We start from the raw sequence: 128531 nt of genomic DNA on the forward strand, positions 1-128531 counted from the left end.
GCGCAGCAGTATGACTTTCAACCACTCATGTTTTTTTTTTAATATAGAAAATGTTAAATAATTAAATAGGAAGAGGTATGAATTAGAATGGAGTACTTTCTTTATTTAATTAAAGCATGGCAGACTTTCAGTTAACATAAACCGTCTTCTTTTTAATTTTAATCTTTAAAGGGGAGCAACCCCTGATAAACACTGGGAAAGTTTTACCCGTTTTCTGTCCAAATTAATAAAATCGGAACACGACTGAACACGGTCTGACAACATCTTAACGTAATTTTGAGTCCATGGTCTAGTTTGGTCTGACACTGTCTTAACGGGTCTAAACAGCCCGCTAGACGATTCAGTCTTTTCCGTCTGGACATGCCTTAACGAACTGATTTACCTGATGCGGCTATCGATCGTAACGGAGTCTGAACGGTCTAAAAAGTCTCGACGATTTCATCTAGCGGTAAATCCAGTCAATCAAGATGTGATCAGACCAAAATGACCGTTTCAGACTGAAATCGTGCTACTAGTGAAACTTATACACAGTGCTTACAATGTATAATCACAAAACGGTCAAACTACATGAATCCAGATCTGGCATCTATATGTGGAAGTTTACTCAAGGTTTTTTTTCACAAGCGGGGGAATTTGTGGCATATACACATATTCTATATTCATTTTTTCAACAGCTTCTTCACTTCCATTTCCTGGTCTGTGTACAATAAAAGGAACGAAAAACAAATATTTAACACATATTGCAGCACAAACTAGCAAGGAACTCGATTAAACTGTTTGAAAGAGTATGTTTTCGTCATATGAAAATCCAGGACAATTCTTCCCGTTAGGAGTTAGTACGTTTGTATCATGCCCATCACAAAATATATGAGAACATAACTTGGGTCTTTCTGTCAGGCAGCCAACAATATAAAGGATAGTTAAATACAAACACAATGGTTATTGGAATACATGGTATGATGTCAGGTTTTTAAACCTTTACTACCTACTTAAGAGTACCAAGTACATTGTACAAATTGTAATTAATTTATAGAAAATGTTGATGTAAAAAGACGAAAGAAGCTACCTTTTAAAATTTAATTGCGTTATTGATAATATCCAAATTTTAGATAAAACAACACTGCTCTATTTTTCTACCATGATGTAAAAACAACATGTTTCTGCTTTCGTTTAGACTTTCCATCGAGATACGTTTTCTACTTTATTCACAAACAAATATATTTCGACAAAATTGATCATTAAAAAAATACCATAGTCATGGTGATAAATTTGTATTCTTCATTTCTTTTCTCTCTCGTAAAAATGTATAATTGTTGAACAATCAATAGAATATATTAATCGATTAAAACATGTAAAAAGATGAAATCTGATTTGAAAAAAAAATCTGTTGAATAATTTCAATCAAAGCATGGGGTCAATAGGCATGTGGAAAGTTTCTAGAAACACAATACAGTTTTGATTTACGCTCCTACTTTGTACAGGAAATCAACTTTTTATATAAATATGAACGATAAATACATGCTAACTCTAATTCAATTCCAAACAAACAAATGAATGAATAAATGAATTAATAGATAAATATACACAAGCAAATTTTATGAATATTCATGAATAATTTCAAGTATTAATAAAGATGTAATTGAAAAAAAGGTAATGATATTCAGTTAAACTTTTCACTTGATTAAAAAAAAGTGTCAATCTAAGTTCAAGAGTTAAACTTCGAACTATGTATATAAAAGGCTATTATAAACAAATATATATTTATTGTTTTATATTCAGAGAGAGGTATAGAACTTAACCTTCAAAATGAAGCATTTATTCTGGTCATATGTACTGCTGATTTTATCTGTCTACATTGCAATGTTAGTTGCAGCACCAGGTAAATTATTTTCTTTGTTGTGAAATCATTTTATATTTTTGTATACGAATCAAAATTTGCACAAACTGCACGACATCATTATGACTGTTTGATTTTGTGAAGCTTACTGATTATCTCCCTCAAATTGTTAATAATTTGCAAATATAATTTACTAATACGACGAATAATCTAGTTTATAAGTACTATGTATTTGTTTTCGTTTTGAAATAGTGTTTATAGGTGTACATGGTTGTTGTAGTGCCACCATACTGGACAATAGTTCAAGTTTAAGACATTGAATAAATTGTTTGATACCTACCTGACTATCAAGTACATGTATAGAATTTTTTCTTCGATCTGTTGTACTTTTGTTTTGTTCTTAAAATTTAAGTTTGCAACGTTTAAAAACGTAGTCATCGAATGCTTTCTTGTTGAAAGCAGCAACTGTATATAATTGTAATCGTGTGAGCAAACGTTTCTGGCTATAGTGTCAACTTGCCCTTTCAGAATCTAAAAAAACATGGGTAATTTTAATGTTCGTACCCTTAAATGTAAATAATGTTACGTTATCGGTTGTATTTTCCTTTTGCTAATATCATTATTAACCTAACATGACGTTTTGGTGTATATTTTTCGAAATATTACCCAGGATGCATTATGCACGTATGTTGTAAAATAGTTATTGAAAGTAAAAAAAGAAAGATTAAATCATATTCTTTTCGTAAAATTTTTGCTGAACTCATCTACATTGTGAAATGTAAATAAGATATAAGGTAGACTAAATCTGTTGTATCTCTTTTTCTTGTTCAATCAGATACATGTAATATTTACAGATATGTCCTTAAAGAAAAAAAACACAATTAAACGTCAATGTTTTCTTTATTTAGTCTCAATTGAACGCTTGACTTAAATACAAATAGTAGATATATTTATTAAATAAATAAGTCACAGTTATCATTCTATTTATATAACTGTAGATAAAGGCGACAAAGGAGAAACGGGACCTCCTGGTGAGTAGATATGCATCCCACATAACAAAACACAATAATGAAAACTTCAAACTTAACGGAAAACAAGTAAAATGTGTGACCAATCAAAGTTTATCTTCATTGTACTTTTTCTTTTGGTGAAGGGGTAACCTTTGTATACTGTGCTTTATATCAATTTGATACATCAAGATGTGTTAAACTGATGTTTAACACTTCTGTCTCTTGTGTCGTTGTTACAAACACAATCCGTTGTAAATAAAGAAAGTCGCTTTCACAAACATCTAAAACACCATCACATTAAATGAAATGTGCCGCAAGTCTGCAGCCTGCAGCCTTCAATTGTAGAAGAAATCTATTACATATATCCATTTTTTGTTTATTGATTTGTAAATACACATACATGAAAGACAGTTGTTTTAGTTTTGCCTGCATTGTTTAACATAGTGTTAAAATTATTTTTTTGAAGGCTTTGGTACCTTCACTGACATTACATCAACAGGATAGATTTATTTGACCACAAAAATCTAACATAAATCGCCAACCATAACAACAATTTATTTGCCTTCATCGGGAATGTTAAAGGCCTCTTCATTTAACGTCAATGCATTCCTTAGATTGTAGTTGCAACTGGATGCAATAACTTGAATACATTAATTAAAACAAGGTTGCTACTAAACATTATATCTTTACAATTTTAGGACCGGAAGGACCCAAGGGAGTCCAAGGAGACATGGGTAAGTACAACAACATATATATTTGACATTTAATTTTGTAATCTTTAATATGTTCAAACTTCAATGAATAAGATAATACTGCGTGGCTCATCCATGCCCGTCGTCTTCGTTTACCTGTAACCTTTTAGCTCACTTTGCCCAATGAGGCGTATTTAAATGTATTATTGCGTACATCTTCGTACGTCCGTCGGTGTGTAATATTTGTTTCCTACATATCAGAGGTACATAAAGGGACACTAAATGTCAAACATGTTTCTTGCATCAATTTTTATATTGATTTGCCGTAATGAGGAATGATTTAGATATCGATAATAGGCACTGTTGCAAAGTATTTATCAATCCTTCCATTTGAATAGCATCACTTCATCGACATCAGTCAAAGTTGGGATGATTTATAAAGCCCGTTTTACATATGATGTCAGGCCGCATTAAACACGCTTTCATTTGATATATACAATGAAGCGTACAAGATATCTTTTCATTTTAATAACACAAATTATCGAACCTCAACCAATATAATCCGTCGACTATTGAAATTATATTGTAAAAGCCATATTATATTCTCTACTAACATCATTGAAAAAATATAATAGACAGCAGGAGAAATTTAGAAATTAAGTATACGTTTTTATTTACACATTGTTTAAAATATATTCAACATAAATCAATCGTACCGACCATAATCATGATAATATATATTTTTAATTTAAGGTCCGACAGGTGGCACGGGACCAACAGGACCTCCAGGTAAGTAAAACAATAAAGAACATATAAACTGTATTTTTGTTTCTCCCACCTTCGTGTTATACCTGTTCAAAGTTTGTCCTTTCAATACGTTTAAACTTTTTCGTTTTACCATGTTAACTAGACTATAGAAGAAGGGAAACGCACATTTAGCGTACAAAACTGTACGCGTGATATATATGATGAGTTTAAGGAGTTAGACCTTGGTTCAGGGAATTAACTCTTTAAATCAGTTATTTGTTTGTAAAAGTCCAGTTTCATCAACGTATTTTAAGCATTTACCTGAAATAGATTGAAAATAATCTATGTAACTCAGAAGCTTAGAATATATTTTTGAAAATGGTTGACAATTTATTAAAGTACAATTATATGAGTCTATTATCAAGATGCTGCATATGGTCTTCCAGTATAGTGCAGGATGTTCGCTACGTGGTTTCAAAGGAATCAGAAAAAAAACATAACATGCATAAGGATCGGTGTGCTTTTGGTGAAAATAATATCTATTGGATATTTGGCGGGACAAGCGTCTCTCTAGAGTTTACCTACTTTAAACATTGGCTGATTTTCTCTTTTTAAAACAATGAAAACATAATAATAATTCTATAAGATTTTAAGAAATGTTTTTTTTTAAATCTATACGAAATAAAATTATGAAAAGAAAAGTAGGGTATAGTGGACACAACTTTGTATATAGCAAAGACTGATGAAACCAGTGAATTTCTAAAAATCTTTAAAAAAATCAACAACAAATGGAGCGAACATCATTTACATCCTTAATTTGATTGATAAATTGAAGACCATTATAAGATAAATTACCTCTATATTAATATTCTACAAATACTAATTATTTGTCAATTCTGTTTTTCTTCTTTTGGAACTAAAGTTATTCTACGTTTTTTGTGGCATTGTATTGTAAAGAATATTTTATCATCTCCGCGTAGGACAGATTTTTATTAGAATTATTGTTGAATTTTCTTCATTAATTATCCTGTCTGTCGTTTTCAAAAACATTTGTGACTAACAAAAATATTAACGTAGTTTCTACTCTTAATGAAAAACAAAATACGTAGGTTGCGAATTTTGGATAGATACGAGTCAACAATCCACTAAATTTTTCGTACTGATTGTTCATGTTAAGACAAATATCTATAGGAATAAAATTGAGAATGGAAATGGGGAATGTGTCAAAGAGACAACAACCCGACCAAAATAAAAAAACACAACAGCAAAAGGTCACCAACAGGTCTTCAATGTAGCGAGAAATTCCCGCATCCAGAGGCGTCCTTCAGCTGGCCCCTAAACAAATATATACTAGTTCAGTGATAATGAACGCCATACTAATTTCCAAATTGTACACAAGAAACTAAAATTTAAATAATACAAGAAACCAAGTTGGTTGATCCTGTTAATTTGCAACTTCATATGATGCCTCTGAATTCATCCCATAACATCCATCAAACACAGGCAAAACAAAGTATTCTTATATAAATCACACAGTGGTTACAAAATGAAAATGTCGATATAACCATCTCGATGTGAGCCATTTAACATTGATTTAAGGATGTACTTATGTGAGGTTTTGAGATAAGTATCAAATGTTCGGACTCCTTGGGTTTTTCCATACGATACAAGGTAAAAAAAAATGCCCCATAACACCTATTTATCTTTAAACATAAGATGTAATAGCTCATAAAAGGTAATTCGACAAAATTTAAGCTGATTCTTGATTTTTTTTCAGTTCATTTGAGACCCAAATAATACCAATGCAAAAATAAGATAAAAGTCCGAGTCAGCCTTTTCCCGCCATATTTTGTGAATCAAATATCTCGAAAAGGAGCTCCATGATCTATCAATTTTTTAGCTTATTGTCATCCTTAACTATCAATGTCCGTGCTTGAACAATCAATTTTGAATTCTTGATTTATTTAATTTTACCTTAGATCACCTAAGCACATCTTTCAGACTTCATCTGAGTATGATAAATATCGGAACTACAAGCAAGTATAACACTTATATTTCTTCAAAGGTCAACTTCAAATAATACAGTTTAAACTAAATGCGAGTAAATTGACTACGATATGATATTGTTTTTTTTTTCTCTCCTTCAGGAAGCGATGGAGCAGACGGACCGCCAGGCACGAAGGGTATGTATTTGATTCAGTCATTAAAACTTTCTTTGAGTTGAACATATATACTGGATGATATTTTAAAACGAATCAGTATGAGAAAAATAAATTGAACAAATTAACAATATCAGACAAAACCATGTTTTTAATATATACTTTGATCATGTTGATGATTTGGAACTATTTCTGAAACATTTTAAAAATGCAGATACTTTTTTGGTGTTAGGAAATTGTGATTTGGATATATCAAAGTAGGGGAAAATAAAACCAAATTCTCCATCACTAATAAAAAAGCCTTCAAAGTGTCTATGTCAAAGACTATAAAATTTAGTCTTCATACATAGTGGTATGCATTTATAGATAGACTTGTCTTTGTATCACATTTGTCATAATCATATATGTAGAGCGGTATAGAAAATTCAATCAACATTTTAGTAAGATGTTTTTGGCTTATAACATGTATTTTGTTATATGATTTGTCAGTCCATTTTCTAATAACTTTGAACAGTCAGTTGTTATCGTTAGCTATTTCATCGCCATTGAATGCAAGAGACAGTGGTGGCGTTCTTAGACAATTCAGTGTGCAGATTCCAATTCAGAAGTCTTTGTATTTGTTTAGGGTCCAGCTGAAGGAAGCCTCCGGGTGCGGGAATTTCTTGCTACATTGAAGACCTGTTGGTGACCTTCTGGTGTTGTTTTTTTCCTTGGTCGGGTTGTTGTCTCTTTGACATTATCCCAATTTTCATTCTCAATTTTATTTAATTGTCATTCGTTGCTTTCATATTTTTACATTTCAGCTATAACTTTTACATTAAAGATAGACAAAATATACCAACGGAATATTCAAACTGAAAACGCCATGGCAAAAAAAAAACCACTAAAAGATAAATAACTATACACGGAACTGCACATAGAAAACTAGAACTTGAGAAACACGGTCCCAACAAAAAACCGGAGTGATTATATGTAGTCTGGGGGGTGAAAAGATCCTGCCTAAAGTATTTCAAATTGAATTACACTGTTAAACCGTTCGAATCATTTTACATTATGTAAAGTTTTTCATAATTTGCGTTTTTGTATGTGTTTGTTACATTTGAAAAGGCCATGTATTATAAATATAATAATGCCTACATCTACGAACTTTGGTCTCTTGTGAATAGTCATTTTGTGTTTAACCTAAATTCATAAAACTGAGAATGGAAAAGGGGAATGTGTCAAAGAGACAACAACCCGACCGTAGAAAAAAAAACCAGCAGAATGTCATGTTCTTATATATGTTTATTACAGACATATGAATACAACACAATGAACCTTAATTGAATATTAAATTACGAAAATAAAATACTTTATTTTCGTACTTTAATACTAATTAAGGTTCATGGTGTGGTATCCATATGTCTGTAATGAATTTATACTTTATTTTGTAATTGCTTTACCGATATCAGGATTATAAACACCTATATGATCAATTTAACCCTTTTTCTTTTACCTATAGAACACGATAAACATCTTCTTTCAAGCAGAAGCTAAGATTGTATAAGATTGTATATATACATTTGAATTCAATTTCAATCGAACCGTTTTTTCCTAAATATGTTAAGCACTTACCTGTATATCTACATTATTTTAGGAGCCCGAGGAACTAAGGGAGTCAGAGGAGGAAAAGGTAAGATACACAGTATATAATCTCTAAACTGTATTCATTATTCCCTTAAAGTAAATATTAATTCGAGCGTCATGGAAAAAAGGAAGAGTCAATTGTTGTCAAAACACATTTTTAGCGTGAGATCTTCGATCTTTGATCAGATTATTTTACTAACATTTGTTAAAAGACAAACTGAGGTCCTGCCACGTGCGAACAAAGATCCTAATAATGAAACAATTAGAGTCATATGATGCCTTAAGCCAGAAGCTACACATTTTCAGCAGTTTCTTTTGGAGTTATCGACCGAAAATAACTATATAGCTGAACTAAAAAGTAAAATCATAAAAAACTACAGAACTCCAAGGAAAATTTAAAACGGAAAGTCCCTAATCAAAGGGCAATTTTCAATTGATAAAACACACCAAACGAATGAAATACAATTGTCATATTTTTAACTTGGTATAGTTATTGTCAAATGTAGAAAATCGTGGATTGACCCTGGTTTTATAGCGCGAAACACTATGTAAATAACTTAAACATCAAACAGAAATATATCTTTGTCAATGGATTTTCGGTTGTAAGCACATTAACTTTTTTCAAAACTATTTCAAATCTTGCTCTGAGTAGTAAAGGTAACACAGGTGATCTATACATGAAAAAGTTTGCACTTTATAATATACCATGTGTAATGGTATGATATAATTTATCTCTTTCAGGTTCAGCCGGACTACAAGGACCAAGAGGATCCACCGGTATGTATTTTTGCAATGATTAATACAATTTATTTTTCAAAATTTAAAAAATATATATCAGTCAAACATATATACTGAATGTTTATACATTTCAAAAAATATGTGTACAAGTTAAAAGTGAAACATACGTTGCCTTTTACGTATATATCTGAGTGATTTTTAACAATGTCTGATGATGCAGAGGCTTGTTTTGTAAGGCAGTTGTTGTTTTGATGTCCCACAGTATGGAAATAGAAATAAATTCGTTGACAGTGATAAGCATTCCGGAACAACATTAAATTCCTTACTTCTTTTAGCTAAAAGTGAGATAGTATAGTTTAAATTAAAGGAGTTTCTTAAATATTTATATAAAAGTATGATGTTTCGTTCTTACCATATCATCGATATAATTTCAGGACTAAAAGGAGAAAAGGGAGGAAAAGGTGTTCAGGGTAAGTAAAACAATCTACAATATTTGAGCACTACTAATGAGTCTTTGTTACATTTTGAAACAATCTACAATACATGTATTTGAGCATTACTAATGAGTCTATTTTACATTTTGAAAATTCATCTTCATTGAAAATGTACATAGTAAAGATTGTTATAAAAGTCGAATATTCAGTGTTGTCTCATTGCATTAATATCACATCGTCGAATATCGCTGTAAAGACATCGGCATTGTCAACTGTCAATTTGTGACTGCATGGATTCATTGTAAATAGTATCTGAAGGCACCATTCTTATTAACTGTTTCAGACTTAAATAATAAAGCAAACCATCAAAACGCAAGAAGATAACATATAGCTGTTTTTTTCGCGGGTGTAAACTTTTGCAATGTTGATTTAATAAGGTATATACACTATTTTGCCGGGGTCAAAACTTTTATTAATACCTTTGTATGTCCACTTTTAAATTGAGGGATATATTTTTGCGATTTTGTTCTATTCTCGAAAATACGCGAAAGTTACCCGCTATACGTAGCCATATAATCGTTGTGAATAATTCAAACATTTGTGTTTCTGGTATCTATGATCAGTTTATTTGTTCTAATCAAATCAATAACTGCCTTATTTTTTGCAGGAACGCCAGGACAATTTGGTAAGGTTCTTGACTTATTTAAGTTTATCAAATAATTTATCACGTTAAAAACTAGATATGAATTATGTTGATACACAGATAGTAAAATAAGCTTAATGATTTTCTTGAGTATAAATGTATCACATGGTTGACGTAGAAAAAAGGGACATTCTATTTACAAGTTATATACCTCCACAACGTGCATTGAAATTCGTTGTTGCCGATGAAACACGTTTTAAATGTTAATATTCATTTTATCAGCAAAAGTCTCATCTGAAAATGACACGCATTCCTTTAGAATTATAAATAAACGGCATTTGAGATTATAATCAAAATAATAAAAGTCTACTCGAAACTGTACAAACTCTTTTCACTGCACAACTATCAGTTCACTTAAAATAAAATATATAGTATGCTTCTTAATCTAGTTGATTATTTTCCCCTTTTTTGATGTGCTGTAAATTCAGAAATTTAGTTTAGTTTAGTTCTTACAAAATTTTCTAAATGCAAGTTTCATTATTGCGATAACAAATGTGAAATAAGTACATTTACATTGAGCTTTCCTAATCTTATCTATGCATTATCGTTGGTTAAAATAACTCAAATTAGAAGAAAAAAAACACACAATTGAATTATTTTCTACTTTATCACGGATTATTGTCTCAAACTGTTGCTATTTAAATTCTGTAACGAAAAAAACCATTGTTGAATAACTAAGTAAGGAAAACAAACGCAGTTTGGCGTTTAAATTGGTATAAAATTATCAATTTGTAACTTCGTGTACTCGTGGTATTCAAAGTAATTGTCAATATCATCTCGTAACCGGTTACTTCATATGCTTTTAATATGCAAACACAACCGAAATATTCTAACACGATACATTCACAGCTAATAGTTTTGTATGATATCAAGATTAATTTAAGCATACATTTCCACTTACAGGAAGAGATGGCAGGGATGGACGTGCTGGTAAGTTCTTTATCCCAATACAAGACTATTGCAGGGTTGACATCGCTGAACGACAATTTTAGAAAAAAACATCTACATTAAAAAATAATGTAAATCTTGATTTTGAAATTTTGCTATAATGATAGTCGTAGAATGATAGGGAAAATGCCTGTATATGTTGTTAACCTTAGTTTAAGTTATATTGATTTGTTTGTGATTAGTCTTGTACTAATTGTTTTCGGTAATGTATGGGTACGCTATAATGAAAGTAACACGTAAAAATTTCGTAGACGATCAGCAGTGGTATTTAAAACTTAAAGCTTATTACATTCGGATCGATCATAGAACGTTTTTTTCTGAAATTATACTCAACAAAGTTACATTTTTCTGTGCTTATCAATATTAAGGCATGATCAATCTAGTAGTGTGTAGCATGTTGCTTTTTATATCATTTATTGTTCGTTCATCCATTTGACCATATAGAAAAGAATATAGAAAGAATATATGAAAGTAAAGATTTTATTTATGTTTAAACAAATTGCTTGTAATTCATTTACAAAGTTAAAAAGAAACTATTTGTATTAACCATAATATCTTTTTATTGCTAGGACGGGACGGAGATAAGGGTGAACAAGGAAATACTGGTAAGTTAAACAGTATAAACATTTTACTGTAGTTTATAATTTTAAACTTATATGCGATTCAAATTCCTACTGTATTTTCCCTTTTTCCTTTTTTTTCCTTCTAACTTCATAGATGAGTTTTGTATCATCTGCAATGATATATATAAAAAAAGATCTAGTATGATTGCCAATGAGACAACTGTCCACAAGAGACCAACATGACACAGACATTATCAACTATATGTCACCGTACGGTCTTCAACAATGAGCAAAGCCCATACCACATTGTCAGCTATAAAATCCCCGATAAGACAATGTAAAACAATTCAAACGAGAAAACTAACGGCCTTATTTATATAAAAATAAATGAACGAAAAATATGTAACACAAAAACAAACGACAACCACTGAATTACAGGCTCCTAACTTGGGACAGGCACATACATAAATAATGTGGCGGGGTTAAACATGTTAGCGGGATCAACCCCCTAACCTGGGACAGTGGTTGAACAACATAAGAACGAACTATTTAAATCAGTTGAAAAAGGCTTAAATTATCAGATGGACACAAATACAAGTAGACGTGGCTGGGTACTTATACATCCCGACACAAAAAGACAAAATGAACAGCTTAAGAGTACTCGCAGTTATCTGACAGCTAGCTATAGTTCAAAGCCACTAACAACTAATAAAAATATCATGCATCTAAGACTACACTAAATAAGTTTGTTATAAAAAAGACATTTGCTCTACGACACACTAGTAACTTGTGGCATTCGTAGTAGTGTCAAATTCATTTGCAGTAGGAGTTGTAATTAAGGTATATATTATGAGCTAATTATGCAATCATTTTGTCAGAGTCAATATATTATCTTATCTTATGTTGTAACACACTAAACAAAAACACAACAATAAGGTGTATTATCCAGCCGTTTTCCTGAAGCTTCACACATTCATCCACAGTTTTTGGTACATGCAATCCAACACGAGTGTATATCTTTACATTCCAGTCGATACTTTGAAGAATTAGAAAGATAAATATTATCATTATGTAAACAATTAAACAACATCAAACAGATGTAAAACGACTGTTAAGTCGTTACACATATTATACGAAAGAATAAGGATCTACAAAATTTGCGTTTTGGAGAGCTATTTGTTTGTGTAATATTCAGGATTTTAATTCTTTCGATGTTTCAGATTCACTTATTTTTAAAGCAGTTTTATATAGATTGCGATTTGTTTATTGTGAATAATGTGGGTATGGGGCTAGCATTGCATCTAACTAATTTTTCTAGTTGTGCTACACTATATATTTTGATTACATTCATATCATGCCTTTTTCTAAATCAATCTCTCATGACAAATGATATACAAGTTCATTACTAAACCTTATTATAAAAAATCTGCAGATGTTAATATAAATTACAGATAGGGAGACTAAAATCTCAAAGGAAGTCATTTAAAAGTGTTTCTTAGTACTACAACTTATTTAGGAATGTACAAATAATAGGCATATCCATCAAAAGTCGTCTTTACTTATTTATTAAATGCAAATACAAAATTTATGGTAAGATATATGTTTGTCTTCTAGGCCCGATAGGACTTACCGGACCAACGGGAATGACTGGTATGTATTCATAGTTGTAATAATTGAAAGTTTACTTGATTTTTGAAATTCAGGAAAAATATATAAGAAAATAGTATATACATATTTATTGCTAATAAATTTTGTAAAAAATTGCACTTGCAGAAAGAAACAAGTGGAAAGTAACAAATTAAATATATTTCGGCTATAAGCAGACTAGTTTAATCGAATGCTTTTTACTGGAAACTTATACCAATGAGATAATTTGTCCTACACATATGATCTATATAATTTCAGGACCAAGAGGAGACATGGGAGACCAAGGAGATACCGGTAAGTAAAACAATACACAATATTTGAGTCTCATTGTTAAGTATTTAGTAATCAAAATGCACGTATAGCGTACATATATGCAATCATGATGGGTTTGAAAAGATACTTTTAATTAGAGAGTCTGTTTTGCAGTATTTATAGGGTGGTCAGCCGATATGAATATATCTTCACATTCAACTGATAAATAAGTGACCGTTTTTGGATGAAACCATAACTATAAATGAATATATAAACTAAACTAGATGTGTATTGGTTTAAAACATTATCTATCTTTTAAAAACTTGAGTTACAAATGTGTCCTTACATTACATTAAACTCCTATATCAAAAATAGCATCTTAATGATCTACGTTTCAGAAACCAGTTCGTCAGGTAGATTGATTAGTTTGTGTTGAATGAATTATGATATCCTTTATATATTATTTTCCACTGAGAATTATTCAAATTGTAGTAATAGTTAATTAAGTAAACAGTAATATATCGGAATTTGATGAGATTGTTATTAAAGTGAGAGGGTTAGCGCTATAGAAGCAGGTTAAATCCACCATTTTCTACATTTGAAAAATGCCTGTACCAAGTCAGGAATATGACAGTTCTGGTCCATTTGTTTTTGATGCGTTTTGTTATTTGATTTTGTCATGTGATTATGGATTTTCCTAATTGATTTTCCTCTGAGTTCAGTATTTTTGTAATTTTACTTTTTACAAACCCAATTACCTTAAGTTTATTACTGTAATTACTTTAAATTTCCAAATTAATTAAATGTTCGTAGTGGGCCGAATCTGTAAACTTGGATCCCTATTCAGATTTGAACTGGGTTCCTTAGTTATAATCAATAATAATCAAACAAGGCATACGTAACTCAACCACACGAATTAAAATCACAATGTTAGCATTACTCTCAGCAGTTAACATAATTAAATAATGGAGCTTGACTACAAACAGTTTGAATCATTAACAGTGTCATCAAATGTTGTTGGCTGATTTCATTTTTTAATTTGTACCGCGGAAGATGGGTCTTGTTGAAATGTTCAGCTCAATGCAGTTTAGGATTGATATAGGAATCACTTTGTTTATTTGTAGTTTTGTTTATATCAAGATATGCGCAGCCATCTGAAATTTTAACTAGAAAATTGTAACTTCATATATTCATGGTATTTTATATTTATTGCATCATTGTTTTGTATACCAAACTATCTTAATTGATCAAATTGTATACTCTTACTGCTACGGCAAATATAGAAAATTCTCAATACTCTGGCAAGACAGCTCTGAAATTAATAAACAAAGCGGAAGTAAGTACATTTAATATAAGTTCGAATTAAATTTCAATCAAACCAAATGCATACATCAGCTAAACGTTTTGTACTGATCAATATATCTGTATCATTTTAGGACCAAATGGAGACAAGGGCGAAATGGGTAAGTAAAAAAAGTTTAGCATTTCAACCATACAGGTATAGCTATCTCAAAACTCCAACCTACGTGATTTTGGATTTTCCGTTTTGAATTAATTGTAATGTAAGGTATTTTTTATGATTTTACTGACTCCAATGTGTTTTTGTCATATCTCTTGTGGTTTTATCAGATCTAGTCAAGAATCTCATCACACTCCCCTTTTATTCTCTAGGAAAAAGAACTGAACTTGAGTGCATCATTTAGAATTCCAATGAAGTAAAAAGGAAACAGTTGGCTTCTAACCTCGTAGTATACTACTTATCTGTATAGACATAGTTATGATCAATTGATGGCCTGCTGCTTCATATAATTAATTCACATGAAAGCATTGCAATTAGCATCTGTATTAAAACAAAAATAAAGAAGGTATCCTAAACGTGAGGTGAACAATGGATATATGTATTATCATTATAGTATCATTTAATGCTACTTTTTCTATTTTAGGCTTTCTAGGACCACAGGGTAATATTTATAACTTAAGTATTTCCTGCATGTTCAGGTTATGTAAATATATATTAAATGATACACAATGTTAAAATAAGGACTTAAGGATGTACTAAGGTGAGATTAGATAAAAAATCAGAAATTAAGAAATTAAAAGTGATGATATAAGCATGATAAGCTGGTAGAGCATCAATTAAGGATAAAGATAAACTACAAATATTGATAGGTCATGAACCTTCTTCTCGAGATATCTGATAATTAAAATATGGCGGGAAAATGCAGACTCAGTCTTTTTCCTTGTATTTGCATTGGTATTATTTGGGTCTAAAATCAAAAGAATCTTCTTAAATTTTGGTAAATGACGTTTCATGAGCTTTTAAGTCTTATATGAAAAAATAGATGGGTGTGTTATGGGTAAAAATATTTTACATTGTATTGTATGGAAAACACCAATGAGTCCGAACATTTGACATTTGTTATTAGATATTTATTTACATTTACAGGAATATTTGGAAGAGACGGTCGGAATGGTAAGTATTGCATATTTTTGAAAACTATGAAATTTGAAAGGTACTAGACAGTAAATCAGATGTTGATTCATGAACTTACTGCAGCCAGTAAACTTTTCGTGAAACTACTAGATTAAGAAAAATCGGAAATTTCGACTGATTTTACAGTAATTTATTGATACTACAAATTAATATTTTTATGAAGTATTCGCTGTAACTACAGTTCATCACAGTCTTTCACATCTAAGCCGGATATTTTTCTAAATCTAATAGTTATTCAGTGGTGGCATTACAGACAAGCATTCTGTATTTTATGTTCGTTGTTTTGTGCATTAATTATGTAGTATTTTTTGTCGTTTGAATTGTTTTATATTTCTCATTTCGGAGCCTTTTAAAGTTGACTATGCGCTAATGGCTTTACTACTGGTTGCAGGAAGTGCGATGACCAATAAATAATTGTTAATGTCTGTGTCAATTTGTCTCTTATGTGGAGTCTAAAACCACGTGTTATTATTCTACATGTATGCATCTTTTATTATAAGTGAACATTAGTTAATGTTCTTACGTGCGAGTACTCTTAAGTGAAATTTAAACTTAATAAACTTGCAGATTACCAGCAGTAATATGGACACGTTGTGGCAAAAACCGAAAGTTTGATACTGTTTTGAACAATCATTGAACATTTTATCCGGAATAATTATAATTAATAGAACTTCATTTGAAACGATATAACCTAAGAATGACTAGACACATAATCTATGTAATATGTTCATTGATTACCTACAGAACCGCCTTGAAATTTGAAAACACGCTACAACGTACAATTTGTTTGCTGTTATTATACAAAAGAAATAAAAAGTGCTAACCAAATTATCTATATACTTTTAGGAGCAAAAGGAAATAAGGGAGAACAAGGAGATGCAGGTAAGTAAAGCAATACACAAAGGTAGATGCGATTGTCATGTATGAGCTTAGTGTAGACTTTACGTGCACCAAACGTAAACAAATGTGATATCGGTGTCTCTTAAATGAGCTAATTATACAATCATTTTATCTTTATCTTTTAACCGTTACTTGTTTTTTTGTTATGGAGTTGTCAGTGTCTTTTATATTATTGGTTAGTGCTTTAATTTTGTATTGTTCGCCCCTGTAATACAATTTATCTACATGCAGATTAAGCAATAATGAAAGATTGAGAAAATAGTTAAATTTTAATGAATTATATGATATATAAGATTAACAGTACTCATGTTTGTTATCACATTTTTTTTAATTTTCATTAAAGGAAGAGATGGTAAGTATTATAAGAATCAAATTCCGTATTGAAGAAATAATTCGAAAACTAAGGCATGATAAAAACAGGAAAAAAAACGTTTACAATAGACAAAATCAGAACATGATCGTTTCAAAAAGTGTTGTCCGACATCTAGGTTGAATTGTTTAATTGAAGTGAACGTAGCATTTATTTGAATTGCTATATTAACCATTCATTGCATTAAGTAAAAAAAAAGAAATGATTCCAAATACAATTGTCCTCCATTTTCTTTGTACTTATATTTTGAATTTGAAGAATATAATGTGGTCTCTCATTGAATCGATCATGTTTACTCTGCACTCATTAGTTACCTCATGCTTGTATAAACAGTTGATTGCGACCTAACGAAATATCGTTTTTTCACTCATCTATACTATTAAACGAGAAGACCTCATGTGTGTCGTTTCTCTTTCTTCCACAATAAATCAATCAGCATGCCTCTGTGTCCTATAGGCAACATGCATAGTCGCATTTGTCATCCATTCTTATGATTATTAAGATTGGGTTATTTTGGGAGAAAAACGACAAAAAAAGGAGTCCGAAAATGATTCCGTCGTCAGACTGACTTTTAGTCATAGATAAGATTTCCTGTTTGAAACATGCACAAATACAACCAATCGTATAATAGATAACAAAAAAGAAAAATGGATAATCCAATCAGAGCGTTCTACATATCATGGTGTTTGGATCGCAAGAACCACATCTAGTATACCTCTTTAGAGAGGACAATTATTTTTCGCGTTTATCTACATGTAAACTACGATTATACTTCTTCAATATATAGAGAATCTCTATATTCTGTCTACTTTTTTTTTTAAATGTTTACTATGCAAGGGGTCATACCAGTTGCATTTATATTAAAATAAGTAAAACATGTGACACAAGTACAACCAATCGTAGAGAGTTCTCCAAATCATGGTGTTTAGATCGCAAAAATCACAACTATTAAATCCCTTAGAGAGGACAAATATTTTTCGCGTTTATTTACGTGTAAACTACGATTATACTACTTTAATATATAGAGACTCTCTGTATTCTGTCAGGGAAATTCTATATATAATGTATTGTTAAAAGGGAAAATAGTGATTTGGCAAAAATGAAACGGTAAGGTAGGGATTAGAGGAAGGCAGGACCTTTTTCGGGGCGTCGGGATCGGGTGTTTTTAAGCTCGGGATTTGGGGATTGATCCTTACGGGATCCGGGAATATATTTTTCGATTTCGGGAGATGAATTTCTTTAAATTCTGCATCTCGGGATTTCATGGTTTTACGCCCTGGATTTCGGGGTCAGGACCCCTCCCATCGACAACCCATCAAATTAGCCTCAGTCGGTATTAGTCATTTATACATGATTCAAATCCTGCCATTGGCATGTTAATAAGGCTCTCAAAAAAAACCACTGATGGATTGGCTTAGAAGCATATTTTTAAGACTAATAATAGTCTATATATAAGCAGTTACATTTATTTCATGTTTGAAACGGGGCAAATTTTTAATTTGATTTGACTTTTACCAAAAGAAGCATTGAAGCAAAGGAGAGGAATAATTGTGGTCGTAGGCCAGAAACACGAATATAATTGAATTTAACAGAAAGGAAACAAATATCGGACTTTGGAAAAAAGGAGATACCTTTTATGTAATTCTCAAAACAAAACATCTCTTACAAAAAAATCATCCTACAACAGTTCACAAGCTGTATATGCCCGCGATTTCGCGGGTGTGTTCTAGTAATAATTGAATCTTAAAACATTTTTTTAATTGAAAAAAGAAATAATCATGTGAATTGTTTGAGAAGGATAATCTCATTTATTTTCAGTAAATATATTTTTTTGTTATATATGTACAGGATATTATGATTTACGTGTTCAGTATGATGGGAAGAATGTACAAAATAGAAGATTCTACGAAGCTGGTAAATAATTAATCACTTTTTAAAACCACAAAGCGTGAATATTTATTCTGGGAAACATCATTGACAGTTTTTTTTATTGACTTTGAACTAACTCACTGTTACTGTGACAACTCTAAAGTCAACTGTTGTGTTTCAAATGTTTTTTGCTAGTTCTTGTTCGTGCTGGTGTCGTACCCGTATTTTGTAACTGATTCCAACAATTTTGAAATGATGCGTTGTATTTGATTCAGTAAAGATAACGGACAAAATTTGACCTTTGGTTTTCTTTTTTGAATTATTTCACATTTTAATGTCGAAACTTTTTACAGCTGACTATAATGAATTTTAACATTATTCAAAACGCATACGATGAACTTTAGTCAATAAACAAGTGTTTGTTTGACCTCTGGTCGGTTGTTGTTGCAAGCAATCACAACACGTCTCCTTTATTCTATATCGTGAATAATAAAAGTCTTGTGTTTGTCACATGATTTGTAAATAATTAGAGTCGTTATGTATGCTTCAAATTAAAAACAACTCCTTAATGTTGGTATACATGTATCTATCATGTCTATGGCAATATCGGGATAATTTCTCCATATTAACAAATTGAACTGTGCAATGCGAACAAGCCATAATGTTATGTTTTAGTCGAACGAAGTAGCTTTCATATTTTGTCAATCATAGTACTTATTAGTTTGTACTCGAGTTCATTCAAATATGCATTAACGTATAGGGTAAATTAAACATGTAATTAGATTTTCAATAGAAATTTTGTCTATAAGAAAATCATTCCAAACAATAAACTATAAATAATACATAATAGATATCAGAAAATATGGTATGAGTGCTAATGAGACAACAGTCCTTCTAAGTCAATATTTGTCAATGAAAAATCATCACAAGTCAAAGCACCGTCTTCAACATCGTTTTGATTTGAATTATTACAGCTTTCTTAAAAAAATATTCTATCAATTTTTCCTAAACAAAATCGGATTTTAAAAAAGTGCATGTAACAATTTAGACATTTAATTCAACATACAGACAATCAGATGATGATGGAATGATTTGTGACTAAGAAATGTACATGTTATGGTACCTGTATGATTTATGTACTACAGTTATCTATAAATTACAAAAAAAAAAACCTTTCAAAGGGAAACTTGACCGCCAATGGTCATGTCGAAAAAAAATTGAACATATGCCCTCTAAAGACATTACAGCTTCTGTTTTTTTTGGGTTTATTATCTTACTAAAACATGCATTGCATATGTTTGCTTTTTTATGATTTTGTTTATTTTATCATGTTTATAAATGTACATCCTGTACATTATGCATCATTAATTGTAACCCTTCTTATCTTATGACGTTCTTTTTTTTTCAGACAAGTACAATATAAACAACGCTGTAAAAAAATTCCTTCATCAAAAGGATCAGAACCGTAGACATCCCTATTGGAACAGAAGACCTTAAAGTGGAACATGTTAGATAAAATGAAATATCCGTATCTGACTGTAAATCATCGTAATATAGAAAAGGGATTTCTTAACTCAACATTTTAACATATTTTATTGTTATATATTACAATAATAAATGTATCGTAATATACAAGATGTTGTGGTTGTTTTATTTCTAAATGACAGTAAGACGTATAAGGTTTACATGTATGCTTCTTTGTTTGATAATTTGTTGTTTAATGTCCAGGAATCAATGTTAAATGCGTAATACATACAAAATAAATGCTTGAAATTTCACCAAAAAGATTCCAGATCTTCTTTCAACACACAATTCTTTCAATGGTCAAAACTCATCGTCAAATACTCATACAAATGTGGCCTAGTTCACAAAGTTAAATATGTTCAACTGCATAATCAAACTTTCATAGGAATGAAATGTATACATAAGAAGATTGGTACCTTTGATAACTTTTATGTTGAGAAAAAACAGTTGGTGTCCCTCAGAAAAAATACAATTAGTAATCCCTTAAATCTTTCAATATATATTATGTATGATACCGTTAATAACAAATATGTGGATCAATATAAATGTTACAACAATCTTTCAACACGGGTTAAACAAATCGCAGAAACTACAAAAGATGAAAGTGATTTCCAATAAAGGAGAGAAAATGTGTCAAAAAAACAATAATAGAAACCCCCATGATTCGAACACAAGTTGCAAATAACAAAGTATGCATAGAAATTATGAACGAATACAGACCATGAGACGTCATAGTGTGAAAAGCATACTTCTTTTATGGCGTACGGGCTTACGGGCTTCCTGCATTATGAAAAGCCGCACGGTGACCTAGAGTTGTTTATTTCTGTGTCATTTGGTCTCTGGCGAAGAATTGGCACAATGGTAATCATACCATATCTATTTATTTATATAGAAACACAGACAACAATTAACAACATAAAAGACACCTGTTCGAATTTACATGCAATATGCATCAGAGTTATACTCATAAGAGCAGCACGATGGATGCTGCCACAGATGATAAGAAGAGTTTATCATTCTAGCAATTGAGAGCGCATCGAGTTTCTTGTCGGGACGTGTAGCCTAGTTTTTTCTCTTAGTATTGTTTTTTTTATGTCTACTTGTTTTCCGTGGTTTTTGAAAATGTCTGTACCAAGTCGGAATTTTGCAGTTTTTATTCACTTGTTCTATTAATTATAAAAACGACAAAATTAGTTTACTCGCGTAGTGGTATTCTTAAACCTTGTAAAAAATTTTGGTCTTTTTTTTTTAAATAATTCTAACATAACTTTCGATTTTTTAACCCTATATACCACTAATCTCTATGAGAAATTATAATGGTTTTGAATCAACATTGAACGACAAAACTTCTTCCTATGAGACTCAATTTTAATGACAAAACTTTCGATAATTTTGATTGTCCGAAAAAATTTCAAAGTACTATAGTACGGGTGCCACATGTAACACAGGATCTTATTACCCTTTCAGAGCACATGAGGTCAACACCAGTGTTTAGTCGATTTCGTGTTGCTAATATAAAAAAGAAGATGTGGTATGATTGCCAATGAGACGACTATCCACAAAAGACCAAAATGACACAAACATTAACAACTATAGGTCACCGTACGGCCTTCACCAATGAGCAAAGCCTACACCGCATAGTCAGCTATACAAGGCCCTGATAAGACAATGTAAAACAATTCAAACGAGAAAACTAACGGCCTCATTTATGTAAAATAATGAACGAAAAACAAATATGTGACACATAAACAAACGACAACCACTGAACTACAGGCTCCTGACTTGGGACAGGCACATACATAAATAATGTTGCTAAGCTTTCATATTTCCTTTTTGTATTTGTGTACTATTCTTTGGCTGTTTTCTTTTTTAGCCATGACATTGTCAGTTTATTTTCGATTTATGAGTTTGAATATATTTCTGGTATCTGTCGCCCCTCTTTTAAATAATTATATCATTGGCGACTTTTGTAAAATAAACCGTAAGAAATTGGGAAAGAATAGCAAAAATCCATGTTACGTCACTTCATCTTTATAAATACTGGAGGGGTTGGAAAAGTGTAACAAAAATCAGTATAATGTCATTCTTGTACGAAGGAATTCATTCATTCTTTAATTTCAAGATTGGTTCTAAATTTATCAACGGACCTTCTGAATTCAAATGTTCTAATTAATAAAACGTATGCTATCTTTCTTTAGCAAGGGCGTTTTCTGAATACTCAACTATCATTAAAAGATCTTATAACTAGATGTTTCAAAGCGACACAAATAGTCTTGTCCCAAAAAGTTGAAAAATCTGCAATTTCAATATAAACGCATGTGGACACAAACATCTTGGTGGCCTCACAAATTCAAAAATCATGTCAAAATCTGGAGGGGAATAGAGAAAAAAATCGGTAGAACTGTGATTTTGATTAATTCAAGTCCAAAGCTCGTTATTTCAGCAAAAATAAGCGGAGCGAAACGAACCTTAAGCTTGACCTATAACTAATCATGGTTAACTCACATACAAAAAATCAGCTCATTATCTGAAGGCGTTTAGAAAAAAAGGCCGCATACCTGTGATTCTCAGAAACTTCTCAAAGTCCAAAGCCCGTAATTTCGGCAAAAAATAGTGGAGCGAAACGAAACTTTTAGAAAATTGTCCAAAAAAAGTCCGAAAAATGAATTGTTGCGGAATGACGGAATGACGGAATTACGGAAAGATGAAAAGACGGAATTACGGACAAGGTTAAAACTATATGGCACCGACAACTTCGATGCGGGGCCATAAACATGCATAACCAACTGTTTTGCAACTCTGTTTTGATAATTTTTAACTTATCATATATTGGCAGAAAAATAATAATATAAATGTACCCCATGGTAAAAGTAATTTTCCCAAATATTTACTCATTTAAACTTGGAGAATTGTATTAGCCGTGTAACATGAATTTTGTTTTTAAAAAGTAAAATTAAAAAAAAAAAAATCCGAGGAAAATACAAAACAGAAAGTCCATACTCAAATGGCAAAATAAAAGATAGAACACATCAAATGAATGAACTGTAATATTCCTTACTTGGTACAGGCATTTTCAAATGTAGAAAATGTTGGATTGAAACTGGTTGTATAGCGCTTAAATTCACTCTTGTGTCACAGTCGCATCGAATTCCGTTAGTTTTTGAACGATGCGTGGACAAAACAGACAAAATAGTCAAACAATGGTTACAGCAGTCATCATAGTGTTACAATCGCAAAACAAACCAATATTTTCCAAAAAAGTTCAAAAATCATCTATCATATAAAATACACAGTAATTTTTTAACGTGTTTGGCGTCAAAAAATGTAAACGACACAAAGTAAGAAATTTTCTCGTTCAATGTTTATTCAAAACAATTATAATTTCACAATGGGAATGATGGTGTGCAGGGTTAAAAATCAAAAGTTGTGTAAGAAATAATTTCGACAAAAGACCGTGATTTAAAATTATCCAGAAGTTGTTAGAATTTATAAGAATCCATATATACCTTTGGTTTTCCAGTATGAATGGTTTTACACTAGTAAATAGTTACCAAAGGTATCAGGATTATAGTTTAGTACGCCAGACGCGTCTACATAAGATTCATCAGTGACACTCAATCAGAATATTAATGAAGCTAAACAAGTACAAAGTTGAAGAATATAGAAATTGTTGGGGCCCTATTTAGTCTGCTTTGTGATATCAGAGGTATTTTGGTGTGAGCAAAGTATCAGAGTTGAAGACCGTGTGTTGACCTTTAATAGTTGACTTTGATAAATTGTTACTTTGATGTAAAGTTGTCACATTTTCACTCATACTATATCTTCTTATATCAAAATATTAATATTCAAATTTCTAGGCTCATCTAATAACCTCGCAGAAAAAAAACAATATGTGCTTTCCCATTAAAAATTAGTTTTCAACAAGAACAACCGTTTAAAACAATTTTACCTTTATTGATATACAGTGAAACCTGTTTAAACCGAATTTCTACGAGACTTCAGATTGTGTCTGATTTTTGCCGAATTTCGGTTTAATCAGGTTCCCAACGCATACAATTTGATATCACGGTGCTTAAGAACATGTTTAGTTTATACAGGTTTTTTGGTTTATGTAGAATTCGGTTTAGTCAGCTTTCACTGTATGAGAGTTTCTGTTAATATTTCTCCTGTATCTTTGGCATTTCTTCTTTTCCAGTAGTGGATCTTTTCAACACGTGTTGTAAAAGTTTTTGTACATTCACATTGATTCATATATTCATTTCTGAATAACCGTACATTATCAAACCATAGATTTTAATTGTTTTCAACATGTTGGGGGAGTCAGATGATTTCTAATTATGTGGGTTTTTTTAAGGACTGAAAATTATTGATCTCAACATAATCTATACTTTCTGTTACGAAAATGCTCAAAGGCTAGGAGAAGGGTTGGGAACCATCTCACATGTTTAACCACGCCATTGTCGTGATTGTCTAAAATCATGAGGATGTAATTCAGGGGTTGTCGTTTGTTGATGTGTTACATATTTGTTTTTCGTTCATTTTTTGTATATCAATTGGGCCGTTATTTTTCTCGTTTGAATTGATTTTCATTTGTTATTTCGGGGCCTTTTATAACTGACTATGCGGTTTGGGTTTTGCTCATTGTTGAAGACCGTACGGTGACGTGTAATGGTTATTTTTTTGCGTTTGGTCTCTTGTAGAGCTATGTCTCTTTTGCAATCATACCACATTTTTTTCATATTAAACATGTGAAGTCTTAATTCCTGAAAAAGGCAACATAGTATGTGCCTGTAATAATGAGCCTTGGCTATATGGACGACGATGTGAAGGATTTCAATTGTTTCTGTTTTAATTCCATAATAGTGAAGACTATTTAGTTAGTGATACATTTGTTTTAAAAGCTCACACTTAATGTGTCAGGTATGAATTAGTGGTCATAACATGTTAAGCAACCCAATAAATTAAACCATTTTCATCAAACAAATAATAATGTCTTTCTGTCATTAATGAAAACATGTATATATTTAGATGCATTTATTATTGTGGTCTGTTACAAATAAAAAGTTTACTAAAGATAGTAGTAAAAAAATCCATTTAACTTCCTTGGATGTTCATTGAATGGTAAGCGTAATCTCTTACAGCTCTTTACTTTTTCGTTTTTCCTAAAACAAAGAAGGCAATCAGTTCTTAATGACGATAATTAACTCAAAATGTACATTTAAATAGTTGAAACAATATGAAGCAAGTGTTATATGTGTTAAAATAAGAGAGGGGCGAAAGATAGCAGAGGGACGTTCTAATTCAAAGATAAACTACAAACTGACACCGTCATAGCTAAAAAGTACAAACAAAGACAAGCAATTCTTCACAAAGCACAACATATAAGAAACTTCCAGAAACAGAATATATTATGTTTAAAGGTAACATACAGCGTTTCTGGTTTATTTGAGATATCCGAACCTACAGCAATTTTAACTTAATAATAAAGACGAAAAGCAACCAAAGTTCAGTGAAGTATCTTCGACTATAGGTACAGGAAGCTATAACATGAAATATAAGAAACAATTATAATGAGAGAAAAAAGGCATACCTTTTTTAGTTTACTGAATTTGCAAAAACAGTAAAATGCAGTTGCGAATTACAAATACTAGATAAGTATGACACACAAACCAAAATCTTAAAATTAAACTTCGGTACACAAAAGCAGAAAGAGAGTTAAAAGCCAATAGAAAATGATTAAGTAATGTTGTTCAAAGAACAAAGAACGGCAAATAAGCTAAATGTGAATTCATTATTATTCGTGGTATACTATTTTTTGTTGATTTCGTGAGTACAGGGGGAACCACGAGATTACATGTTCGACGAATTAACAATTTCCCAAAAGAATATACTCATACCTTGCCAAAACCACGAAATAATCTATCGACGAAAATGAAAGTTTTCTTTATTTCACGAAAATTTGGTCTCACGAAAATAAGTGAATCTACAGTGCGCTTATTATATTAATAAACTAATAAAATGTTTACCAATTTCATCAACTTTCATTTCTTTACTCCCATATAAACGAACACGGACATTATATGTCTCTGAAAAGATAATAAGAATAGTAGTCAACGAACAATTAATGATCGAACCCTGATCTATTTATTCATTTTATTTGAGTGATTGTACATGTGCTCAAATCATTTGTTATATTAAAATATTATGGTAGCGAATAACAATTTAAAGAACAACTATTTTCAACAAGTTTCGAGAAAATTAAGGACAGAAACATTTTATATATATATATATATATGTGTTTTTAATTCAATGTATGGATTTGAGTAAATTGCATTGGAAATACAACGATATAGAAGAAGATATGTTTGTAACGTTCGTGATTTGCTTTTATATTTATTTAACAATATCTTGCGTTTTTTTATGGCTTTGAATTACATTCCTAACACAATATTTATATTACAGTACTTACTCTCTCTTCCTACAAAAAATAAAAACAATTGAATATTTAAAAGGTGTATATTATGAAAAGTAAAATCACTAAAATACTGACCTCCGAGGAAATTAAAAAGGGAATGACAAGCTCAAATACATAAGACGAAAAAATAACAACTGTCATATTACTGACTTAGCAATGACATTTTTGTATATAGAACATTCTAGATTGAAGCTTGTTTTATAGCTAGCTAAACATCTAATCAGTATGAAAATCGCACACAATTCCATTATATTAAAAACACAAAAATATACCAATTGATAAAAAGGTATTATACAATAAATCTTGCTTAATCTGAATAAACTGAAAAAGAAATGCGAAAGATAACAAATGGATATGCAATTTCAGACGTTGAAAACAAACTGAAAAATTCATAGCAAAAAAAAACAAACAAAGGATTAAAAGACAAAGAACAGAGATTTGAAAAAAAAATAATCACATAAACGACTAGACGAATTTAGACGTACAAATTGAGCGTCATCTACCAAAATACTGATTAATAAGGCTGAAATTGCTATAAATTGTTTTGCTTTACCTGTATTTCCTCTGTCGCCTTTATCTCCTGTCGATCCTGAATGTAAGTTAAATATAGTTAGTAAGTATTACTTCTTTTATTTAGTTTAACGTGCTATAATTAAACCTATATTTGTATGTGCAAGTTTAACTTCAGATTGTTTTAACTCCCAGATGCTTATACGTGTTATAGGTACATCAAGAAAGATGACATTACAAAGTTCAAAACACCAAAATAACCTCAAAAAGTACTGATCCTATTTATTCTGATCGTTCCAGATAAGCTTTTATTAACATTGTTCCAATACCAGTGCTTGAGTTCTGCACGTTTATAATGCGTTATTTTCAAAACATTACAGTCGTACTTAAAAAAAAAGTAAAATTACAAAAATACTGAAATTTGAGGAATATTTTGTATTATTTGGTATTACCTAAAACAAAATACATTTTCTACATCGCTTCAAATCTTCATTGTTGCAAAACCTCATAATCATGATTTAGTTAAGGTTTTGAATCTACATTTTCGTTTCTAATTGATATATTAAAAAGCGAAAATATTCAATGCATTTAAACAAAACATTTCACATTTTTATAAAACAAAATTTACCATCCTTTCCATCTGCACCGTCTTTTCCTGTTAATGAAATTGTATATTTTATGATAAATTGTAAATTAGTAGTTTAGAAATTAATTGCAGTGAAATTATCCTATTTCATAAAGTAGGCTATTTTGGTTTGCGTTTATATACTAAATATATATGCATTGATCAGTTAATAATATATATGCTGGATGTTTATCAATATCATGTGTATCTGAAATTACAAATTAAACTGTCAACAAAGGTTTTTGGTCACGTTAGAAACGTGTTGTAGTTTTGTTCTTCTTATCTCTGTTCGAATATGTACACATACAATAACGAATGCTTTAGGGAGAGTTTCTTTCGTCCCGTTTGTGTTTATATTGGGAATCAATATTGACAGGCGTAATCTAAAAAATCGTTGCAAATGTTAGTAACGCCCAACACGTACCATGCTATATATTTGACTAAAGCTACACATACAGTATACTAAGTTGCAGAGAATGTGCAATGGACAATCACCTCCCATTAGATATAACGTTGGCATTTGAAACTCATAATTATGTTATTTCTAATTTATATCCCCATTTCGTATTAGATCATCTGCATATCAAATACATCTGTTTTCTAAAACTGGACAATCGACAATTGTCATGTACACGTTATTAAGTTATAACACTTACCATGTGGTCCTTGAAGTCCTGAAAAAGAGAAAAGAACATGCAATGATTATATTTAAATGATTGTGTCCATTGGTCACCAAACTAACCTGACATTATCTTATGGTTTTGTGATTTTTTCCTCAGTATTTTGAACTTATTTCGAACAAAATTACTTTGGTTAAGAAAAGACATTTTACTATGCGAGACAAATATTTAAAAATCATTTCAAGAAATAGTTTTCTCAAAAGGAGATAATGTAAATCTTTTTTTTTTTTTTTCAATATCATGAATGAGAATAACACAGATTTAACGATCATCACTCAATTGAAAAATGTATTAAAATATATTTGAAGTTAAAAATCATTTACATTGAGAAGATTTTATTTTTAGACAATCTCAACTTTTGTTACATTAGAATGTTAGGGTATGTTAGTATGTTCAGTTGATTTTCCGAATAATACTAGTTGAATATGGCTGAGATTTTTTACCTAGCCTTAACAAACTTAAGATTCAGCCGATTCATTTTTTTAAACGAACTCACATCGTGTAAGTCGCGACCAAATAGCTGTAATTACTATTCTGTTTGAAATGTAAGTATGTTGGCAGTTTTAGTTAACATTTTAACACATAGTTTTAATGTTTTACTTCGCTTCACTCACCTCTGTCTCCCCTGTTTCCTTGCTTTCCTGAAATATGAAAAAAAATATGCTGGTCAAAATGCATTGTCTTTTGGAGAAACTCATATCAGAAATTCATTCGTTTTAAACCAAATTATTGTATTTTCTTCTGGATTATATAAGCTCTACTGTCAATTTACTTTAATTAAAGAAAACAATAGCTAAACCGATTTTGTACTCTTCGTCTAAACATCAGTCTGGTAAAAAAAAAAACTTTTTATACTATGCAATGAACGTATCTTTTATTTCTTTTATCTGAAATAAACACGTCAATTATTCTAACAAGCTGCTATCGGTTTCAGGGATCATTGTTATACATGTATGTATCTATTCAAATCAGAATCCATAATAAATTAAGGATCAAATAGCTGTAATTACTATTCTGTTTGAAACGTAAATCTTTAGAAGGTAAAGAAACATATTTGTTTAACCTTCTAGCTGTATTAAATAGTAATAGTTTTAGCTAGCTTTAAAACCAGGATTAATTCACCATTTTCTACATAAGAGAATGCCTTTAACACGTCAGTAATATGACAGTTGCTATCATTCGTTTGATGGGTTTGAGGTGTTGATTTAGTCATTTGATTTAGGAATTTCCGTTTAGAATATTCCTCTCAGTTCAGGATTCTTGTTCACTTTTTATTTCAAGCGCGTTCCCAAATTGTCAATTTTAATGTAATTACTTATTTCTAAATTGATTGACCACCTGCACAAAATATTTGAAAATTGTCTCTTTACCAACATGTTTGAATACATGTTTCATAAAAAAAATAGCGTTTCGTCAACAAACGACCCATCAGTGACACTCAATTAGCCTCTACATAATCTGAACGGCTATGGGTAATGTCATTGTTCGTTCACCAAAATAAAAATAACGTTACATCAATGGTTGAATTTCAATTGTTAAGAAAGTTTTTAACCAATCACATCTTGCTGGTGTACGCGTTTGAAAATGTTAACCAGAGTGCATTATATTCTGAAACGGTCAATTGTTGTAAATAGTTGGCTTACCGACATTTCCTTGGTTTCCTTTGTTTCCTTTCGGTCCTAGAATTAGAAAGATAATATGGATCAAAATCATCGAGGAATATCTTGAAAAGGCATCGTAATATATATGATAATGTCGGTTTTTTTTGTTTTTTTAATTCTGAAATCTACCAAAGTTCCTTACATGTGTTTAACTGATATGAATGAATGAAGGTTTATAAGCAAATAAAATCTCAAGTATTACAAAACAAATGCATACCTTTCATGCCCATTTGTCCTGTTGATCCAGTTGGTCCTGAAAGAAAGAAAATATGATGTACCTCAGTTTTCGTACTCGGTGAAGTTTAAAATTTCCCAAATAAAAAAACCTTTGATGACTTTTGTATTCTGAAACATACTTTGCATAACAGAAATCATGATGGTTTTTACATTTTCGTATAAGTTGCGTTAAGACAAAATAAAATCCGTTACCAAATGTAAGCATCCCTTTAATGTTATAGAACTATTGACAGAGTGATGTTGTTTTTTTTAATGAAGTTTGTATCTCAGTTTCAAAATAATCATTTTATTTCAATCAAATTAATCAATAACACTAGTTTATATTGATAGAGGATCAATAAAGGAATCAAAAGAGCAAAAAATAATATATAAGTCAATGTGCTTGTTTGCGAGTTATTAGCCATTACATTTTGGCGGGGAAATATTCTTTCTTGACTTTTCTTAGCTTTATCATTGACAAGTTTAAGTTCTCAAAAACTATTAAAAAATAATTAAAATTTTATAAGACTTTTACAGATGGCTAATCATTGTACAGTCATGTGAAAGATTTTAAATTTTTTTTAGGGTCAATGGGCAAATTTTATTCAAATGGAGGATTCCTAAAATGTGACAAAAATCCTAAAAAACATGACAAGCGAGAATCCTTAAGAAACATTCCAAATTATCAAGTACCGTGTCTTGATATACACTCATGTTCGATTGATCGGATTAGATAATACTTGAAAAATGAGGACCCAAACTTTATTATTGTATTGAGTTAATGTTGAAGGTCACCAAAGGTATATATCTAAACTGTTTACTTACCAGTATTTCCTCTGTCTCCCATCCCGCCTTTCAATCCTAAGATTATAAAGATAAACTTATAAGTACAAATAGTGGGTTCTATAAATATATTTTGAAAGGCGTTCGATTGAAACTAAAGTAAATCTGTATGTTTCTATTTGTTTTGTTTTTCTTCTTCCCATTTTTTTTTTTTTTTTTGATGTACAAATAAAAAAACGAATAATAAGTAATAGACACATCAAAACGTTTTAGCTTATGCTGTTCAACATCATTACTTACAATGTAGGATAGTCATATTTAGTTTTCATTTTTAATATGACTGGGTTTGAAATGAATTTTTACGCCAAATCCTGCAATTTCTTGAGATTGTGATGTAACAGCTAAAACAATGATCGAATTGTCAAAAATCAGGCTTGTCGCATCGGATCGACACAAATAACAAAGCACAGTACGTTCTTGTGTTACATCTTTTTCGATTGATGTATTTTTGATAATGATAATTTCAAATAAAAAATTCGATGATTGATCAAAATGTAATACGTTTTCCATTGTTGTGACTGCTTGTAGGTTGTATTAAAGTCATCTAATCTCTAACAAGTAATGAGCAAAGTAATATAACTCGTTGTAAGTCAATTGATAAAAGTGGCAGATTTTGAACTATGTGACACAGGTCAATTACTGTAATTTGAACTTAAGATGTAGAACATATCAAAATGTAAACAAAATAATTTGATATGTTTATAACAAACTTACCAACAAATCCTTTCCTGCCTTCTCTTCCTGTTAAAATAAATTTATATTTCAAAATATAACAAGGTTGTACAAACCACTACATTGTGTTCCATTGACTACAGAAAAATTATTCTGTTAAAATTATCTGAACGCTTTAATCATGTTCTATTATAAAGAAAATAGTTAACTTTTCAATGATCAATATAAAGATTTGTCAGTTGTCAAGTATCAAATATCAATTGAATTTTTTCGATTAATGGTGCAATTACTGTCTTTTAACATGAAAATTGACACCACTTATGTCCATGTAAATAAATTAAGAAAATTACCCGGAATTCCTTTAGCTCCTGAAAAAAAGTAAAATCTATTTAGTTTTCACCAGACTTATATGATACATTCTTATGTTTTGTTGAGAAATTATAAAACAGTTACTATTTACAATACTGTGGATTCATTATTATTCGTTGGATACCAATTTTGGTGGATGTCGCGGGTATATGTTACCTACGAAATTAAATGATCAACGAAAGACAAATTATCTGGAGGCCTGTATAAAGATTTCGACAAAACCACGAAATTAAATATCCAAAAACATTGGTGCCCACGAAGATAAATGAATCTACAGTAACTTAACATAGAATAGGAATGCCAGGTTATGAGTAAACCATGTATAATAATTTTTTACTGAACCTGAGGTTCATGTTATAAAAAGCCATGTAAAACTCATACTTGAGTTATTTACCGCGCATGTGGTATGGTATGTAATTTTTCATCTGAAATGAAATGTCAATAAACCTATTAGCTAAAATTGTCACAGTGCTTTTTATTTATTTTCGTTCATACAGACAGGAATGAAAATAGCAGAGTTTGTCGGCTCTTCATTCTGTTATAATCCAAATTTGAAAATGATTGTAGTTGGCATTCTCGATTTATAATTTGAATTATTTCGGTTGAACATTTTTGGTTTCTGTAAAAATTTTGTAATGCAATGGCTCAAATTTTGTGACACTAGACTTAGTGCAACTCCTAAACTGCTATCGCATTTGAACAATTTTTTTAAATGCATATAAAAAAAGTATAATATAAGCATATGTTGTATTTTATGAAAGTCTTGATGTCTATAAACTGACTTGAGTATATGACGGAACACGTTGATGGTCGGTATTATAGTTAATGTAGTTGATTGGGCAAAAGACATGTAAGATAAATATAAAATCAATTGTAAATTAACAGTGTAATAGCTATACAAAGCCTGAACTGAATTTACAGGATCGCACAATTTTGAACATGCAATAAATATCATTGTTTCTGAATGGATAGTAATAAACGTAGTAGATGTTGTAAAATTCAACACAATTTGAATGGTTTGCACTATAAATGAAGATACTTTTTTAATTATTTGATGTAAAAATTAAAATTAAAAAAAATACTCGATAAATAAATGATATTAATGTTTAATGTTGTAGAATTAGAAAGTTAAACATATTATTTGTTTTTTCTTACAAGGGTCCTCAATTGTAATGTTAGATATATATATATATATATATATATATATTCATGTTGGAATAATCACCCTTACCGAATACAGGACGACAGCGTGGCTTTTCTGGGAAATAACCTAATTAACAGGCCCCTTGAAACAATGTCTTCTTTGTTTACTTGCTATAAACACAACAACAAACTGTTACTCAAATGACATTTTTCTGTTAAAAAAACAAATATATACTCATGACGCATGGTTCTTCTATAAAATACACATCAGTAATTTTGGATGTTGCATTATGCTTTACTTACCAATATCTCCTGCTGAACCCCTATCTCCTCTTGAGCCTACAATTGTATGGAGAAATCCTGAGTGCGAAATATTTCTTTGAACAAAAAAACAACAATAATGCGCTAGGTTAAAATTGAAATCAATCAATCAATCAGTTTCTGCTGCTGAATTGTTGTTTTTACGATATTAGTAGTTAAGAGCCTCCTAATTGTTTTTTTTTATTATATGGGATACTTAGTAACGTGGCTATTTTTACAGTAAGTAGTGATTACCAGACCAAATATGATTATTTGATAATCTTGTACTGTTTTGTTTATAACATAATGAGTGGTTATATTGGAACATTTTTGAGATTATGTGATGATTTGGATATTCCCGTGAAGGGCCTCATTTAATTGTAGTTACATTCATAAGATGGCATTACACGTTTACCTTTTTGGAACTTTCCTGATGACTGCAAATCAGTTTTTTTTAAACACATATTCACTATAAAACTTTAAAAAAAAGTATTTAACGTTTAACTCTCACTTTGTAAGCTGCCATTTTGTAAACAAATTATCAAAGTCTTTCAAAAACTAAACGGATGAATGGACACAGGAAGACTCTAATCGGCCTAGACATTTTGTACTTGTGTCTTTTGGCTGATTTTTCTAAGCATGGATTAATAATTCAATCGTATTTCTATACTTTCGGATTTTAAAAGTACAATTTCCTCACAATACACGTGTTTGTGTCTGTCTCAGACATTGTTAAAAATCCGTGACGTATATAAATTTAAAATTATCGTTATGTCGGATATTGATTTGTAGTTCAATTTTGTCTTGCTGTTTTAATATCCAAAATATTCAGGACAACACGTTTTGATCTGAATTTCATTCATTTTATATGTTAAATTTTTAGTTCAAATAATTGCAACAATTACATACCGATAAAGCCAATTTCTCCTTTTTTACCGGGGACTGTTCCTGAAAGATAAAAGAATTAATATTTATATTTATATCATACGATAAAATATGCACTGGCCAACAATATTAAATTTTCTACATTAAATATTAAAAAGAAGATTTGGAAGGATTGCCAAAAAGATCATTCTCCTATCGAAACCAAATGACGGAAAAAAAACAATCATATGTTAATATACGGCCTTCAACAATGAGCAAAGCCAATTCTGCATCATAATCGATAATAATACAAATGTAAAGTTGGCCATAATTTGATATAACTGTATAATATATCGTCTCTTTTGTACATATATACTACTTAGATATAGTTCTAAAACACTTCCATTGAGATGACAATCTCGTTTCTTTTATTGATGAGTCTTATGTAGACGAAACGCGCGTCTGGCGTCCTGAATTATAATCCTGGTACCTTTGATAACTATAATTTTAATTAACATGTGGTTCATGGATCTGTTGTTATCATATACCGCGGATTCATTTATTTTCGTGGGTACCAATGTTCGTGGATAGGGAAAAATTTCATTGTCCTGGACTTAAGAAATCTTCATTTTTCGTGGATATTTATTTTCTTGGTTTTGTCAGTCTGTATAGGAACCTTCTTAGTATATAAAATTTGTTATTCGGTGAAAGTTTATATTCATCTCCACCTGTATCCACGCAACCGACAAAAAATTGGCATCCAACGAATAATAATGAATCCACAGTAGCATGTTCGTTTGTATGGTGGCGTTTGCTCTTGATACAATTCATTGTTTCTGTTGTTCTATTGTTTTCCTCTTGTAGTTGATGTGTTTTGTATCCCAGGTTTCCTTAATCGATGCATGAGTATTGAAAACAGTATATTACTGTTGTCATATGTGTATAGTTAGGTATGCAATTAGTATGTTAGAGTTATAAATGTATCATTTACGTTATGGTTATGAATACAGTGCCAATATCTGAAAAGGCATGTAAATTAGAATAATAACGACGAATTATGATAATAATGACGAATTATAAGAGTAGGAACGTGACCACATTTTCGTGTATGTGCGACGTAATATTTGTATAAACTTATCGTAGATGCTACGCTAGATATTGTATACGCTTATTGCGCGTTTCTTCATCAAAACATGCTCACAAGAAAAGAAAAAATAATGTACACTTTACATTGTGGATGTTGTTTTTCTTACCGGGATCTCCTTGGTCTCCCTGAGGGCCTGGATCTCCTAAAATTATAAAGATATAATGATTCGTATTTATTTTTTTGTTATACAAGTTGAGTCAAGGTGAACGAGTGGTATATAGCGGTTGACATAGTGCAGGCAGTGATGTCTCGATATCTGTATATCATGAGTTTGAATCCCGGCAATGGAATATAAAAAATGTGCTTCCACTAATTTTGAAGATTTAACATTGTCGTTCTGACATTTAGAGTATTCTCGTCAGTAGAATGTATCACAGGATCTGCTTACCCTTCGGGAGCACCTGAGCTCACACCCAGTTTTTTTCAATCTATGAGTTTGACTGTCACTTTTGGTATCTTTCGCTCCTCTTTTATATCATGTATATAAGGCATGGGTATGCAATATATTGCAGATTAGCCAAATTACATATTGTACATACATTATCTATCGATATGGCTATAGATAAAGGAAGATGTGGTGTGAGTGCCAATAAGACAACTCTCCATCCAAATAACAATTTAAAAAAATGCAAACCATTATAGGTCAATGTAAGGCCTTCAACATGGAGCCTTGACTCGCATGAACACCAAACTGTCGTAGTCTCTGTTATGTTCACTTTGAGTTAAATTATATGACCATACTTCTTGATATCCAAATCATTATAATCTTACACACGACGTTTATGATTCTCCCAAATGACCCAGAAAAAGATCCAAATCACAAAGACCTATATTTTTAAAGATTATTATTTATCTTACCTCCGATATTTATTTAGGGATATGATTGGTTAAAAGCAACCGCGTAAAGAACGTTTATATTCCATATTAGATAAGAAGGCGGGGCATATTTGAATACACGGTTAGTAGTGGTGGTATGTCCCTTTATAGAAACAAAACATTACTTAGAAAAAATCTTAAAGGTTTTAACAGACGTAGAAATTAATGAAGTAAGATTGAAATATATTAATAACGCAAGTTAAATTCTAACAAGATATTATTGGTAATATGGTGGTGAATTCCATGAGAAATAGGAGCTCTCATCCATGTGGAATTTATTGACCCCATATATACCGTATAAGGTATAATGTCACTAATAATATCTGATATTGTTTTGGTTTTTAATATTGATTTTTTTTTTACAAATCCGTTTTGAAAACTGATATTTTAAACTTACTGGTTTTTTTTTGTTTTTGTTTTTTTTTCTAAACGTAAATACATGTATATGTATTTTAAATAGATAAAACAAATGTATACCTTGTGGTCCCAATGGTCCTGGTCCTCCGTTACCTCCTGAAAAAAAAACAGAAAATATGTCATGCCATAGTCTACGTTCTCGAATAAAGAAAAGTAATGCAAAGTAAAACCAAGAAAAATACAGAAATCAAGGGAAAATTTAAATCTTAAGTTCTGTATCAAAATGCAAAATCAAAGAATTAGTTATGTTGAGTAAAGTGTCACATGTAATGACCATCTGTACGTCTCCTTCTGGTATTTATACTACTCAGAGACAAGTTTGCAGGACTTCCATTAAGATTGCTATATCATATCTATCAATTAAATTAACCACTGTTTGCTATGTAGAATTGGTTGTGTAATGCTTATGCTAGAATAACTGTCTGTTGTGCACTATGGGGATTTTTACACAACCATCATTTGAAAAGGGTCGTAAGTAAACCTAAAAGATTACTCACCTTTAAACATAATACTAGTGTATACATAAAAAAAGACTGTGTACTTGCATCATCGATTTGTATTAAGCAGTCCATGAAACCCTTATAATAAAAATCTGTACACATTGTAACATAACAACTTGTAAACAACATAGTTATATATTTAGACGAATTACATATATGTTTATACATATTACTAGCATGTTTGAATGAATATATGTATCATATACTTATACACATAATTGTAACCCATAATAAAACTTATTTGGATATATAATTATTCATTAAATTTGAAGAATTGCCTTAGCCGTGTTATATGACTTTTGTTATCAACCGTTCTGGTTTTTATCAACTGCTTCCGTTTCATATCAAGTGCTTCTGGTTATATTCGCATGCCTTGCTGTAACATTATCGAATGACATTCTGACGTAATTTGGCAAATTTCGGAAAATTACCTCACTGGTACGTTCCTTTGTATAAAACATAACAGAGTTGGATAAAAAAAAATATTAAAATAAAAAAAAAATCATTGTTTAAAAATGCAGAACAAATATTACAACAAAAGCAAGTTTGTCATTAACAATTCAAGCGGAGGTTATAAAAATCCTTATTTTGTTTCGAATACCGTGAAAACGCACATAACTCAAGCTTCACAGCCGAAAATAAACTTACAAAGTTTTCTATTTATCTTATATATTAACAATATTTCCATATTGATAATCTATAAAGCGAGAGTCTCCATTTTATCATTTGAAATGTAAGTCTGTAAACTCATACTAGGTCAATAAACCTAGAGGATACTGCAGGAATTCATGCAGCTTATAGATAACCGCCCGATATTACTCTCACTGCAAATAATATCTATATTTTGATACTTCAAGGGAATTAGCAGAACAGTATTGTGTCTCCAACCTTATGTTGATATGATAAACTCGACAAAGCTTGTTTAATTTACATGATACAATTCAAATTATTAATGTATTACCGGCAACTCCGAAGGCTCCTTGATCTCCGTTACTACCTAAAATGATACATATATAAACATGAAAAAGGTTATATAAAATTGATTGTTTCAAGTTTTAAATCATATAAGAAAATAAGTGGTACCTAACACTACAGGGAGATAACTCTGTAAAAACAGCTAAACGTTTCAATTACGTTGTGTTGTAAAAAGAATATTATGCTTCTCAATGATCAAAATTGGGGTTTGTCAAATTGCTATGTAACCAGTGTAATTTTTCTGACGAAACGGTTGGTTAAATATTTTTTTTTAATTTTTTTTTTTTGTTAAAATGTCAGAGTAAATACTTTGTCAAAATTTTATGAAAATTAAACGAGCCAAATTAATTTTAGTGAAAGTGTTGGGAACCACCTTAATACGGACAAATCAGCATGTTCCGATTACGTTGCCCTGTCGATAGGAATCAAGAGTATTGCTCTCCGGACAGATTTTTTTCTTCCTAGCTTCTTTTTTTGCTAGATTAAATGCAAACAGAATTGAAAAGAATGAAATTAAGTATTTGGGCAAGATATCAGAAACAACATGCGAGAATGTTGACCCAATATCCCTGGACGTAAATGCGAAAAGACAAGTCCAGATAGGAAACTATGTAATTTCGTCACGATATGTATCTTCATTTCTCCTTTTGAATGCGTATTTGATATCAATAACCAGGCTAACTCGACGTAAATTAACAAGGGTAACATTGACGTGCAATGCAATGAACTCAAACATTCCTGACGACGACTAAGCAATATAAGGTTTTATTGACGATGCATTGAAGATGCCCCTGTGGTTCATAATTTTCTCCTACATTTGAATTTACGTAAATGTGAGCATTTAAAAATTAATATGAGGACTCTTTAAAGAGCAAAACTAAACGCAAGCTGAAAAGACATGGCTAAATGTCAAACAATTCAAATGACAAAATCAACAGCCTTATAGATATAGGAAGATGTGGTGTGAGTGCCAATGAGACAACTCTCCATCCAAATAACAATTATGCATAGTACTCACAAATAATGGAAAATATATTATATAAAAACATTACCATATTGCACTTCAAGTTGTGTGTCAATGGAATATTGTGTTGGAGAATAAATAACATGATACTTTGTTTGAAAATCCCAACAATTAATTTCAAATATACTTCGAAAACGCAAATCATGACGATGCTTACTGTGAATTCATTATTGGTCTTTGGATATTACTTTTCGTTAACAACGATATTAAACGTTCAACAAAAAAAAAACATTGCCATTCATACAGATTTTAGTAACACAACGAAATCAAAGATCCACGAAAATAAAGTTTTTCCTCAATCCAGAAACATTCTTATCACCGAAAATAAACAAATCCATAGTATGTTTTCGAAAAGGATTTTATGATAACTTTATGTGTAGCTTAACTTATACGACCAACAATTCATTGAGTGTAACCTCCCTTTTTAAATTATCCCAGTACTATTCATTTAGTTTACTTTATGAGGGTCTCAAAGTTATCAATTGAAATAAAAGGATATGAAATCGTGTTCCGTCAATCCCCTTACACCTTAACACTGTATGTATGTTAATAGTTTTCACTGAAACATATTTCATTTTTCTAATCCTGTTACGGGAGTGACAAGAGCTTACTGTGTCTCTGACCATAATCGGTACAATACGCTCGTCATATGTACCACGCTTGGAAATGTGCAATCGAAAAAACAGATTCGTCTACACAAGACAAGTAAGTGACATTCAAATCAAAAACACAAAAAAAATACTTATACGAAACGCAGAATTTGTCAAACATTACATTGTATTTTATTAAGTTTGAAGGCTACACAATATGTTTAAATTATGTGATTTGTTAAACTTACCTTTTTCCCCCAAGTCTCCTTTTGGTCCTTTTGGTCCTTAAATTGTATAGATATGAATATTAGTACGGATATTTTTTTAAAACTGTATTTAAGATAATATGTGCAATTACAACTTCGATTAAAAAATGTCATTGACGTTAAAGTTTGGAGTGTAAAAACATTCCAGCTGGCAACTAATCAATAGGACTTGATTTGATTCGCCGTTTCAGAATCTAATGCATCCTGGTAAATATTTTCAAAAGCGTACACCAAAGCGTTTTGATTGGTTTAAAACATTATAAACAATGGAAATTCAACCAATGACGTAACGTTATTTTCACTTTGGGGTACGAACAATGAAATTAACCATGATGCTTTAGATTATGAAACGGCCAATTGCTGATTCATTTTATGTCCATTGTGGTTTGATAAGTCTTAAAATTAGATATTACAATTTGCATTATAGTTATGCGTTATGAAATTATAATCCATCAGAGACTACAACAAACGTGAATGTTATCAATAAAAGATCTCCATACAGCTTTAGGAAAAAGAGTAAAACTCAAGTTAAGGTGTTATGTGTGTCTAAATTAACAATGATAGAATTTATAGATTCTTTACCAAAACGTAGTTTGTACTGATACATGTGATAGATGTTCAAAAATATGATAAAAATGAAGGGTCTCCGGGAATTTTTATCAATTTACAGTTTTTGACACATTTTTTATGGATTATACAGAAAAAAAAACATCATAATGTGATAATAAACTTAACTTAGTGAAAGAATTGTAAAATAAATAAAAAACGTGAAGATAGCTTTAAGAATATACTTTGAGAATAGTAGAAGATAAAATAAGGTCACCAGACGTTTTTGCTGGCTAAAATTCATTATAGCAAAATTCCATGTAGATTCCTTCAGGAAATGCACTACTTCAGAGTTACGTATCCTTTAATAACATTAACGGTACCAATTTCTTTTCCTGCACCCTATGCGTGTTTCGACAATACATGTCTCTACAGTGAAGCTCAGGGCATTAATATTTGAAATCCAAAGCTTATATAAAAGATGAAGAGATTTAACCCAAAAATGCCACTTGAAAAAAACATTAAAAATCTAGCAAAAAAATTATACTCTTGTTAAAATATTATTATTTAGAACTTTTTAATCCTTTAATGTTTTTCTTTTATATGCAAATTCACATTCCTGTATCAAATTTTGATGGAAAATCTTTAAATTAGGTTCTCTGCTTTTCAAAATCCAAGATGGAAAAAGCCAATCACACCTGAAATTAGAGCCAAACATTACACTTTTTCCAAAAAAAATCCAATGTGACAATATACAGTTTAAATTGTGCATGTAACTTACCCGTTGGTCCTTCGTCTCCCCTCGCTCCTGGCGATCCTACCTCTAAAAAAATAAAGTGATAAATATAAGAACACAACTTTTAGAGATATAAGAAAAGGTTAATAATAAAAATCAGAATTCAGAGCAAAATTCACAACGGGAATTCTGCCTACCCTCAAATGGCAATTATTTGAAAACCAAATGCTTAAACACACCAAAAGAATGGAAGTGCATTCGATTGAAAATACAATAAAAGTGTGCTATTGCCATGTAATATTTAGGACTTGTAATTTCGTGATGACGGCAAAAAGACATAACATTGATTTGATTGATATTTTTTTCGTGTCCCCTTGTTGTCCGACATGTCCGATACGTAGCTAATAAACATGGTTGATATAACAGTATTATAATAGAGACCACATAACGTATAATTATGCAATAGCCTTTAAAAAACATAGGACTACAAACATTTATTGACATGTCAGTGCCAGAATCCATATAAACTGATGGAGAGATTATGTGTTCATTATTTAAAAATCGACAACCATATCTTCGCTTAGGAGGTACGTAGCAAGTTACTATGAATTATACGAATAGAACATAAACCGTCTCATGCAAACAACTGATTTTAGAATATTTCCGATACAAACTCTTACACGTAAGTCAATACAAGTTTTAAAACAAATGACACGTAAATGGCATGACTTGATATATACAATATCTTTACTATATCTTTTCTTAGTCTTAGTCTGTTTAAAGTATTGGTTAGTTCTATACATTAATGACCAAATGACTCTAATTTGTACAATTGATACTAAGTAACCATTACAGATAAGATTTGAAATATATCTGAACATGTACGACGTCAATACATTGTACACTATATACTAAGTAACCATTACAGATAAGATTTGAAATATCTGATCATGTACGACGTCAATACATTGTACACTATATACTAAGTAAAAATTACAGATAAGATTTGAAATATCTGAACGTGTACGACGTCAATACATTGTACACTATATACTAAGTAACCATTACAGATAAGATTTGAAATATCTGATCATGTACGACGTCAATACATTGTACACTATTTACTAAGTAACCATTACAGATAAGATTTGAAATATCTGAACGTGTACGACGTCAATACATTGTACACTATATACTAAGTAACCATTACAGATAAGATTTGAAATATCTGAACGTGTACGACGTCAATACATTGTATACTATATACTAAGTGACCATTACAGATAAGATTTGAAATATCTGAACGTGTACGACGTCAATACAGTGTACACTATATACCAAGTAACCATTACAGATAAGATTTGAAATATCTGAACGTGTACGACGTCAATACAGTGTACACTATATACTAAGTAACCATTACAGATAAGATTTGAAATATCTGAACGTGTACGACGTCAATACATTGTACACTATTTACTAAGTAACCATTACAGATAAGATTTGAAATATCTGAACGTGTACGACGTCAATACATTGTACACTATATACTAAGTAACCATTACAGATAAGATTTGAAATATCTGAACGTGTACGACGTCAATACATTGTACACTATATACTAAGTAACCATTACAGATAAGATTTGAAATATCTGAACGTGTACGACGTCAATACATTGTACACTATATACTAAGTAACCAGTACAGATAAATTTGAAATATCTGAACGTGTACGACGTCAATACATTGTACACTATATACCAAGTAACCATTACAGATAAGATTTGAACTATCTGAACGTGTACGACGTCAATACATTGTACACTATATACTAAGTAACCATTACAGATAAGATTTGAAATATCTGAACGTGTACGACGTCAATACATTGTACACTATATACTAAGTAACCATTACAGATAAGATTTGAAATATCTGAACGTGTACGACGTCAATACATTGTACACTATATACTAAGTAACCAGTACAGATAAATTTGAAATATCTGAACGTGTACGACGTCAATACATTGTACACTATATACCAAGTAACCATTACAGATAAGATTTGAACTATCTGAACGTGTACGACGTCAATACATTGTACACTATATACTAAGTAACCATTACAGATAAGATTTGAAATATCTGAACGTATACGACGTCAATACATTGTACACTATATACTAAGTAACCATTACAGATAAGATTTGAAATATCTGAACGTGTACGACGTCAATACATTGTACACTATATACTAAGTGACCATTACAGATAAGATTTGAACTATCTGAACGTGTACGACGTCAATACATTGTACACTATATACCAAGTAACCATTACAGATAAGATTTGAAATATCTGATCGTGTACGATGTGAATACGTTGAATTATATTCATGAATGATGTACATGTACCGTTGATAAAATTTTGTAAAGGTTTGACAAGTTTGTGATATAATAAAATCAAAAAATTCCAGAGAGCACGTGCAGTTTTACAAATGTTGATACTTAATCAGAAATATTAGGTGTATTGACTAAAAATAAAATCATTTACCGTGTCCGGAACATGTACAGGCAAAAACAAAAAACAGAAAACAGGTCCAAAACAGATGCTTCATTCTTTCAATTTTATGTCTTGATTCCGCTGTTTAATAAGTTAACAATACAAATATATTTGTTCAGATTAGCCTTTTATATACATAGTAAATAATTTCAACCTTTTAAACTTTAGTTGACTCTCTTTTTTCTATCAAGTGAAAAGTTTACGTGAATATAATTAAAACAATTTCAAGTAATATCTTATTTCAGTTTAAGTAAGATTGCTGAGGTTACAGTTTCAACTATATCCAATACATTTCTGACTTGAAGTTTTTGAAAGGCCGAAATTGCCTCTTTTTTTTTTCTTTTAGTATATTAAGCTTTGTTGACTGGATTTTAATAATTGTTCAGCGATACAACTTATTGGTGATGTCATATAAATGTAATATGTCGATACCCAATCTCTTACAAATCAGACACATCAGGCCGGATTCTGAACATGCTGGCAGAGTAACCTTGCCTTGATACATTTTTGATTACAATTTAACCATTTATGACAAGGCTTTGTATAGCAGAAAGTATGAATTAGGGTCTCCATTTTTGTTGCTTTTTATTTATCTATTGTTTTGTGCTTTTATGTGTTTGTTTCTCATTTATCTATCGATATATCTGTCCATCAATTATTTTATTTAATGATATGAAGAAGAATTTAAATAGTAGATTTATCCCTCTGCAACCTTTCGACCGCACTACAACTTAAACGTTTTTGAAAAAACCTTCGAAAAGAAAAACAAAAACTGGCAACATATGTTAAGGTCGTGAAAGTTGAATAAAAAAAATTATTTAATGAGATGTAATTTTCTTTTACTCAATGTATCTTTCACAAATGATATCGGATATGTTCCTTACGTCGTAACTACACTCCCCTTCCCTTTCATGAATTTGACCTACTGAATTAGACTATTTGTAATCACATAAGCAACACGACGGGTGTCGCATGTGAAGCAGGATCTGCTTACTCTTCCGGAGCACCTGAGATCACCCCTAGTATTTGGTGGGCTTCGTGTTGTTTATTCTTTAGTTTTCTATGGTGTGTCATGTGTACTATTGTTTTTCTGTTTGTATTTTTCATGTTTAGCCATGGCGTTGTCAGTTTGTTTTAGATGTATGAGTTTGACTGTCCCTTTGGTATCTTTCGTCCCTCTTTCAGTTTCGTATCTAAAAGTCAAAAAAGTTCTAGTTCTGATGATATTCATTACTATCGACATTACTGTCGGCTTATTCTTGTTTTGAACAACCTTTAAATATAATCCTTATGCTGGTCACATTTATTTATTTATTAAAGGCGAAACCTACATGAAGACTAAACGAACAAATGGGTCGTTGTATAAATTATTGAATGTTCCTCAACAATTTAAAACTTTATTAACTAAAGGAGGCTCCGCCACATTTTGATAACGTAGACAAAGGAATTTTGTTGAGGCATCACAGAAAATTTCACTGATCCGTTTTTATATACTTAATTTATTTATTCATTTATCTTTATCATTTATTTATTTCTTCATTTATTTCTTCATGTATTTCTTCATTTATTTCTTCGTTTATTTTTTCATTTATTTATTCATTTGTTTATTCATTTATTTATTCATTTGTTTATTCTATTATTTATTCATTCATTTGTTTATTCATTCATTTATTTATTCATTTAGTTTTTCATTCATAAAATTATTTATTTATTTACAAGTATTATCGTTTAACAAATATTTTAAATGCTTAATGGATCTTACATAATTGTTTTCGATTTTGTTCAAGATTTATGAAAGTCAACAATTTTATGGTGACGTTTTAATTTATTTTTTTGTGTCTCCTTCAATAACCAGGTCTAATCTAAATCGTTCACCAACGAATGTACATGTTCTAGACATAGATGCTTACTCAAATTGGTCATCGTTGTACTGTGTTTATATTTAGAAAGAACACTACTAAAAGTATGCAAGTTTGTCCATATTGTTTAGGAATATAAATTTAATGATTTTATATTCAACTAGAGGCTCTAAAGAGCCTGTGTCGCTCACCTTGGTCTATGTGCATATTAAACAAAGGACACAAATGGATTCATGACAAAATTGTATTTTGGTGATGGTGATGTGTTTGAAGTTCTTACTTTACTGAACGTTCTTGCTTCTTACAATTATATCTATAATGAACCTTGCCCATTAGTAACAGAGAAAAATATTTGGTAAAAATTTACATAAATTTACCGAATTAATGAAATTTGTTAAAAATTGACTATAAAGGGCAATAACTCCTTAAGGGGTCAATTGACCATTTAGGTCATTTGACTTATTTGTAGATCTTACTTTGCTGAACATTATTGCTGTTTACAGTTTATCTCTATCTATAATAGTATTCAAGATAATAACCAAAAACGGCAAAATTTCTTAAAAAATTACCAATTGGAGGGAAGCAAGCCAACAACCGATTGTCCAATTCATCTGAAAATTTCAGGGCAGATAGATATTGACCTGATAAACATTTTTATCCCATGTCAAATTTCCTCAAAATGCTTTGGTTTTTGAGTTATAAGCCAAAAACTGCATTTTACCCCTATGTTCTATTTTTAGCCGTGGCGGCCATCTTGGTTAGTTGACCGGGTCACACCACACATTTTTTAAACTAGATACCCCAAAGATGATTGTGGCCAAGTTTGGAATAATTTGGCTCAGTAGTTTCAGAAAGGAAGATTTTTGTAAAAGATTACTTAGATTTATGAAAAATGGTTAAAAATTGACTATAAAGGGCAATTACTCCTAAAGGGGTCAACTGACCATTTCGGTCATGTTGACTTATTTGTAAATCTAACTTTGCTGAACAATATTACTGTTTACAGTTTATCTCTATCTATAATAATATTCAAGATAATAACCAAAAACAGCAAAATTTCCTCAAAATTACCAATTCAGGGGCAGCAACCCAACAACAGGTTAACCGATTCATCTGAAAATTTCAGGGCAGATAGATCTTGACCTGATAACATTTTTACCCCATGTCAGATTTCCTCTAAATGCTTTGGTTTTTGAGTTATAAGCCAAAAACTGCATTTTACCTCTATGTTCTATTTTTAGCCGTGGCGGCCATCTTGGTTGGATGACCGGGTCACGCCACACATTTTTTAAACTAGATACCCCAATGATGATTGTGGCCAAGTTTGGTTTGATTTGGCCCAGTAGTTTCAGAGGAGAAGATTTTTGTAAAAGCTAACGCCGGACGACGACGGACGATGGACGACGGACGACGGACGCCAAGTGATGAGAAAAGCTCACTTGGCCCTGTGGGCCAGGTGAGCTAAAAAGAGAGTTAACTAAGATCAGATTCTAACTTTTCAGCTTTAAAAGTGTAGTTATCAAGAGGAATTGAGCAGCCGTTAATCGTAGTGTTAAAGTTTTGAAAAGGCTACATTGTGTTTGTATGTGTATATATTTCCAAAATGACTGCATTTAAAAAAGAAAAATAATCAAACACCATGTGAACAGTTTTGCGCGTCACGCGTGTTTTCCGTCTGAAAATTACTAAAATCAAAATTGTAATATGCCAAATAAATTACCAAGTTGAAAAGCATTGCAAACTCATAATTCGTTCAACCAATGTGAATAACTATTTCACTCCAGTGACAATTTCGTATACACATCAGAAAACATTGAAGATTTCTTGCTATTTCGCAATACTCTTTTTTACGCAATATTGTTCGGTTGCACAATACTGTGCAATTTGTACAATACTGTGCAATCAGTAAAATACTGTGCAATTAGTACAAACTTATGTTATCAATGTCTTTGAATATAGTTTACATCAGCACTTATATCGATTTTATAATCAGCAAATTAAAGCATAGCTAAATATGTATTCTTTTCAAACGGGGCGTATAAAGACACAGTCACCTTCATTTTTATGTGTAAAGAGGCTATCTTACTGCCTGTCGATACATTTATTTTTTGGCATTGCGTTGTCAGTAACTGCAAGTACTCTCAAATCGTATTTTCTTGTAAATTTGACATTTTAATACTATTTGTAATGCTTTTTTGTTATTTCATGTTAAAATCTATCTGGTCTATACACCAGCTTTGATTGTTAAGAATTGCTATAAATTATCACCTCGTGGTACTATTAACTATTAACATAAACATTATTTCTTTTCTAATTGTGTTTGTACTGTATATGTTGTGTACAATACGTAAGTTTGTACAAATTATAATTTTTTTGACACATAACATAGGTGATACAGGTTTATCTTCTTAAATGTACCAGTTTCTTTTTTTAAAATTCCAATCTGTGTACTCCAACCAAACAGCTAGTGCTATTCTCCTTGTCCTCAAACCGGAAATGAGGATATCTCAATGGTTTAAATTCTAATTTTATTTTCCTCCATATACCATATTCATATCTATAAAAAGTATTTTTGTGGTCTCATAATGTATTTTGAATCAATGCGCAGTATAAGTCGGTATCATGTTAATATGACAGAACTACATGTATGCGAAAAAAGACTGAATGCTTGCATCAACTATTTATTATAAGCAGTTGATAATTTATATAATAACATCTGTACATATTACATTTTGTACAACATGACAAGTTGTACACACCATATACACCACACTTGAGCACCTGTGCATATTATATTTTGTACAACATGACAATTTGTACACACCATAAACACCACACTTGAGCACCTGTACATATTATATTTTGTACAACATGACAAGTTGTACACACAATATACACCACACTTGAGCACATGTACATATTATGTTTTGTACAACATGACAAGTTGAACACACAATATACACCACACTTGAGCACCTGTACATATTATGTTTTGTACATCATGACAAGTTGTACACACAATATACACCACACTTGAGCACCTGTACATATTATGTTTTGTACAACATGACAAGTTGTCCACACAATATACACCACACTTGAGCACCTGTACATATTATTTTTTGTACAACATGACAAGTTGTACACACCATGTACACCACACTTGAGCACCTGTACATGAAGAACACGAAGTTTCATCGAAAACCAATTGTAAAGTTTAATTGCTGATATTCATCCCAGGTTTTGGAATAGTTATATTGATTTACAAGAAATTTCTTGGTATTTCTAAACGGATGGTTATACACAAATAAAAAGAGGTATCCTTAACAAAAGAATTATTTTCATTTACCTGTGAATAAAATGACGTATTTTTTCAAAGTTGCTGTTTTTCATAATTTTTTGGAAATTTCACAGCGGTATAAAACTTTTACTTTAATCATTCATCATTATTTATTATTACCTTTGTATTTACATTGTATCATAAATCAACTGTATTCGTTCAGTGTACTTTGTTCATTTGTGTGACTAGTACCTTTTTGTATTGAGTTAAGCCATTCCAATTGATATTTTATAAGGCCTTTTATGTTGTAATGTTACACTATTGTTTCAGATAAGGGAAACGGTTTGGTACCATTAAAATGTTTGATCCTGCTTCATTGGTTTGCACCTGTCCTTAGTCAGGAATCTAATGTTCAGTAGATGTCGTATGTTGATGTTGTTCATAAGTGGTTCTCGTTTTAAATTTAGATTAGAATGTTTGTTTTCCCGTTTGAATGGTTATGCACTAGTAATTTTTGTGGGCCCTTTGTAGCTTGCTATATCGAACTATAGCAGTCATCACTTGGCTTTAGCAATGTCACACGTCACCCTATCACGCCCAAGTAAATGCATAGATAGAAATGCACAGCGGCTTTCAAGAATCAATAAAATTAATTACTCTAAGTTCATCATACAAAAAATGTGGAAATATATAGTAATTCCTCATATATCATGTATATTTAGAAATATAGTTATGCCTTTTGGAAAAGTTTAAGTTTTGGTCTTCGTCTTCGGCTGTTATCTCTATAGTCAGGTTGTTGTCGCTATGACACATTCCCCATTTCTCTTCTTAATTTTATTATCCCTGCCAAATGCTTTTGAAAATTTGTCTTGTTGCCTGGATAGGCTCACACTGTTTAATCACCAAACTCCGATAAATATTGGATTTTCTGTCGTGTTAAACCTAAAATTACGATTTAAACCAAATACATGAAAAAATGTCGAATAGGTGCGTATTACTATATTCATTATTATTTGAAATATCGTATATGCAATACATTTGCAATAGTTCAATTTATTATTAATATCCTTCCAATGCAAGTTGATTTGAAAATTAGCTTTTTTCTGAAAATCTTGTATTTATTTACAAGATGCCGACCACGTTAACACCGTTGGCTAACTGGGTAAAAATGTATTTTGTAAGATTGTTATAATGAAAATCAAATAACTGTTTTCAGTCATTGTCTTACCTTTCATCAGCATAGAATCAAACATTAATTCCTTTTGATAAACATGAAACATTCTGTTGTTTTTGTTAAAAAATGGCGACTAAATCATTTTCAAACGTAAACGATGTTCGACACTAATTTTGTCCATTGAAATAACTCAATTTAATTACACTGCTTAGATTGCAATTAAATATGACACGTTTTTTTTTTACTATAATAATGAAAGCCAATGACAAAGCTAGATTAAGGATATATTAAGTCATAACATCGACGTGATCAAAGAAAACAAATATGGCACCTGATCACGATGTAAGTTTTGACAATACCTAAGTAAACATGGTAAATGCAAGTTTTGACAATAACTAAGTAGATGTAGGTTTGACAATACTGTGTACATGAGTGTTGTCCGATTCTCAATAAAATTCATTACGATATTTTTATACATTTATGAAAGAAGACCTCAAAAGAATATCAACCGAGGTGAACCAACTATTTTTTTCAATTTTCTTTAAATCATTACCAGAACCAAGTACCATTACATAACCAGTATATGTTACATAATTCTTATTAAACCAGTATCATGCAGAGTTATCGAACGTAATTACGACGGGAATGAATGCATATGTAAGTAGAGAGTTGTCTTATTGGCACTCATACAACATCTTCCTATAAATAATTGATAAGATCTTAGTACTGTGCAATACTATGCTATTGTATAATACTGTGATATTGAAAATTTGAAATTACAAACATGTTTTAAGAAAATAAATATAAACACAATTCATACTAAAAAAATAATTCTTTTTGAAACCATATTCCTGACCTGTTGATACCGTTATCTCCGAAATCAATCCAAACCTTATTTTCTTTTCATGATTTTTTTGGTCAAATGTCAGAAAAAAACAGCCAGTTAACTTAATTTATTGTCCAGAAACTAAATGTGTCTTCCGAAGCCATCGACAGCACAGGATTATGTTTGCGATCTTATCAAAAGAAGTCAGGGTTGTAAAACAAAACTTACATCATACGTGCATTTCAATAATCATTGTGTAGGTACTTAATTATTTTTACTTTGTTTCATATTCTGATATCGCACTTAGACTTTTTTAACTGGGTTTACTGTGCGTATTGCTGTGAGTTTGTTCTTCTACATTGACAAGAGGTATAGGGAGAGAGTTGAGATCTCACGAATTAAATTGAGAATTAAAATGTGGAATATTGTTTTAAAAAGGGAAGAATCCGACCAAAGAGCAGATAAAACATGTTCAACCCCGCCTAATTTTTGCATCTATCCCAAGTTTAGGAGCCTCTGGTCTTTGCTACTCTTGTGTGTTCTTAATTTTTAGTTCGTTTATATATTTGAGAGTTTGGACTAATTCACATTTTGTTTAGCGGTGAGCTGAATCCTGAATAAGTATGAGTGATTTGCCACCTGTGTTTAATAAAGACTCATCGGTTGTCTTCGGCTGCTTTTTGCTATTTTGTCGGGTTATTGTCACTACGACACATTCCCAAATTTCTATTCTCAATTGTTAAGAATGTTAGATTCGAATGAAAATTAAATCTTTTAGTCTCCTTGAACAATTAATGTGAATAATGTATTGCTTCAGTAGTACCATAAGCTGTCAGTTGTGAAAGAGATTTCATTATATAGATGATGTACAATAATTCAACCATTTTACAGTTGGTTCATTTCATATATATGTAGATATAGATGGTCTGTTCTTAAATCTTAAAAATCCATAAGGTATACGCATAACAATAAAGTGCAAACAATCTTAAAAAGGTACTTAGATAGAAAGCACAATTCAGTCATACACTTTGCCTTAATTGTCACATGTAACTTAAATCATCAATGTCTGTTACAAAACTGCATTGAATTCTTGAAAATAAATATGCAAATTACTTCCATTAGAAGTAGATTTAATTGGAAGGAAAGGAGCTATTCAAATAGTATGTAGAAAGTAGTTTTTTGGCCCGCCCGTACGTATATTTTCTGGCTAATAGTCTAAGAGAACTAATAATTTAAGAGAACTTGTAGTCTTTAGATTTAATGAACCGTTTTGCGAAATATGCAATATATCTTTTATGATATTGTTGTTATTAAACGGTACACCCTGTCAATTCCTAACTTGATTAAAAACTGTTATTGAAGGATTTGTTATTCATTCTAAGATTAACTATCGTGCGACTAAGTAAGTAAAATTATCATCTCAAGTTAATCCAAGATTGAACAGACTCAATAGTTCTCTCATTGGTGTAATCTGATCAATAACATGAATAAAACAAAATAAATTTGAAAATATTTAAAAAGAAATTGAACAGTTTTTTTTTTAAATCGGGTGAATTCTAGCAACATGACGTATTTCTGTTTTGGATCCTTTGGTTGAGTTGAACTTCATGGAAACAAAGACAATAACAACCCAAACCAATGACTTAACAAACACTAAAAAGATCTAAAAGACATATACCTCAGACATAGATTGTCTTAGCTGTATTTGGCAAAACTTTTAGGAATTTGGGTCCTCGGTGCTCTTTGTACTTTATTATAGGCATTTTTAACCTTTTTAATTTGGACTCAAGCGTCACTGATGAGTCTTTTGTAGACGAAACACGCGTCTGGCGTATATACAAAATTTAGTCCTGGTATCTATGATAAGTTTATTTACTAGCACTGGGTCAATGCCACTGCTGGTTGAGATTTATTTCCCCCAAGGGTATCACCAGCTCATTAGTCAGCACTTTTGTGTTGAAATAAAATTTTATTGATACTGTTATATTTATAAATTAACTGTTTACAAAATTTTGAATTTTGAAATACTAAGACTGTTCTACCTCAGGGCTGGCATATATTACCTTAGCTGTATTTGGCAAAACCTTTAGAAAATGTGGTCCTCGGTGCTCTTCAACTTCGTACTTAATTTGGTATTTTTAACCTTTTGGGGATTCGAGTCTTTTGTAGACGAAACGCGCGTCTGGCGTATATACAAAATTTCTTCCTGGTTTCTATGATGAGTTTATTTACATCTACAGTTATAATAATAAATTAGAAAAAAACACGAACTCCACTAATAACCGGGAGTGAAATCAGGTGATTCAGAAGGTAAGCCTTTCCTGCACCGTATACGGCAACCGTCGTGTATGTGAATATTTGTAAAGACATACATGTATCAGAGACCTGTAGATATGTGATGTTCACGTACATTGTAAAGGTACATGAAAATACAATTTACTAGTCATTTAACATAAAAAAAAAATATAATTCTGTATATATGTTTGTATGGGAAATTTGAATTGTAATTAACATTGGTTTTGTAATAGGAATTAGAATATAAACATTTAAGTATCTATAACATCATCAGTCAGTCACATTTCACTTAAAAAAAACTGTTTTAGAATCGTTTCAAAAAGTGATATCACAAAAATACTAAACTCAGAGGGGAATCCAATCGGAGAGTTCATACACACATGGCAAGTTCAAATGACAAAAAACATCAAAAACATATGGACAAGAACTGTCCTATACCTGACTTGGTACAGGCATCTTTAAATGTAGAAAATGGTGGATTAAGTCTGGTTTTGAAGCGCTAAAGCTTTCACTTTGATGACAGTCTTATCAAACTCCGTTATATTAACAATGGTGCGTGAACTAAACAGACATACTAAATAAAATAGTCAAAATATAGGTACAGCAGTCATCATCGTGTTACAATTTTATACGGAACAAAACAGAACAAAAAAAAAATATCTATCTACAAACACATTCATTGATTCGCGTGTCTGACGTCAGAAAATTTTATTCGTCACATAAATTTGTCGTTCAATGTATATACAAACATTTTAAAAATTTAACATGGGCAATGTTAGCTTACAGGGATAAAAAAAAATATGTAAGTATTCATTTAAAAAATAGACCGAGATATCAAATAGTCCAAAAGTTATATAGAATTTAGAAGAATTTACAAATATTTCAGATTACTACGCGATTGAATAATGTTGACGTTTGTGGTTCAACGTATTTTCATATTAATATTATTTATACAAACTTCAAAGGTGTTTGTATCCTGCTATCTCATATTGTATTTTCTTGTGGTCTCATATTGTATATTCTTGTAGTGTCCTATTGTATTTTCTTGTAGACTCTTATTATATATTTCTTGTTGTCTCATATGGAAATATTATTTCTGTAGTTTCAGTAGGAGGTTGTGTAATCTTTTGTTTGTGTAATCTTTGTTTGTGTAACTGTTGAGGGATCCTGATATAGCAAATCTCAATAAAGTCAGCATGGTGATATGATAGCTAGCCCACATAAATGAGCAAAAAAGACCAAATAACTGCTCCAAAACAAACTATAACCAAGGCAAATATAAGGGGTTTCTGTGTGTAAACCAAAACATAGTCTCAGCAAATCATACTGGCTTAAAGCAGAAAGACAGTTAGAATAATAATAAAATTTATTAAAAAATCATTTAATTTTGGCCCTTGAGAAACACTCAGCATACAAACGCAATTTTGAGTTCCTGCCTGAGCAAGTCAGCTTGCAACCTTCAGTGTAAGGAAGAACCTGCCTGCCCGACAATGCGCCAGCCGGGGAATGTGAAGTGAGGGTTCTCCACTTAGGTGATGAGACTAGGCGTCTCTTCGGCAGCCAGGTAGTGCAAGGGTCTGCCTGGGGGATAGCCCATGTACTCGTGAAGTAGCAGGGGTCTCTCAAACTGGCCTTGGAATAAATTTGATAAAATTTGTCCCCGAAATGCTTGGGGATGAATGAAATTTTAGAAATGACCAGTGATAAAATTCCATTAAGGAAAACTGAAATAAAGAAAAAATATATCACTAGTTTAAGCTGAGTTGTTTCTCTTGTCATGAAACAATATTGAAGGTGTTATAGGAAGGGGAAGGTGGGAGGTAAATTGAATAATAGCACTGTAAAACTCCATCAACTAGTCAGGCTGCTATGAACCAAGAAACTGATTATACAAAGACCATGCAATTGGCTTTACACACAGATTGGGTACATCTAACATCCAGGGGAGGAGACTGACCTACTGACCCTCAAATAATATTCTATTATTGTGTAATCAGTATTAAAGAGATCTGGTATCATATTCTGCTTCCTCTCCCACAGTGATTGTTTGTGACATGTATCTGATTAAGACAAGATTAGTGTGCCTCCTAGTGAGATTCCAGTTGTAACTTCAAATTGTCAAATGTTAGGCAAATTAACCTCGAGATATAACAAGTGGTCTGTGTACGTTAATTAATTGCATCCATGATGTCAGCATCTTTATCATAAAATTAATTACTTGAAAACTGAAATGACTTTTCTGTTTGTACAAACAATACTTAAATTACATATAAGTAAATATTTATACAAACTTCAAAGGTGTTTGTATCCTGCTATCTCATATTGTATTTTCTTGTGGTCTCATATTGTATATTCTTGTAGTGTCCTATTGTATTTTCTTGTAGACTTATATCATATATTTCTTGTGGTCTCATATGGAAATATTATTTCTGTAGTTTCAGTAGGAGGTTGTGTAATCTTTTGTTTGTGTAATCTTTGTTTGTGTAACTGTTGAGGGATCCTGATATAGCAAATCTCAATAAAGTCAGCATGGCGATATGATAGCCAGCCCACAAAAATGAGCAAAAAAGACCAAATAACTGCTCCAAAACAAACTACAACCAAGGCAAATATAAGGGGTTTCTGTGTGTAAACCAAAACATAGTCTCAGCAAATCATACTGGCTTAAAGCAGAAAGACAGTTAGAATAATAATAAAATTTATTAAAAAATCATTTAATTTTGGCCCTTGAGAAACATTCAGCATACAAACGCAATTTTGAGTTCCTGCCTGAGCAAGTCAGCTTGCAACCTTCAGTGTAAGGAAGAACCTGCCTGCCCGACAATGCGCCAGCCGGGGAATGTGAAGCGAGGGTTCTCCACTTAGGTGATGAGACTAGGCGTCTCATCGGCAGCCAGGTAGTGCAAGGGTCTGCCTGGGGGATAGCCCATGTACTCGTGAAGTAGCAGGGGTCTATCAAACTGGCACTGGAATAAATTTGATAAAATGTGTCCCCGAAATGCTTGGGGATGAATGAAATTTTAGAAATGACCAGTGATAAAATTCCATTAAGGTCCCAAAACTCAGATGGAAACAGATGAGTGCCCCCAAGGATTCAGGAGTTTGGATTATTCACCTTCAATAAAGTCATGAGAAACATAAAAAAAAATAATGAAAATATATGTTACATACTGATTCATAATAATGTTACTACATGTATTACTAATGATATTTAGTATTTAAAGATTTGAAGCTAATGAAAAAAATTTCTTAACAAAACTGCATACTGTTAGGAATTAAGGTGGCTCGTGGGTACACACAAATTAGCAAAAAATTAAACCTTATATTTTTCATTACAAATTTTATTTGTTTCATTATTAGTTGTTACTTTATGATATGGTACAAAAAACAACCCCGAAAAAATGTTTGGTTTGGCCCCAGATGACTTTAAAAATTGAAAAAGCTCCAAATTATCTCCCTTTGGTGCAAAAATGCCATTTTTTGGCCTTAAATTTAAAATATCTTATTTACCTCATCGGTGACCTATAGTTTTTATTATTGTTTTCAAATAAGCTGTACATTAACTAAATAATTGTAAAATTTAAGCGATTTCTTATATTAGGTTATTTTTTTATTTCGATATTTCCCCTTTTTCTCCTATTAGTTCAACAGAAAAAAAGCACATTAACAAAAATGTATGCTTCTTCCAGATGCAGATTTTAGCTTAAATGAACGGTGAACCCATTTTTTTATTTCATTTTTCTTTTAAGTATATGATAAAGTTCATTTATGAAAAAATATAGGGACATCCTATATTAGAAAAAAAAAATCATTTATACCCAGGAGCCCCCTTAAACATGAGAATTTTATAAACAATGGTATCTAGTATTCGAAACATTAAGTGATGCTATTAACATAGAATTCAGTACCCAAATTTGAAAATGTTATAAAAAATGCTATACAAAAATGCAATCCAGTATCCAAACAAGATTAATTCAAAATTTTATATGTTTGAAGATTCAAACATGATTATACTACCATATATAGTCAGTATATTCAATGATGAGAATGCTATAAAAACAATACTCAGTATAATCAATGATTAGAGTGCTATAAAAACAATACTCAGTATATTCAATGATTAGAGTGCTATTAAAACAATACTCAGTATATTCAATGATGAGAATGCTATAAAAAAATTATAATATTAGAAATATTAGTATGATGACATAAAATAGAATAATATCATATTGACGGGATCTTTTACAGTACAGAGTCACGTTATAAGAATCAAAGAGACACAAAAAATCGCATATACAAAACACACCAGCAAAACAATGAAAGAAAATACAAACACATTGACGAGGTGTTTTAGTACCGAGCCACGTTAAATGGATATCACATAAAATAGTGCAACAGTAAAAGTAATATCAATAATAGAACAAAGACAAATGAAAGAACAATATAAAACGTTGATAAGATGATGAACAACATCAGTACGCATAATCTGTACATCAAGACCATCATTTATAATTTGTGAAGTTGATGATACGGAATATTTATCAACAAGGTTTTGGTACCTTCCGATGAACTTTTTTAGAAAAAGGACGAGACGTTCTGTGACATACCCCTGGTTCACCAAATTTCTACCCTGACACTGATGACGTTTTACAAAGTCTGAGTAGGAGCTACAAGCTCTTGAATATCGAATAAGTTTGGAAATATATATCCCATATGCAGGTGAAGTTGCTATATTGCTACTAAGGTGTGGTAAATTTTTAAATTAAAATCGTCTCGTTTATCATAGATTCTGGTACTGAGATGACTGTATAAGTAAAATTCGAGATATAAGTCTAACAAAAGGCGGAGGAAGCTGTGTATGTTGTTTCTTTAATTTCAATTTCTGGGGGGATATATTAATGAAACCCAATCAGAAACGTTCGTATTGTTTATGGAAAGAACATCATCTATATATCTGAAAGAGAAATTAAATAAACTGGCTTCTTTTATCCTCTTGTTTTTGACAAGTGTCTGACGGAACTCCGATTCATATGAAAATAAGAAGAGGTCGACAAGAAGAGGCGAACAGTTTGTTTCCATAGGAATGCCGACAATTTGTTGGAAAGGTCTACCTCCAATCTCAACAAATATGTTGTCGATAAGAAACTCCAGCATACTGACCACTTGTTCTTCTTTGTAGCATGTTTTACCTTTTTGTATGTCACTTTTAACGAAATATGCCTTAATATATTCACAAGTAATAAATTTATAGCTTACGATACCATTTTTATGTGGAAAGGCATTGTGGATTATATCTTTTAGGCGATATTTAAATTCACATGGGGATTGGTTGTATACAGGGTTAAAAAATCAAAAGTTTTGATAGAACTGATTACAAAAAGGACCGAGATTTAAAATTGTCTAGAAAATCTTAAGAAATTTTAAGAATCCAAATATGGTTAATGTCCCCACGCGAGTAAACAGTTTCACAGATTTTCTGAAAACCCTCTTTCACTGCGGATACAATTTGTGAATACGGAAAACAAAGTGTTGCTGCAAGGTACTTACATTGGGCACAACGCAAAAATCTTACAATCTGGTTGGTATATATAAAATATCCATTCGTTTGATGTGTTTGAGATTTTATTTTAGGACTTTCCTTTTTAATTTTCCTCGGAGTTCAGTATTTACGTGAATTTACTTTATTTAATGTTATAAAAAACACAAAGCCAAACATTTTACACCATGAGATAAAAAAAAAGTGAAAGGGGGAGACATCTAACTATTGATAGCAAAATGAATGGTATATTCGCATAACGTGCCATGATAACATTCAATAAAAAGTGTACCACATAACAAAACTTAAACGAAATTCAAAAAACCAAAGTAATGGGCGGTTTCTACTTGCGTAGTCATTAAATGGGACGTACATTTATATAATTGCGTCTGCTGCTAACATAGTGGCGATTTGAGGTAGTCTATGAAATGTATTCAAAATGCATAGGGAAGTCTTCATGGATATTATCTTTTTGCCGTGGGGTTTCAAAGATGAAAGGAAGTTCACACCTGAGTTGAAAAAGCACGCACGTCAGGCAGTGCCTCAGGGTGTATTTACTTTCAAATCGGATGCAAAATTCCTGTTCCCCCTGAGTACACTCGAATAATCAAGAGTTTTACGTTTGTATTCAAACTGGAAATGATAAAATACTTGCATTTATTTGAATTGTAATTTAGGTTTTTAGGTTAAGTGATTTATAATGATGTTCAATTATCCTTTGCTCTAAAGATTGGTTTTTAACGATTAAGCACACGGTATAAAAGTATATATTATATATCTGTATATATTGTATGTCTTGCTTTAAACGATTGGTAACCGTTCTGCTACGCATGATTCATTTCGGAAAAGTCATTATCATTTCAAAATAAAAGTCAATTTAAACAAAAATTAGAAAAAAAATAGAAATGTTATAAAATGAAATTTGTGATATAAAGGATTTGTACTGCAATTGTGAAATCAATTCTGAAAAGAAAATGCAAAATCATTGTAATTACAGAGTTATTCATAATGACTTACAAAAGACATAACTAAGTAATTACCCCACTAAATTCTTGATATTTGCTAATGAACAGTTCATTAAACTGTTAGAAATATAAAATATTAAATATTTACTTGGAAGTTTTAAAAGTAAATTTATTCTGAAAAAAGCATAAAAACTAATAAATATTCATGGTTTTTTGAAAAGAGATAGACAAGTAGGTAAAATATTTGCTTACTCATACTTATGAAATATAGATAAATCAGACAATAGAAAGCCTTTTAACAAGTGTACTTTAAGAATCGTCTACTGAATATACATAAATAACGCAATATTATTAATAGTGAAACAAGTTATATCACCAAAACTCTCATGAAGTGTTATGTAACTTCAATACAAGAGACATGAACTGTAATTAAATAAACATATGATATTACATCAAACATAAACGGACAAATTAAGAACATTGATAGAAGTCGCAAGTTGACTGAAGCTGCAATATGGTTGATAATTTTGAATACTGTGGATTCATTATTTTTCGTTGGATACAAGATTTCGTGGATTTCGTGGCAACAGTCGAACCACGAAACAAAATGATCAACGAATACAAAATTTTCTATAGGCTTGTATACATACTTCAGCAAAACCACAAACTAAATATTCACGAACATGTACGTTTTCCTCAATACACGAAAATTGATACCCACGAACATAAATGAATCCACTGTACTTGGTCTTTATATAAGGATTTAAATACTTCTCAAAAGTACCAGGATTATGATTTTAAAAAGGGGGCGGAAGATACCTGAAGGATTTTGAAACTGACACCGCCATGACTGCAAAAGAAAAAGTCCTTTAAAGCAACAATAAAAAATACAGACTAAACCAGACAAACCATATCAAAAACTTGGGACGATAAAAGGTGCTCCAGAAGAGAGAGCGGATCATGTTCAACTGGCTGCACCGATTGTGTTGCTTATGTCATTATGTTAACCAGATAAATAGTATAATTCGATAGGTTAAATTCGTGAAAAAGGAACTTTTCTTTAAGTCAAGAATGCTGATAAATAAGATCAGAAGTATGGTGCTGATCCGGTTGTAAAACCCTATCATATATCCATGTTGTGTAGTGAGTAATTTATAAAAGAATGAGAGGGAGATATATAGAAAGAGAGACCATATACAAAGAGGTAAAATAAAACCATAATTTGAAGAAAAAATCATGGTTACAATTGGTGCGTCAGACACGCGTTTCGTCTACATGAGATTCTTTGGTGATGCTCGAATCAAAACATTGTTTTTGTCAAACCAATTACAAAATGATAAGCATCGATAGTCAGCAGTCAATCTAGAAACAACGGAGCATGTCAATCAATAAGTTTTGTGTCAGCTTGAGTCAGATTTTAATTTTGCATTGATTGTTAATTCCAAAGCTTCTAAAAGAGGGACGAAAGATACCAAAGGGATAGTCAAACTCATAATTCGAAAATAAACTAACAACGCTATGGTGGTAGGTCACATTCATGAAAGGGTAGGGAATTGTAATTACGACGTAAGGAACATATCCGATATCATTTGTGAAACGACTACTCCATAACGGTCAACCAATTCGTGATGGATGGGATGATTTCACATTTACCATTTGGAACTCCTTGTTTAATAACTTGCTTGTGAGAAGCAACCATCTATCACGAAAATCCATTTACAAAATGAAAGCACGGGACTATCGTATCAATTGTGATATATATACCCCGTATGCAGCAGCTGCTTGAATGTTGCTACTTACAAATCGAAAGTTCAAATTTGGAAAGCTGAAATCATCTCTTTTGTTGTAAAGATTTGTTTTCAACCGACCTTCATTGTAAAGGAGTATGTTCCCCTATTTTAGCGTAAATTTCAAATTTGGGAATAATGGACCAATATCACGATAAATAATAGCTAATACATTGACTGGATAGGGTATAAGCCATTTTGTTAAAAATTTTACGTTGCTGCGTTTCATTATGACGTCACAAGTTGTACTCCTATTGATTTTTCACGAAAAAAATCAATGAAAATGGTTAAATTTCCAAAGATTATTTGACAGGAAACATAAAGCGCATACGTCGACAACAAAGATCTTTTAAAATAATGTTTCTGAAGACATTTAACTGTTTGATCTGAATATTAAGCTTGTCGACGCCTTCGCTCTATGTTTTCTGGTCCTTTATTTGGTTGAAATCCAGCTGATTTTGTTAAATTTCACCAAAATCCCTTATCTTGACCATTTTGGGATGCAAAAATCAACGTGTCAGAATCAAACTTTGACAAACACAGCCCTGTTTAACTTTCTCACACGTCTTTCAGGCAACTTAAAACAGTTATTGTCTTGTAAACATGAACTTTATAATTTGGGCCAAATATGGCTTTTACCGAACTTACTCATTTCTAGTCAAGTTATGAGGCCGGCTTAACTGTATATGTTGTTTCCTTTATCTCTAGTTCGATGGGATAGATGTGTTCAACATAGTAAAAAAAATAGTTCTTAAAAAACTAATCATAATCGTGATATATGGACTGCCCACAGGACAGTGGTATAGTGGTGATGGAGACTGTCGCTGTCACTGACAATACCAATGGCTTACAGGCAACCCATGTCCCACAATAATGAACAGTTCTTTAATTACTGTTAGGTTTATTTCATTTAGGAACCTGTTTTTGAAAATTATCATAAATTCAAAATGTCAAAAGCAAACTAGAGTTGTTGTACGATTTCTATGGCAAAGAGTCGCAGTAATATTGCTATCATTCTAGTGCATTGATTTATAATCAAGTTGTCTATAATTTTATAATTTACAAAAATCAATGGTAAAATTCAACAACTTAAATATAACATTGAAAACAGGAAAATGTTTTATTTAGAGGATATTTTTCTGAATAGAGATACAACACCCCCTTCGGTCATTGACAGAGCAACCACGCGTCAATGGTCAATTACAGACGGAAATCACACCCAACTGGTCATTACCACGTTAACGTACGTTGACGACCTGTTTTCTGGTCTGTTTGATTCTGTTAATGACCTACGGAATTTATAACTGAAGAATAATGCATAGTATGCGATCCCTTTTTATCCAATAAGATAGGCTTATTCTTAACCGATATGAAATATTAACATAATAGTTTTGAAAAACTGGTCATAATCGTGATATATCGACTGCCCACAGGACAGTGGTATTGACTAAGATAGTGATAGTGAATGAGCCAAAGGCGAGGTCATTATCTCTGTCACAGTCAATAACACTAGCCGACGTGCAGTCCATGTATCATATAATATCAGTTCTTCAATATCTATTAGGTTTATTTCATTAAGGAAGCCTGTTTTTGAAAATTGAAATAAATTCAAAATTTGAAAAGCAAACTTGAGTAAATGTACGATTTTTTTTTAGCAAAGAATGAATATAAAAAAGAAGATGTGGTATGATTGCCAATGAGACAACTATCCACAAACGACCAAAATGACACAGACATTAACAATTATATGTCACCGTACGGCCTTCAACAATGAGCAAACCCAATACCGCATAGTCAGATATAAAAGGCCCCGATAAGACAATGTAAAACAATTCAAACGAGAAAACTAACGGCCTTATGTATGTAAAAAAATGAACGAAAAACAAATATGTAACTCATAAACAAACGACAACCACTGAATATAAAGGCTTCTGATTTGGGACAGGCACATACATAAATAATGTGGCGGGGTTAAAAAAAAAACTCCCCCTAACCTGGGACAGTGGTATAACAGTACAACATAAGAACGAACTATAAAAATCAGTTGAAAAAGGCTTAACTCATCAGATGGACAGAAATACAAGTGGACAAAAATACAAAAAACCAGTCGTAGAACTACTGCGATTCATTTAAGTGCAATTTTTCAGTATATGATTACTTAACAAAAAAATATGGTAAACAATTCAACAACATAAATATATTAAAAGTTAAAAAGTGACAAACTAAAGAAAAATAAATAATTACAAAAAAGACTCTAATTCATGATTATAATTCTAAACCATAAAGTGGACCGTTTAATTGATAGAGGGTTTTATGCCCGGACAAACCATGTCGTTTTCCACGAATTAGCATGAAACACGACGACTATTGAGTGTCAAATAGTAGCCACTATGAATAACGAGTTTTAAGCAAATTTATCGAGAATTGTATGCATGTTGATTACTTGTTTGTATATAAAAAAACACACACATTTACCTCATCAAAATAAATACAGTAATAACGTAAGATTTTTACATATTTCCTATCGAATTTTAAATGCACATAAATATCAAAATAACAAACCATGCAGAAAAGGGCGTCACTAACAGTATTGAATGTCACGCTTCTTTAAAACTTTTCAATCTCATATAAGTCAAGCGACAAGATATGTACCTCGGACATCGGAAGCACTCTTTAAATGTACGCTGTTCAATTTAGATTAGGACTATCGAATCATTTTCATATTATTGACAGTTGCTACAGAGTTGAAAATGTATAAGACATTCTGGATGGGTTTTATCGCTTCAATTTTGCTGTCATTTGTATCATTTGTATGTTCTGAACCGAAAGCTCCATCATGTAAGAAAACAGTATCGTTATAGGCTGAACGTTATTTAAAATAATTTGCTAAATCATGTACGTATTAATTAAATTTATTCATTTTGTCTCTCTCTCTCTCTCTATCTCTCTCTCTCTCTCTTTGCATATTAGTTACTTTAATTGTATAAATGTTTGCATTTCAGCTCCATGTGATACAAACCCTTGTTCAAACGGCGGCACTTGCAATTACCAGCCGCCTACAGGCAAATCCACATTTACTTGCACGTGTTCTCCAAATTACTCAGGAGCATTATGTGGTAAGCAATTTATTAATAAATCATCTACTTTATTGTAAAGAAAAAAGATTACGATATACTGAGTGACAATACATACGAAGATAAAAAAAAATACATTTTACCACTTACTTAAATTAAGGAATGTATCTCTCTCGTGCAAAGCTCTGATTTCTTTCACGGATTTGGCTATACTTTTTGGACCTTTTGGATTATAGCTCTTCATTTTTTATATAAGCTTTGGATTTCAAATATTTTGGCCACGAGCATCACTGAAGAGACATGTATTGTCGAAATGCGCATCTGGTGCAAGAAAATTAGTACCGTTAATTTTATTTACCTGAATATAACAACTACTGTAATTTGTATTAAGGTCATAACCATTTATAGTCTGAAATTTACGAGTACAAAAACGTATTCATATAACATGTATAATAACATTTACTCTTTTTAACAATTTGTGTTGGTCATATTTTATCGATCATTTGTTTTGATATATTAACGTAATTGATTATACATCTACGTTTTTATAAAAAAAAAACTAGAAAAAAGGTATCTTCAATTTTAGATCAGGAGATAATTGATGACAGCTTGTCCGACGGGTACGTTAAACATTTGATTTTTTTTCCTTCTCTCACATATTTAAAAGTATTATTTGAAAACGAAAAGTGTTTCCATTGAGATCTCAAATACATTTACATTATCTACACGTAAACGGAGCCAGTACAACATATATTGTTGACCGTCGATTCCAAATCCAAAATTGACAGAGACAACTTGTTGATAAGTTTATACCTGTACTAATATAATACTATCGTTATTCAAATATGACGTGCTCCTTTCGTTTTGGAAACAGCATCGTAGAAAATTTTCCGGTATATGTATACTAACAGAATTGAGAATGGAAATGGGGAATGTGTCAAAGAGACAACAACCCATAGAGCAGATGACAGCACACATACCAAAATGCATATAATAATGGCTGCTTAAATCTGTCTTCCATGTGAATCCAAATGTATCGTAAACTATATGCTATGACTACATGTACGTCGATTTCGCTGTGATAAAAATTAGAACTGAAATAAACCTACAGAACCTTTTTTTTTCTTATTCTGAGGAATAACTAAAAGAATTATTACTTTAGAGATTAGGTACATGTTAAAAATCAAAATCATTTAAAATCCCGCGAAATTTCATAAACGTTTTACATGTAGCGCATTCACGTCATTTCAAAACATGCCGTCATATGAATGAAAACGCTGTTATTATTTTGTAATATTTGTACATTTACTGATTTCATCAAGTCAATATGACGACAACTTTGTTATCAAATGTCTAAAAATGGCAAATGTTAAGTTTGACTGTTAAAAAAATTATTCTTGTTTTTAGCGTTAATTTAAGAACCGATTCATGCAAGCTATATAACTAATAGATATTTTTACATTTATCTAGCTGAGTGGGTAAAATAGAACAGCCACACTCACGACATAATATTTCTAGCTTCAGATTTTCAATGACCGTTTAGAACCAAAATAATGCATGGCAGTCATAGTTAGGTTGAAAAAAGTGCAAATGTCGATGAAGGAATCTTCGGAAAAATGATGTCATTTTTTAAAACATTTAAATATGTCATTCTATTCGACTATATGGTAACAACTATTTTCAAAAATATGCAATGGAAAACAGGAAGAGTTCCTTCAATTTTAACAATCTACGGGGATCCTTTGATAGAATCGTGTCAATAGAATTAATAACATAGTTTTGCATGTGTTTTTTATAATGACTCCGTACAATGAAATATTTAAAACAAAGCTTGTAAAGGGATGTATATCGAACTGTCACACACCGGAAATATCGTACACCACGAAATACAATAATAGTTTTCATAACTCTCATTGTGTTGAATTAAAAAAATCCACAAATCCTTAGCACAATCAGTATGAGGTCAAATGTCATTTTTTGACATTTTTACTTATTGTGTCTGTTTATACTGTTCACACATCGTTGACTATGTAATGGAATTTGATGCGACTGTCATTCAAGTGAGAGGTTTAGCTAGCTATAATCCCCGGTTCAATCCACATTTTCTACATAAGAAATGCCTGTACAAAGTCAGGAATATGACAGTTGTTGTCCATTCGTTTGATGTATTTGAACTATTGATTTTGCAATTTCATTTGGGACTCTTTTTTGAATTTTCCTCTGAGTTCAGTATTGTTGTGTTTTTACTTTTTTCCAGTGTCAAACTTGTAATTAACCCATTTAAAGAGTTTTCGCACGCTTCAGAATACAATACATTTTCACAAAAAGAAGGTTTTCAGGTGTGAAGTGTTAGTTGTTTGTACAAGAAACAAATATGTGTTTTAACGACCTTGACTGGTTATACAGCTTACAGTTTACTGCTGCTGTGCTGGTGTGTTTTGTATATGCGACTTTTATTGTTTTGTTGGTTCTTATAACGTGACACATTACTTAAAAATATCCTCTTAGTATGTTATTGTTCTATTATATGTCATTATGATATACATTGTATTTCTATTATAAATTAGAAAATACGTGGAACCACAAAAGTTAAAAAAAATTATTACGTAGTTGAATAAACCATATATGGACTTTTATAAATTCTATAGAACTTTTGGACTATTTTAAATCCCGGTCTATTTCTGAACCTAATTCTTGCATATTTTTAATTGTTTAACCCTGTATGCTAACGTTGCCCGTGTGAAATTTTAGAGTTGTCTGTATAAACATTGAACGACAAAAATATGTGACGTATACATTTTCTAACGTCAGACACGCGAAATTGTTTCTTTTAAAATTGAAACACGATGATAACTGTTGTACCCATATTTGACTATTTTATTGATTATGTCTGTTTAGTTTACGCATCATTGTAAATATAACGGAATTTCGTGACACTATCGTGCAAAGTGAGAGGTTTAGCGTAAAACCATGTTTAATCCATCATTTTTTTACATTTGAAAATGCTTGTACCAAGTGAGGAATATGACAGATGTGGCCATTCGTTTTTTATGTGTTTTGTCATTTGATTTTGCCATGTGTTTGGGGACATTCTGATTTGATTTTCCCCTGAGTTCAGTTTTTTTGTAATTTTATTTTTAAATGATGCTGAATAAGCCAATCAGATTAATTCCGATTTTCGTATCACTTTTTGTGCAGTGTGATTTAAGAAATGTAAATTCATGCAAGAAAAAGATAAATGGCAACAACCATAAAAGATTTCCTTGTATACTGTACAATATAAGCAAAGTGTATCTTTCTTTTTACTGATCTTCAAACAGTCCGTGTTTTCTTTGTTCAATATCATCATATATTATAGCCTTCTTCATAATTTCCACAGTAATCTTGAACATGTATTTCTTGTATAGCTGTAAAAGTATGAACAAGTATTCCTAGTATCCTTGTACAAATATGAACAAGTATTCCTCGTATACTTCACAAGTATGAACATGTATTCCTTGTATAGTTTTACAGGTATAAACATGTATTTCTTGTATAGTTCCACAAGTATGGACAAGTATTCCTGGTATACTTGTACAAGTATGAACAAGTATTCCAGGTATTCTTTACAAGTATGAACATGTATTCCTTGTATAGTTTTACAGGTCTAAACGTGTAGTTCTTGTATAGTTCCACAAGTATGGACAAGTATTCCTAGTATACTTGTACAAGTATGAACAAGTATTCCAAGTATTCTTTACAAGTATGAACATTTTATCCTTGTATTGGTTTACAGGTCTAAACGTGTAGTTCTTGTATAGTTCCACAAGTATGAACAAGTATTCCGAGAATAGTTTTACGAGCATGAACAAGTATTCTTAACTTTTTTTACTTTCAGAGAAATAGCAGGAATCGTAGTTGGATGTGTGGTGCTATTAGTACTTATAGTTGTCATTGCTATAGTTATTTGGAAATGTTGTTGTAAAAAATGTAGGTACACATTGTTAAAATCTAATTGATTATTTAAGGAATGACTGTAGTAGTTTTTCTGTCTACGAAGAAATAACATAGAAAATTTGCTACACAACGAATAACGCGCGTAGCGGGTTATTAAACAGTGTGCACCACATTTTTTTATGTTATTTCAAAAAGAGAGAAAAAATATTACAGTCGTTTCTTATAATTTAATTCTAAATTCCATTTTAACCGTAGAAAACCATTAAAAAACGTTGATGACGTCACGGTCACATGACTAAATTATGTCTATGGGCTCATAACAAAATAACGTCAGTCAATCAGAAGAAGCGTTACATCCAAAATTAAAGTATTAATAAATACAAATGTATACAGTTAATCTTTTCTAGACAAATGAAACACCTTTGACAAGTTTTAGATTCACTTATGAAGTGTTTACAGTTTTTTTGACACTAGTTAACACTATAAATTTAAGCTTACATGCATTACACAGGCATTGCACATTGTAAGAATGATACAAGAAAAAAAGCTAATTAAAGTCAATGAACCAACAGTACAAGACCGATCAACATAGCACGGGCAATAAACAAATCCTCCAGGAATAACAAGGTCAATCCAACAAAAGCTATTTAAATCAACGTACAAGACTATTCAAATGAAGACATTAAACGGACACTTCAAGAAAAAAAAAATTAAAAAAAATAACTGAAGTCATAAAAAGGACAGTACAATATTCAAAAATAATAACCGTATCGGGGATTAGAATTGTATATAGAAATAAGTTGTGGTACGATTTCCACTTTTTACCAGAGTTTAAAGAAAATTGTTGATTGCAATTGACTAGTCCATTCATTGTACGTTTATTTCTATAGGTTCTATAGGTTTTGTTCTGCTGGTGCTGTCTAAATTGTGTTTTATTCCAATTTTATACCTTCTTGATTTATGTAAACACTGCGAACTGGAAAACAAATATGAATTTTCTAACTAATTTCATCTGCTTTATTTTCAGCTAAAAGCGTGCCAATGTGATGATATCTCAATTCCGTGAATATCAAATATAAACAGTCATCAAATCAAAGAAAACAGATTCCGTCCTAACTATGAATGAATTAATGATAGCTATATAAACTCCTTAATGTTTTAGTAACCCATTTCTAATTTAATACAAATATTTTAAATCAAACATGGTTTACGTATCTTTGGTCATTGCCATAATAAATTTCTTCCTCTTTACAAAATATCAATATATATATATTACTTCTTTGTTTTAAAAGTCGTTGCATAACTCACCAAATCAACACGGCACAATAGCCACTACCACTTTTCAAACTAAATTCGTGACACAAATGTTTATTATTTTGTAAACCTTCATCTATCGAATTCGATATTCGGAAGTAATCTTAGAATAAAAAATCGGAAAAAATCAAAACTCACTTTTTGCCAACAATTTATTTTTATTTCTATATGCCACAAATTGAGACAATTGCCGTTATCATAAAGCAGAACAATCCTACATACCACTCTTTATACTTGTTATAAGACATCTCAACTACGTGTACGACACCTTTTACGAAATTCTTTTTTTACCTACACTCACGAGTTTTAGAACCTCAATAAAGACCACTTCAAATACAAATCAACTGAATGCACATGTTCAAGTTCAATTGCAAATATTAGATGGCTGGTCAAGTAATAACTGATAACCTTTAGCTAACACTGTCAAATTTTTATGGAAGTATAATCCCATTGATAGTGATGGCTTATCGCAAAGTTGCGATGCAAATGAAATCATGTTTGCCTTTTTCATTACGATTATTGACCATTATATCCAATAAACAACTAAGTGCAACTGATAGTTTCTGGTTTCCCCTTGGAAAGCATACATGTATATGTAACAGTAAATAGGTGAAATAAGGACTCACATGTAATTACTAAAATTTAGGAATTACAAGTGATTCCCGATGCACTTAGGAAAAAGAAGTAATTCATAAAACGGCCCAGTAATTACTGATTTTTACACCTATTTATTAACTGAAAAACTATGTTGTAATATGGTCCTCTGATCAAAACGTATGGTAATACTTACTAGAATATCAGTGAGTATTATTAAAAAAGGGATCAGCCTTAAATATACCTTTTTGCTATAGGTTCATTAGCTACGAGATTAAAATTATGTAGGATTTTTGTTGTTGTTTAATCATTAATTAAAATGATTTAGCGAAATTATATTTCATAGAAACATGGTTGATGAGTTGAACACTTTCAAGCTATAAATTGGACCTAAATGAATATATATTCATTTGACCTTCAACTCAACCCCTAGCTGCAGATGGTTTACCGATGTATACAGATATAAAATTGTAAGGTTTTCGCACAACCGAGTGTCTCGCCTACTATTGCTGTGAGTGGCAGGCCCAACAAAAATAAGGAAAAAAATGTCCTCTATATGCTATGTTTAGTTCTGTAAGAAGCTCCTGTCAAAATTTGGTATACAATTTATAAAATGTTTTAGAAACTTTAACTTCAGAGTGTATGTTTGATATGTAATTTGAATAATAAACAAACTATATGTAGTCCGTTTATAAATAAATTTCGAAAAAAGTATATGTTTTTACAAACTTTACATTACTTCTAGATATTATCTTATAATCATAAGCAAGCTTCTGTCCCAGTTTGGTAGAAAACTAGGATACTTTGAGAAAGTTATCAAAGTTTGTAAACATTTAACCACAGTTTGAATGTAATATTAACTGGCATTAAAACTTAGTTCTTTTATAAGTAAAATACAAAGAAATCTTGATTTTGTTTTTTACAAAATAAAATTCTTGAAATTTATCTTTTGATTATAAACAAGCTTCTGTTCATGTTTATTTAAAATTCAGGATAATTCAAGAAAATGATCAAAATTTAAAAAAGACTTTTAACCACTGAGTGAATATTTGTGGATGCCGCTGGCGACGGAATTAATGATGGTTCGCTATGTCTTGCTTGTGTGACTTTTGCAACAATTAACTGACTTATTCATTCCACAAAAATATCATTCTTATACAGTTAGAAACGATGCTAAAATTGTGTTGCATAAGGTACAGTTTGGAGGTCTTGAAAAACTCATAAAAAGAGGAACACAAAAACATGAAAATGTGATTTTTAACGCTATCAATTTGTATAAATTTGTTTGTGAAGAATGTCCGCTTCATCGCAAATGTCTGACAAAAGAAGTCGTACTAAAACCTATTTTGTAAAAAGAATTAAGTCATGTCATTGGCCAAGTTGATATGCAAAGTATGCCTGATTGAGATTTAAATTTCACAAAATTATGAGATTTTAAGAATTATCAATATCATTTGCATAATCTAATGTCTGATTTAAAAAGAGCTGACTAAGCTGCCTATAAACTTCTCATAAATGTATTTCTCAATTTTGGAATGATATCATTGGCTTGCATGCTGATGATTTTTAGGGAGTTTCAAAACTTATTTAGCAACATTTTAAAGTTTCAATTTACAAACACTTCGAACTTTTAAAGTGCCTTATAATCATTTATACTGAAGAAAGCCCTAAAAATCCCTACCCCTTTACTTTCTTATTTAATATCTTGAATTATGTCTTGAATTTTTAACCAAAATATCAAGTTAGTAAATAGCTGTAAAAATGACAAAAAAATAACTGAATACCCGTAATCACTGAAACAACTAGTAAATACATGTAATTACTAAATTAACTAGTGATTTAAGGTATTTACTGAAATGTTTAGTAATTACGTGTAATACCTAATTTCACCTTTTTACTGTGACATATAAAAGTTAAAAAAAAAGGGAAAACAGATAGAGTGTCTGCTTATTTTTTAAGTCTAATATTGGTCAGTTTTTAATTTTATTTTATGTATTTTCTATTGTAAGAGTATACTTCTGTAAATGAAATAATATGTTTCATATAAAGGCACGTTTATTTTTCGTAACAGTTGGTTCGCCTCTACATTTCTATAGGCTTACATGTATTGAGATAAACCAACATTCTGATAAAAAAAAACGACGTGAACTATAAACTCCATGTATATTTTTGTATAAAAATGATAATGATAATAAGATAATAATTATATCTATGATGAAGATAAATATGCTTTTAAGGAGGATAACTCATTTAAAAACTTGTCTTACATTTTCTGATAACCTAATACAATTACATAGAAATCACTACCAATTTAATAGAAAGTTACAGATTGTTAATTCGTTTCAACAGTGAACATAATACAACACATCTTATACCCATATCATCAGCGATTTATATAATCTTGACTATTTACCGGATTTGATATCACATAAGCAACACGACGGGTGCCAAATGTGGAGCAGGATCTAATTACCCTTCCGGAGCACCAGCGATCACCCCTAGTTTTTGGTAGGGTTCGTGTTGTTTATTCTTTGGTTTTCTATGTTGTGTCATGTGTACTATTGTTTGTCTGTTTGTCTTTTTCATTTTTAGCCATGGCGTTGTCAAATTGTTTTAGATTTATGCGTTTTACTGTCCCTTTGGTATCTTTCGTTTCTCTTTTGCATCCAGTTCATATTAAGTTGTGGATATAGAAAATTCTCGAGGAGAGAACCGAATACAAGATAATATCTATACGTTTCAGAAAACAAAATGTGGACTACTATGGTATGAGTAAGACCTCACTGGATATAGTGATCAGTTGTTTCTGTGGAGCTCATAAAATGAAGCATTAGTTATAATAAACATTATTGTCATCTGAAATATATAATCTGTTTTACCATTGTAATGAAATAGCAAGCACAATCATACGAATCCACTTACCCTTGAAAATTGCCAAAGCGAATGGGTGTTTCGTCAGCATAATTCCATGTTAATATTTTTGTTTTTCTAATGTCTCGTGCTCATCAACCCAAAATAAAATTGAAAACGGGAAAACGGGAAACGGGGAGTGTGTCAAAGCGACAATAACCATACCATAGAGCAGTCAACAGCCGAAGGCCACCAATGGGTCTTCAATGTAGCGATAAACTCCCGCACTCGGAGGCGTCCTTCAGCTGGCCCCTTAAAATATGTATAGTTGTTCAGTGATCATGGACGTTATACTAAACTCCGAATTATACTCAAGAAACTAAAATTAAAAATCATACAAGACCAACAAAGGCCAGAGGCTCCTGCCTTGGGACAGGCACAAAATTGCGGCGGGGTAAAACATGTTTGTGAGATCTAAACCTTCCCCCTCTACTTCTAGTCAATGTAGAAAAGTAAACGCATAAGAATACGCACATTAAAATTCAGTTCAAGACAAGTCCGAGTCCGATGTCAGGAGATGTAACAAACGAAAATAAACAAAATGACAATAATACATAAATAACAACAGACTACTAGCAGTAAGCTCCATCAAACGCATACATGTACTACCAATATCAAAAAATAAATATTAAAACATATCCACATTTTATGGCAGGGAGAGGGGTTACTCATCAAAAACTACATCAACCCAGCAGTCAATATGTATTGTCTAACCAAACATAGGACTTAAACCAACCACCACTTGGATATTGAAAGAATGAGGATGTATCACGTGTACTTCCGCCAAAGATAGCAACCAATGAGGTTATACCCATATCCTCAGTGATTGATATAAGCTTGCACCAAGTTAATGTTAAGTAATGGGCATATACAACTCTATAAACCATACAGTAGTTATCAAAGGTACCAGGATTATAATTTAGTACGCCAGACGCGCGTTTTGTCTATATTAGACTCATCAGTGACGCTCAAATCAAAATATTTATAAATCCAAATAAGTACAAAGTTGAAGAGCATTGAGGATCCAAAATTCCAAAAAGTTGTGCCAAATACGGCTAAGGTAATCTCATTTTTGCAGGCCAATCTCAAATTACACCACTAGCGAGGTATTCCTTATACTCAAAACAAAAATATCTTCAACACTTTTATTAAATATTATTTCTTAATTACTTTATAAAGCTAGTACTTAACATTTCAAGATACGTGTACACAGTCCTTTATAAATTGTTTTATTGTTCAATAAATTCTCATGAATTTGACCACATACCTCCAAGTACTAACCATGCTGGCTTGTCTCTTTCTTTACTGTTGTTGAATCAAACTCACTCTTTACTTCCTAATCAGGAAAATTGACAATTGTATTTTCACTTCATTCGTCACAACCTTACCGAAAATATATACACCCATAACAACTTGTTAATTTGTACATGTTGTACTTAATACAGAATAAGCCACACGTTGAAAAGGAAACATTTCTTTGCCTACAATCCACTAGAGAAGCAATGTCCCTCGAATTGTAGACATAGAAATTCAAATAAAACAATTAAACCATACACAAGACAATTATTTGACATGTTTAATCTTCCATATTGCAATCCATCAATGATTTACACATCCAATAATTAACAACATAAAATTACTGACAAATTTCATTATTTCTTTTTTTTTTTTTTCAATTGTAATTTGTTCCCATCAGAAAATCCTTTCTTTTTAGGTAGTTCGAACTAATTGACATGAATTATTGTGTTATGTCAAATTGCTTCTTCGTCATTCCGCAGCTAGTCAAAGCCGTAGGAAACACTATCTGAAAACCAAAAACATTATATTCAATTCTATGTAGAATCAAACAGACGGCTGAACGCGAACCACGACTAAGACACCTTATATTCCAATACACATCACTGTGAAATGGCACACTATCTAGTTTCTCAATATTTCTATTTTTTTTCTAACAAAGTCTTTTAAGAACATTTTCAATCAGCATGTACAATGTAATAATCGTTAAAAGTCCACAACACTCAAAAGTTACAAAAGTTACTATTTACCTTATAAACAATTTATTATTCTTTTTTCAAAAACATTTCTCCAAAATAGCCAGAGCCGCCACTTCCACATGACATATCATATAGCGATAGCACTTTGCCTGCGTTTAACAGACGTACGGTATAACAAATATCTGACTACCTGGGTTGATAATACCTATCCAAGTTCTACATCTCAAAACATTTTGCAACCAAGGTCGAACATTACCTTACAGTTCTATCAAGAAGCCACCAATGCGAATATAAATGACCACCAAGGAGAATTTAAATGACCACCAATGTCTTAAAGCCCATAAGGCTATTATTTTTAATTGGATGTTGCCACTAAGGCAAATGTAAAAAAAAATTAAAAAATGACAGCCTTTTGTCACAAACCCTATATTAATGACCACCTAGGTCTATTGCCACCAAGGCATATATTAATGACCACCAAGGTTTAAAAGCCACCAAGGATGTATCGTCACCAAGGCAAATGTAAGTAAAAGTATACGAATATAAATACTTTGCCGACAATACGGGGAGCATGACCATCCAACAGCTTGAATATTGAAAGAATGAGGATGTATCGCATGTGCTTCCGCCAAAGATATCATCCAATGAGGTTATTGTATCATAAAAAAATGTGACGATACCATAATATTTTATAAATATCATTGTTAAGAAATAATGATGTAATAAAATGATGCTGGAATAACTCTTCAATGTCTGATACCTTCCTTTATTCGGAATGGTAAATCACTTTATTGTTTGACATGTTTGATAGTATTGCAAAATAAATACAAGCTTAATAAACCATTGATATTTGGTAGCTATAAATATATGTTATTATTTCAGATTGATCTTAAAATGTAGTGTTTACTTCATTTAATCAACAATGTTTTAATCATAAACTATCCAACGTAAATCTATTTATAATTTTATACATCAAAATTTGGGAATATGGTTATCTAACAGAATAAAACAGGAAATTCGTTTGACATTCGATTACAATTTTTGCTGCTCTGTAGGTTTTGTTATTTGATCCGAACCTTTTGAACAAAGTTCACTACAATTACAGAAATAAAACGTGAAAATAAAAAAAAATAAGGTTTCCTTGTGTCATTTTATAAATATTTCTTCTTTTGTATAGAAGAGAAAATGTGGCTTTTTTTTTGTGAGTTAATCTTACATTTACGACCAACACGTTCTTTCTAACATAAGAAAATTGCATATTGTATTTAATTATCTTGATGTTTAAAATCTAAAATTATTATAATTATAGCGCTTTAGTAGAAGATCTATAAAAAATGACATAATTCAAATAATTGTACCTTATTAAATACATATGTAAGATGTAATTTGTAAATAACTCCATTTCTGAATTCTATATTTATCATTTAATCTGTTTAAAATACATGCATCATGAATCTAAGTTAAACTTAAAAGAAGTATTTAAAAAAAAAATCTGTTATTGCAACAAATTGTATAAGTACTTATTTGAATACTATTTTATGAGGAAAAAAAGCACACTATTTATTTTGTTATTGTCATTAAAAATACATTTGAAGTTCGTGTTCACAAAGACTGAAACAAATTACTCCGCACTAGTGACATTCGTTTGTAATTTATGGTAATATTTAATTAAAATAAGAAATATGGGCAATAAAACCATGAAAAAACACAACGTAGCTCAATGCCATAAATAAGTCTTAGGGGCGGCGATAAAATTCCACATTTGGAGACGGGTTTCAGCTACTTAGCAAAAGTGTATGTTAGGCAAACTCCAAAACATGTAAACGGATCAACACGAAAAAACAATACGAACAAGACTAGATGCGGTTCCTGTCTTTGGATAAGCCCGTACTTGTGACACACTAACACTATGATTCTAGCCAAATTTTAATAGACGCAGACATACGCACTGTAAACCTTAGTTAAAAAGAAACACGAGTCCGAGTATAGAAAAGATGTTTTTTATTCAACTGTACATTGTACTCATTATAAAAAATCATCATACGGCTGAAATATATAATCCACAAAAACAACGTGACCAGACAGACGGATCTTTTGAAAAACGAGTTTCGGAAGGAAAATTTGGAATCTTTTCTTCAACATTATACGGACACCACCACGAGTAGATTGATCATTATGTAATATATTTGTAGTTACATGAGGAATAATGTTGATGTCACATATGGATCATGATCTGTCTTTTTACCTTTCCGTGACATTTGATCACCCTGATTTTCTTGGTTGGCTTTGTGTTGCTCTGTACATAGTATTATATGTTGTCTTTTGTGTACTGTTTGCCTTTTTGTTGTTGTGCGCTTTTGCCAAGACACTATCGTCTAGTTTATATATCCATTTGGTATCTTACGCATTTATTATGGTTTGGGGTTTTTAATCCGATTTAACAGTATTTATACACGTTTTATAAGCTCACTCTTATTGCTGACGTATATCACATAGTTGTGTAATGTTTTGACAATAGATATTTTAAAGATCTTAATTCAATTAAAGTCATTAGTGGAAAGTTTTTAAAAACAAATCAGCGAATCATAGCACAATCAGTACAATATTATAAGATTAACTTTAAAAAATTAAAGTAAATCCAAATCATTGTACAAGCATTAAAAATTGCAAGGATGATGCAACAAAAAAATGTTATATTGTAGGCTGTTTTTGTTGAGAAATTGATACCCCTATTACCCTATATAAGCAGTCAAACTTACTGTAAAATCAAATTTATTTTTTCATACCCAATATGACTTTTAAAAATGTCATTTCCCAACAAAACAAGGTGCATATACAATACATAAACACATTTATCTCAAAACGGTTGTTAAAAAAAATTCTAAGTTCTGCCTGGTTTTCTCTGGCATTGCCTCTTAAGTCAATGCACGGACAATGCAAGAAAATTCAACATTGCACGGGCAATAAAAGAAAGAAAAAATCAAGGGATAGCACAGACAATGAACACTGCAAGAACAAACCAAAAAAAAAAGCTTTGTTAAGTCGATGGACGGAAATTACACGATGAATGAAATAAAAAAAGTAAAATCACAATTATAATGAACTCCGAGGAAAATTTTTTACAAGAGTGCACAAGCTTAAATGTCTCACCTTCTTCACTAATCACCATGTTGATAGTTCTAAATAGAAATCTTTATTACAACTGTCACATAAAATAAACCAAGAAAACCAAAAATTGCCCAATGAACCATGAAAAAGAAGTAAAGGTCCGATGAACCATGGCAGGCAGGCATGTACAGATAACAATTTTTCCATACAACAAATATAGTTGACCTAATGCTTATAGTTTAAGAAAAACAGACAAAAACAGAAAAACTTAACACTGAGCAATGAACTATAAAAATGAAGTCCAGGTCAAATTAACCTGCACGACTGACATATAGATCAACAAATATTTCCATATACCAAATATAGTTGACCTTTTGCTATTAGTATTTGAAAAAAAGACCAAAACTCCAAAACTTAACTTTGACCACTGAGTAACCATGAAAATGAGGTCAAGGTCAGATGACGCCTGCTTGCATTGCTAGACATGTACATCGTCAATCATTCCATTCACTAGATAGAGTAGACCTAGTGCATGCAGTATAGGAAAAACAGACCAAAACACAAAAACTATAACTACTGAACCATGCAAATAAGGTCACGGTCAGATAACACCTGCCAGTTGGACATGTACACCTTACAGTCCTTCCATACAGCCAATACACTAGACATATTGCTTTAAGTATCTGAGATATGGACTTGATCATCAAAACTTAACCTTGTTCACTGGTCCATGCAATGAGGTCGAGGTCAAGTACGCACATACCAAATATAGTTTTCCTATTACTTATGATAAGAGAGAATTTAATATAACAAAAAATCTTAACTTTTTTTAAGTATCCACTGAACCATGAAAATGAGGTCAAGGATATTGGACATGTGACTGACACAAAACTTGGAACATGAGGCATCCATATACAAAGTATGAGGAATCCAGGTCTTCCACCTTCTTAATTCTAAAGCTTTTAAAAGGTTATCTAACGCCGCCGCCGCCGGATTACTAACCCTATGTCATGCTTTCTGCAACAAAAGTTGCGCTTTCGACAAAAACGGAAAGGCCTCATCAAAAAATAAAAAAATATTTCAAACACACCAAACGAGTTGATAACAGCTGTCATATTCCTGACTGGGAAAAGGCATTTTCTTATGTAGAAAATGGTGGGTTGAACATGGTTTCATAGCTAGTTCTTCCTCACGGATGCCATAACGATTTGATTTGCTGTAATAGAATATGTGGCCCACAGATGACCATGGATGTGTCCAAACTGATTATATTACAATCCCGTATTCAATGTTACCTATATTAGACTAATCACGGGATTTGTAGTTTGATGAGCAACACGACGATTATAATATCGTGTTAAGGATCTGCCTAACATACTGGCGAACATAATAACACCCCGATCTTGATTGTGGGGTTCGTGTTGCTCAGACTTTAGTATTCGGTGTAACCTTGTGTGCATTTCTGTTCGTCGTTTATCGTGGGATTTTTTAATAACATTATTGTTTTTTTGTTTTGACTTATGCCTTTGAATTTTTGCCTGTCTCGTGAATTTGTGGCTGATTTTTTTTTAATGTATTGTTAGTTATATTTAGCCTACAGTTGAATTCATCTGTAAGGTCAACATGCGGAATGTAATATTTTCTTTTAAAGATACATCCTGTAATTTTTTTATTTTTTTCTTTCATTTTTACAATACTTTGTTTGTTCAGATATTTGTTAGTTTCTTTAGTGATAAAGATGATAAAACAAGGATAATTGCTGTGTCCTTATTCTGACATTTTTTAATCTGAATGTTTGTTTTGTTTACAACACGTTGTCAAAGTAACGGAATTTCATGCGATTGGCATTCAAGTAAAAGGTTTAGCTAGCTATCAAACCAGGTTTAAAACTCCATCTTCTACATAATTATACATAAGAAAATGTCTGGATCAAGTCAGGAGTATGAAAGTTGCTATTATTCGTTTAATATGTGTAATCTATTGATATTGCCTTTTGAGTAGGAATTTTCTGTCAGAAATTGTCACGTAGATTGTTAGTTTTGTGTTTTAACTTATTAAATGTACCATAGCCATCATGACAAAGAGTTACCTACCTGTGAGATATTAAAATCAATGGTCAAACATAAACTAATCTTCAATTTATGTATGTAGAAAAATCACTAATGCTATATGAGTAAGTATTTGTGTGTAAACACCATGACAGGATCACGCCTTATATAAGCACATGTATATTAATGCTATCAAACACTGGATGCCTTTCAAACCATAACACTCGTGAAGCCTCGAAAATTTCAATTGAATTGTACAGGTGATTGTGTATCAATACAGTCCTTTGCACATATGCCGTAATCGCTTTGATATCATGTTATTGTGTTCTTGGCAACATTCTTACTCTTATTTAACCTTGTAAAATATCATATACTGTTACTAGTGAGTTTACTTCATACTAGTACTAGTAAGTATAGTCAGTTTAAAAAAAGAAATACTTTTTATGATATTTTAGGTTAAATGGCAAGTTGGTTTTTGATAAAGCATCTGAAACTGAATCTTCCGTACCAAAGTATGCTTTAAATGTGTTTAAACATCTAAACCTTTTTCGAAAAGTATTGGTATTTATCACACTTTCAAAGGGCAGCTTCATTTTTTGTATTTTTATCTTATTAAAAAAAAAGAACATCTGTAATTTGTTTATAAAAATTTGCAAAAATAAACTTCATGCATAGTCAATCCAAATGTTATTTGTTTCAAAGTGGAGATATCAGTTAGACGTTGCGAACTGTTTTACCGATATGTAAGTTAGACGTCGTGAACAATTTCATTGCACTTTAGCAACGGCATTACATCCCCTGTACTTGTATCGTATATATGCCCCATAACAGACGTCCTCACAATAAACTGTAAAATATATTTATTTTCTAAATTCTCTTCGTTCAAACGAACATAAATTATTTATGTACTAGACTTTATAATTTCTATATACCTCGGCCCAATCTTTTTCTTATCTCATTCATATATAAATAACTAAAACACTAGTTTTAGAACTTGTCAGGCACGATGACCATTCTCGATTATATTATACCAAATCATAACAACACATGTTTATCAAATGAACAACAAATTACAAATGTTTGTAATTTTGCAAATACAGTCCACGTCACAGAATATATAAACGTCCTTTGTTTAAATAAATTTAAAAAGGTTGTCTCTACAAAAAACAAACAAAAAATGTTACAAAAAGTACATTTAATACTGTTTTCGAATATATATGTGCTTAAGTTTAACTAACAAAAACTACGTGTGTACATGCGAATGGTCAACGTCCTAATCGATAATTTCAATTCGAGTCCGCCGTATTTAAATACACTCGGGTTCATAAAACCTGTTACAATTCTATTGTTATATTAATAAAATTATCAGACGATAAAATTCTTCCGCCACGTACATAAATATATATATATATATATTTGCGAAAGCAAATTTACAGATCTAACATTGTTGGGTTGATGTTTAGACGAGTTGTATATACATTATGTACACAGCCATGTATCACCATCATTGATGGCGATCCGATGGATACAACTGTTGTAGGGTTGTCACTGACTCAGACGTACTTATATATATATATATATATTGTCACTTGGAAGAGCGGTTGGACTGGTGAATTGATCCGTCTCTATTGATAAAGTTAAACATCGATTCTAAATTTGAATAAAATACGTCAATGTGTTCCGTTATTTACACTTTTACAATAGTATACATGTTGTGCTCTGTTAATTATAGATGATTTTTGACTACGGATTGATACTGACAAAAAGTTTAATTATTTTCCGAAAGTATAACTTTGTAAAGCCAAAAAAATATTGGTGTGTGTTATTAAATGGTACTTCACACAGCAGTAGTCCTTTTCACAAAACAATTTAAAGTGCAAAATGTATCGTAAGTCTAATATATTCCTTAACAACTTATCTAAATATTTTTATCGTTAGGTTGATTTTACACTATAAGATTTTTTGTGAAAAGGGCATAAGTATCGTGCAAAATATAATATTTTATGAATAATAATGAAAAGCTGTATGCTTATAAGTGTTTTATCAATATTGTTCTTATTCTTCAAATTGGATGTCGGTGAGTACATAATATAGTTATCTCAACATTGTTCGTAAGATATTTCACGGTTTTCGTAGATAAAGAATATATCAGCTTGCATTAAACATGATTTATAAAGGCAACAATAGTCTACCGCTTTTCGAAAGTCATAAATGGATTGAGAGAAAACAAATCCGAGTTACAAGCTAACATTAAACAAAATATATCAATTATAAGAATAAAGCAAAAAAACAACAGAAACACTTACGTGCAACAACACAGAACTACAAAGAAACACACACACAGAAACGAACTGTAAGAGAACAACTGCCATTTTTCTTACTTGGTACAGTCCGTCAATAATCACTAAAAATCGTATTTAAGTATTATTTTATTATAACGTTACAACAGTTGATGGTTAAGGAGTAGGTCCGGTAAGGGCCAATTTTGGCCTCAAATTTCAGGTTCATCTAACGAAAGATGTCGGACACTTTTCAAAATACTTAAGTGTCTTTTTCAATTGATTCAATAAGTTTATGTGAAAGATTCTAACTGATTTAGTCATTAAAAACGCTCCGATTCAAGCTTAAATATGAAAAATCTATCAAATATGCAAACAACGTCACTTTTCAGATGTTTTTGTCAAAAATGGAAGTGTCCACATCTGTGTTCATCTTCAACTTTTATATGTTATGCATTATCGACAAATACTACTTACATTTCAATATTATGAATTAACACGAATGCGGACACTTTCTTTATAGACGAAAACCGTCTAAAATTTAAATAAACTGCTAAAATTGTGAAGATTTCAGTAATTTAGCATGACTTAATGTTACTTGTACCCGATATATTGTCCAAAACAGCCCACATTTATGGAGCAGAAGCATATTACTTTCCAGTTAATAGCTAAATTATTACATTTTCACAATTTTGTTAAACTGCTATATTTGGGGGCCATCTTTCTGAAGTCTATATTACCTTCCTAAAGTACAATCTTATGCATTGTGGATGTTCATATACGACACACAACATAATTATGATCATGCTCTGCTCGTCAGAAAACAGTAGACCCAGAAACGACATTAATGTATATTCAATATATACATGTACCGCCATACTAGATTGTACAATATCAGTACACAATCGGTCTAGTTCTTTGCCTAAATCTGCACATTTTGAGACAGATTTGCAATTCATCATGTTAATGTGTACGACTGCTTATGTATATAAAGAAAAAAAGCTGGTTAATTGCATTATCCAAATTATTTTTTTTAAATTACATTCTTTTCAATTTGGCCATTAAACTGGAGAAAACTATAACTGCTAAATTTAGAAAGGGATTTTTTTCATTGTAAACTTGTAGCAAGAAAATTAGCTCGGTCACACCTTTTTTTTTATTTTCTTAGAGCATACCAAAAAATCTGTCTTCTCATATTTTATTCCAAAAGTATATCTCATTGATTTCTTCTAATTCACATAAATGTATTTTTTCATGAACAATCTTTACACATTTTATCAATTTGCCCAACTTGTAGCTCAAATATACCACGGTAACCTATACTTTTTATTATATTTTCAAAAAAGGCATTAAAAAATCCTCATTTTGGCTTAGCATAACAAATATATATCTGCTGAAATATATACCGATGATTCGCCTTTAATTTATATTGTTGCAAAAAAATTGATGATCATTTGGCTGTTAGTCAGTAACAGTTCGTGTGTCCAAACTTTTAAGGTGGCTTGTTTTGGATTTTGAAGTAGCAGACAACAATTGATCTAGATCTTTAATGAAATGTGCACATTTTGAAAGAAGTAAGAAATGTAACATGAAAGTACCCGAAATCCACCTATTTTGACAGCTTTTTTTACCTACGTATTTAATGCTTAAGTTTGAATTCGTTATATGTTTATTTTGTAGATGTTTAATTATTTGCTATGTGGTTATACCAATTTAATTTGGAATCCATTTGGAATCATATCAAAATTAATCTGAACGGACCTCAATACAATTAATACTTCTGTAATAAGGAGTACCCAAATTACACATGCTGCATCCATGCTTAAATTTACATCGTCAAAAGTCGGATACGAGAGCTTTTTTTTTTTTTTTTAATATTTTGAAGAATTTGATATTACTAATTTTAAAAATATGACGTTTTGATGGCGAAGTTTTCATACATTTTGCATTTTCAGTAAACACTTCATCTGTTGATAAATACAGTGAACGTTTTGTGTATATCTGAATAGTTTACCTATGTTGAAAGACGGGCATAGTATCTAATTATTTGAATACAAATTGTTAAGTCTCTAGGAGATCTTGAAAGGTTTCTGCTGCTATTTTTGCTTAATGGGTGCAATTTAGGTATTTGGTTCCAATTTTGGTACTTGGTGCAATTTAGGTACCGTGACGTTATGTGTAAGATTTGTCATGTAGATTTAGAAAGTTAGGTGGATCATCATATTTACAGCTGTATTTTCTAAAACAACACAATATATTTGTTAAATTGATTTTAGTTTTTTACTTTGTCACATAAGGGGAGACAACTTAGAGAATAAAGGCGATAACACATACAATGTAATTTTTATAATTGAAAGTGTTATGAATTTACCTATTTTCATATGTAACTGAAAGAAAAAAAAAATCGATGACCCGATATTTTTATCTGTAATAATTTTATAAGAGCTAAGATCGGCGAGGAGAGCAGCACATATTGTTATTGATCGAGAAAAGTGTGACAGAAAAAATAAAAAAGCAATTGCCCAAGTAAAATTAAAGAAAAGTTGTCGTCTTGCTACCAATCATTGTATTTTCCATGTTTTCTGTAAAAGGTAATACACTAAAAACCTGTTTGAATCCACTGATTCCCTTTTTTTTAACTGTCAGCTGAATTATTGAAAATGTCATATCTTTGCGACAAAACACTGTCTTCCATCTGTTATTAACAAGGTTTATTAAATATGGGTGTCCTGGAATTAATTTATTTAAACAAAATGTGTGTACCTGTCGAAAAAGCAAGACATTTACATAACAGCAGATGTCCATCCAATGTACAATGTGCCATGCAAAAGTAAATAAATGGTAGTCTTATAATTAGTTTATATACCTTTTATTCAGAATCATTGTACAATAGTTTTAACTTAAGTGTTGTTTGTTTTTTAATTGCATTAAAAAATCATTGGTCTATTTGTATTACAAAAACAAATTTTGTTCACCAAAATACAATAAAACATATGGACCACCGGACTTTTTATCTCTCTTTGTCAGATTTTCTAAAGTTTATGCATGGAAAATCAAACTTTGTCAGATTTTTTTTTATATTCAGTGAATTTTTATTAGGGAATCTGTGAAAAAAATCTCTTTTAGTGATTGTATAATACCTAATATTGATATATGTATACTCCCAACGTGTCCGTCCGACCAAACGTGTCCCATTCCCCGAAACGTTTCTATGTTCTCCAAACGTGTCCGTAATATTCAATATCCCCAAACGTGTACGAATATAGAACCCTCAAACGTGTCCGATAGTTGTTATTCGTCAGAACGTGTCCACTATAACACGCCATAATGTCTCACGTCATTAAGCGTAAATAAACTCATTTCCCGAATGAAATAAAGTTTACGACTTTTCTATGATGGGGACACAGATGATGAAGTGGTCATTTATTAGCATTGTTTTTTTCAATGCCGGTTATTAATGATTATCATAATTGTTTATTTAATCTGTAACATATGAATTAACTTTTGACTTTTTTGCTTATTTGCCAGTCGCAAGTATTTCATGCTCATTCTGAGCGAACATACAAATACAGTGGAATTAATCGTGGAACTATTTAAATATTTTTGTACTTATAAACTTCGAGGATGCGTTTATATTAATCCGAATATTGCAGGGCGGCCTATCAGCAGAATCTGCTTCCTTTTTTCAACTCTCAGTCTGGTATTGTAAAAGCTCTTAAAATCAGAAACTGGTTGTCATTTTTTTTTAAATACATTTAAGTTTCGAGCATCACTACAGACACACGATCAAGAGACATAACGTCCAGTGTCAAATATTTCATGGATTATTTGCACGATATTAAGTTAGCAAAAATACGTTTGTCCTTTGGGAAACTTTTATAGCTGTTTATGAGGTATGGATTTTTCGCAATGTTGATTGCCGTACAGTGACATATAGTTGTTTATATCTGTGTCATGGGGTCTTCTGTGGAGAGTTGTTGCAAATCACACCACATCATCTTTTTTATACTGTAGATAGGTTCTATTATAATTGAAATTAATTATTTTATCATACCAAGTATTGAAATTAGAAACTAAATGTCTGGTACCAGATTTTACTGAATGTGTTAAGTCCTGGCCTCACGGTCATAAAACTTTCGAGCATGATGTATGTACTCATACTTTAAAATCAACCAATCAAATTGCTGGATTTCATGTTTCGAGCATGTTTTTTTGCTCCGAGCACTGAGCAAAGTATTATGCCTCCAAGGCATGATTACGTCTGATACCACATTACACTACAAATTTATATATCTAAAGTCCTGATTACATCTGATACAAGATTATACTGAATTTTTAAAGTTTTTATTACGTCTGGTACATTAACATTAATACATTGAATATTTAAAGTCCGGATTATGTCTGGTACCTGGGTACACTGAATCTTGAAATTCCTGAAAAACTTTGCAAATACTACAAAACACCTATTGTGACACAAAATTTAATATTTAGATGCTGATTGTTCAGGAGTTCCATCCGATCTACGAAGCAGCTCTTGGGTGAATGATGATGCAGGGAGCACATTTACGTTTGGAACCGCAACTTTATTGGGATTTTCATTCGATGACTCCGGAACTAGTTTCAATGATTTCACTTGTGTTGGTAACGAAGATAATGTATATCTATTTGGGTAATGTATAAATTGTTTTACAGGAAGTTTTTATCAGGCTCGCTGATTCATTCATCATGCCATTCAAATTAGTACATTATCAAAAAAAAATTGGAACACATTGTATTTATCATGGTTTATTATGATATGAAGGCATTTGTTGTTAACTTTTTGTTTTTCTAACTGTTTTCACTTAAACTGGAAAATTTTGGTGTTTTTAGTGTTAAGTTTTCTGAATATGAAATGTGTTACGCTTAAGTTTTCGGAATATGAAATATACGAAATTTTGCTACAATTAAAAAAGTATGACAAAATTTAAGAAATAAAACAAAATAGATCGTATGCCTCCGCTCCCATCGGTGTATTCTTCTCCATCAGTAACAACAAGAACACGACTATTCGAATGCAAATGGTATATTAAAACTAACACAGGTGAAGAGCAGACGGACCAACAAAATGAGCTGTCAAATATTGTATTAATAATTTATGAATATTAAACACACACTTTAAAAAAGTTTGCTTTTAATAATTTTTCCACATTAACAAAAAGTTTTCTAAAATCAAAATGTATGTTTTATTTTCTGTAGAAGTGATAACAGCCTCACACAAATTGGCGGCACTGTTCTATACCATTATCTGTGTATGAGAATTACAAAAGTAACTGAAAATTCATACTATTATTACTTATTAGCAGGTATGGTCAACTTATTTTTAACTTCTAATTCACAAAATCGCCAATATTAATACGAATAAGGCTGATATAACCTCGACTTAAACTACCTGAAATAATATATGATAGCTTTTGAATTAGATGTAAAAGACAATATGGTGGATGTCAAATAATAACATCATGGTTTGGTAGAGATAGGATTTTTTTAATATGAACAGGCGATGATTATCATGAAGAATCAAACAAAAAGATATCGTGACACCAAATCGCCTGCACTGTAGCCGTCCTGCTAGACCACACGACCACCTTGGCTTCACAAAATAAAGCTTGCGGTGGCCGTGTGTTACCTTAAAAGTTTCCTCGTCAGTTTTAATCTAGCGGCGTACTTCAGTACATGATATATAAGGCATGGAGATGGTTTTTTTTACAGATCAGCTCAATTATCTATAGTAAAGGATCCTACAAATCAATGCAAGATACAGTCATATATATATTATATATATTAATAAGTACTTCTGAATCAGTAACACATGGCCACCGAAAGCTTTATTTGTGTAAAGCCACGGTGTTCGTGTGGTCTAGCGGGACGGCAGCAGTGCTGGCGATTTGGTGTCACGATATATCAGTAGCATGGGTTCGAATCCCGGCGAGGGAAGAACAAAAAATTTGCGAAAGCAAATTTCGAGTCTTACATAATTTACAGATCTAACATTGTTGGGTTGATGTTTAGACGAGTTGTATATACATAATGTACACAGCCATGTATCACCATCACTGCTAGTGATCCGATGGATAAATCTGTTGTAGAGTTGTCACTGGCTCAGACGTATATATAACAATATGTGGTTTGATTGCTAATGACACGACTATTCACAAAATAAAGACTAAATGACACAGAAATAAACAAGTATACATGATAGAACGGCCTTCAACAATCTTCTTATCGTTCGCCTTTACAGGGGTAAATTCAGTAAATAAATATACGTCATCAGGGACCGCCTATTTAGGGGAGAGCTTTCTGTATAACACTGAAGTTATATGGTCTTCTGATTGGCAGATAATGTTTGTAATAAATATTTTTTGGTAGATGGATCAAAACTAGAGTTGAAAAAAAATAAAAAAAATAAATGCTAAATGTACTATTTTTTTTCCTTTCAGGGTTGAAAAGTATTGGGGGTCAGTATGGGAATTCAGTGCGAATCTACATTGTTTGTAAACAAGGCCATGTGAATGCCCAAAAATGCCGCATGACCCTATGTTTTTATTGTTGCAAAAGATAGGGCTACATTTGTACTTTCATGAATGATATATGAAAGATTTTAATTTCTAAAGGTAAATCAGGTATAAATTTATTTTCACACATAGATTAGCATTAAAGTCAATGGGAGATTTTTTACTGAATTTACCCCTATAGGAAAATATGCACTTTTTCACTGTACTTGTCCAAGACCTCACAATAATCACAAAACTCATTTCCTGTAAATGTTCATGTAAAGGAAGGATTTTGGAACCATTTAAAGCTGTTTTTTACACAAATTTCTATCTTTAACTGCGGCTATCCAGGATGCACTCAGTGTACAGTGAGAGAAGCATGAAGTATATTTTGAAAATCGGTTTTGTGTCCAGATTGAAAGAAACAATAGAAATTACACTTGAGAGTTATGATATCAATGAAAGGCATGAATATTCTCCCCATTTACATCACATTTTACACATGATATTTCTTCTCATAATGTATAAAATCATGTGAAAAAAATGGATTACCTCCCTTTGACGGAGTGGTTTTTTTTAGCTGTGTTCCCCATGTTAAGTTGTAGAACAAGTGTTAAATAAGCACTTTTCTAGTATTTTAACACTCGAATAATCTGACCGCATGAAGGTATTCATTTATTTTTACATAACGCTTTGCGTTTCTTTATTTAAAGAATATACTAGACAAGTTTTCATGATTACAGGTCCTTCATCTATGAAACAAGTGTTAAAATGTTTGTAATTGGATTTTTAAGTTAAATTATTGCTTTTAAATAATCTAAATTGTTACTTCAATCTCCCAAATGTAAATTTTGGTCATACCTTATCTTATTTTTTCATATTTGGCACTTTTTTCTACTTCAGTTCTAGCTGTCTAGTTTTGGCGAAGATTACCCATCCTGATGTCCGGGTAACAGGAATTTCTGCAGAGTGTTTGTCAATGACATTTTGTGAAATTTACAAGTAATTAAAACACAGATTTAGTATAATGAAACATAATTGTTGTTTTATTTGGTATGAAACTGCTTAAAAAAGCCTTTGCAAGTCTTTTTGTGGTCTTTTGATGGTATTTAACCAAACACTTCCATATAAGGAAAAAAACTAACTAAGAGTACACCAAGACTTAAGTTTCTAGATGTACTTGCAATACTACTCAAAGCAAACACAGAAAACAATTCATATTTATTAAACATATTATTTTACACCATTCTTTTAAAAACAGTCAATGCCCAACTGTATATACCAAATATAAATTGGCCGCAGTATGGGCTGTAGTATAAATTTTGCTCTATCTTTACAAATTCAGCATTTTTGAAGGTTGTATTGAAACTGGAACTTGAAAATTGAATAAATTACATGTTTATTACAAAAAAAGATGGAAAAGAAGTAAAGAAGTCTCTTATAGGGGTAAATTCAGTAAATAAATATACGTCATCAGGGACCGCCCATTTAGGGGAGAGCTTTCTGTATAACACTGAAGTTATATGGTCTTCTGATTGGCAGATAATGTTTGTAATAAATATTTTTTGGTAGATGGATCAAAACTAGAGTTGAAAAAAAATAAAAAAATAAATGCTCAATGTACTTTCAGGGTTGAAAAGTATTGGGGGTCAGTATGGGAATTCAGTGCGAATCTACATTGTTTGTAAACAAGGCCATGTGAATGCCCAAAAATGCCGCATGACCCTATGTTTTTATTGTTGCAAAAGATAGGGCTACATTTGTACTTTCATGAATGATATATGAAAGATTTTAATTTCTAAAGGTAAATCAGGTATAAATTTATTTTCACACATAGATTAGCATTAAAGTCAATGGGAGATTTTTTACTGAATTTACCCCTATAGGAAAATATGCACTTTTTCACTGTACTTGTCCAAGACCACACAATAATCACAAAACTCATTTCCTGTAAATGTTCATGTAAAGGAAGGATTTTGGAACCATTTAAAGCTGTTTTTTACACAAATTTCTATCTTTAACTGCGGCTATCCAGGATGCACTCAGTGTACAGTGAGAGAAGCATGAAGTATATTTTGAAAATCAGTTTTGTGTCCAGATTGAAAGAAACAATAGAAATTACACTTGAGAGTTATGATATCAATGAAAGGCATGAATATTCTCCCCATTTACATCACATTTTACACATGATATTTCTTCTCATAATGTATAAAATCATGTGAAAAAAATGGATTACCTCCCTTTGACGGAGTGGGTTTTTTTTAGCTGTGTTCCCCATGTTAAGTTGTAGAACAAGTGTTAAATAAGCACTTTTCTAGTATTTTAACACTCGAATAATCTGATCGCATGAAGGTATTCATTTATTTTTACATAACGCTTTGCGTTTCTTTATTTAAAGAATATACTAGACAAGTTTTCATGATTACAGGTCCTTCATCTATGAAACAAGTGTTAAAATGTTTGTAATTGGATTTTTAAGTTAAATTATTGCTTTTAAATAATCTAAATTGTTACTTCAATCTCCCAAATGTAAATTTTGGTCATACCTTATCTTATTTTTTCATATTTGGCACTTTTTTCTACTTCAGTTCTAGCTGTCTAGTTTTGGCGAAGATTACCCATCCTGATGTCCGGGTAACAGGAATTTCTGCAGAGTGATTGTCAATGACATTTTGTGAAATTTACAAGTAATTAAAACACAGATTTAGTATAATGAAACATAATTGTTGTTTTATTTGGTATGAAACTGCTTAAAAAAGCCTTTGCAAGTCTTTTTGTGGTCTTTTGATGGTATTTAACCAAACACTTCCATATAAGGAAAAAAACTAACTAAGAGTACACCAAGACTTAAGTTTCTAGATGTACTTGCAATACTACTCAAAGCAAACACAGAAAACAATTCATATTTATTAAACATATTATTTTACACCATTCTTTTAAAAACAGTCAATGCCCAACTGTATATACCAAATATAAATTGGCCGCAGTATGGGCTGTAGTATAAATTTTGCTCTATCTTTACAAATTCAGCATTTTTGAAGGTTGTATTGAAACTGGAACTTGAAAATTGAATAAATTACATGTTTATTACAAAAAAAAGATGGAAAAGAAGTAAAGAAGTCTCTTATAGGGGTAAATTCAGTAAATAAATATACGTCATCAGGGACCGCCCATTTAGGGGAGAGCTTTCTGTATAACACTGAAGTTATATGGTCTTCTGATTGGCAGATAATGTTTGTAATAAATATTTTTTGGTAGATGGATCAAAACTAGAGTTGAAAAAAAATAAAAAAATAAATGCTAAATGTACTTTCAGGGTTGAAAAGTATTGGGGGTCAGTATGGGAATTCAGTGCGAATCTACATTGTTTGTAAACAAGGCCATGTGAATGCCCAAAAATGCCGCATGACCCTATGTTTTTATTGTTGCAAAAGATAGGGCTACATTTGTACTTTCATGAATGATATATGAAAGATTTTAATTTCTAAAGGTAAATCAGGTATAAATTTATTTTCACACATAGATTAGCATTAAAGTCAATGGGAGATTTTTTACTGAATTTACCCCTATAGGAAAATATGCACTTTTTCACTGTACTTGTCCAAGACCACACAATAATCACAAAACTCATTTCCTGTAAATGTTCATGTAAAGGAAGGATTTTGGAACCATTTAAAGCTGTTTTTTACACAAATTTCTATCTTTAACTGCGGCTATCCAGGATGCACTCAGTGTACAGTGAGAGAAGCATGAAGTATATTTTGAAAATCAGTTTTGTGTCCAGATTGAAAGAAACAATAGAAATTACACTTGAGAGTTATGATATCAATGAAAGGCATGAATATTCTCCCCATTTACATCACATTTTACACATGATATTTCTTCTCATAATGTATAAAATCATGTGAAAAAAATGGATTACCTCCCTTTGACGGAGTGGGTTTTTTTAGCTGTGTTCCCCATGTTAAGTTGTAGAACAAGTGTTAAATAAGCACTTTTCTAGTATTTTAACACTCGAATAATCTGATCGCATGAAGGTATTCATTTATTTTTACATAACGCTTTGCGTTTCTTTATTTAAAGAATATACTAGACAAGTTTTCATGATTACAGGTCCTTCATCTATGAAACAAGTGTTAAAATGTTTGTAATTGGATTTTTAATTTAAATTATTGCTTTTAAATTATCTAAATTGTTACTTCAATCTCCCAAATGTAAATTTTGGTCATACCTTATCTTATTTTTTCATATTTGGCACTTTTTTCTACTTCAGTTCTAGCTGTCTAGTTTTGGCGAAGATTACCCATCCTGATGTCCGGGTAACAGGAATTTCTGCAGAGTGATTGTCAATGACATTTTGTGAAATTTACAAGTAATTAAAACACAGATTTAGTATAATGAAACATAATTGTTGTTTTATTTGGTATGAAACTGCTTAAAAAAGCCTTTGCAAGTCTTTTTGTGGTCTTTTGATGGTATTTAACCAAACACTTCCATATAAGGAAAAAAACTAACTAAGAGTACACCAAGACTTAAGTTTCTAGATGTACTTGCAATACTACTCAAAGCAAACACAGAAAACAATTCATATTTATTAAACATATTATTTTACACCATTCTTTTAAAAACAGTCAATGCCCAACTGTATATACCAAATATAAATTGGCCGCAGTATGGGCTGTAGTATAAATTTTGCTCTATCTTTACAAATTCAGCATTTTTGAAGGTTGTATTGAAACTGGAACTTGAAAATTGAATAAATTACATGTTTATTACAAAAAAAGATGGAAAAGAAGTAAAGAAGTCTCTTATAGGGGTAAATTCAGTAAATAAATATACGTCATCAGGGACCGCCCATTTAGGGGAGAGCTTTCTGTATAACACTGAAGTTATATGGTCTTCTGATTGGCAGATAATGTTTGTAATAAATATTTTTTGGTAGATGGATCAAAACTAGAGTTGAAAAAAATAAAAAAATAAATGCTAAATGTACTTTCAGGGTTGAAAAGTATTGGGGGTCAGTATGGGAATTCAGTGCGAATCTACATTGTTTGTAAACAAGGCCATGTGAATGCCCAAAAATGCCGCATGACCCTATGTTTTTATTGTTGCAAAAGATAGGGCTACATTTGTACTTTCATGAATGATATATGAAAGATTTTAATTTCTAAAGGTAAATCAGGTATAAATTTATTTTCACACATAGATTAGCATTAAAGTCAATGGGAGATTTTTTACTGAATTTACCCCTATAGGAAAATATGCACTTTTTCACTGTACTTGTCCAAGACCACACAATAATCACAAAACTCATTTCCTGTAAATGTTCATGTAAAGGAAGGATTTTGGAACCATTTAAAGCTGTTTTTTACACAAATTTCTATCTTTAACTGCGGCTATCCAGGATGCACTCAGTGTACAGTGAGAGAAGCATGAAGTATATTTTGAAAATCAGTTTTGTGTCCAGATTGAAAGAAACAATAGAAATTACACTTGAGAGTTATGATATCAATGAAAGGCATGAATATTCTCCCCATTTACATCACATTTTACACATGATATTTCTTCTCATAATGTATAAAATCATGTGAAAAAAATGGATTACCTCCCTTTGACGGAGTGGGTTTTTTTAGCTGTGTTCCCCATGTTAAGTTGTAGAACAAGTGTTAAATAAGCACTTTTCTAGTATTTTAACACTCGAATAATCTGATCGCATGAAGGTATTCATTTATTTTTACATAACGCTTTGCGTTTCTTTATTTAAAGAATATACTAGACAAGTTTTCATGATTACAGGTCCTTCATCTATGAAACAAGTGTTAAAATGTTTGTAATTGGATTTTTAAGTTAAATTATTGCTTTTAAATAATCTAAATTGTTACTTCAATCTCCCAAATGTAAATTTTGGTCATACCTTATCTTATTTTTTCATATTTGGCACTTTTTTCTACTTCAGTTCTAGCTGTCTAGTTTTGGCGAAGATTACCCATCCTGATGTCCGGGTAACAGGAATTTCTGCAGAGTGATTGTCAATGACATTTTGTGAAATTTACAAGTAATTAAAACACAGATTTAGTATAATGAAACATAATTGTTGTTTTATTTGGTATGAAACTGCTTAAAAAAGCCTTTGCAAGTCTTTTTGTGGTCTTTTGATGGTATTTAACCAAACACTTCCATATAAGGAAAAAAACTAACTAAGAGTACACCAAGACTTAAGTTTCTAGATGTACTTGCAATACTACTCAAAGCAAACACAGAAAACAATTCATATTTATTAAACATATTATTTTACACCATTCTTTTAAAAACAGTCAATGCCCAACTGTATATACCAAATATAAATTGGCCGCAGTATGGGCTGTAGTATAAATTTTGCTCTATCTTTACAAATTCAGCATTTTTGAAGGTTGTATTGAAACTGGAACTTGAAAATTGAATAAATTACATGTTTATTACAAAAAAAGATGGAAAAGAAGTAAAGAAGTCTCTTATAGGGGTAAATTCAGTAAATAAATATACGTCATCAGGGACCGCCCATTTAGGGGAGAGCTTTCTGTATAACACTGAAGTTATATGGTCTTCTGATTGGCAGATAATGTTTGTAATAAATATTTTTTGGTAGATGGATCAAAACTAGAGTTGAAAAAAAATAAAAAAATAAATGCTAAATGTACTTTCAGGGTTGAAAAGTATTGGGGGTCAGTATGGGAATTCAGTGCGAATCTACATTGTTTGTAAACAAGGCCATGTGAATGCCCAAAAATGCCGCATGACCCTATGTTTTTATTGTTGCAAAAGATAGGGCTACATTTGTACTTTCATGAATGATATATGAAAGATTTTAATTTCTAAAGGTAAATCAGGTATAAATTTATTTTCACACATAGATTAGCATTAAAGTCAATGGGAGATTTTTTACTGAATTTACCCCTATAGGAAAATATGCACTTTTTCACTGTACTTGTCCAGGACCACACAATAATCACAAAACTCATTTCCTGTAAATGTTCATGTAAAGGAAGGATTTTGGAACCATTTAAAGCTGTTTTTTACACAAATTTCTATCTTTAACTGCGGCTATCCAGGATGCACTCAGTGTACAGTGAGAGAAGCATGAAGTATATTTTGAAAATCAGTTTTGTGTCCAGATTGAAAGAAACAATAGAAATTACACTTGAGAGTTATGATATCAATGAAAGGCATGAATATTCTCCCCATTTACATCACATTTTACACATGATATTTCTTCTCATAATGTATAAAATCATGTGAAAAAAATGGATTACCTCCCTTTGACGGAGTGGGTTATTTTAGCTGTGTTCCCCATGTTAAGTTGTAGAACAAGTGTTAAATAAGCACTTTTCTAGTATTTTAACACTCGAATAATCTGATCGCATGAAGGTATTCATTTATTTTTACATAACGCTTTGCGTTTCTTTATTTAAAGAATATACTAGACAAGTTTTCATGATTACAGGTCCTTCATCTATGAAACAAGTGTTAAAATGTTTGTAATTGGATTTTTAAGTTAAATTATTGCTTTTAAATAATCTAAATTGTTACTTCAATCTCCCAAATGTAAATTTTGGTCATACCTTATCTTATTTTTTCATATTTGGCACTTTTTTCTACTTCAGTTCTAGCTGTCTAGTTTTGGCGAAGATTACCCATCCTGATGTCCGGGTAACAGGAATTTCTGCAGAGTGATTGTCAATGACATTTTGTGAAATTTACAAGTAATTAAAACACAGATTTAGTATAATGAAACATAATTGTTGTTTTATTTGGTATGAAACTGCTTAAAAAAGCCTTTGCAAGTCTTTTTGTGGTCTTTTGATGGTATTTAACCAAACACTTCCATATAAGGAAAAAAACTAACTAAGAGTACACCAAGACTTAAGTTTCTAGATGTACTTGCAATACTACTCAAAGCAAACACAGAAAACAATTCATATTTATTAAACATATTATTTTACACCATTCTTTTAAAAACAGTCAATGCCCAACTGTATATACCAAATATAAATTGGCCGCAGTATGGGCTGTAGTATAAATTTTGCTCTATCTTTACAAATTCAGCATTTTTGAAGGTTGTATTGAAACTGGATCTTGAAAATTGAATAAATTACATGTTTATTACAAAAAAAGATGGAAAAGAAGTAAAGAAGTCTCTTATAGGGGTAAATTCAGTAAATAAATATACGTCATCAGGGACCGCCCATTTAGGGGAGAGCTTTCTGTATAACACTGAAGTTATATGGTCTTCTGATTGGCAGATAATGTTTGTAATAAATATTTTTTGGTAGATGGATCAAAACTAGAGTTGAAAAAAAATAAAAAAATAAATGCTAAATGTACTTTCAGGGTTGAAAAGTATTGGGGGTCAGTATGGGAATTCAGTGCGAATCTACATTGTTTGTAAACAAGGCCATGTGAATGCCCAAAAATGCCGCATGACCCTATGTTTTTATTGTTGCAAAAGATAGGGCTACATTTGTACTTTCATGAATGATATATCAAAGATTTTAATTTCTAAAGGTAAATCAGGTATAAATTTATTTTCACACATAGATTAGCATTAAAGTCAATGGGAGATTTTTTACTGAATTTACCCCTACACTTGAATACCAGTCTCCTCAACAAATCTGGTGGTCTTCTGTAGAGAATCCACTGGTCCGTATAGCTTCTCTTCTAGTGATGTTACTGAGTGCCATATCTTATCTCTCAATGCCTGGTGGAGATTGCATGACTGTAGGAGGTGTGCTGTATCCTGCTCTGCTTCTCCACAAGGACACATAGGAGATGGAACACTTTCATGACTTTGTTTAAATGTTGGTTGAGTCTGTTGTGTCCTGTCCTCAGTCTAAAGATGGTGGTTTGTTCAGATCTTGTTAGCTGGTGGTAACTATCTTGTTGCTGTGGAGTGTTGAACAGAGATTTTATGATAGTCTTCATCTCTGAAAAGCAGACTGGATTTTCTTCCTGTTCTTGTTCAGCACCATACTTTGCTAATCTGTTGGCTTGTTCATTACCCCAAACTCCGCAGTGTGAAGAGATCCACTGGATAACTGTTGTCAGACTTTTGATGTTGTATAAAGCTTGTTGGAGTTGAGGCAGCTTGTCGTTCTTCAAAGCTTGTAGAACAGAGAGGGCATCAGTCAGGAATACTACTTGAGATGTATCATCGATTTTGTTTTTGATGGAATGTGCAGCATGAGTAATGGCTTCTTCTTCAGCTTTGTAGTTTGAACAATGTAGGCCTGTTGGTATTGCCTCTGATTGTTGATCTCCATTGGGCTAATGTATATACCAGCCCCTCCATTTGTTGTGGCATTTGTGGCTGACCCATCTGTATATACTCTTACCCAAGTTTCCGAAGGATACTGTTCTTCAAGCATACTCATTGTAAGTATTTTCTTTACGTTACTAGTCTGTTCATCTCTGGTGGTAATGAGCGGAACTGAGGTCTGGATGGTGACATTTCCAAGTTTTTCTTCACAAGGGGTGTTATTCATTGTGAAAACTATGGGTTCTATATATTTTGGTAGGGCTTCCTGGTGTTTTCTTTGCAATGCTCTTGTCTCTAATGTAAAGCTGGATCTTTTCAGTCTGCCTGATGAGAGTTGTTTTAGTCTGGTATTCATTGGGTGGTCTTGTGAACACTGATATTTGGTGGCCTGTATCATTGCTTTGCACTCCCTTCGCTTTCCTAATGGGGGTATGTTTGTTATATCCTCCATACTTTTTATTGGTGTTGATTTCATAGCACCTGTGATGATACGTAGTGTCTGATTCTGAACTTTGTCTAAAGTCTGATGGTGAGACTTGGCTGCAGTCATCCAAGCGCTAGATCCGTATTCAAGGTATGGTCGTACATTTCCTTGGTAGACAGATTTCAAGATTTTTTCATTTGCACCCCATTTTGTTCCCGCAAGTTTCCTCATGATGTTCAATTTTCTCCTAGCTTTAGCTTCAGCTGATGTTATATGTTGCTTTACAACAGCTGCTTGTTAGGCTTATAGGACGATAACTTGAGGCTTTTGACTTGTTCTTTCCTTTCTTTAGTATTGGCATCATTATTGCGTCCTTCCAGCATTGTGGGACTTGACCTTGTCTCCAGCTAAGATTGAATATGTCCAGCAAAGTATTTAGTGATGAGTTCCCTAGGTGTTGTAGCATCTCATTTGTGATGTTATCTGGACCTGGAGACTTTTTCTTCTTAAGCTTTCTTATAGATTGTTTCATCTCAGACATTGTGATGTCAGTCTGCATGATATCATGTGCTGGTGTTTCCTTTCTTTCTCTAATTTCGGTTATTATCTCTTTTTTATGTGAGGTTGGGATGTTAGTATTGCTTACTTCTTCATAACCTTTTGAAAATGTATTTGCAGCAGCTTTTCCTGTGATTGTTTTTCCTTCATCTTCTAGTGTTATCTTTTGGCCTTTACTTCCCTCATCATTTAGAGCTTTTGTCAAGTTCCACAGTTTTGTTGTATCCTTCTCCATGTTCAGAGATGATGTTTTTTCTCTCCATCCTCTTCTCTGGCATTCAAGTTTTGTTTTGAGGTGTTTTGCCTTGCTTTGTTGAAGTTTGATGTTATTCTTCTGGCTGGGGTTTGATTCAGCCTCTTCTCTTGCTCTTGTGAGTGCATCATGTGTTTCTTGAATTTGATTGGACCAGTATGGCTTGTAGTCCTTTCTCACACCCCTTTCTTTTGCCGCTCTTACTATGCTTGTATTGAATATCTTGACAACATTGTTGATGTTCTTTCCTTCAATAACTATGTCCTTTGTAAGTTCATTTGCTCTTGTTTCAAATTTTCCCCAGTTTGCCTTCTTGTAATTCCATCTTGGTAATTGAGCATCAATAGTAGTTTTTGTTCCTCTGATGGATAGTATGACTGGGCGATGGTCACTGCCCCCTAGCTGGTCACATACCTTTCTACTGATATTCTGGTGTATATCGTCAGTACAGAAAGCTAGGTCTGGTGTAGTTGTTGTGGGCCAGCGGCGAGAATAGAAGGTTGGTGTATCAGTTGGATTATTGACAAGGATGAGATGGTGTTCATCTTGCCAATCTTCTATGGTTTCTCCTCTTTTGTCTATTGTGGTGTATCCCCAGCTATGAGATTGGCTGTTAAAATCTCCTACCATGAGAAAGTTACTGTCTGATGTCTGTATGGTATCTAGGGAGAGTTTTTTTATTATTTGGACAATAGAAGTTGACAATGTTGTAAGAGCTTTGCCCGATGGTGAATTTGCTTTCAAGATATTCTGCTTCCTCCATATATGTTTAATCTCCCTGGCATGTATGTTGTTTCTTACTAGGGTCATAACACCTCCTTTCTTTCTTTCTTTTCTGTCACTCCTGAAAACTTGGTATCCTCTGACTTTAAAAGGTTTTCCTTCTTGCAAGTGTGTTTCCTGAATACAGCAGATGTTAATGTTATTTTCATGTAGAAAATGCTGCAGTTCATCTCTTTTGTTGGATGCCCCTTCTGCATTCCAGTGCATGATGTTAATGACTGGTTGTTCTTTCAACTTTGGCTTGGTGTTTTTCCGGCCAGTAGCTCTTCTTGTTCGTCCCCTGACTCCACAGGACGAAACAAAGGTACCTCCAGTAGCATTTGATGGGTTCCTTCGAGACAGGGAACCCGGCACTGCACCTGCCTGGTGGGTCCTCACAGGACGAGCACCATATCGATTGGTTGTGATTTCAAGTGTCATTATGGCTGTTTGTGCGTGGTATTGTGGTCTGTTAAGAGTGCGCTATATAGCCCAACACCGCCGTCTTCAGCACTCTATGTTTTCTGTAGGGGTTACCTCACCCTTAACTTCTGAACAAGTGATCTGATCCTGGAAGTACAGGAAGGATGTTGCAGATTCCTAAATCTGGATTTTCCTCGAGGTTGTCTCCTGAAGCCTTTCCCTGGCGTACGGGTATGGCCGCAAGGCAGCGAAGGTTTTGAGTCAGAGTTTTCCTTCTCCTTGATGGGCTACCCTCCAAGGTTGACGAACCCCATCTGCCCGAGGCTATCTGGTTTTAAGGCGCCAGTGGCTCGCCTTCGCCCCTTCTCCAGTCAGTTGAAACAGTTCCACCAGGTTTACAGATAATAAACCACTCGTGAAGGTTGGAGTTGGACTTTGGTTGTCAGAGGCTGTCAACAATGGGCAAAGTCCATATCGCATAGTCAGCTCGAAATGACAAATGTAAAACTATTAAAATAAAAAAACAAGCGGCCTAACTAATGTACCAAAACGATAACGAAAACCAAACATGTAAACAGCAGAAAACAGAATGTGTCAGGATTGAACATTTAAGTGGTATCACAACCTTCCCAAAACCAGGTTCAGTGATGTTACATTAAAACATTTGAACAAACTATCAAAATCAGTTGAAAAAAGTTTAACTTATCAGATGAAAACAAAAGGAAATCATCTAACAATAACACATACACATTGTCTTCCAAAATACGATTTAGACCTTTCAATCGTGTACATCGTACACACGGTCCTGAAACAAAATACTCAAAGATACTAAGATGACGATATACATATGCCATGCATTTTAATAAAGTTATAGATTTTGTTAAATTGTTTGGGTTTTCGTATTAAAATCGTTTATTTCATTGTTTTCGTAAACAATGCTCCTGGAACAACAGTGTATAACAATTTTAAAACAAAACAGTTTCATGCCGACATTCATTTTCATACATTCCTTTAAAAACACATAATATATTAATAAGGCGTACGATTAATTTCTAGATCTTAGCGATATTGTAAAAAAAAATATGCATACTATATAAATATTTTAAGAAAATGAGAGAGAATAAGGTGTTTTTACCAAACTTTTAACAATATATGATTTCATGTTTTCAGAAGAAAATACTAGTACATTCCCGAGAGTAAGAACAAACAGGACCACCATTTCTCCAAATGTTGCCAGGGGCCTTCCACCGTGTGATTATTGTAATACCGTGAATTCGGGTGCATATTTTCTTCGGAGATCGACAGGTAATTTCATTGTGTAATATTGATATTTTTCGGTGTTTTTATTGAACATTATATAATTCTGTTTTACATTTTTAGATATATGCTAATTGTACAAGGTTCATAACTATTTCAAAGGTGTACATGCAAGAAAAGTATTTTTAAAATTGTTGTAATGATATATTCTTCTGACATTTCAATTATTTCCAAAACGTGTGAACGGCTGACACTCGGCTAACCGAGAGATTGGTCGGTTAATCTATATTGAGTATGCGGCTATATCGGCAGTTGGTCTGTTAATCGGGTTGGTTATACGTCTGTTAAGAGTAAAACGCACAATGTATTGTTAAACTCTATTAAAAAACAGATTTTTGGTAAATTATAAGAACCAAATCCAAAAAAGAAAAGTGTCTGACAAAATGAAATCTATCAAAGAACATTTTCCATCTGTAAAAATATTTCAAAGTCAAAGCAAATTTCAATAAAACTAAAAAGCGTCGTGCAAGTATGTGGTATATATGCTTATACGCATATCAATTTGTTTAATAAAAGGTGAAAAAAAACTATTTAAGATAGCATTTAAAGGGCACAAATTGTACTTAAAACTATAAATTGACAATAGTAAATATTTTATAATTATTGTAATATAACGTGAGTAATACCACGTTTCAGTGGATATTAGGGGAAAAAGTCTGTTAAAGGGTTGGACAATTATAATTGAGTCAGTTAAGAGTAGGTTGACCGTTATGGAATAACCGTTTCACAAATGATATCGGATATGTGTCTTACGTCGTAACTTCAATCCCCTTCCCTTTCATGAATGTGATCTACCGAATTAGACTATTTACCGGATTTGTAATGACATAAGCAACACAACGGGTGCCACATGTGGAGCAGGATCTGCTTACCCTTCCGGAGCACCTGAGATCACCCCTAGTTTTTGGTAGGGTTCGTGTTGTTTATTCTTTAGTTTTATATGTTGTGTCATGTGTACTATTGTTTTTCTGTTTGTCTTTTTCATATTTAGCCATGGCGTTGTCAGTTTGTTTTAGATTTATGAGTTTGACTGTCCCTTTGGTATCTTTCGTCCCTTTTTTAAGAGTTATTTAGTCATTACAAAAGTTTTGTACCTTTATAATTGTATCCCATTGAAAAAGTTAAGAATAAGATGTACTTGAGTAAAAACATAACAATTCGGTGCAACAGTATCCTTCTAGTTAGAGCATTTCTATTTTTATTATCTTTGCATTTTATTGAGAGGTGTTTCACTTCAATATAGCGTGATATAGATTGGCCGCTGGAATATGTATGGATTTATTATCAACGTTTTTAATCAGCCTTAATTTGTTTGTCTGTTCAAGTAGCACGTTCTAAAATCCGACTGAAAGTGTCTGTTTAACACAACACCAGGTACATATTATAAGTTATATGGTTCGCTACTGACCCTTACGGATCCATAGAGGGTTAGTAAAATCCCCTATGGATTGTAATTACCCTCTATGGATCCGTAGGGGGTCAGTAGTTAACCGTATAAAGATTTATCGCACGCTCGACATTTTCCGCTGCAGTTGTGGAAAAATAAACAATGAAACACAACTACATTAATAGATGACGTCACCATTAACGCGTCATGAACCCCCTATGAAATTTACTAACCCCCTATGGTCTCATAGGGGTAACTACGTGACGGCGTTAGACCAATCACACTATGATAATTTACCCGCGATGCGATGAAACGTGTTGTTGTTCTCATATGCACATGACATTTGCCACTGGACGTTAAATCCTAATTCTTCAGTATCATCCAATTGGTTATTTTGTTCTATTACTATATCATATGTTGAACAATCATCTTCGAGGGTCTATATAATGAAAAGGTTGCTTCATGTCTGTATTCTTACACAGTTTGTATTTTTTCTCCCTTTTCTTAGCAATGCATCACTTTCTACTGTCTTTATCTTTTATTCTATATTCTGCGTCTCCATCCAGATTCTCGTGTATACCATGAGGATCCGGATTGGGAGTGTTGTTGATTTCTGTATTCTTTAAATTTTTATGTCACTTTTCTCTGCATTTTATTTATTTTTCTCATTATTTTTTATCTATTCTTTATATTTATGCATCCAAAGAGATTTTACTTACTGATGTTAAGTAACATTACGACGTTTATCTCTGATGTATATACTTATTACCAATGCAGATGACAAATTGGTGTTATTCATAACAACGAAACAGAATCCACATGATGTATGCAACCATTCTTGGATGAAATTAATATTACTTAAATATTACACCTTTTGAAACCCGTCTAAATTTATGTTTCATTGTTCATGTGTTGTTTTCGTATATTTTTAGCAACTCGTCTGGAGCCTACCCATTTGATCCGATAACTCCCCATAAAGCTATCAATTTATACTGATACCATTTATAACTCTTAACAAACCAATAAACAGACCGGGTTTTATACATCCGACCAGGCTTTTAATGAAAATTGATTAATGTAACCAAAAAATACAGATTTTCGTTTAGATTTTTCACACAATGATATTAATATGGTTAACAAACAAAATGCCTGTCTTTATTCGATGTTCAAAATAATGCATGCAAGTAAATTCAACCAAGTTGTCATTTTGTGTGCAATTTGTGTGTGTAAAATGTGTATAAATTTATTGATGAGTAACCTTTATACATCCGACCCATCAACAGACCAGGTTTTTAATGAAAATTGATTAATGTATCCAAAATACAGATTTTCGTGTAGATTTTTCACACAATGATATTAATATGGTTAATAAACATAATGCCTGTATTTATTCGATGTTCAAAATAATGCATGCAAGTAAATTCAACCAAGTTGTCATTTTGTGTACAATTTGTGTGTGTAAAATGTGTATAAATTTATTGATGAGTAACATGCCTTTTTATTTTATAGATCGTTTATCGAAGCAAGAAGAAAAATAATTACACCACTGTATTCGGTACATTGAATTGTTTTGTCAGACATAAATGATATTTATGACAAAACTGTATTTAAAAAGTTAAACAATGAAACATACTGAACTTGCAATGATTGTCTCGATAACACCTAGTTAACAGACTTTAGCCATCCCGATTAACAGACCAACCGCCGATATAGCCGCATACTCAATATAGATTAACCGACTAATCTCTCGGTTAGCCAAGTGTCGGCCGTGGTGAGATACAAGTGCAAAATGTCAATGAATTTTAAAAAGAAATATAATCAAACTTAACCTTAATTAAAAACTGTATATTTATAAAAAGTAGTTTTTTAGTAATGTTTTTTTCAAATTGTTTTACCAATTGTTCCAGTCTTTTTAGCATAATGAGAAAAAAACTGAGGGGTACAAGAAATGATTTTACCAAAAACATGTACAACCCATATCATTTTTTTTCTTTTATCATTACTCAGATATGTATTTTTTGTAACAAAACAAAAAAAATATGCATTTTGTTCTTAAAAAAGAGAAAAACACAAATTTTCAAAATTAACAGCATGATAAATTTAACACAAAATATCATCAAAATGTGATGCTTCTTTCTTATATTAAGGTGGTACCTAACACTACAGGGAGAAAACTCTGTAAAATCAGATAAACGTTTTAATTACGTTGTGTTGTTAAGGGAATATTACGCTTCTCAATGATCAAAATTAGTCTTTGTCAAACTGCTTTATAACCAGTGTATTTTTTCTGATAAATTGGTTGGTTCAAATCTTTTGAAATGTTTATATTTCTGTCAAAGAGTCAAAGTTAATACTTTGTCAAAATTTTATGAAAACTAAACGAGCCAAATTAATTTTAGTGAAGGTGTTTGGTACCACCTTAACAGCTACTTATAGTTTTTTGCAAGTTAAATTTGATTAGATTGGTTATCTTCGTCATTTTATATTAAGTATGAAATTAAGTTTGATTGTGGAATTGGTTTTTTTTTACAAAAATACCCAAAATATAGTAGGTAAATATTGATGACGACTGAGAAAAATACAGTAAAAGTTTTTGTCTACAAAGATGGGTAGCTAAAAAGAAAATGCACCTAAATATATATTTTTTTTCCTAAACAATATTTTTTTTTATAGTCAGATAAACCCCAAAAAATCTGGTTAGTGTAAAAAATATTTTATTATGAAAAATACAAGTATAAATTATAAACACATTTACAAAAAGGATCCGGACACAATCTGGTTACACAATAATAAAAAAAAAGTATTAGAAAGAGGGGTCACCGATCATTTCCGCTCACAATCTGCCATCGAAAGAAACATACATTTTTGAAAAGATACTCTTTTTCTGTTGAACTAAAGAAGAAAAAAGGTAATATCGAAATAAAAAAAGAACCTAATTACAGAAATCGCTTAAATTTTACAATTATTTAGTTTATGTATAGCTTATTTGAAATCAATAATAAAAAATATAGGTCACCGATGAGTAAAAAAAGATATTTCAATTTTAATGCCGAAAAAGGGCATTTTTGCACCAAAGGGAGATAATTTCGAGCTTTTTCAATGATATCTACATTTTAAAAGCCAGCTGGGGCAAACACGAATATATTTTTTGGAACGGTTTTTGTGCCATATGATAAGGTAACAACTACTTAAGGTAATTTATAAAATTTGTAATGAAAATTAAATGTTTAATTTTTTTTTCTGAAAATCTTATACCCGCCAGCCTCCTTAAATAAGGTAAAAACTGTTCATAAATAGATACACGTACATAATTGAACAAGTTACGTTTACAACAAACCATGACGAAACGTGTATAGTTCACAAAATGTGTCTTTCATTTCATGCGTAAAATAAAGCTAGGAATTTAAATGTTCATCTTCATACGATATGTCTGATAATTTATATGGACAAAATCCGATAAAAATATCAAAGATGACACAATGTTTCTTAATCAAACAAATTTGATACCGACATAAAAGAATATACGAATCCGCAGTATATCGAATATGCACACATTACAGACTATGATGCAAAAGACTTGAACGCTCACTGGCAACTTTTTGTATCTTGTTTTAAAGATAGTTGAGCTGACAGTTCTAATGATATTCAAACATTGAAGTGATGTTCAGGATTTTGTGTTATCCACACAGATATCCTAAGATAATGTTTTGTTTTATAATTAACAGAGGCCTCTGTGCCATCAGTGACAGCAGCTCCACCTTGTTTACCGTGTACGAAGCTACAGGCAGATTGTGACCTCCCGGCAGATGACCCAGCAGGTAGTTCCGTATGTTTGATAATATACCACCATAAGCAACATAATATAATAAATGACCACTAAAGGGTGAAGGCTTTTGATATGAAAATTAACAAAGTAATAAATAAAACGAATTGGGGAAATAACTCTTTGAAATATCAATTGATTAGGGTTTAGCTCATTGCTGAACGCAGAGTGGGAATATGTAATCATTCCATTATTTGTCCATTGACCTTTCGTGTTCAAAAGATGTCTCTTTTAACATCTTTGTTTAACTGTTTAACTTAATATATTTGCAGAAGAAATTTGGTTTGCATGCACACTTGTATTTTTTCTATCCAACAAATCATAGGTTTGAACGTTGTTTTCAATTTTTTTTTTTTTTTTTTCGTATGGGGTTGTATTATTTTTTCCTTCGGGTTAATATGATTCGTTCATCCTATTTCAAAATTCAACAGTCTATCCTAAATTGAGGTATAATATATGGCCTTCCAAATACCGTTTCCATTCTAAGATTACTGAAGAGACCTAATTGTCGAAATCCGGATATGGTGTACATCTTTTTGCATCTCATCTTTACTCTATCTTCTCCGCAAGTATATTGTTTTCTGTTTGGTTTTTAATAAATAACCAAGATCCGTTTTGTTACATCTGGTGATCCGTTTATTTGACAATCGGCATGGCAGTCAGCAGGGTTTAAGAACATCCGTTGTCAAACTGCTCGTCAAATGCGTTTTGTTAAAATATATTTTTTCTCATTTTTGGCCAGGCGAGTATAATAATGATACATTGTTAAACGTTAATTTGTGTTTGCAGAGGGTATCACCAGCCCAGTAGTCAGCACTTCTGTGTTGACATGATCATGATTAGTTATCATTGAAATGGTAATAATTATAAATGTGTTGACTGTTTACAATACTTTGAATTTAATGAAATACTAAAACTGTTCGATCTTAGGAATATATGACCTCAGCTGTATTTGATAAAACATTTAGGAAATTTTGATCCTCAATGCTCTTCAACTTCTGACTTTATGAATTATGATTAATATGGTTATAATAACAAATTCACAGTTTACAAAACTCTGAATGTTTGAAACATTAATTTTCTACCTCAGGATTACCTTAGCTGTATACGAATAAACATTTTGGAAATTTTGGTCATCACTGCTCCTCAACTTCAAACTTAAATTGCCTTTCACATTTTTTATTCGGGCATTTCTTATGAGTCTTTTTGAAACGAAACGCGCGTCTGGTACAAAATAACTACTAATATAAAATTTCAATCCTGGTATCCATGATTTATTCTTCAATTTGATGATCATTTATATATTGCTGGACCGAAAGTTTCATGTGAAAACTGTTTTTTTTTATCAGCTAAACTTTTTTAAGGTAGCACAATACAAAGATTTGTTCACCAATCAGACAACTTTAAACTGATGTAATTCATTTCATCCTTCTCTATATTTTATAAATGAGGTACCAAAAAAAAAAATGATTAATCTTTCAAATTGTGAAAATTTCATTATGACATATTTATAACATAATCAATTGATATGTAATTAGTTGCTATATTGTGATGTCAACACTTGAATGAATTTAGCGTCTTTAATCTTAACAGCATCCCAAAATACTTTATAGATTCTTGTACAACTCAGCTTGACCTCCAAAACCATGTCTCAGATTTACATTAATACAACAAATGTTATTCCCAATTGAATTTGGTGATCTCTTATGAATTGATGTTGCAAACTTCATTAAAGATTTATGAGAGAATGACATACAATAGGAAAAATTTGAAACACGGTTTTGGATGTCGAACTGTGTTCTGCAAGAATATAAATATTTTGGGATGCTATGAATAACAAATTCATTCAAGTATGGACATCACAATATAGCAACTTATAACATAACAGTAAGTTATGTAATAATTATGTCATAATTTAATTATCACAATTTGAAAGATTAGTCATTCTTCTTTCTTTTGGTACCTCATTTATAAAATTTCAGGAGGGTGAGTGGAATTACATCAGTTTAAAGATGTCTGATTGGGGATGAACAGTCTTTGTATTGTGCTACCTTAAAATAACAATTTCTCTCTCTCTATTTGCCTGCACGTGTACTACAAAGCATACCGAAAAATTGTGTGGTAAACAATTTATTAATATATCATAAATATGATCGTCAAGAAAAATCTTTTGTAAGATATACTGAGTGATAATACAAACGAAGATAAAAAAAAAGTGGGTTTTTTTCATGGCTTACATGAAAAAAGCGACTATTTTTCTTTCTTTTTTTTCTTTTTGATCTTAAAGGGGCACTTGCTGTCAAGTTCATGTTCACCAATTTTAATAAAATTCTCATATTTAATTTTACGACAATGTAAAACATTTATCCATACAATCAAAATTCTATAATAAAAAGTTAACAGGGCACGGGCATGACAATACGTAGCTTCGTCTAGTGCTTATTTTAGTCTAGACGCCATCTAACTAACTATCGGGTTGACCTATCAAGTCATCCGATGACCATATAAACGATGTAAACATAACTATAGATATAAATTTTTTTATCAAAACTCTTGCTGTTGGATTTTTCTAGGTCTATTTAATTTCATCAATTTTTATCATCAATTTTATCATAAGAATGATTTTTTTAGAGAATCGAATCCGTCAATCAGATGATTTGTCTTTGTTTTACTTTCACTATTTACATTTTTTTCATTTAATAACTTAACACACACAATTCACGTGTTATTCATCTCAAGATAAGGGTAACGTTGATGTTACCACGCATACGAATTCAATGAGGTCGAATCATTCACTTGCAAGTGAATAGTTTTAATAATCAATATTGTTTAGCTTATTTTGACAAAATTGAACCATTCTGGCTGCAAAAAGCGACTTATTTCACTATTTGCATTTCATAAATGATTGAGAGAGAAAATAGTATTTTAGATTTAACTGCTTATAGTCTGAAACTTGTGTTCAAAATGTTCTAATATTACATCTTCCTTTGAAAGCAATTTGCTTTCAATCTTTTGATATATTATTCATTAGCTTTGATAGATCAAAATATATCATTATACATCTACATTTTCATTTAATTTGAAATAATGATTCTTAAATTGCAGATCAGGATAAAACTGACAGCTTGTCGGAAGGGTAGGTTCAACATTGTTTTTGTTTTTTTTGTCTTTCTATTACATATTTAAATATATTATTTGTAAACGAGAAGTGTTTCAATGGTGTTGTCAATAGCCTATAATCTATATTCAAATGCAAATATCTATAGGATGGTTTAAGGTTCAATACTGATATATTTGAACAATTGCCCTTCTATCAAGAACAAATTCACAACTTGGACATATCATTCAAAAGATTCTTCGTAAAATTTGATTCCCAAATTTGAATAATCTGTTTGCCGATTCTTGTAGTGTACACGGTAATTAGAGATCCCATTCCGGTTGTTACATGTAGAAGTGACAATTATCTTTATTCACAATGGGGGCTTCTGGAGAGAGCAAATGTATCTATGCGAAATGCATGTTATGTGTGTAACTGTTATCTTTAAATTACGTTAATGTGTTGTTTAGCTAAATATAATTTATAGCAAAAATTACAGATATGTAAAATCGAACTGTCAAACACTGGAAATATCGTTTTGGAATCCGTATTATACTATACGATATGTTGCAAATTTTAGCTTTCCTTTTTACTGATCTTCAAAAGCCCGGGGTTTTTTTGTTCAACGAAACTTGTTTTATTGCCTTCATTATGACGCCTCGGCAAAGAAATCAGAAAAATGCAAGAATTGACGTTATAATATAATTCTGAACAATGAATCAGAGTTTATGTCAATAAATGTGGTTAAAAAATGGCAGGAATACTATCTTTATAGAAGTACCTGAGAGAAAAAAAATGTCAAATCACCTATTATTCATAGTATATTTATTATGTCTTATTGATCTGGTATTTGTTTTCTTTCAGCATAATTATACTAAGTAATGGTTAAGTATTAACAATTATTTCATTTTTTTTTCACTTGTAGAGAAATAGCAGGAATCGTAGTCGGATGTGTGGTGCTATTAGTACTTATAGTTGTCATTTCTATAGTTATTTGGAAATTTTGTTGTAAGAAATGTAGGTATATTCACATTTGTTTATTGACAATCGGATATTGGTTGAATGCAACCCCTATGGCATAATATAAAAATTCGTATATGAAGTATTCAAGATTATTTTGTTACATGTATATAACATACTTAGTTTAGCCAATTCAATTTAACTCTAACAATTTTAGTTCCCTTTTGCTTTTAATGTCATCTCACATGGTTGATTTTGTGCACTACGTACTTTGCCAGTAAATGTGTTCAATATCTGTATTCATCGTATGTCATTCGTGAAGATTGTTGAATTTCACGCACAGTACAATATAAATCAACTTGTTTTGCAGGCCAATTTGTGGCCTTCCGCTGTTTAATGCTCTTTAGTCGGGTGGTTGTCTCTTTGACACATTCCCTGTTTCAATTCTCAATTTTACTGAACACTACAAAATAAACTAAAGGAATTGTATTGACAATGCTCATGACCAGGCAGATACAAGACAAGAGTGCACACGCTAAAATGTCTCGCCATCTTTACTACTAACCTCTGATATTATGTTGATAGTCCTAAATATAAAGCTTCCAGCTATCACATACACCTAATATTATCAACGAACATGAGGCCAAGGTCATATATACCTAACGCGAAAGAAACCGTATAATTTTTCTATTCACTAAATATAGTAAACCTATTGCTTATATTGGGCGTGTGTGTAAAAGGCTAAATTAAAATAAAATAAGCATTGACGAATGAAACATGCAAATAAGGTCAAGGTCCAATGAATCATGCCATGTAATATGTCATTGCACGGATACCATATGAGTTATCAAATGAAGTGATTGAACGGACAATACAAAAAAAGAAATTAGGTTAATGCGCGGACTAAACAAAATTAAAATCAACTTAGGTCATAGACAGGACAGAAGTAAAAAGATTAAGACCGTATAATGAATAAAAACTTGCCAATCTCTACTATAGTTCAAAGACAGTTGATGATAACAATCAGCCGTCATCAATGAGAAAAACAAACATACGTCTTAGTCGGCACACATAAAGGACCTATCATTGAAAATAGCTGTCTAATTAATAACCCAACGTGTATACGTCCTGTTGGTTTTTATTGTGCAGTTGAGTTGCCGTCTAAATTTAATTTGTATCCAATATAATACCTTTAAATATCATTTTCTCCTTCAGGGACCACACAACGTAATATGTTAGCACCTTAAGGTGACCGAACGACCTTCGACAATGAGTAACATCAATACCACGTATCAATCTATAAAAGACACCAAAATAACATTTGCAAAACTATTTACAATAAAAAAATAACGGTTTGATTATTTACACACCACTAAATGAAAAACATTTTAGATATGACTGACAAATTTGTTTTGTTTTGTTTTTCAGCCAAAAAAGTGTCTATATGATGATGCAGCACTTCCATGTTTATTATATATAACCTGTCATCATGTAAAAGAAAACTGATTCCGTCCTGCACTATGATATATTATGTAACCTAAACTTTTTATCTCATTTGTGATTTGTAACACTATCTATCAATAATATTTCTCTCAATGTAGAACATGTAGAAGCAGCTATGGTCATCGTTATTAAACATCACCTCCTCTGTACGCAATGTCTCCAAACAGCTTTTCTTTTTCTTCTTATGTAAAAAAAGCCGTTGGATAGTTTTCAAATCAACACGACACCATATCAAAATAAACTCATCAAAGATATAAAAATATGAGTTCCACAATAAGACATTTCTCTCTCCAAGACCATTAAATCAAATTCAGCAATCATAGGTTTATCTCCAACATTAGGCCATATAGGGACCAACAATGACGGGACTAACTAAATCATAAACAAAACGAGAAGGGAAATAATCCAGTAGAGAAGAGTAATATAATAGGAATAGATTCAACGCTGCTAATTTATAAAACATAAGGAAGTTCACATCCTTGTCACAAATCCATTGTATATCATAACTTATTTAATTTAGACTAAAAAACACCTTTACAAAACTGTGTCATAAACATAAAGATTCAGTTTTGAAGTTATCAGTAAATTAAAAGTTTAATATTCTTGTCATATACACATTCATATATCTACAATCTGTTGATACATGTATCTTGACATTATCATGTTTTTGTCTGACTATTTATGACGTCTTTTCACTAAATCCGTTGGATGTTGGGTGTGCACTGATTGATAATATAGTTTTAGATGCATAATCTTTTTATTAATTTATTGTTCGTATGTACGTGTACCCGGCTTTGTCTGTGTGTATTTGTAGTATTTGTATTTTGATCCATCTGATGAGTTTAGTCTTTTTTCATCTGAAGTTCGTTCTTATGTTGTACGGTTGCACCATTGTCCCAAATTAGGAGAGGGCCAAGGTCATTATAACATTTTTAACCCTTCAACATTCTGTAAGTATGTGCCTACAATCAGGAGCCTGTATATTTTAGTGGTATTCGTTTGTTTATGTGTCACATATTTGTTTTTCGTTCATTTGTTGTATATATATTAGGCCGTTAGTTTTCTCGTCTGAAATGTTTTACATTGTTATTTGGGGCTTTTTATAGCTGGCTTTGCTCATTGTTGAAAGCCGTACAGTGACCTAAGGTTGTTACATTGTAGCTCTTGCTGTATTGATGAGGATTTCGTTAACAAAATCCTGTATAGTTAAAGAGACGAAAAAGCTAAATTCTTTCAAGTTAACTGATCAAGATGTTGACAATTTATAAATACCTCTTTTATTAAATTACATACATTTTTAAGAATATTGCATTCATTTTAAAGATTATTCTTTTTTCTATCTATTTTTACCTCTTTTTAATTATTAATATGCATTCTTGAGAAGGTAACGGCATTTTTAAGGTTGGAGATTGGCAGTAAAACAATCTTTGTATTGTGCTACGTTAAACAAGCAAACCATATAAATGTTTTTATATGTTTTTTTTAAACTAAATGTCAGTCTGTAAACCATTGATAACCGTTATGCTTCGCGTTGGTTTATTTCATTGTCATTGAAGAGACATGCATCATTTAAAAAATAAAAGTCAATCTATACAAAAAAAAAAAAAAATAGAAATGTAATCAAATAAAATTTGTGATATAAAGGATTTATGCTTTAATATGTTAATTGAACAATTAATTCTGAAATGAAATTTAAAAACTCATTATACAGTTATTAATAACTACTGACAAAAGACATAAGTATGTACCCAACCATACTCTTAATATCTACTGATGGACAGTTCATTAAACTGGCAGAAAGATAAGATATTTAAATATTACAAATTGAAGTTTAAAACGTAAATTTATTTTGAAATGAACACAAAAACTAACAAATGTTCATGGTTGTTTAAAATAGATAGAAAAATAACTAAAATATCTGCTTACTCATACTTATGAAATAGACAAATAAAAGAAAATAAAAATTCAGTTTTTTTTTCAAAATGTCTACTGAATATACATGAATAAGGCATATTGTTGACAGTTAAAACACATTATTGTATATAACTGAAACTGTCATGAAGTATTGTGTTACGTGAATACCAAGGGGGGAAATACCACAAAAATAGAAAAGGTGTGAGAAAAAAAATCTCTTGTTTTGTATAAGGACTATAAATTGTAGGCTGATGTCGTTTTTTGTCTAGTGCGCATATATAATCTAGGCTGTAGCTCAAGAAAGTTAACGATTATATTCAAGTTTGCTCCATCGTGTTTCAACTGTCTTCTACTAGAGGAGGGACGAAAGATACCAGATGGACAGTCAAACTCATAGATTGAAAATAAACTGACAACGTCATGGCTTAAAATAAAAAGACAAACAGACAAATAATAGTACAGAAGACATAACATAGAAAACTACAGACTAAGCAATGCGATCCCCACCAAAAAATGGGGTTAATTTCAGGAGCTCCGAAATTGTTAGCAAATCCTGCTCCACATTTGGCACTCTTCGTGTTGCTTATGTTATTAGAAAATCCATTAAATAATCTAATTCGGTAGGTCACATTCGATAAAAGGGAAGGTATTGTAGTTACGAACTAATAAGACAATTATCCGATATCATCTATGAAACGGTTATAACATACCGTCAACCAACTCGTGAAGGCGTCCGTAAAATTAACGAAAGGATTATTTCAACCATTTGGAACTCATGGTTTAATAGCTTCCCTGTTAGCAGAACTCCCGTACCAAGGAAATCATGATAGGAAACACAAGCCCGGGAATATTGTATCAATTTGGAGATATATACCCCGTATGTAGGCGCTGCTGGAATGTTGCTACAAACAAATAAAAAGTTCACAATTGGGCAGCTGAAATCATCTCTGTTGTCGTAAAGTTTTGTTTTCAACCGACCTTTATTGTCTAGTTTTAGATGAAGGTCAAGATATGAGGCAGATATATTTAACTGTATCAGTATTATCCTTATTTCTATAATAGATAGATTCGTTCAACATAGTCATCAAATTTGTATTTAGTGAGAGAACATCATGTGTTATAGCGGAACGTAATGTAAAAGAATATTGCTAACTTCTTATCATTTTCCTAAGAAGTACCTTTTGAAGTCAGCCTCATAATAATAAAGAATACGAGTTATTAGATATGTCAATTACATTAATTAGTTTTTAAAAGTAACTTTTTAAATGTATATGATATCTTAAAAATGTGAAGAAAACAAATGTAAAGAAAAGCAAACAAACTGCTTTATCATAGCTAATGTTCCTTCATATGTGCACCTTAGTATTTCAATGAACATAAATAGAAAATAAAAATGATAATAACGGGGGAGTAAAATGCATATGACATTTGTTCACACTTGTTAACTCGTATAACTTGAAGTAAAAAGATCTGTATATCAGAATGGATATCACTTTAAATTGTTGTTAGGAGTGCATCCCATCACGATTCATTATCGGAGTAACAGTGATACTACTGAAGATGAGTAAAACATTTTGGACTTGTTCAATAGCTTTGATTTGGTTATGATACAGATATTCCTTGTATAGTTTTCAAGTATGACCATGTATTCCTAGTATAGTTTTACAAGCATGAACAAGTATTCTTAGAAATAGCAGTATCATAGCTGGTGGGTTGGTATTAGTACTTATAGTTATCATTGGTATAGTTAATTGGAAATTTTGTGGTAAAAAATGTACGTATACATTTAAGGATAACTGTAATATTTTTTCTGTCTATGAAGAAATAACATAAAAATTTGGTGCTCACTGAATAACGCGCGTAGCGGGTTATTTAACAGTATGCACCACATTTTTTATGTTATTTCGAGTAGACGGAAAAAATATTACAGTCATTTCTTATAATTTAATTCTAAATTCCATTTTAAAGCATAGAAAACCATGAAAATAAGTTGATGACGTCACGGTCACATGACAAAATTATGTCTATGGGCTCATAACAAAATAACGTCAGCCAATCAGAAGACGCGTTACATACCAAAATTAAATTATTGTCAGACGTTAATCATACATATTTTATACACCTTTGACATAAGTCTAAAATCTTAAACGGTTATTAAAATATCAAACATACTAACAAACGGAATTAACAATATTAATTAAAGTTTACCAATGCTGTAAACATCTTCTACTATGGTTAATTGTGTATACTTTTTTGACAAAACACTTGTTAAAGATCTTAAACATGTTGAAACAACTTAAATCATTCAAGAAGATGTTACGGAAGATCAAATTAATTCATTGAACGAACAGTACAGCATAACTCAACATACAAATTTAAAAGTTAACTGAAGGCATTGCAATTTGTTGATATGGTTTGTTTAAATGTAGGTAGTTTTAATTGGTATTCAGTCCAATTTCTATTTTAAGTCAATGTGCGAATGCAATACTATATTTTAACAATCATCCCGTCATTGTGATATTGTTCGATGGTATTTTTTGTGTATTCTTGTCGTTCCTGTTTTCTAATGAACTATATCTATATACCCTTTTTGTCTTTCTTGGTTTCACATCTGTTGGTTCTTGTGTGATACCTATAAATGGTGTACGCCTTCATATTAGTTGATGTAGGCTAATGCTATCAAACACTTAGTCATTCTAACTTTTTTATTGTCGCAAACGCTTCGCAATATAAAATACAAGTACTAGTGAATAAAATTAGATTTAAAAAATATCTTTTTTTTTTATTTATTTATTTTTTTTTTTTTGGGGGGGGGGGGGATTGAACGCGGGATTTGTCACTTACTTTTTATAAATATTTATGTGTATTAGTTTTATTTTCGTATATTCTTTCTGACTGTTACATTATGTTCAGTTCATACAAACCGAGACTTCAAAAATATACTGTTTTAATCCCAGTGTGAATTGTGTGCGAAAGTTTGCATGCTGGCTATTTTTTATCTATTCAATACAATAATGTTATATAAAAGATAGTTACCTTCATGTAAAACTTTTAAAATCTAGATTGGGTTGACATTTTAGATATGTACCGAAATTTCAACTACTTGAACTTTTTTATCCTTTGGAAATACATACCTTACGTTTTCGATTTAAAAGAGAAACGCATGTGATTTTTTTTAAATAATCTAGAATTAGAATAACTTCTCTGCAAAAATATGCTTTAAATGTGAATAAAACGTCTTTGAAAATTGTTGGTATTTATCACATTTTCATGATTTAGTCAAAGAACGGCATCATTTTCTGTATGTTTATCTTATTTGAAAAAAAATGTAATTTGTTCCTATAATTGGCACTTTTTAGCTTCATGCATAATCAATATTAATGTTATTTTTTTAAAGAGTGGTCCATAAACTTGTTTTCATGTTAAATCCGAATGAAAGATCAAAATGTCTAAAAATGCATGTTTTCCTTATATGCAAGTTAGACGTCGTGGACAATAATCTTCTTCTTTAGCAAAGGCATTATATCCCCTGTACCTTTATCGTACATATGCTCTTAATAGACTATACAATATTTACATATTCTGTCATTTGGAAGAGTGGTTGGCTCGGTGTATTGATCTGTCTCTTTTACCTAAGGTAAACATCGATTCTAAAACTAAATGAAAAACGTTTTTGTTGTCTATAATTTACTCTTTTACAATTATACTTATCATAATTGTTGTGCTCTGTCAAAAAAAGATTGCTTGGCCTACCTTTTGACACTGACAAAAAAGAGATTTTTTTCTTTTTGAAATATAACTTTCTATAGCCAAAAAAATGTATAGTGTGTGGTATTTAACAGGTACATCACACAGCAGGGGTCGTGAAAAATATAATATTTTATGCATAAAAATCTGATATAATAAGTGAAAATGACAACACATTATGCAAACCGGAAATACAGGTGTGTACAAGCGAAAAGAAATGTCATCGATAGCCACTATATCTAAATAAATTTGATAATAAGAGACGCAAAATCTGTCTGTGTGTTTTACGGGAAGCACAGAAAGACAAGCTAAGCTTTAGACAGGAGTTAAATCTGAGATATATTTATGTAAAACATAACTACTCAAACGATAGCACAGCAATGATATTTTTTTCACAAATTTTAATATTTAACATTATTGTGCTGATATTCTGAGTAATTATGAAATTAATGTATGTTTTCATCCTAGAATCATCTTCAATGGATTGAAATATCATAACAACATTATGAAAGCGTATAAAGACAAGTCATCAACTTATAATGAGAAATAGTCTTAAGGTTTATGTACCCTTCTGTTGGCATTTGCCACAAAGTCCTCTTTTTCTATTGAATGCAATGGAACAGTAAAAAATAATGTTTTGCATCAAGTTTCCCCTTGGAATATGTACAAAATGGTATATCTGTATTATTCTTTATATCTGTAGTTTTAATACAATTGAAGTTTGAAAAGCTCGTACAAAAATGGCTACAGAAGGGTACATAAACCTTAATCATTAGTTTAATTTAAACATTTAACCTTTTCCCAAAACAAATGTTGATACATTGTGTATTTTTTCTTACTGAAGAAGTAGGTTGATGTAATATATCTATATCACATTGCTCATACTGTGGAATCATTAATATTCGTTGGATACCAATTTTCGTGGATTTCGTGGGTACAGGAGAACCACGAATTAAAATATTCAACGAATAACAAATTTTCAAAAGGAATGAATGCATATTTTGGCAAAACCAGGGAATTAAATATCCATGAATATGCAAGTTTTCCGGAAACCACAAAAATTGGTACCCACGAAAATAAGTGATCCACAGTATATAAAAAACAAACAATATATATTTAAAAAAAAGTACAATTCATGTCTTCACTGCTGAAGTTCCTCGTTCACCAGTCATAAATTATTTTGTTTATAATTCATGTATTGCACTTGACGTAAAACTAAGGTACATACACAAATGTTATTACAAATTATTAATCAGACTGAAAATTAGCATCTCCTCTCCATGCCGAAACCACTGCCTTTTATCTATTTCTGATTAATGCTGGCACAAGGTCACTGCGTCTTTATACCTTCGTGACCGTCATGATGTGATGACAAAGAAAATATATAAACACCAGGTAAAACAATTTATTGCATGAATTATGCATGTGACGTTGATTTGTTACCATTTCAAAAGAAAATGAAATCCCTAGTGATAGGCTTTTATTGATATTCATTTTTGTTCATTACTATATTTCTATATATTCGATTACAACTGTTTTTTAAATTTGCTGTATCAAGTATCATTCGAAATGTCCCAATGGTTTAATGGTTTTAAACCAAAGGCGATAAACAACGTCTGTAATAATGATCCCATCGCAGATGCCTGATGTGGTATCAATGACATATATACGTTTCAAACCTTTGGCAGGGTCATTCCAGATCAAAATTTTCAGATAAGTGCCAGTAGGAATTTTATGAATAAAAATGAATTATTTAATAGACAGTAGCTTCTGACATTAACAAATTGTATGTACGAGTATATATGTGTCTTTTTTCCTATGGCAACCAAACAAATTTAGGTCGTTCGATTTCCCTTGCGGACTATAAATTTCACCTGACCAGTTTTAATTTTGTAACTGAAAAAACAAACTCGCATTTTATTGTAATAGACTCTGATTTTTCGCATTACTTATTAATTTGTTGTTGTCCATACATTTATTGACAGGAATTCATAACATTTGCTAACCAAACATGGAAAACAAGCAGTTCATATTTACAAGTTGGATGCATTTAGCTTTGACAGTCGGTATGTTACATGTATATTGCATCTAAAAACAAATTTAGATAAGACAGTTCATAGTTGAAAAAAATCATCCATGTTCAGATTATGGTGAAATAGTACCTTTATTATGAGTCATATCAATTCATATCAAAACTTTTAGGGAACATTAGTAATAAGTCTAGAACTAAATTATAGTTTTAAAAGGTTGAGGAAAATAAAGGTAAAACAAGGGATATTGATTCCAGATCATGTTTTTATGTATTTGTTTTTAAAAGATTAAGATATTAAAACTTCCCCATGCAAAGTTGACCTATTGCTAGCCCTGTTTAAATCGTATTGGTTGTTCTGTATTCGCTTTTCAGCGGTCCTATTAATGACGCTGTGGTGGTTCTATGTATGCCATGTGGTTGTTATGATAATGCGGTTTAGTTGTGCTCTTTACGCTGTTCAGTTTACTATTTACACTGCTTTAGTTGTTCTTATAACGCCGTTTGGTTGGTCTGTTGACATCGATTTTGTTGTTGTTTACACCGCATTAGTTGTTTAATTAACGCCGCTTTAGTTATCATATTCACGCCGTTTTAGTTGTCCGGTTTTCACTGCTTTTGTTTTCAGTTAATGTTGTTTGGTTATTTATATTGTCTGCAATTACAGTGTTATTTATAATTATGTTAACCGGTATTAATATCGTTTTATAGAAATCTAATGTAGTACTAATAAATATCCTAACAAGAGTGCTTACACTGATATGTCTCGCCTTCTTGACTAATAATTGATCTTATGTTGATAGTCTTAAAAATAAAGCTTTATTACAACTGTCACATAAACTTTACATAAACCAAGAAAAAACAAATTATTGAACTTTGAACAAGAAAATGGGGTCAAGGTTAGATAAATTATGTCAGGTAGGCATGTACAGCTATCAATTCTTCTAAACAACAAATACAGTTGACTTATTGCTTATAGTTTAAGAAAAACAGACCAAAACACAAACACTTAACACTGAGCAATGAACCATGAACATGAGGTTAACGTTAAAAAAAAACTGCATGACTGACATAAAGATCATAAAATATTTCCATACACCAAATATAGTTGACTTATTGCATATAGTATAAGTAAAAAGACTGACCCATGAAATTGAGGTCAAGGTCAAATGACACCTGCCACAATGATGTAAGGTGTACATGTACACCTTACATCATTCCATACACAAAATAAAGTAGACCTATTGCATACAGTAAAAGGAAAACAGACCAAAACTCAAAAACTTAACTATAACCACTGAACATGAAAATGAGGTCAAGGTCAGATGACACCTGCCAAATGACATGTACACCATACACTGCTTCCATACACCGAATATTCAAGACCTATTGTTTATAGTATTTCAGATTCCATATCTGAGACACTTGACCACCAAAAATTAACCTTGTTCACTTATCCATAAAATGAGGTCGAGGTCAAGTGAAAACTGTCTGACAGGCAGGAGAACCTTGCAAGGTACGCACATACCAAATAAATGTATCCTAATACTTATAATAAGAGAAAAATTAGCATTTCAAAAAATCAGAACTTTTTTTTCAAGTAGTAACTGAACCATAAAATTGAGTCAAGGACATTAGACATGTGACTGACGCATCCATATACAAAGTATGAAGCATCCACGTCTTCCACCTTCTAAAATATAAAGCTTTAAAGAAGTTAGCTAACGCCGCCGCCGCCGCCGAATCACCATCCCTATGTCGAACTTTCTGTGACAAAAGTCGCAGGCTCAAATAAAACTAGAATAGAAACGGATATGTTTTGGAGTAGTGGTTTATGTATAGTTGAAAAGCGAAATTTTAGAATTAAGTTACTGTGAGTATTCTTAGATGAGTATTTTGTGTCTTTTGTCATTTTGTTAGTTTATTTTTACCTCTGTGCTTTACAGATTCAGATGAAACGAAACCGTTCCTAATGATGTTTACACTGTTCTTATGTTATGCTTGTAAACAAATGTCCATAGTAAGAAAAGGGTTGGAAGCTGTCAAATAAGTTTTACTCCGATAAAATGTCCATGTTTCTTTCATAAGTCAAGTGTTGTCATTTGTTGTCTTTTGTCACTTTTTGTTTACGTTTAATGTTAAGAACTGAAGTATAGCTGTTTTACCGTTTGTACTGCTTTTGTTTTTTGTTAGCGTTTTATAAATCATCTGATATGATAAAATCTCTTTTGATTTCTTGTTATTTTATCTATCCGTTAGCATTTTTCAAATTCCAAATCATCCTTAAACCACGGCTGTTTTTTTTTTTTATTTGTTTATAAATTTTATCCGCTCATCCAGTGAAATATTCAACTCATTTATAGACACCTTCCACTTTGTTCTGCATATTCCTTATGATGTTTCTATGTTTTTCCAACATGAAAACTTACTTTTAATGCACTTTTCATACCATTTCAGCTGCAAGCGTAGAAATTAAAGGATATAAACAAATGCAGTACAGCTTGATCGCTGCAAACGAAATACCACTGGCATACACTTCAATGAAAACAGATGGGCATCTCGAGTGCGCAATGATATGCGCAATAAAGAGTAGTTATGGATGTGAAGCAATTCAAATTCGACGTGAATTAGACTGTTGTTTATTCTCATCTGATAAGATGGTGAAAAAGGAAAATGGTGTATCTTCATTTATCAAATATGGTTAGTTTTATTATGCATTCTAAATGTTGCAGTATTGTTTATTTTTGAACATAATGGATATGTTAAAGCGACGCCGTTACGAGTTGGTTGGTCGTTATGAAATATCCAATTTACAGATGATACCTTTTCACGAAAGGAACCTACCAAATTAGACATTTTACCGGGTTGGTAAAAACAGAAGCAACACGACAGGTGCCATATATGGAGTAAGATCTGCTTACCCGTCCGGAGCACCTGATATCACCCCAGTTTTCTATGTTGTTTCTTGTGTGCTATGTTTGTTAGTTTTTCTGTTTTCTTCTTTTAACCATGTCGTTGTGAGTTTATTTTCAATCTATGTTGTTTACGGTCTCTTTGGTATATTTCGCTCTTCTTCTGTTTTGATTAAATGGATTTTTCTTATAATTGATAATCTTCATCATTCTCTATTAAGCGGGAATCACACAAAACAAGTTAAGTTTCTTTAGGTTTTTGTATTATGACTTCCCAGAATAAGGTTTCAATACAAATAATGATTTATGTTTGAAACTGACTTTGATATCACGTTCTATCTCCCTTGAATGCGATTTTTGTTACACAAATATATAAATAGCTCCATAAACAAAACTTAAGTCTTTTATCTGATTTTATTTCAATTTTATTTTTCTCTTATTTTTCAGGTGGTCCTTTACGGTTTTTTACTACAAATGATTATGAATATTTGCATCTTTTTGATGCCGGAATATCATTTGTTGAGAATTCGTCCATAGTCTTTGAAGTTAAAACATGTAGAGGAGCTCACATTGCGCTGATGACAGAACAGACTGATATCGGACCATTGTATGAAATTGTCATTGGTGGCGAAAAAAATACAAAAATAATTATGCGCAGAGGAAAGTTTTCTCATTCGGTACTCTCGGAATGGGCACCGTCGCTGGTAGACTGTTTCTCCCATCAAGCTTTCCAAATACAGATAGATGACGGTTATATTGAAGTGAAACACATAGAAAGTAATAAAATTTACAACTGGACCGATCCGAACCCATTAAATGTATCATATGTTGCGATTGCTTCTTGGTGGAACGCGACTGGAGAATGGAAGTTTAATATTTGACGTATAATTATTGACCTACGATCGAGGGTGAACTTAATAGTCATCAACAAGAATAAGGATTCTGTGATTTCAACTATTTTAATGTATTGCAAGTTCAACAAATGATAAAAATAGTAATTATGCTCACTGTCTGTACAAATTTTTGTCAATGGAATATACATGCATGGTTTTTTTTAATTTGAATATAAGCTCCTTTCACAATCTTAAATCGATTTACACGATTTGAACATCAGTAAATTGTTTACATCTTCTATACTTTATAAATATGTGAGGTATAAATCCACGACGCAATATGTGGAGCAGTGTGTTCTTATCCTTCTGGATTGTTTTTTGCCATGGCGTCATCAAGTTCGTTTTCAACTTTTTTCCCATCACTTTGGTATCAATAACCGCGGTTTTTTTTAAATTCCTGTTTACAAAACTTTGAATTTTTTTTAAAAAAATATTTGGCATACCTTTTTTGGGAATTTTGGATATCAGTGCTCTTCATCTTTGTACTTGTTTGGATTTATAAATATTTTGATCTGAGCGTCACTGGTGAGTCTTATGTAGACGAAACGCGCGTCTGGCGTACTAAATTATAATCCTGGTACTTTTGATAACTATTTAATAATATGCATTTTAAAATGATTTGGTTCTTTTTTTCAAATTTTCAAAATGTCTTAGAGATTTATGAAAGAATCTCCGCTTTGAGAATTAAAATATCAGATTTCTGTATATCCTCTACTCTGTTTCTTCTCGCCACGTGTCTGCTACCAATGACTATAATCTTAATATACGTAATAAAAGTTTTCCAAAAAAGTTCTTTTCTGTGGAGTACATGGTTTGCCTGTTTACCCTCTTATATGTTTCAAGCTTTTACTATAATTCTGTGTGCTAATTTTTTTTTGTCCGTATAGACATATAAAAACAAGAGAAGATGAAGCATGATAGCCAATGAGACTGGTCCCCACAAGAGACAAACTGACACATAGATAAACGAAAATATGGAGCAAGATTATGTCTTTGTCAATGAACGAATCCCATACCGCATAGTTAGCTAGAAAAGGCCCGACATATGACAAATCTAAGGCCGTTCAACTGAGAACACTAATAGTCTAATTTAAGTAAAAAATAATCAATAAAAAACTTATAGGACAACAACAACGACTACATCTCAATTAAAGGTTCCGGACTTTGGGAATACACACATACAGAATGTGTCTCCTACCTACCCTAACAAGGAATAGTGGTGTAACAGTAAAACATATGAATTTACTTTAGAAATCGATTTAAAAAAAACAAAATGTTTAACCCCGCCACATGTTTGTGCCTGTCCAAAGTCAGGAGCCTCTAGGTTTTGTTAGTCTTGTATGGTTTTAACTTTTTGTGTCTTTTATTTATTTCGGAGTTGATTATGACGTCCATTTTTACTGAAACAATGCATACTTATGTTTCAGTGCGAGTTGAAGCACGCCTCCGAGTGCGGATTGCTTTCGGTTGTTTTTTTGCTTTTTGGTCGGGTTGTTGTCTCTTTGATACATTCCAAAATTCAATTCTCAACTTTAATTCATCAAATGAATACAAACAGACTCAAATCTAACAAAATGGTATAGTGGTACTTGTAAATTACTAAGTAGATACATAAATATTTAGACAAATAATTAGCATATCATAAAAAATTAAACATGTTAAAGCTTAAAAAAAAGAAGGTTACTACAGATACAAATTAGTCTGCCTCACATCTTGACTTACATCCATAAATTTGCCATGAGATTCGGTTGAAAACAGATCTTTACGACAAGGAGATTATCATGATGATTTCAGCTTCCAAATTGTGAACTTTCCATTTCTTTGTAGCAACATTCTGCATACGGAGTATATATCTCCCAATTGATACTATATTCCCGAGCTTGTATTTCCTAATATTATTTTCTTGATAGATGAGTGTTGCTCACATAGAATATATTTAACCGAGAGTTCCAATTGATGAAGTTGAAATCATTCCTTCGTAAATTATTACGGACACCATCACGAGTAGGTTGACCGTTATGGAATAACCATTTGACAGATTATATCGGATATGTTCCTTATGTTGTAACTAAAATCTACTCCCCTTTACGTATATGACCTACCGAATTAGAATATTTACCAGATTTGTAATAACATAAGCAACACGACGGGTGCAACATTTGGAGCAGGATCTGCTTACCTTTCCTGAGCACCTGAGATCACGTTTGTTTGGTACGGTTCGTGTTGTTTAGTCTTTAGTGTTCTATGTTGTGTCTTCAGTACTATTATTGGGGGGGGGGGGTCTTTTTATTATTAGCCAAAGCGTTGTCATTTTAACAAAATACCCTAAGGATAATTTTGGCTAAGTTTGGTTAAATTTGCCCTAATTGTTTAAGAGAAGATTGTTTGATGACGACGGACGCCAAGGGATGAAAATATCACTTGGTTCCCTGGGCCAGTTGAGCTTAAAATGTGTTATGTCTTCTGTGAGTTACAGAGGCTTAGTTGTAATATATAGTTATATTTACTTACCATTCAGCAACTAAATTTATTTCTCTAAGTCATGTGTCAATATGAGTCATTCTGTTTATTTCAATTTCTCTCAAACCAGTACTGTATTTGCGAGTTGAATTTGTTGAAATTATATAAATTTTATTATTAATCATTTTCTTATGCAAGCTACTTCAGGAGTCCATAAATGTCAAATTATAGGTGGAAATTTTAGACTTACCCAAAAGACACAATTCCGACAACTGCAGACCAATGTCCTCTGCCTACATCAAGTTAGAAAAGGGGGATTAACGGAGTGCAGGGTACCAGGGATTCCCTTAATTGAAGTACATCATACATTGTATATGGCTATTGCATAGACTTCTTACGTGTTCTAGTTCCAAACGTTGTCTAGTTTTGGGACCCAATTACTGTATCAAATTCTAACTCCTCATTTGAAAATGACCATATGATCCCTATATGATGACCTTCATGCTCTCTGCAAGTAACGAAAGCCTTATCATTACCCTTGCATAGTTCCCGAGGTTAAATAGTCAAGTTTTTGGCCTGTATCTACAATGTACATGTAATATACTTTTTCAGGGCTGGTAAAAAATACCAGTTTTAGACTCTATAGTTTGTAGAAGCTTTTTAAACTTTTCGCATTCAATATGCATGAAATATTTGTCACTGAACATTAAGGAAACATGCTTCAATAATTCATCGTTGATTTCACCCTTGAATA

General features: G+C 31.5%; 3 protein-coding genes and 3 long non-coding RNA genes across 7 annotated transcripts; 4 read left to right on the forward strand and 2 right to left on the reverse strand.

Annotated features, from left to right (window-relative positions):
* Positions 1-1806: 1806 nt before the first annotated feature.
* Positions 1807-17134, forward strand: LOC134700283 (short-chain collagen C4-like). The gene is made up of 18 exons (XM_063561640.1): positions 1807-1879; positions 2836-2868; positions 3546-3581; positions 4293-4328; positions 6434-6469; positions 8082-8117; positions 8813-8848; positions 9244-9279; positions 9911-9928; positions 10850-10876; positions 11464-11499; positions 13072-13107; positions 13363-13398; positions 14793-14819; positions 15300-15317; positions 15803-15829; positions 16697-16732; positions 17094-17134. Exons 1-18 carry the CDS (start codon positions 1807-1809, stop codon positions 17132-17134), a joined length of 624 nt encoding a protein of 207 aa, XP_063417710.1.
* Positions 17135-30440: 13306 nt separating this feature from the next.
* Positions 30441-32265, reverse strand: LOC134700249 (uncharacterized). The gene is made up of 4 exons (XR_010103822.1): positions 32238-32265; positions 31506-31541; positions 30682-30717; positions 30441-30482 (listed from the first exon to the last, which is right to left on the reverse strand). It is a non-coding gene; the product is annotated as an uncharacterized LOC134700249 (long non-coding RNA).
* A 32606-nt stretch (positions 32266-64871) lies between these two features.
* LOC134700231 (delta-like protein A) lies at positions 64872-71444 on the forward strand. Of its 2 annotated transcripts, none has more exons than XR_010103814.1 (5): positions 64872-64915; positions 65239-65352; positions 65897-65930; positions 69188-69279; positions 70274-71444. XR_010103814.1 is itself a non-coding variant. In XM_063561591.1 (5 exons), exons 1-5 carry the CDS (start codon positions 64987-64989, stop codon positions 70291-70293), a joined length of 348 nt encoding a protein of 115 aa, XP_063417661.1. In that variant the 5' UTR covers positions 64924-64986; the 3' UTR covers positions 70294-71444. The 2 variants fall into 2 exon arrangements, 1 of the variants encoding a protein (XP_063417661.1); XM_063561591.1 differs by lacking the exon at positions 64872-64915 and adding an exon at positions 64924-65074.
* Positions 71445-92639: 21195 nt separating this feature from the next.
* Positions 92640-97725, forward strand: LOC134700179 (uncharacterized). Its single transcript, XR_010103798.1, has 4 exons — positions 92640-92710; positions 94297-94395; positions 95980-96078; positions 97664-97725. It is a non-coding gene; the product is annotated as an uncharacterized LOC134700179 (long non-coding RNA).
* Positions 97726-98750: 1025 nt separating this feature from the next.
* Positions 98751-99970, reverse strand: LOC134700284 (uncharacterized). Its single transcript, XM_063561641.1, has 2 exons — positions 99392-99970; positions 98751-99323 (listed from the first exon to the last, which is right to left on the reverse strand). The coding sequence occupies exons 1-2, from the start codon at positions 99968-99970 to the stop codon at positions 98751-98753; spliced, it is 1152 nt and encodes a 383-aa protein (XP_063417711.1).
* A 2943-nt stretch (positions 99971-102913) lies between these two features.
* LOC134700187 (uncharacterized) lies at positions 102914-113854 on the forward strand. The gene is made up of 5 exons (XR_010103801.1): positions 102914-103040; positions 108165-108257; positions 111368-111398; positions 112285-112376; positions 113748-113854. It is a non-coding gene; the product is annotated as an uncharacterized LOC134700187 (long non-coding RNA).
* The last annotated feature ends 14677 nt before the right edge of the window (positions 113855-128531 follow it).

Source organism: Mytilus trossulus, unplaced genomic scaffold, assembly GCF_036588685.1.
Source record: "Mytilus trossulus isolate FHL-02 unplaced genomic scaffold, PNRI_Mtr1.1.1.hap1 h1tg000128l__unscaffolded, whole genome shotgun sequence".
NCBI lineage: Eukaryota > Metazoa > Mollusca > Bivalvia > Mytilida > Mytilidae > Mytilus > Mytilus trossulus.

Coding starts and splice junctions, on each gene's coding strand:
- LOC134700283 (XM_063561640.1), top strand. CDS start 1,807: ATGAAGCATTTATTCTGGTCATATGTACTGCTGATTTTATCTGTCTAC. Junction 8,118..8,812: donor GGGAGTCAGAGGAGGAAAAG/GTAAGATACACA, acceptor TATCTCTTTCAG/GTTCAGCCGGACTACAAGGA. Junction 8,849..9,243: donor AGGACCAAGAGGATCCACCG/GTATGTATTTTT, acceptor ATATAATTTCAG/GACTAAAAGGAGAAAAGGGA.
- LOC134700231 (XM_063561591.1), top strand. CDS start 64,987: ATGTATAAGACATTCTGGATGGGTTTTATCGCTTCAATTTTGCTGTCA. Junction 65,353..65,896: donor TTACTCAGGAGCATTATGTG/GTAAGCAATTTA, acceptor CTTCAATTTTAG/ATCAGGAGATAATTGATGAC. Junction 65,931..69,187: donor GATGACAGCTTGTCCGACGG/GTACGTTAAACA, acceptor TTTTACTTTCAG/AGAAATAGCAGGAATCGTAG.
- LOC134700284 (XM_063561641.1), bottom strand. CDS start 99,970: ATGAGGAAACTTGCGGGAACAAAATGGGGTGCAAATGAAAAAATCTTG. Junction 99,324..99,391: donor AGTATCCTTCGGAAACTTGG/GTAAGAGTATAT, acceptor TATATACATTAG/CCCAATGGAGATCAACAATC.